Source organism: Haliotis cracherodii, unplaced genomic scaffold (assembly GCF_022045235.1).
Source record: "Haliotis cracherodii isolate W230 unplaced genomic scaffold, xgHalCrac1.p SCAF_3, whole genome shotgun sequence".
NCBI classification, from domain to species: domain Eukaryota; kingdom Metazoa; phylum Mollusca; class Gastropoda; order Lepetellida; family Haliotidae; genus Haliotis; species Haliotis cracherodii.
Window position 1 is genome coordinate 25,237,872 of NW_027266286.1, and position 126,533 is coordinate 25,364,404.

Consider the following 126,533-nt stretch of genomic DNA (forward strand, 5'->3'; position numbering starts at 1 on the left):
AAGACTGAATTAAAGTGTTGTATCAAGTGCATGTTTCAGTGGTCAGTAAGACTGAATTAAAGTGTTGTATCAAGTGCATGTTTCAGTGATCAGTAAGACTAATTGAAGTCAATCCCAGGCTTCAGTGAGCACTAAGACTGAATTAAAGTGTTGTATCAAGTGCATGTTTCAGTGGTCAGTAAGACTGAATTAAAGTGTTGTATCAAGTGCATGTTTCAGTGATCAGTAAGACTAATTGAAGTCAATCCCAGGCTTCAGTGAGCACTAAGACTAAATTAAAGTGTTGTATCAATCGCATGATTCAGTGAACACTAAGACTGAATTAAAGCATTGTACCAATCACAAATGTTTGGCTGATTAAAGTCAAGTACCTCAGCTACAGGCTCCAGTAGGTCATAAGAAACGTGTGCGCGTGTTATCGGGGGTGGGGATGGGGTGGGTACAAACATACGTGTCTTTTTTCTTTATTCAGAAAATGTAAAAAATTAAACATTTCATTATGTCATTATGAAACTACGAGGTAAATCAAACGAAACCCGTCATAAGTATGTCCGCCTCGCGTTAGGCGAAGTCGGGTCACTGTCTCGGGACAGTTTATCATATGAATAGTATTATACGTACACTTCGATCACTTTGAAATCAAATTGATTTTGTTGTTACTTCGTCGGATCTAATCTTAGTCTATTAAATGCGCTAGGTCCATTATTGAATACCACAATCGGCTTTTGTGCTTCGCTTGGCTCGATTTCAAGGTCATCCTGACCTGCCGGAGTCAAGGCCGTTCTAGCAAAATGGAGGCCTCAATCACCCATCCGTCACCCAGTATTATTGATCGAGTACTCGCATCAATATGACTCAGTGGTACGTAGCTCATACCCAAAGCATGCAAGTAAACTGGGTGCGTTCTTAATACATAGCGTCATGAATTGACCTATAGCGCTCATGTAAGATTTGACTTTGTAGTTTAAAACTAGCTGTACGTATATATGTATATATAGCATTTTTAATAATATGGAAATTGCACTGACTGCAGCACATTTCGGTCTGAAGACAATGTAGAATGTTCTGATTTGAATATTTTGAGCAAGTTCTTACTTTAATGCAGGTCATTTCATACCCGTTTGTCGGTATTTTTTCCATTGTTTTCATCTATCAATCGAATATTTGAAATTTTCGCTACATTAGGCGTGACGTCATTGTTGATTATTAATGGCAACCATTCTAAAAGATGAAACAAGATGGTGACGATATGTGGAGTAATATTTGAATTTTGTTTTCACATCAAATTCTATTTTTCAATGTTTAAGAGCTCATTTATATTTCCTACCATAAACAAGTCTTTAAATGTATCTTTTTTAAACAAAAAACGAAATGTATTCTTTTGACTAGAGACCATAAAACAGAGGGTCTCTCTTTGGAGCTTGTCTGCAAAAAAAGGCACATTATGTTTTTGTATTACAGCGCGAGGCATATGTATTTTTTCATGAGTAAATCAGGGACTATATTATATTTTTAGAAAAAAAATCCCCACAAACAACCCATATGGTTGTTCCCTAAGAACAGGCTGCCTCAAACGACCCTGTCCCTTTTAACAAAGGCTTTGTGTTAAACCACGTGTGTTGAGTAATGTCCGATTTCTTTCTTGTGGAGTCATGTCAAATATGTAAACAAAGTCTGGCTTCAATCAAGTGAAATGATCAACAGACGATGGATGTACGGGTGCACAATGTGACCATCAAGTATTAATTCTCTCTGCAAGAGACACAGCAAGTTAGTCAAAACCAGCATTGTTTGTCATCTTAAGGAATTTCAACAACAGAAAAAATGTTCAGGTATTTTAAACTGACCTCAAAAGGACCAGTATGAAATATTCCCTTACTAAGCGAAGTGAATGTTCTTTTCTTCTTTTCATTTGTCCTTAATGACATGACTTTAATGCCATCTACAAATTTATCTGTACGGCATTTTGCAATGTAGATTGCTGAAAATGAAACTGTGTATGATAGATAAGTAGCCTTGCTCCAAGTCTGTACTGAAAGAAAAAACTCCATGGATGTATAGTAATTCCATCCTCCTAATAAGCAAGATAGATATCAGGACTCTAGACTCATTATAGGGACAACATGTTTTTATTATTTACATTATCTAGAAATTATGATTTAAACTAATAATTATAGCCTTAGAGACTTGTGCAAGTCTAGATAGAAAAGTAACGGTACGAGTCTCGAAGCATAAAGTATGTATTGTATATTGGTTCAAAGGGATACTAGCTGTGCAACAACAAAACTTTATTGACACGTGTACCCTACAGGCCTCGCATGACAGTTGTGTCAAAAATATCTTCTTTTTTTATCGCTACGTATACCTATGATTAAATACTTAAGTCTCGTACATCCAGCAAATCATACTTACACACTTGTACATTATTCCTCTTAGACTTACAATACAACTGGATACAAAATGTAGTATATCTATACATAATCATTCTATTCGTCTTTGTTCTAACTGAATATTCAAAAAGGGATTCAAATGACAAATATATATGAATAATCTGCAGATGTCAACCAAAATGTCAAGTAAGCAACAGAAATAAATAATTAAACACATAAAAAAATTAAAGTTCATTTTGATCTCTTAGAGAAATATTGATTCGTTATAGTATAGGGTTTCGAAAATATGAATATTTATCCTAAAAAATGTATAAACCACATTGTCGCAAAATGTTAAACGACAACTCTTTCTAATACATGTATGTTGTTTCCTAAATTGGAGGAATGTATTGCTTGCAACAAAGAATTTGACTACGCTCTACTTGCATCCGTCGTCTAATGCGGTGTTTCAGTGCATGTTCAAAACAAGTCTTGCTTCTTTGTTTTCAGACCGATTTGACCTTGACCTGTGTTTTCGGAGCGCTCTTTGGTATTAAATATCAACTGGTTGAAACTGGCAAGAAGCGGTCGCCACAGTGTTGTGTTTTGACCCAAAAATAGATTTTTTATTTGTTTGAACAAAAAGCAACGCGCTATATTTGGCTCCAATGCATCTTGAATGGGCCTTAACTACGAGATATTTCTAAACTGGGAACAATATAAGCAGGTGTAAAGCTTTAGAGGACGTAAGGTCCTTTTGTTAGTATTTAGTTTCATTGTCTGGAAAATAGAATTCTGTGTATTTTCTTTTCTATAAAGCTCTGCTGGGTCGAGTATCTTATGAATTAAGGATATTAATATTATTTTATTATAATACGTTTATTTTTAATAACCAGAGCTTAATAGGTAATATTCAGAAAATTCTTATTACACAGCAAGGTGAATATGTTATCTAATGCAGAACTTGCAGCTGACACGCTTCAGAAGTTTTCCCGCTTTTGAATAGAATTTTGACTCCTCGGGTCAGCGTAGATGTGGCCTACATACCTATATATTACCGACACGGATATAGCTGAAATTCACTTTCAGTAATTGTCGCAGGGCGTAATAAATATAATGGAACATTTAACAGCATCTTGAACATTTTAAGAACTATATATAGAAGACCAAATATTACACGTTATAAACAAATGCTTTCTAACAGAAATGTATGTACTTTCTATTCAATTACCCATAAGCCGTTGAGCCTATTAGAAAAGTATTGCAAACAGACCACGGTGGCATCACGCCATGGAATAACAAGACTTCGTTCCCACATTTACCTGTATACCTTAAATCTTTTCTATTGCATAAAGGAGGTATCTGTACACAATTTTCATTGGGTAGTAAGCTTGCAAGTGTGCGCGGGAATTTTCAGGGGGGCAACATTGCATAAATTGAAGGAAAAATGCATAATTTGATAAAATCGTCTGTTACATTTTTATTTAGTCATTAAAATATCCAAATTATGTCTTTGATTACAGGTAATGTGTTCGTTTATCTGAATTTTGCAAACATTTTGTTTCATTTAACTGTTATACTAATTCTCAGTGGAAACATTGATAAAAATCATGTTTTTTTACCTCATTTTCAAATCGTGTGAGTAGGTAAGACACTAATTCCATTGAATTGTGACAATAAAACCCCTATAACTGGGTATTAAAATGTGCCTGAACCATTGTACGATCCTATACAAAAAACAAAATGAAAACATATTACATAGGGGCTGAGATATTGTATACAATGTTACCCCACCCCCCGAAAACCAATATTTACGAAAATTGCTTATTGAGATATGGTGGTAGATTATGTTGATGTAGTGGGTGAGTGGAATAATTGCAACAATGCTTAAAAACACCAAGTAGTAAATTCATAAAGAAAAATGATGTTTCAAGTTTTTCTGTGAACATCTACGGTGGCCATCTTGAATTTCAAGATGGCCGCCATTTTGACCTGTTTTCAAAATCAAGCTCTAATATAGTTCTTCAACATGGTCATGTAATATATCATAAGAAAGCTTTTTACATTGTCTTTTCAAATGTGTACCCTAATTTACTGATTTCCGTGGTAATCTTATCCCCAACAATAGAACAAATGATATATCGAAAGCTAATTTCTCTAGCAACACAACCCAACCTCCAAAGTCGTATTTTAATAAAATGGACATCGTTTCCTTCAAAATTGTAGATATACTGCACTTCTGTCTGAGCATTTGACTGGTTTATCATTTGAGTGACAAAACCATGAGAATACTTGTAGTATTGTGAAGTATCAAACATTACATCACAGAATCAAGGGCTGTGAAATAATGTCATCTCTTCTAGAAAAGTAGGTAAATTGTTTCTGTTTAGGCATGACATAGCACAACTGCATCCAAGGGAACATCCCATGATGTTCTTGGTGCAGCTACACCTGGATGAGGAATTCTAGACACAGTGCTGGCATTCGTTTCTGGGTCATTGGGATGGGTTCTATGACATCATCTGTAGACGTCCATATATACTCTTCTGGTGGTGGAATGTCAGACTTTCCTTTGTGTGCAGAACAAATGTGCTGACATCTGAGTAGAGGTTGTGTGGTGGGAGTTCCTCTAGGTATCCAACTCTGTGTAACATGTCAGCTGAAAGTGTATTAAAGCTAGTTGCAGTCGATGCTGGATTGTACACTTTGATGACAAATGATTCTCACTTTTCACGTTGAAGGTACCTGATTCTTCTGTTCCTTGCAACAAATATGGTTGTGCGATAAGTATGTTCCAGGTCGACTTCTTGCCATAACCACTGAACTGGCTTGTTGTGTGACAACCATGACCACATGGAATGCTGGTAGAGCTGCTGCGACATCTGGAGTGAGAGATTGATGTACATCATCAACTTGTATAAATAGAGGGTCCTCTGCAGTACTTGCACCCATCTATATCTGAGCAGAAAACCGATGTTTATGATGTATCAACGGAACTAACACATCAGTGTCTCGGTTGTGAATGACATTGTGGTCGTATCAATTGCAGGTGGCATCCATGACAATCATCATCATTCGTGTGTCTGCCTCTTCATGTGTTTATTTACGCAGCACATGTGTTCAAATCATATCTTCATTAAATGAGAAAGGTCTGTAAAAAACTACCTCAGTAAGTCAGTCACAATGACAGCGCGTCATAATACATTTACATTAAGTACAAGACGACAAAATGGCCGACTCGATAAATGTGATGGACGAGATTTCTGAAGTTGTTAGTCACCATTGATGAACTGGCCGATCATTGAAAGGTGAATAAAGATGCGTCAAACAGGCACTAACGTAAATTAATAGATTGCTGGAGACGGTCAATGTCTGCCTAAACTTCAAATTTAAAAATTATAGTAGATTTGGTATTGCTGCAGATTGATTTAAGGAAGATATTACAACATCAACTAGTATGAATCGGGGTGACAAGCTTTTGTCAGAGTTCATTGACAATCGATTGGCGGATAATGCTAAGAGTATTCATGACAAAATACCAGAAAATATGTCCAACAGTACATGTTCCACATTATCCACCATGCAGGTATCAAAGAAGTCAACTCAAACCAATACCTTTAAGCAAGAAGGAAATATTTTCAGGAGGTAGGTTGAGTGCCACCCACAGTGGAAGAAAAGTAAACGTACCACATCTTCTAACACGAGCTGTCCCAGACCCCACCTTCCCTGGCAACAAACAGATGGTCTACTTTGTACAACAAAGCTGCATTATCACATTTGCTTGCAGATTCTCATGCTATCATCAACTGATGACACAGCATTGTTTTTGCTGGCATGGCTCTTGTACAGGCTATAGGCAAACCAAACAAAGCTAGGACCTTTGGAGATTTGGCTGCTGTTTTCAATTGGAATGTGCTGAAGAACTTCAGTGAAACTTGTACTTAAGTCGATGATGTCTTTGACCAATATGTTGCAAAGTCAATAAAATCTGCAACCCGGACAAAAAGAGGTGATCAAAGAAAATTCGAAGAATAATAGATATATGAGACATCCTTCTGCTGGCTTCATTGTCCAGTTTTATTGAAATGAACAAGAACAAGCAAAATTTGATACAATTCTTGACCACAGAATTGCATGTACAATCACAGCATCTCCATCATAACCATCAAATCATCATCATTGCAGGTGGATTAAGCAGCCCAGATACAGTAGTATCTTCCATAAATCAATCTGATACACAAATGGTGATCAACATCATGGATGCCTCCTGCAATGGATACGACCACAATGTCATTCACATCCGAGACACTGATGTGTTAGTACAGTTGACACATCATAAACATTGGTTTTCTGCTCAGATATGGATGGGTGCATATCAGTTGATGATTTACATCAATCTCTCATTCTCTCAGATGTTGTAGCAGAATTCCATGCGGTCACAGGTTGTGGACTTGGAACATAACGCACAACCATATTTGTTGCAACCAACAGAAGAAACTGGTGCCTTCGACATGAAAGAGACTTGTCATCAAAGTCCAGAGCAACTTGACGTCATATGAACGCATTGTCGCAAATAATTGACGATGACGTCATGACGTTATTATCGAGTAACTGCGCAAATGTCTCCATTCGGGATAAGGATACCCAGATTGTACTTCATTTTCTCTCAAACAAGACTATGGGTAATATCAAGAATAACCAACTTGTAAATCGCAGTAACGTATTATCTGTCTCTCCTAAATTAATGTTGAAAGTTCCTTGACAAGGCTCGGAACTCACTCTCGACAGACCATCCGTAATTCTTAGTTGCAAGATTCCAACTTTAAATTTTAATCTCTGAAATGAAGGCATATTAAGATTGTCTTGTTTTTTTTTAATTTCTGATACTGAAGACATTTAGACTTTCTTGGAACTTTTCGTGTAGTTCTGTTTCAGAGCCTATATGAGACATGAAGATCCATCCTCTAAGACGGCATAGAACCCGAAACTATATAAGCTATTGTGAATAACCGTTTGTCCCGAACCATGGATAACTCGTCCGACGTATATTCGATTTGACTCAAATTCAAGGTTTCACTACAGTAAACTTCGGTTATAACGAACACGCTTAAAACTAACCGACGGATATAACGATTTCTTTTGGTCCCGTCCGTTTGCTGTATGAAATTACATGTATAATTTTTTTTTTCATTTATGATTTAGCGATCGAAAAATTAAAATTATACACGAAGCACAGGGGTTACTTATAGCTTCGTACCCGCGATGATCCGGGTAAGAATTGGTCTTCAGCAAGCCACGTGTTGTAAGAGGCGACTAACGGGATCAGGTGGTTAGGCTCGCTGACGATGGTATCCCAATTGCTCAGATCGTAGATACTCTTGATTTCAATCACTGGATTGTCTAGTACAGATTTGAATATTTACAGACCGCCGTCATATAGCTGGAATATTGCTGAGTGCGGCGTTAAACAACAAATAAAAGCGAAAAAATTTAAATAATGGAATCTGGGAACTTTTCAAACTCAGACTCGGAACGGGTTTCGCAATGCTAATGTGTGACCGGGGTACCCTGACCCGACAGCGGGGGTCGTTGCTCATGCTATCAACCTCTGGTTTGTCCGACAGTCTTTCACATGGCCCCGTGACATAAACTTCTCAAAAGAAGTCAAAGGAAACCCAATTCTTTCATATTACCATGCAACGACAGAATAATAACTAAAGTAACACGAAAGAACCGGGTGTTCTTTTGAGTATAGCTTGACTATTGTTAAGTGCGGCGTAGAATTTTGATGTTTAATGTTTATTATGAAATCAATCAAACCCGAAATTGAGTAAGGTCATAATTTGTTAAATATTGTTGCATTTTACGACACTTCAATCGTTATCGTTAATTATCTGTCTCAACCTCCTTGCAATTTTGCAAAGATGTAAAATATTAAACTTTCTGATATATTGTGTAAATATAACTATTTGCAGACATAATATTGGTTTGAAAAACAGAATATCAAATATTGTTAAAGATTTGGTTTTGAATAAAAATCATAAAAATTGACCACATTTAATGGTACAGCCCTGCAACCACAATTGACAGGTCTACAAAAATTGTTGACTGTTGACTACCGTCTGAATGACACTTTTTAGTATAAATTGCATTTATAGCACAATGTTAACATAACAAATACAACTCAAAACATATCTTGCAATGAGGATACTTAGTATTCCTGTGTATTGTCAAAAACCAGGTGATGTGGGGTTTAACGCCTTACCAAGATGATTGCTCCGGTTGATGAGTATGCGCTTGATGCTGCTTGTACTAGTCTGGACCAATGCCTGTTTCATGACGATAGTACATTGAGATACCATGCCACAGTTTAACATTGATGCTCCACTCTGACACAATATACTGACGATTCCTGTTTTATCCCCTCTAAACAAATACTCAGTTAATCTGGATCTCTGTAGCTACCCGAACTGACTGCATCACACCCTTACAGTGAGTGAGTGAGTTGGGTTTAACGCCGCTTTTAACAGTATTCCAGTTATATCACGGCGTGTCAGCTTAATGTGGGAGGAAAGCCCGAAGTGATGCAGGTCTCGGACGTTTACCACTTCGGTGAAATCCACGAGCACGGGTATGGTGCTGACAAACCTAGAAACATAATGGGGGCAAACCAGGATTCGAACCCACAATCATAGGTTTCTGGCATGCCCAAGGGACGTAACTCTGCACAGCGAATTGCGGCGCCTTAGACGACTGGGCCACCTGTGCCCCCCACACCCTTACAAGCATTTAGCACTTTGTAGAGCAGTTCTCCCAAGGTGACCTGAAGTGAAATGGTTCATGTTCAATATTACATGCATGTGTGTGTTGCATCTTGTACTAGTCCAGACTAATGCCGATTTAATAGTGCTAGCACACTGAGATATGCCACAGTTAAACATGAATACACCACTCGGCATACTGACTCCGAGCCGACCAGTCCTTGTTTATTCCCTGTCATGCCAAGTGCCAGGCAGGGCAACAACAAGTACTACCTTTAAATATCTTTTGGTATGACGTGGCAGGGATCGAACTCCCTCCCTTCTGCTCACCAGTCGGACACTCTACCACTAGACCACGGAGGTGGTCCTTGTCCTGAGGAATTCCATCAACCCCGTGATTCGCCAGTTCCACACAACCAACCAGAACAGTCTCATGGTGTACTCCTTTATTCAGGTCATACAGACAGTCACCGTCTGTCCTCATTCAAATTTACACCAAAATGAAACCAACTTGCATCTCTACATAAGCCTGGACACACCTAACTACAGGAAGGGGAGAAGGGGAGAAGCGACTCACCTCACATCATACAGTCCTTGTCCCAGTTCCATAAAGGGATCTTAGTGCTATGATCGTAATTTTACAGTATGGGAGTTACGATCACTTTAGCGCTACGATCGTAGGTCTATGTTAAAGAATGGGACTTACATTCGCCTTTGTGCTAATATGTAAGTGTATGCTCAAGTATGGGAGTTAGCGCATTAGCGCTAGGATCACTTTGTGGAACTGGGCCTTGGTCTCCCTCAACACCAGGAAACGCTGTACTAAAGTGAGTGAGTGAGTTGGGTTTAACACTGCTTGAACAGTTTTCAGTCATATCCCTGCTTCCACTTTAATGCAGGAGGAAAGATCTGAATGTTGTACATTGTAACCACTTTGTGATGCTACCAACACATGTAAAGATGTGTGTTGACAGACAGATCATAACCTGGGTGAATCCTGTCTATCTGGTATTCAAGCACAAGATCAGTGGATCCTGACAGGACGAGGGACACAACTCTGTCCAGGGCACTGTTCCACAGAGCGATCTTAGCTCTACGACTATCATAAGCCAGTGTTAAAGTATGGGAGTTACGATCACCTTAGCGCTAAGATGGCTTTGTGGAACGGGACCAAGCACACAGTGGTGCCTTAGAGACTGACCACCTGACCCTGTTCGGTTCTGACTACCACACGGCATTCCACATTCAGATGAAATGGTTTTGATAGTGATGTGGCGTCTTGAACTTCGCAGTGAACTCACAAATAAAAACAGTTTTGTCTTTTGATCATGTTGTTTGCAAATGACAATAATTCCTTTTTTTAAGTAAAAAACAAAGTATTTGAACATAAGAATGCAAATGTTACATGCTTAAGGCTAATAAAATCGGTAAAGTGTGCAATCCAAACGCAGGCTTTAGGCTGAAAGAGCCAACAGTACTGAGCAGTAATTCAAGAAGTCACCAACAGAGAGATCGAAGTTTGGCAAGGGATGAAGATATAATACAGTCTAACAATCAAAGATGCATAAGTTGACACAAGAGCTTTCACTACTTTGCACTCAATTGGGTACATCTATTTTTAATCCTAAACCTTCCAATAAAAAGTGAAGTGTTTAAAATACATAAATACAATAAATGCCACTGCTGTCACAACCACTGTGATACAAAACAAACCTTAATCACCGACTACAGATGTAATGCAAACTCCACACAGTGTTCTCCTGTTTAACTCAGCATTGAGAACAAATACAAGCCCTGCTGGGAAGTAGGCACTGTCAGCCATTCATTTCAAACAAAGCTTTCTCTTTGTATATGACGTTCTCCTGTAGCAACAAGTGACCATCGATCAGCCATAGTCTCTCATATAAAAGTAGGGAACTGGTTATCAATGATATACGCAGGATGGTGTTGGTTGGTTCAACTACTAATGGATAAGATGGGTGATGGACACTAACAGTCTTATGCCAAGCCATCTTCAGATAACAAGGGTTATCCCCCTTTGTTTCTATCTACATCCCATTGTGTTGCTGTTGGGGAAGACAGTTAAATATCAGACGATGATAAACACTTATCTAAAAAACAGACAACATAATTATTTCCAGTAGAATGTACGTAAATTCTTGGTCAAGAGCTGTCTACACCCAATCAATTAAGAACTCACACTTTAAAGTAAGTGTAATCAAGTGTTAGGTTTTACTACGATGACATACAGGCCCCCTGGGCAAATTTGGTACAATAAAGACCTTTAAATACACACAGAATCTACAAATGTGAAGCGTGAGAAGATGTTTTGGTACAAAAAATGCGCTGAAAATATGACCAATAGGAGTGGTGTTACAGTGAGAATATTGACCCCTCGGATGGGCGTTATAGAAGAACATCAAACCCCCAGTTGTGTCAACGCTGTACCATCATCACACCAGTAACCCTGGTAACAAATACTTTCCTCCCAACTCCACCAACATCATGCAATTTGTACAATGTATATGAAACAGTTTTGTGTGAGTTTCACAAGCCAATAAAAAAAACGGGCAATGAGCATCACCACAATGGTATTTCTATACACAATGGTATTTCATATCACACTGCTATAGGTTTCTCATATAATAAGAACAGTATTCACAAATTTGGGTTGAAAATTATGTACAGTTTTATCTATTTGCTTTCACTCAAACATCAAATGAACACGAGACTGAGATGTTAATTAAGGTATGAACAAACAAAAAGGCCAAACAGAAAATAAATCCTGTGGTTCCAATCTTATTAATTAATCAGCATCGTTTTTTCCAAATTAATTTTTGTTCATAAGATATAACTGATCTTATAGGGTGAAATCGTAGTATTTTCTCAAAAAATTTCGTAACCATGGAAACTGAGAAAACAACTTGTTTGACCACAATAATGATACCTTATTGTCTCACTGTTCATAATTTGGAAATTCAAACTTGCATGGTGAACACCCTAAACACTTGGCACCCTGCTCCAAGAGATAGCCTGATCTTTTATCTGAATAATCTAGTTAGAAACACAAGCTATTCAGGAACCATAAAACTATTTCATATAGGTCATAATAAATAAAGAGTTCGTCTGGAGAGAAACGTAGCAGGTCTGAGGAAACAGCTAAAGGAGGAAATGAAATTCTCATAAATAGAATCATGCTCACAGGTCAGCTTATGTACATCCAAGGCATCAGCTACTGAGAAGGAAATGTGCAAAATAACACAGTTCTAGAAGTATTAATCCACTGAAGTTATATCATATTCGTCTTCTGCAGCATTTTCTGTGACTCCCTCTTTTTTGGAAGCATTTTCTGTAACTGCCTCTTGTTTTGAAGCATTTTCTGTAACTGCCTCTTGTTTTGAAGCATTTCCTGTAACTGCCTCTTGTTTTGAAGCATTTTCTGTAACTGCCTCTTGTTTTGAAGCATTTTCTGAAACCACTTCATTATTTAAAGCATTTTCTGTAACCACGGAGACTGCCTTCTCATTTGAAGTATTTTCTGTAACTGTCTCCTTGCTTGAAGTATTTCCTGCCTCCGGTGTTGTTTTTACTTCTGCAGTTTCTTGGGTTTTTTGTTCTGATGGTTTGGACTCAGTGGCCAACTGCTCGGCTGTGGAGCTGGATGGAGGGGGGACTGGCGGAGTTGCCTCCCCTGAATCTGAGGGCGCCTCTTCATCTTTAACAGGACTGTTTCTGGATGTTGTTTCAGGTGTGTTGGGCGGGGTCGCTGTGGGTTCCCCCTTATCACCATTTGCTTGTTGTAGGTCTACACAAATAACAGAACAATTACAGAGCATGACAATGAACATGTTTGTTTGTTTGTTTGTTGTTTAACACCACACTCAGCATATATGACGGTGGTCTGTAAATAATCCAGTCTGGACAAGACGATCCAGTGATTGATATCATAAGCATTGGTCCACGTTATTGGGATACAATGACATGCATCAACCTAGTCAGCAAGCCTGACCACCCAATCCTGTTAGTCGCCTCTTATGACAAGCACAGACTTCTGAAGACAATTAATATGATATGACATCAATATGATCAACAGAACAGATGTGATTGACTGAGCAAGGCTTTAAGTTGATCATAGACCAAATTAACTACCCGAGGACCCGACCCCTGATTACCTGATCTACAGACACACCTGGGTACCTTAGCCCTGGCCAAAACTCTTCAGACACACGCATAAAACGATCTGGTCATGCATACACTGAAGTTGCCAAATGCCTTATCCTTATTCAAAGATATAAATGTATATAAAGGAATGCATGCATAGTCAGAAAGAAATGTGAGCATTAGCGACTTGCAGTGTAACCATGGATTTTGATTGTTATTGTCATTAAACAATATATCACAAAATATCAACGATTCCACATTCAGCAATATTCCAGCTATATAACCATGATAACGGTAGCCGGTAAATAATCAAGCTTTGGCTAGACAATTCAGGGATCAGTATAGTGACAATCCACTCCATCGAGGAATGATGACATACATATCAACCAAGTCACCAAGCCTCTGATGTATTAAGTCGCCACTTAAAGGCCAAGGTGAGGTGAAATGGAGTTTATGTTGCGTCCAAGATTATTGCGCTTATATAGCGGCGTGCATGTATGTGTGTGTGTTTGTGTGGCTGCTTGTACTAGTCTGGACTGATGCCGATTTATAGTGCTAGCTCACTGAGAATCCATGCCGCAGTTTAACATGAATACCCCACTCAAACACAGTATACAGACTCCGAGCCGACCAGTCCTTTTTTTAGCACCTTAATGACATCGCCAGACAGGGTAACAACAAGTACCATCTTTTAACGTCTTTTTGTATGACGCGGCCGGGGATCGAACCCCGGACCTTCCGCTCTCCGGGCGGACACTAAAGGACAAATAGGTTGATGATGACCAATTCTAATCTGGAATCTCCACAAGATGATTAGGAAGATGGCAGATGATATTTGCACATTAGTGAAAACAACAAATGGATTTCTTCGACTGTCAGCAGATTAAGCATGTGGAACTATTGACCGGAGGTACTCACCATCACTGACAGCTGCTGATGGTGCCGTGGATTTCTTCCCATGAAGTTCACTCTGCAACGCTCGGCATAATGACTCCAGCTTGCTTACTTTCGTTAATAACACGCCCTTCTCTTTGTCATATTTAGTTTTCTGAAATGAACATCACATCATCTCATCTTGGTTCAAACCAAGTTGCAGGTAGTTCTAGTAATTGTGTAAGTTTTTTTTGTCGTTTAACGCCACACCCAGCAATATTCCAGCTATAGGATGTCAGTCTGTAAAATATTGAGTCTGGACAAGACAATCAAAGGATTAACATCATGAGCATCAATCTACGCAACTGGAATACGATGACATGCATCAACCAAGTCCACGAGCTGACCACCCAATCCTGTTAATTGTACAGATAGACAATGCACCACACAAGGCCCATTAGACTAACATTTAGTCTCTGAAATCTTACATTACACAATATCCTTCTTGATTCTAAAAATATAAAAAATTCCCTATGATGATTTCAGAGCTAGCTTGAGCTGGCTAGACTTGATTTTGAATGCATTTCTAGATTATTAGTTTTTCATAAAATAAATATATTCCACGGTCATGGTGCAGGACTAAAGGCCCATGTGCACGATGATATGGCCGAAACAATAGACATGGAGACATGTCTACTCACGAATGAAATGAGATAACAAAGTTACAATTACTTCGACCACTAATATATTTACTTATAAATTTACAATTTTACACAGATTTTTTATTACGGCTAGGTTCCTGTTTTAACCAATATTTACGAATCTACAACTAAAAGTAAAACATTTGAAAACTTCGACAAAAGAGCAAGCATTAGTCGGGGACCTCAAATTACATCCTCTATTATCATGGGCATCATATCTCCAATGTCACGATAAATACCCCAGATGTCCTCGCCACCATAGACAACAGCTCCATCATGAACGAATCCTATTCAGTATTGTGGGAACTAAAATTAGCCTTCCAATCAAATAAGACATTCAAGAAATTCTGAGCAAGATTACTGAAAAGAAAGACGAAGATGGTGACATCATGAAGCTAGTGGAGACTACATCCACGGTATGTATAATAGAATGGAGACATAATAAACATGATAATCAGGGATGCCTCAGATAGTAAACATAATAAACATGATAATCGGGGATGCCTCAGATAGTAAACATAATAAACATGATAATCGGGGATGCCACAGATAGTAAACAGATTGATAGCAAGCATCGTTAGATTACCCTATTTATCTTACACCTGAAAAGAACCATCTTCCCGAGGCAAGGGAGTTAACTGACTATAAAAGTCCAGTTTACACCCTTGCCGAACAAGGCTGGAATTTCCAGGCTCGATCTTAGCCCCGTGGCTATTATGATTTATGTCCTACTTCTCATATCACTTGCATTTGCTTCGAACATAATGGCGGCGCCAAGTCAAGACGACCTGATCGATCATCAAGATCTATATTGTAAAATAACAGGTCTAACTTCAAGAAGTGCATCTAGTCACTAGAGCACCTTGACTACAACTTGAAAAAAGATTTGCAAAATATCTGTCAACATCCAGTTGGCAGAACACATGCTTTGCAAATGCTGCAATTGACCGTAATCTGCACATAAAAATCCATGTTGCTTACAAACCAGATGTCTAGTTCTTAACACAATTTTGATTGGACTATGCATAGACTCTTTAGTACAGACAAAATGTAACCCCAGAAATCCAGCCTAGTTCAGCAAGGGTGGAAACTGGACTGTTATATCAGCTAAGGCCCTTGTCTCGGGAAGATGGAAAGGAACAAGGGATCATCCATTCCTCTGCAGTTCCTGCAGCAGGCCTGGGACATAACACAAACTGCTCACCTCCTCCGCCATGCCTATAAGTGCTCTGTTACTGCTTTCCCACTTGGCTTTCCATTGAGCGCCTTCTTTCTCCAGCTTCCTGATGCGCTTACCCATCTAGAAATAGGATACGTTGAGTTTTTAGATGCATGGCAAGAGAATAAGTCAAAGCTATAATTTATTTCACACTGTTGCAGTTGCTTGTTGTCCAATGTCGCATTGAGCAATTTTCAAGCTATACGAGGGCTGTTTATATATAATCAAGGCTAGACCAGACGAACCAATGATTGATATTTCATTCCACTGCTAGAGCACACTGTAGAGAGGGTATGATGACACTCAACCAACCAAATCACAAAGTATTTCCAGTCAAACCTCCAAATTGCCTCTTACGAAAAGCATAGCTTGCTGGGACCAATTCTAACCTATGAGGGAGACTATCTAAGAATTTTGTTTTTTTAAATTTATTGAAACAAAGTCAATTTTCATATGCAATATTTTACTAATTTCCGTGTTTGATACACAAGTAAGGCAGAAATGTCTGGTTAATTATTATTAGAGAAGTTTGAAAAGGAAAGATTATTATCCGAGCACATACGTCATATATGTGTCAGAATTCTTGTATTTCCCCAGCGAGAGTAATAATGAATTGTTACAAGAGTTTCGCAAGATCAGTTTGACTCAAATGAGAGTGTAATAATTTCTTTATAATCAACCATTTCTTAATCCTTTTTAGACCCCCTTTCGAAAAATGTGCTGATCACAATATCCGGATGAAGTCGTTTCTAGTGTGGCGTCATTCCGACCTTTCCTCACAATTTGACCAACAATGAGGTGGGGATGACGTGAACAACACACTGCTGTAGTGTGGAGTGATATTTGCACCAGAGCTCATTCGATTTTTATGAACTTGGTTACTTCTAAACCCCATGGGTAATAAAACAAGATACAATAATACACCCCAAAGTCATTGAGGAGCAATCAGTGCGATAAATATTCGGACTTACTTTGTCCATCTCTGTCTTGAATTTCTGGAACATTTCATTACTCCTGTTGATTGTGCTCTGGAACTCCTCGTATCTCTCCTTGTACATCGTTAACTGAAGTGGAACACAAGAAATAATAAACCACAATGATGGACTTTACAGTATAAGTTGTAGCAGTATTAGAGGGGTGCATTGGGTTTTATGCATCCCGATCCGGAGGCGAGTGGCATAAAACCTAGTGAGTGACAAATAAAACCCCATGTACCCCGAGTGATCCTGCTACAACAAATTTATCTCACCGACATTTTTTAATAATTCAGATCAATTCCATATTGATAGAAAAGAGCTGTTCGATTGAGCTTAGGTTAGCTTGTGCAATGTCACGTGACATCCATTGGCTTGGAAAAAGCGTGCGTTTTTTTGCGTTGAAGCGGGCATTAAAGGATTTATTCTGTCTCTCAGAAATGCATGTGCAGCATGTAGTGCTCATGGGGGGGTATAAAAGATTTATTACCCTCCACGGCGGGTTACACAGTATTTTATCAAGATCACATGGACCAATCAGATCTCATCATTCTGACATGAATGATGGATGAGTATGGTTTTACGCGGCTTTTAGCAATATTCCAGCAATATCACGGCAGGGGACACCAGAAATGGGCTTCACACATTGTACCCATGTCGGAAATCGAACCCTGGTTTTCGGCGTGACGTCTGACATGGAGGTATGATAAAGTACTTTCTACTCATTGTATCTCTCTGTGTACACATTGTACATGGTTAACTAAAAGTTGAACAAGAACAAGAGGATACAGTCATCCATATCCCCACCATCCTTGCCATCAGCTCTCCCCACTAGCTATCGGTTACAAGGACGAAGAAACAATGTTTGACTTGACAAAGTCACTTTTCCTTTCATTACAACACAATCCCCACCAACCAGCTGGTACAAAAAGTAGTCATGGTACTGGGGACACCAAGGAAAGTATTTCTTAGCATGCTGAGAACACAAGTACAATTTCCTTGATACATATACAGATTAAAGACAGCAAAATATTCCCACCTGAAAACAAAGCCCTTTTAAAAAAACTGCAATAGAGTTTACCTGTGTTTCAAGAACCTGTGACTTCTTCTGGGCCTCCGCTGTCTGTAGCAGAAGCTATAACACAGGAGAATCTCAGTGAGTGAGTGAGTGAGTTGGGTTTAACGCCCCTTTCTTTACACTATTCAAGCTATATCACGGCATGCCAGCTTGATGTGGGAGGAAAGCTCAAAGTGATGCAGATCTTGTTTTCTCTCCAGCAGAAAGCATAACCATATCACATATATGTGGAGAAAAAGAGCACTATATTCTTCACAGTGTAATTCTATACCTTAAGGGTGTACAAGTTTGGTCTAATGCTGCTTTGAAGCACCTGATCAAAGCATCTCAGTACAAGTGAGAGATCCCAGGTGTTTACCACTTTGGTCCAGCCCAGAGCCACAGGTTGGGTGATGACAGTGTGATGAACATGATCAGGACAAAACGAGGATTTAAACCCAAACCAGATCCTGTCACAGGTAAGGGATACTACTCTGAATAGCGAAACGATTAATGACACAGGTCTTGAACTCTTTGGTGAAACCCACAAGCATTGGTATGGCAAAGACTACTAAGGATAATAATCAAGGCAAATCTGCACTTTGAACAAACGATCATAGAATCCTAGCATGCCTAAGGGAAACAACTCTGCACTGTGACTTACAAACTCCCTCTCCTTGCCAGACCGCTCCTCCAGCTCCTTCAACATGGCGTTGGCCTGGGCCAGCTTTGCCTCCCCGAGCTGTTTCTCCAGCTCTCGGTGCTGCACGATCTTCTCCACTTGCTGCAGAGCAACACACAAGGACACACTCAGGGCAAATAACAATATCTTCCCATTTCACTCATTTTGTCAACTACACTCGAACCCTAGTACACTAAACTATGTTTATAACAAACACGCTTATAACAAACTGACCAATATAACAAACTTATTGTTTAGTCCCGGTCATTTGTTGTATGTATGCTGTATATATGCTTATAGCAAACTATGGTTATTAAAAACGAAAATTAATGGTCCCTTTGAGTTCGTTATAACTGTAGTTTACTGTATCTTTAACCTAGCTGGACCGTGTTGTAACAAAATATCCAGACATTTGAGATAACAAGGCAGGACCATCCAGACAGATCTAGTAACAGTACCGTATTCGACGTAATAAGCGCCCTGCTCTAATAAGCTCCCACGGCGATATTTGCTAATATATTGGCTAGTGAACAATCCCATCTAGCACCCCTTCCGATTGATCAATGTACACAAGATTTATTTATTCGCGTATTATATGCACTCCTGTGTTATCATGGTTATATGCACCTTAAATATGGGCAATTAAATTCTGGAAAAATATATCTGTCGTATATAAACATTTCAGGCTGTCATTATAAACAACAAAATTTCTCTTTCAAATCTGTTTTTTTTCACCAAAATAATATTCTAATAAGAGACTCCATATTTTTAATTTTGAGATTGCCCTGGGCGATTATTACGTCGAATACGGTATTAGCTTTATACAGCTTTCATTCCTTTAATCTGACTTTGATCTGCAATTTTGAATCTTCCAGGAAGAGCCGCCATGTTTTTACTTATGTCTAGTCGCAATATTTGATTTGTCAATAAAGATTACCATAACAATTGAATTATGAGATATATACACAATTGGTTTAAACTGCACTGTACTTATACAGCAATGTCGGATGTGTGTCCAAAGGACCTAGATATACTTGCACTTCTCAAAACTGTTGATGTGGCAAATGCCAAACTCGAAATATAGGTACAAAATTCTACAGTAAAAGTTGGGATCGAGTCCAAGGTTCAAGATAGCACAATGTATTTCTATCTCAAATTCGAGACAAATACATATATATTTATATAGTGAGGTGGTGGGGACCGGAGAATAGGTTTGAGATGCAGCCCTGAGTTAGTATGGTTTTACGCCGCTTTTAGCAATATTCCAGCAATATCACGGCGGGGAACACCAGAAATTGGCTTCACACATTGTACCCATGTCTGGAATCGAACACGGGCGTGACAAGTGAAGGCTTTAACCACTAGGCTACCCAACCACCCCTATGCAGCCCCGAGGAATATGTGGTATATTCAGATCAGGAGATGAGATGACCATCTTAAGTGACAAAAAATATTCCAATGGTCTACTTCTAGTGTATTTCCTAGTAATTGTCTGATAAATTATTAGTCGGACTGAAAGTAGTTCTGCGTTTTGTTTTCATTGTTTGTTGTATGACACCGCACTCAGCAATATTCTAGCTATATGACAACCTGTAAATAATCAAGTCTGGATCAGACAATCCAGTGATCCATATTGTGAGAAACAATACAGGCCGTTAGAGTATGATGACATGTAATAAACTGATTCTGTTTGGTTGCCTCTTACGATCAATGAAGTAAACTGAAGACCTATTCTACCCCGGAAACTGCATGGGTGAAAGTAATATTGAATTAAAAAGTGATTTCACTTGGTGAAAATATTAATAATATTTTTCTACAAAAATCAAGTATTATCAAATCTTGCTATAACCAATACACAATTATTTTTATTGACTTAACACCCCTCAATGTTTTCATGTTGTTGAAACACGTCCTGGGCTATAGATAAGACAGGTACTCACCTGTTCTCGTAGTTCGTATTGCTCCACAAATTTCTTCAGTTTCCCTGCCAGTTCAGTATTGTCTTCTCGTAGTTTGATGTTGCGTTCGTGATTGTCGGTCATCTGACTCTGAATCTCACCAATCGTTTGCTGGAATCAAATAAATAATTGGCAATTAGGGACAACGTCAGCTGATAACATTAAAGTTTATTCATTGCAGAGTTCTGATTTGATTAAATATAGTACTCAAACAGAAGTTCAAGAGCCCCTGATTCTATCATTGGTTGGTTGTTGGTTTGTTGTTTAACGCCTCACTCGGCTATATTCCAGCTATATGGACCAGACAATCCACTGATTGACATCACGAGCATTGTTCCACACAACTGGGATCGATGACATGCATCAACCAAGTCAGCAAGCCTGACCACCCGATCCAGTTAGTCGCCTCTTACGACAAGGATAGTCGCCTTTTACGGCAAGTATGGGTTGCTGAAGACCTTTTCTACCCCGGATCTTCACGGGTCAAGTTTGTTTGTTTGTTTGTTGTTTAATGCCGCACTCAGCAGTATTCCAGCTATGTAATTTCTACAGTAAATGTGTCCTCATGACAAACCAACTCTAGTAATATTAAAGAATCGGATGTTCTTTGACTTCTTTTGAGTAGACTATATCAATGCTCGCTTGGACGATGCTGTTATGTTTAATGTAGGCCTCTGATAACAGGCATTCTAATTTGACTTCAGGTCAATCTCATCAAAAATGAGACCTTAGTACTCGTTATCACTACACACAGACCTGAGGACATTCCATTACAGAACACGTCAGAACGACTTTTCACGAACTTTGAAATGACTAACAAAAGGCGACATTAGCCAATCAGAAAGCAGCTTTCTTGACCTGTAGAAGACTAGTTTCAAAGTTTCTCATAAGGGACACTCTGATTGGTTGGATGAAAGGTCCTTCTGACATGACCTATAATGGCATATCCTCAGATCTATGTGTGGTTGGAGCGAGCACTAAGATCAGATATGAATGACATTGAGATTCAAGAGAAGTCAGTGATAAAAGAAAAGTGTCATGCCATGGCAGTTAACTACAGTCATACGTTGTTCCCTAACTTCTTTCGTGTAGTATATCATAACAGGATAGAGTCAAGAAAGCCCCGCTAAAGATGGGACCACCGTGGTATAATGTTTAAACTCACAGCTGGACATAAAGTGAGAGTGAGACTGTTTGTTTTGGTTACCTGAAATTTATTTGAGATTTCTTTCCTCTTTTCATCTTCTTCCCTGGCCCGAGCCAGACTCTCCTCCTGTGATGGAAAAGATGTTTGTATGAAGATTAACATTGATCACAAGCATCAAACAAAGTTACATCACACATTGTTAGATTTCGTTTGTTTGTTGTTTAACGCCTTACTCAGCAATATTCCAGCTATATGACGGCGGTCTGTAAATAATAGAGTCTGGACCAGACAATCCAGTGACTGACATCATGAGCAAGGGATGGGATCGATGACATGCGTCAGCCAAATCAGCGAGCCTGACCACCCGATCCAATTTGTCGCCTCTTACAAGTATGGGTTGCTGAAGACCTATTCTACCCCAGATCTTCACAGGTCTACACAATGTTAGAAAGAAGCAGGTGAACTAACATTGAAATTGTTTCAACATTTGTATTAACATTCTGTATTAGGAATGAAACTTGAATCCGTAGCTCTTTTGAAGTTTACCCGGCCAACATGTTCACTTCTGCAAATTCAACATAGGAAAAATGAACCTTCCGGGGAAATCAGGTTTGCTTTGATCATGTTGATTCATTTGTTGTAATTGGGTATGCAATCAACCCAGTCATCAAGCCAGGCCACCCGATCCATTTCGTTGACTCTAATAACAAGCCTAGGTTGCCTGGGCCTATATTTTTACCCGGGATCCCCATGAGTGTGTTAATCTTGACATTCATTCTTAAAGGTTATTTTTCAAGGCCTAACAGGCCCTAACTGAGCCTACAGTATCTACTGTTCAGATTGGACACTCACCTTTATGACCCTGTTGTGTTTCTGAAGCTCCCGACACAGACTCTCCAGCTTGGACTTAGCCATCACAGCCTTGGTATGTTCCGATTGAAGTTGGTCCTTCTCTCGAACAGTCTGTCAACAGTTTTGTTTTTCAGGTTAAGGTATTACTATCATATATCATCTATTAATAAGAAATCACTCGCACACGACAGAGATTTTAATAATGAATCCAATCCCACACACAGAGCCTACCCCACCAAACACACAGCCTGCCCAACCCCAACCCACACACACACAGAGCCTGCCCCATCCCACCAACAGAGCCTACCCCACCCCATACACAGCTTGCTCAAACCCACACACACAGCCTGCCCAACCCCAACCCACACACACACAGAGCCTGCCCCACCCCACCAACAGAGCCTACCCCACCCCATACACAGCTTGCTCAAACCCACACACAGAGCCTGCCCAACCCGAAACACATACAGCTTGCCCCACCCCACACACACAAAGCCTGCCCAATCCCACACAGAGCCTGAGCCTGCCCCTACCCAAACAGAGCCTGCCCCACCCCCCAAACAGAGCCTATCCCACCCCATACACAGCTGGCCCCACCCAACCCCACACACACAGCTGGCCCCGCCCCCCACACACAGCCTGCCCCACACCCCCACACCCATACACACACACAGTGCCTGTCCCACCCCACGTACACAGCCTGCCCCACCCCACCCCACACAACACACAGGGCCTGCACCACAACACACTGAGATTGACCCACCCCACGTACAGAGCCTGCCACACCCCACACACACAGCTTGCACCACATCACACAACACACGGCCTGCCCCACCCCACACACAGGGCCTGCACCACCCCAAACAACACACAGGGCCTGCACCACCCCAAACAACACACAGGGCCTGCCCCACCCCACACACAGGGCCTGCACCACCCCACACAACACACAGGGCCTGCCCCACCCCACACAACACACAGGGCCTGCCCCACCCCACACAACAAACAGGGCCTGCCCCACCCCACACAACACACAGGGCCTGCGCCACCCCACACAACACACAGGGCCTGCACCACCCCACACAACACACAGGGCCTGCACCATCCCACACAACACAGAGGGCCTGCGCCACCAGACACACAGGGCCTGCACCAGCCCACATCAAGGGCCTGCACCAGCCCACACACAGGGCCTGCACCACCCCACACAACACACAGGGCCTGCACCATCCCACACAACACAGAGGGCCTGCGCCACCAGACACACAGGGCCTGCACCAGCCCACATCAAGGGCCTGCACCAGCCCACACACAGGGCCTGCACCACCCCACACAACACACAGGGCCTGCACCACCCCACACAACACACAGGGCCTGCACCACCCCACACAACACACAGGGCCTGCACCACCCCACATACAGAGCCTGCCCCACACAACACAGGGCCTGCCCCACCCCACACACAGGGCCTGCCCCACCCCACACACAGAGCCTGCCCCAACCCACACAGTCAACATACCACAACCATCTTCCTCTGGGCCTGTTTGAAGGAGGCCTGCAAGACTCTATGCTCTTCATGTAGATCAGCATATTTTTTACACAGCGCTGCCAACTTCTCCTCCGTTGTATGGAGGCTGTTGAGGGCTCGCAGGATGTGCTCTGTGGAAACCAAACACAGCAGTCAGCAGCAGGAACAGGTCAACACGACAACATGGTCACACCAAGAGCAGCAAGCTCATGTCGTCAACATCATGCACTGAATGTTCGCTTTTCACACAAATTCACATGTGGGACCCACGTCGGGAAACAAACACGGTTCAGTCGTGTTCGAACACATCAACATCTAGGCTATCCCACCTTCCTGCCCGACAAATGGTGATGTCAATCACTGGATTGTGTGGTCCATATTTATAATGCGTCAATTCCACACCCTAAAGCACGCTCAAAGCACTACTTTATTATCCCAGTCAATGGATCAGTGTGCAAGCGATTTTCAATCTCAGCTCCCTCGGGAGTACACAAGCCAAGCTGCCCGTGAATCGTTAGAGAGTTAGACACAGTACCTCTCCTTCGATAGTTACAGATCATTGCTAATTGGACCCTCTGGTCCAGACTAGGTATATTTACAGCTTACAGTCACGTAGCTGAAATATTGCTGAGTGTGCCATTAGATAACAAATAAACGATTGTCACCTTAGCGTACACACATGATCGTGCAACTCGGTTTTCTAAGGCACAGAGATTGAATGATGTCTCGGTGTTGCAGAGAACACATCCATCTAAGGGGGAACCAGTAACTATGGTAACCATGTCTACTCTGCAATGCCTGCAAGTCATGTAACAGACCACATTATTTCAGTTACGAACCTGGGAGGCATTGTCTCAACTGTCCCCATTTATTACCTATACTCTTGTCCTCTTTCTTCTTGCTTTTGCCAGATGGCTTGGAGGAGGAGGAGTCAGACTTACTGTCACCCTTGGCAACCGTTGTCGAGGAAACCTTGCTGTTCTGGGACTTTGACTTGTCTGTTTTAGTATCCTGTGTGGAGTCAACGACTGCTGGGGTGGTTTCTATGGCAACAGACAAATAACAGAGATTAAACTTGCAGTGTATCAAGACATCATCAAGTCTTTGAATTTGGATTCTAGAAGTTGATAGAACCTCAAGACGTGAAATTATTTTATCGATAGCAACTTCTTGATTGTTTCTGTCCAAATGGATGAACAGATAATATAACAAGGCCAACTAAAGAAATATTTGTGTTCCACGTAACCCGACTGACTCAATGCTTTATTTGCGACCCAAATGTTTTTTACAGCGGAAAAGCGATGTCAAGAACATAAAACCATAATGTAACCATGGAAACGGTTGAAAAACATTAGACGTTTGACGCATATCATGGCTGCTGTAGTTACTGTGACCTACAAATCTGAGAAACATCCAACTAACGTCAGTTCCGAATAAGCCATCAGTGTTAACATTATCATTTTGTTAAACTAAATATACAACCATGCCTACCAACCCATACCTTAAACATGTTAAATATACTTATACGTGCTTGGCCTAAGTCACATGTGCAAGGTAACTTGAGGTCTAGAAGAATTTTGTTTGTTTGTTTGTTGTTGTTGTTGTTTAACGCCGCACTCAGCAATATTCCAGCTATATGATGGCAGTCTGTAAATAATCGAGTCTGGACCAGACAATCCAGTGATTTACATCATGAACATGGATCCAGGATTGGGATCGATGACATGCATCAACTAAGTCAGCGAGCCTGACCACCCGATCCCATTAGTCGCCTTTTACGAAAAGCATAGTTGATTTTCAAGGCAAGCATGGGTTGCTGTAGACCTATTCCATCCCGGATCTTCACCATGTTCACGGGTCAGAAGAATTTTGGGCTTTTCGACATGTTTAAGGGATGTACACATGGTATACATGTTATCACTGTTTGGGCTAGTGAATCTTTCAGGCAAGTTCTAAACATGCTAAAAATAATTATTTTTTTCTGATTGCCAGAGGGACACTAAAAACATTTTCAGTGATACTGTTCATTTGTTCATTCAGTTGCAAGGTTTTTGAAATGAGTCTGAGCAAACGCTTTAATCACTAGGCTACCTGACTTCCCCCCCCCCCATTTTTTTTAAAATAGAAAGAAAGCCACCCTGTATACCTAGCCTACTGAAGTACAATCATGATAACCGGGACCACATTATTCTCATTAGGCATGAACTTGCATCCCTGGAAAGTATTTAAAGAGGACATGCTCTGGAACAGCCATCCACATGATCCAGAACAAATATCTTAGTGTAGGCGAGACATTCAAGCTAGTTTCCAGCTGCATATGCCCTATGCAATCAGATGTCTGACCACCTCTAGTGGATAGAGCATCTGTGAGAGCGGAAGGTCTGTGGTCCGATCCCAGGCCGCATCTTACCAAGAGATGTTTAAAAATGGTACTTGTGTTTCTGCTTGGCGTTTGGCATGACGGGCTAAAACAAGTACTGGTCAGCTTGGAATCAGTATACAGTCAAGTCGCGTTAATCCGACAATTTGCTTTATCCGACACTAATGATGGGAACCAAATAAATCAGTGCTATTTAGATCCATTAATCCGACAGTCTCGCACACCGACTCCGACACACCTAATTTGCAACGAATTACCGAAATCACTCATTAATCAGTCTCGTTAATCTGACACAGTGATCAGCGTACAGCGGCTGTTAGCTGCATATTACAATGGCTGCAGAGATAAACTTGCTTAACAATAAACAATTAATGCTTTAAATAAAGAAAACAGGATAATTCACATGCTTAGATTACCTCAATCTAATTAAAATCAAATACAAGTCCTCGCTATCGATGAGGACATCCCATTACAGGTCACGTCAGAACAACCTTTCGCGAACTATGACCTACCTATGAAATAACCAACAGGAAGTCGACGTTAGCCACTTAGAAAGCAGCTTTCTTAAGCTTTGGGTACCAGTTTCAAAGTTGCGACTTCCATTCCATACTATGCTTTTTAAAGTATTTTGAATCAGCCATACAGTCCGTAACAGTTGTTTTGTGTTAAACTTTAGAGGTTGCATGATTAGAAAACATATTCCGCCAACAATGTAACATAACAATATGAATATATATTTTATATTTTTTATTACGTGTTTGAATCCTATCTATCGTGTCGTTGTCCGATTTTCGATCACGAACTTTGATACTACTAAATTTTGTTTATCCGACATACTCGTTAATCCGACATAATCATATGTAACCATCGATGTTGGATTAACGGGACTTGACTGTACTGTGTTTGAATGGGGTATCCATGTGAGAGGCATGGTTTCTCAGCATGCTCAGTGGCTAGAACCATAAAACCAGCCTTAGTCTGGGCACAGACACACACAAATACACACACAAATACACACACATGTGCATGCACATTTCTATGTAAGCGTAATAACCTGGAAAGTGATGTTAGACCCCATGTGACATCAACACACCTGGCTATGTCTATTGTATAATACCTGGTGATTCTGATTCTCTGTTAAGCGAAAGGTCTTCCATGTCCCCGTTCAGCCCCTCGTCGCTGATGTCTCCATTAGTATCCACGTCTCCTTCGACTTTAGGCTCTGATGTACTGTCTGGAACAGCCACTTCTTCCTTTTCTGACACCACTGGAGCTACCTCCCTTTGCTCCATCTGGGCCTCAACAGATGGCGTTGTTGAAGATGGCTGCTCCTGAACTTGTTCTACGGCAGTATCCATGGTTTCCTGGCTAGGTTTGTCTGACTCTGAAACCTGTTATAGAAAATGGGTTAATACAGTTTGGAAACATAATCTGCTCTTCCAAAAGCTGATTAGACTAACTGTTAATATCATTTGTTGGGTTATAAAAACATTGGGTCTTCATTTGCATGCTATCACAATCCTACAGCACGTGAACAGTGAAAACATGTCACGACTGACTGAAGCCCGACGCAACATCAGCCGATGGCAAACAGGCGAATCATCTATGGCTGTAGCGGCTAGCCAGGTTTTTTTATTGTAGCACCAAGCACATATTACAAGACTGTGGAACCGTTATCAGACACAGGGGACCCAGACAGGACCTTCCCAGATGCTGTTGACCACGTATCACTACTAGACCACAGGACAGATTCATACAACTACGTCATTTATGTGAAAGAACCACAACGGCCCCCAACTACAGCAATACCAGGATTGCGTAGCATATCAGCCCAGACAGAGAGAAACTGTTTACACGCTGAAGACATTCGCACCAGACCACCAGTTCGAGGTGTCATTTTGATGGGCCAGCATTGTCAGCTGCGATGTCAGTGGTGTCAAGGTCACAGAGTATGGTCACAACTGAGACATGTTTTGTTTAGTGACAAGTCACGTTATATGCTTTGCCGCGCAGATGGTATAAATGTAGCTATTCAAGGGGAATGTTATGCACGAAACTGCATACAGGATGTGGACAGATATAGTGGTGGTAGTATGGTGACGAGGGCAGCCATCTCCTACAGACTTCGTGCAAGTTCTGGGGCATTTAACGGCACAAGGTTACACAGATGAGATTCTTCGGCCACACGTCCTTCCCATTATGTAACAAGTGAACATCATTTTCCAACAAGACAACACACGACCTCGCACGGCAAGACTGACAACAGCCTTTTTCAAGAATCACAACACCCAGGTCCTGCCATAGCCCTCCTGGTCTCCAGATTTGAAGGATTGAACATTTACGGGATGCACTGGATCAACGACTGTGAGCATGTCAGCAACAACCACAGATCCTCCACCAGTTGTCACACACTGCAGGCAGAATGGAATTGGTTGAACATTCCCCAGGCCACAATTCGGAACCATCCATGGGTCAACGATGCCATTCAGTTTTGGACTCTAATGCTGGCCATAAAAGATATTGAGAACAGATGACCTTCACCTTGAAAATCTACTGTTCCATGAGTGCCAAATGGAACCTGGGTCAATGACAGTGATGTTTGCCCATAGTGAACAATTGATTACCATCTGCTGATTATTTAATTCATATATAAAAGATACATTTAAAATCACTTTAGCAATTCTTTTTTTGCAAAGTATAGAATGACATCTGTGATTATCCCTCTGGATCCCCTAAACATGTCAAATCAAATTCTAAATCTTTATCGGTACTTTTAACATTGGGCTTGGACAAGGACCCCTCGATTTTGAGGGTTATCATGTAGTTAAACCTATGCTCATCCTATTTCTACTACTGTTACGAGTGTAATGTAGTCAAAATGAACCTGATCCAAGATGCCTCTGTAAGATCCCAGGTCACCGCGACCCTCACATGAACTTTCAGTGTCTGGTGCGTCAGCCTGGGGTTCATCAACAAATGTCACTCAACTCATGGCTGACATCGGTTCCGAGTCAGCATAATAACAGAACTACTTCTACATGTTCTACACAGATAAATCTACTGACATATATTTACAACGGATTACATATTAGAATAAACATGATAAACTGCAGAGATACCATGGATACAGTGATGCAAACTTGGTTCTTATTTTGAAAAATGTAAAAAAAGTTTATCTTAATTCAATTTAGTGAGTGAACATTAAATGTCAGTAGTCACAGACGTTACCATGGTAACATGGACATGACAAGGTTTGATTTGGTTTGCTTGTTGTTTAATGCCGCACTCAGCAATATTCCAGCCCTATGACGGCAGTCTGTAAATAATGGAGCCTGGACCAGACAATCCAGTGACTGACGACGTAAGCATCCATCCACGCAATTGGGATACGATGACATGCATCAACCCAGCCAGCGAGCCTGAACACTGTATCCTGTTAGTCACCTCTTACAACAAGCAAAGTCGCCTTTTACGGCAAGCAAAGTCGCCTTTTACGGCAAGCATGGGTTGCTGAAGACCTATTATAACCTGGATATTCACGGGTGCAATATTATTGCAGTAGTGGTACAACTATTGCAACATCAAATGGTAGCATAGCTGTAGTTTGGTAATATTGCAACAGTCCAGCTAATATATTGCAACATCAAATGGTACTCGGGTAGTATAGATGTAATATTGCAATAGTCCTGAACCAATAAGCACTTGAACTGTAGAGATTTACTTTGAGTACCCTTGTAAATGTCCAATACACATGTGTGAACATATCCTCAACATGCTGAATAAACAAGAGCTGATCACGAGTATCTTTTCAAACAAGGTGCAGTTTCGACATGTTCGACAAACACAAATCATTAATGGCAAATTTATTGTCAAACATTACTTACTTTCACGTCATTTATCCCATGTTTACCATGTTTATGTCTGCCAATAGTGTAACACAGCATCAATGTTAACTTTTTCACATGTTACCATGGTAATGGATGGATTGCCACAAATAGCTTACACCCATATAAGTTATCCACTTAACAATGCTGAACAAATTCAAACTTTACCTATGAAGTCAATGACTTAACAAAGACACGCCATCATAAATGCAAATCTAACAGAAATAAGAAACGATCATTCCATACTTACCATTGTCCCCAAATTAGACCTATTTCCTCAAAGATCAATTGTGATAACAATACTTGTTATTATTATTATTACTATTACCACACTTGTATTGTAAGCTTAAGCACAAATTCCAACGTTCCCCATATGGATGGTAAGTCAATGTGTTCCACACATACACTGTCATTTTATCTAGACACATGAACCCCCTGTTGACAACAGAAGTCATTATTTCCAGATTAAATTTCACTACTTACATCATCAAGAGAACATCATTGCATCACACGGATCAAGTTCCCCTTTATCATGTAAACAATTGCCTTGCTTACATAATCCACACTCTGCATCTGTTCTCATACAATGTCATATTCTGTCACAGTTTTTTCGCGATGAACAAATGTGAGACTGGATGCAGAAAAAAATATTCTGCTTCTCGAGGAATGCACAATAATATTCATTGTACATACTGCGCATCAAGAGAAGTCATAGGCTTGTTATTTCATCCATTAATCATAACCACATGCTCACTGATTCATTCCACATGTTCCAGGCTCTAAAATAATTGTCAAAAGGTACAGTATACTACACCATTTCACTACTTTACAGGACCCTCGTATTGCCTGCAGGGACCCTTAAAATTAATTACCAGGGTCCACCAGCTGGTCCACTGGAACTCCATTTTTGTAAGTCAAGGTAAAACACTGAGCATCCTTTACCATTTAGTCTGCAGCTTCAGCATCAATCTGATCTACTCACCATGCTCACATGCAATTCGCTGAAAATATACCTGTCTAGAATGATCTTATTTTGTACTAAAACTGTTAGTGTTAGACTGACATTTAGTCCCAGAAATAAAGTTATCTTATTTACAAATAAATATCTACGAAATACGAAAATCAAATCAAAATGAGGCCCAAAACAATCCTTAATTCCAGAGCTGAAGCAATCTAGACTTGCCAAATCATTCTAGACTGAGTTGTACTCCTTTGTTATTTTTATTTTCCTCGGGTCTGTGAGACAGACTATAAAACTGTCAGCAGGTCAGTAAAGTATGGTCAGTAGACATTCCAGAGTCCCTCACTGACTGACTGCCCAGCTCAATGCAAGGCAGTAACATATGACTATATAGTACATATCAGGGTTTAACGGGGGGGGGGTGCACACAAATGTAGGAAAGGGATGCAATAGAAAATATACTGTGTCCCGAAGGATGCACAATAATGTTTACTGTACCTACAGAACATCAAGAGCAGTGATGGGTTGATGTCATTTCATCCATCAATAATGACCACTATCCACATGATCACTGATTCATTCCAGGCTCTAAAGCAATTATCATAATGTAAAGTACACTACATCATTTCATTACCGGTACTTTACAGGACTATCAAATTTCCAGCAAGGATCCTTAAAAAATAATTATTGGGGGGGGTCCCCAGGACCCCCAGTATTGTAAGTCAATGTAAAATCCTGATATACATATATATATATATATATACCGGCCTACAAACATATTCTTAGATTTTCATATACTTTCTGCATTGGAGTAGCTAGCAAAATGCACCTGGTTTCAGCTCATGATCAGTCAGAGTGACCTCTTGTTTATGCAGCTTTTGAAGGGGACAATTTCCTCAAGTGTTTGAATTTAACCGATGAGCTCAGGTCTGTTCACCATGTGTTATCAACAAGTGTCAACTCCCCACAAGAAACACATGAACAGTAATCATGGTCTTATATCATTTATATATCCCCATAATATTTTATAATAAAATTTGCAACATGTCTTATGTACATCTTCCCAACAAAACAAAGTATTAATCAGGTAACCTTATAACAAATATTAATGATGTAAACGTATTTTGTACAAAGAGTCAACTGGCCTTCATACAATACATATGTCCTCCTGTCTACATCCCGATGAATCACTGATTGTACTTTTACAATTTAAACATGTTTTGTAGCAACCCGAGGCAGTGAAAAGATGTTAGGAAAGAAATCATTGGAATCTTAAATGCTTTAATTTAAGCATGTTTAGTTATGAAAAAGTGTGTAAAACAAAAATAACGTCATCTTTTGTGATCAGCTATGTCGTAATAAGGACAAAACTGAAAAGCATGTAAAAGTCGACATGTTCAGAACCGACTGCAAAAGAGCAAAAAACAAAGATACAAGCTTCATACACAACAGAACAATATGCTTAATAACAGCACCAGGAAGATGATAAGGACAAAACATCAACACTATCCTAAGACAATTTGCCTTCATAAGCATGATAACGTCAATATGGTACAAGAAGAATTTCAATATTTAAAGAAAACCTACCGAATCGGAATCAAGTGTAAATTAATCAGACACTTGCCATTATTTATAGCAGACCTGGTAAGTAAGTACAAAGGATCTAGGTCCTGTCAAAAATCCATGCTAAAACAGGATGCAGTTTCTATCTTAAACCTTCCTCAAAACTGAAAACTTCATAAATGATCATTGAACCATGTCCACATGCCTTTATCTTCCTGCAGCAATAGAAACTAATAGTTTCAGGCAACTAGTCCTTAAAGTCCTACAATTTATTGTTTATGTTATAACTTTATATGAATATTTCCTGTACCACCTATGGTGGTTTGTTGGAATAAAACATTGATTGAGTGATTGATATGATGACAACATTTAGCAAAACGCTCAAAAATGGCAAATTTCTACTAGTCCTCATGATACCTTAACCATTGTTAACTATTGGTCAGTTTGGCAAGGTCTACAGCAAGGTCTACAGCAAGGTCCAGGACTAGTGCCAATTTCTAACGCTGCTGTGTAAACTGGTCAAGGCAATAGACCATGCTACTCAACACTACCTCTACTGCGAAGCACACTTAATGTCTTCTGAACTATTGTTGAGTGTGGATAGATTGTTTCTTGTGTTACTCCATGCTTGGCAATATTTCAGCCTGACAGTGATTTTGACACAAAAATCTGTATATATAGGTCAATGACTTGGACCCAAGAAATGTAATAAGTCAATGGCAAAAGTCAGTATGTCAAATCAACAAAAATGGTGGACATACCACAACAACAAATCAATGCAATACCATTTGTGATCCAATGAAGATATATGATGTGGCCATGAACGTGGTGATAAGAAATGCACTTGACTAAGTCAATGTAGCTCGAGACAGCATTTCCCTATGATACAGAAAGTATGCTGCAAAGACATGTGCTGCTCAGAATTTCAACTAGATTTGTAATGGCTGTGCGTTGTTTTATTGAATTGATACTGTAAGTAGGACTAATCCTTACTATTTATTTAATTGTGAAATTATGAAGTGACGCCTTGCTTAGCAATTCTATCGGTCAAAAATTTGACTAATTAAACTATCTGTCAAGAATTTTATCAGTCACTGACCTGTGACCGATGTCCATCTGAAACTATGAGCTAGGTGAGGGTAGCATAAATACAAGCTGATTATGTAAACAGGGAGAGACTTACTGGTGTGACTGTTCTGACTTGGGTTTGTGGCCATATTGACATGTGGCCATTTTAACCTGTTCCCAGAGAAATGACTTGTGCCTCTATAATGTTTAATATGATTTTTTCCATCCCTTTTCAAACCTCTAAGTTATACATGTAACATCCAGGTCGTGATCTAGCATGTCTTGGATACAAAGACATGACTTACATATGAACAAGCACAGGGATTATGTCCAGATTGCTGATATGTATTTAACATCAACATTTTTAATCAAAGATCACACAATGATCCTAAAACAAAAGATCTGAAGACTGTTCACACATTCCCATCCTTTAAAGTTCTACAATAATATGAGTGATCCATGACACAGGGATTTATCTGGAACACTTCAGAGGCTCATAGCTGGTCCTAAATCTGCAACAAATGCCAGTCAAAATTCCCAAATTGAAATTACACACTTCCCATGTCATGTTACAGTGATGGCTTGGTCGAGATGACTTGCTTTTCACTGATAATAGGACCAAAATAGAACAAGATAATACAATGGTTAGTCATCCATTATTGCATTGAATGCAATGTAAACACACCTATGAGTTGGGGCAAATAAAATCTTTGACATTTCAAATAATAATATCAATTTGCAACAAAAAAACAAATTTTCCCCCAATTTGCCTGTCAAAGGCTCTTAGTTTAAAACCCTGGGTTAAATCCTGAGACATTCATATAATCAAACTCCATGCGATAATCCGTTTATATAATCCATTAAACACATAGTTCTTCCATGACACACAATCTCATCAAATTCTTTCCCTCTATTTGTTGCCAAGTTTTACAAAAAACAGTGCTATTTGTAACACCGATACAATTCCCACTGAATGTGACAAAATGGTACCGTGCCAAAGATGTGTTGATGGATGGAAACAGATGTAGAAAATAATCTCCGGAAAGAAAATGCCCAAATGAAATCAGAAAACTTACAAAACAACACCGAAAAATCCTAAATCTCCTCCTAGTCATGGAAACGAGAAGGTAGGGTCCAAATGTTGAATATCCATGGACATGCTGATATCCGAATAGACCTTCACTGATCACACACTGTCAATAACTGCTTGCAAAAAAACATGCGGAAAGGACACACAAGAATGTCTTACATATTTGGCACAGCCAGAAACACCCCACAATGTTGTAGTGAGCACAGGCCCCATCAGTTCCGCCCCTGTCGGCTACATTCTCTGAATGCAGCTCATGTGTTCCAGCATCGGTACCACTGTCGCGCTTTCAGTCCTTCCACTGGTTCAAGGGACTACAGCCATTCCACATAGGGTAATCCCACTATCTGCACAAGGCTCCTTCACCTGCACGCAGGGCGCTTCTCCCCTCCTCTACATTAGCAGAGGGCTAAATATAGCCCACTTGCTTCCCCCATCGCTGCATCAGTACACTGCACACACTGATGACAGGGGTGCACTGGAGAGGGAGGATATGTGAGGAACTGCCTGTGTTAGCTGGAGATATCCAGCAGTAGAACAGTATAGTGTGTAGTGTTCGATATACAGGGGGGTCCTGAGGTCCTTGTGGTCTCCTATGGTATTTGAATCTATAGGGACCCCCAAACATGCTAAAGTGAGCGAGTGAGTTTGATTTTACGCTGCTTTTAGCAATATTCCAGCAATATCACTGCAGGGGACACCAGAAATGGGCTTCACACGTTGTACCCATGTCGGGAATCGAACCATATACTCTTTTTATAAAAGTTTGCATGGACTTTTTATCTCATTGATGAAAGTAGCATGTTTTTTCACATGTTTACATAATGTTCATGTGTCTGACATTCAACAAATCAATTATTGTTAATATATCCACAACTCACGTACATCCATTGTTAACAGATTTACTACACACACATGATTGCAGATAGCAAAGATTCCCTGCAAGATAGTTGAATAAGTCCAAGCAGCCCGAAAAAACAGCCCCGTGAAGATCCGGGGTAGAATAGGTCTTCAGCAACCCATGCTTGCCTTAAAAGGCGACCATGCTTGTAGTAAGAGGCGACTAACAGAATCGGGTGGTCAGACTCACTGACTTGGTTGATGCATGTCATCGATCTCAATTGCGTGGATCGATGTTCATGATGTAAATCACGAACATTAACATATTATCAAGACAAAGTTAATTAATAAATACAGCATGGGCACTAGTTATAGTGAAGCCCAGAGTTTCAGACTGGTTCATTTTCTAGGACATTGACTGGTATGTTTTCTAAGACGTCCTGAAGACTTTTTTCAAATTTGGTATGCTGTTGATTTGCTAATGCCCTCTTTAAAAATGATAAAACCGTGAAAATGTTCTGTTGCCATTTGCCTCAAAATCACCGCAACCATGGTAACCAGTGACAAAGATTACAGTTGAGAACCGAGACAGTTTCCTCCATACTCACTTAGTCCCTTTTAGTACTACAAACAAACACCCTGTTTATGTTTCTAGGTTTGTCAGCACCATACCCGTGCTCGTGAGTTTCACAGAAGTGGAACACATCTAAGACCAGAATCACTTCGGGCTTTCCTCCCACATTAAGCTGACACGCTGTGATATGACTGGAATACTGTAAAAAGCGGCATTAAAACACAACTCACTCATTCACAAACAAACATGCAGTCACTGCTCTGAAGCCAAAAGCCAGGAATAGGAGGTTTCGTTTGGTCAAGTACACTCGGTTCATGAAAGTCCGTGAAAACCATGGCATACAAGATACAATCTACTGATAATGATGCCAAGAGATGGTCGACAAATAAGACTCAGATGCTTTCAACACAGACTGAACAAGAGATAATATCAACAGTGATCAATAACAAATGCATATTTACTTTGTGCAGTGACCATGTCCTACAGCATGCTCAGGATGCTACACAATTAGTGTCACAATCAAAGGACCAGCGTGCACTGAGTACACAACCCAAGCTGTCGTTTAGGATCTAGAAGGTTTAGCCTTCTCATTCTCTGGGTACCCACTTGCTGGTGGGTGACAATGGATAATTTTGAAACAAAGTCACCAAACATCTCATAACCTGGGATTCAGGATTAGATACTCATAGCTCATTCTTTTCCAAACCTGCCGAAAGCACCAAAACTACGAAAACACAAAAAGTATGAAAGCACCAAAAGTAACTGCTCTGGACATGGGCACATCAGAGACTTCGCAGCTGTTTTTCGTTCAATGCTGGTTGAAGAGAGGATTACTTCAAACAAAGACACTTGCTTAACAAGAAGACACAACACATCCTACAACCTGTGATTCAGATACTCATAACTAAAAATAATAACCGATTCTTCTCACAACAGCACCAGACAGAATATAACCCTGGGCTTTGATGCTTTCCAGCAAAACACAATAAACAGGATTAGTCTCCAGGTTCATATTTAGTGGTAAAGCTGAAACAACTATCATATTCCTGCAGTCAACCAGGAAAGCAACAAAAGAATGTCGACTCATCAATCATACATTTTTCCACTTGATGGTCGGGACATTCAACTAATAACCTTTTCAGCCTTGTTTACAGGTGCCAACATTTTTTCAGGAAAACCTTTTAAACAGGAGTAGTGACGTAAGGATGTTTTCATCATTCAAACTTGATACTTGTGCCATCCCGAACTTAGTGCCCATGGCACAGGCAGCTTTAGACAAGGCTCAGTCTGAAAATTTGTAATTTGACTGAAACAATCCACAGCCCATCAATCGAAAAAAAGTCCCAGTGAGATTAGAGGTGAAACGATTTGTTGGTGCATCGTAAGTTTTCATGAAACAATTATGATACATGAAACGTTTTCTTCTGTATCTATACAAGAAGATACACTTGCTAAAATATATTACTTACTACTCGTTTAATGTTTGGTTGGTTTGTTGTTTAACGCCGCACTCAGCAATATTGCAGCTATAGGACACCCCCTCCACGAGTAATTTTGTCATTCAAATATTCCGAACAGTGGTGTAATTAGCATTACAAGTTCAATACTAAAAATACTAGCCACAAACATGTGTTTACAGATAGCTTTTCCTTTAGAACATGCTCTGAAACATTATAGTCAAGATGTTTCCACTCAATTTCACGTAAATATGTGTATTGCGATCATGACCTTGCTGTATCGTTTCACCCCTAAGTGAGATGGTACATTCAGGACCTGTTGAAAATCTAGACTATTTCGGGCTATAGCATTACAGGAAGGGCTGGGCGGAAGGGAAAGCAATATGGTTTAGACTGCGAGACAGACCATGATAGCCTTTGGAAAGCTAAAACAAGTAATCATCATCATAATAAACATGATAAAGTGAGGTGAATAAAGAAAATTTACATTTCAATTTGGGAATCTTACAGACAATTATGAAGGGTTCATTCTAGGAATTTTCTAACATGGGCCCTATATGTGAAAATTTCAAATATTCCAGAGGTACATACTCGCCCATACAACAAAATGAGAAAATGCCCCATTGTATTTGAAAAAGTGGTGTTTTTTTTCAAATTTAGGGGCACCCTAGAATTATCCCACTCACTGAAATTTACTAAAGATGTTGACGAAATAATCGCCTGATAATACCAGGATAAAATCTCTGGCTACATCATATCAACATGCTTCAAGCATTCTGCACTTGTACACTTAAATACACTTATTATTTGGAAATAAATTTTCATTTCTTGTTTTCCAAACGAATAGGGTAAATCAATGGCTGTGTATTTCTACTAAAAAAGGTAAAATGGAAAAACTGAAATCAGAGACCATATACCGATATATGGTCTCTGCTGAAATATAAATAGAGCCTAATAATCAGTGAGAAATTATAGCTACTGTAACCCTGCTTACTGCGTAGGGTACTAGTTGGGCTTTACAGCTAAGTTGAGATAGCTATCACTCACTCTGCCCACACACACACGATCTGCAGGTTCAAGCTTGATGCAGAACTGGTTTGGTTTAGCCCAGATATCTGACTTAGTCTCAGGGAGTTGTCCAACTCGATAGCGACTGATGGGTCTATGGCATCTGTGCACAAATTCTCTTCTTGCACATCTCTTTTATGTTAGTCTAAATGAATGAAAACCGACACCAGTTGCCTGGCGACCACGTGCGTATTCCAAACACGGTCAACGCCGAAAGGGGAAGGATCCTTCACACAAAATCGTATTTTGAAAACTTGCAATCGCATCAATATTTCATTGGCAAGATAAAAAAAGGCAATACATACGCCAAACCCAGTGTATGAATGTTCTCCAAAACAATGGAGTTCGCACAACTGTTTTAGAGATGAGTAGACACAATAATTGGTCTAGACAGTCAAACAAATCTTAACTTTTATCAGCATCCTTGAAAACATTGGGCCTTTGAGCAGCTGACGAGGAAATTATCTTTATTGCAGGAATTAAGTTCCGTTTTCGAATCAATATTTCATAAACAGTTATCCTAAATGTATGTAAATTCGTTGGCCTGTCCTGGTGGCCGATTTACTGTAAATCTTGGCAACACTTACTCGCTGACCTACGTTCTCGTCTTGTCGTGTCTTCGCTTCAGGCAGCTGCCATGTTATGACGTCACGAGCAAGTACCTGCACGAAGTTCCAACACGATTACCTCCCCTGATCATATCGGGCCTCGGTCTCTTTCTCTAAAACGGACATTTAATTCGCCCCATAAAATAATGTGTCTCCTAGCAGGGAAGAATAATTTTAAATGCATCTATAACAATGTTCCATTCAGATAGCATATGTCCACAAAGCAAAACGTATAACTATTCCATTTGGGGCAAAACGTGTAGGATAAATATATTTAAGAGGTTCATATTACCCAGCGAAAATATTTTAAAGCAAAGACTCTGACGAAAGTATATTTTACCATTTTTTGGCATTAGATCTGAACTAACCCACACTCTCACGCTAAACCAATATTTCCCTAAAAAGAGAATGCATAAGTAACATAAATTGTTACATCACCATGTCTATGTCGAATTAAAAAAGATACATTTTTAATACATTTTTATTGCTTCACTGCATTATCCATACACACGCACACGCACACGCACACACACACGCACACACACACGCACGCACACACACACACACACACATACACACACACACACACACATATATTTATATATACTAGCTAGTATATACTGAGTGAGTAGCCGGAAATGGCCCGTTCATACATTTAACACGTCAGAGTTTCCTCCATAGGATTTAATTTTAATACCCTTGTTTTTTTATGAATAATTGACAAAAGTATGAACGATTAGTCCTGTACGGTGCAGTTATGGTTACTTCTTAACCGTCGGTACCACGAATATCCTCCTAGCCTATATGCCCTGCCTCATTTCATCATACGGCCTACGCTCACACAGCTTGATGACGTAACTAACGCATGTATAAGTGAGAGAATGTGTGGACGTCAACTTCTTTATCACGAGGAACACAATGTTTTGGGGTATATGCTTACTCCTTCATCAGGTGAATGAAGTATTTATTCCATTTTATATAACGGCCTTGCAGGTAAAGCTCCGACGACTTGGGCGGGATATTGCTATACTCCGCAGGACTCACTCACTCACTCACCCACCCACCCACCCACCCACGCACGCACGCACGCACGCACGCACTCACGCACTCACTCACTCACTCACTCACTCACTCACACCACTAATTGAAACATCTCGATCTAGGTTTTTAAAGTGAGTGTTGTAGAGATCCAGGGGCTAAACGATCGTCACAAGATGAAAGCGCCTCTCTGAAAAACACCAGTTGTGAGGTCCTTCCGAAAATGACAAACGGGCGTTTACTCAAGACTTTGCATCATATGATATCTTGTCCGTTGTGAAAAAGGGTGGAGTTAACTGAGCTGGATAAGTACAATTCCGGATTTAGATATCCTTCTCAGTTCCTTAAATTGCCACATGCCTTTCCGCCATCGCACCATTTCCACTGAACAAAGCATTGGGCATCACAATAAACAAGGACCCTTGGTTATATAACAATAGTGCACGACTTGGGGTTAGATGAAGTCCCAATTATGTCATTAATCCGCAATTAACCAATTAAAGGAGAGCTTATACCATATTGTAGCAATAAGGTTAATGAGGCTGTTTCTTGCCAAGCTAAATAATTCCATACTGGTATCAACCTGCTTCGTATAATTTTTAAAAACAGGTGAACAGTAACAATGAGACAACCCAGGTATAGTCACGGATGAGTGACTTTGCTGATAAGATAAAGTAGGTATGTTGATCAACCCATTTCACTTTTAACAGGGGTTAACAAAATTAAAACAAAAAGACATTTTTATTGCATCATTTATTTATATCTATCCATCTAATGGTATAGAATAGGTCTTCAGCAACCCATGCTTGCCGTGAAAGGCGACTATGCTTGCCGTAAAAGGCGACTATACGGGGTCGGGTGGTCAGGCTCGCTGACTTGGTTGATGCATGTCATCGATCCCAATTGTGTGGATCGATGCTCATGATGTCAATCACTGGGTTCTCTGGTCCAGACTCGATTATTTACAGACCGCCGTCATACAGCTGGAATATTGCTGAGTGCGGCGTAAAACAACAAACAAACAATCAAACACCTTCATTGTTCACGACACACATAAGATCCAAAACGAAGACGACCCGAGCTGTAACCTACATGCTAATCTATATAAGATTAGACCCCCTGATAATAACTTGCATGCAATTCAAGTCTTTCAAATTTGAAGAAGTACCATATTATCTATATTAACAAATTAAAAGCTTATAATGATTATTAACAAACCAGGTAGTTGCTCACCTTTGATATATATAGTACACTCTTCAAAAAAGGAAACGCGCAGGTAGTATGTAGTTCATTGAACCTGACCACACAAAAAATCCGGTATATGTATATAAATTGGAGATATGTTATTGGAAAATGTTGGTGGCCTGATATTCGACAAACGGTGCGTCAAAACGCAACCATTGTCGATTTGCAATGTCTAAAACGGCATTGTTTTCACACTTGTTCAAAAATGTCAAGGAGGAAGACAGTAAAGCAAAATGCACGTACAAGTTATGTCATGGTAGTGGCTATAAAAAGGCAAGCATAAGCCAATAATTTGTCGTTCAATTGTCAACATTTTTCAAGTTCGAATATGCCGAGACTCAGCGCTGCCGACCGGAACATCGCCATAGGACGTATCCAAAGAGGGGAATCGCAGTCTTCTGTTGCACGCCACTTCAACGTCCACCACAGCACCAATTGCCGCGTTGGGGACCAATACACGCAGTTCAATTCCACTGCAGACGGTCCGAGAACCGGTCGACCAAGAGCTACCACCCGTGCACAGGATCACGTGGACTATTAATTAATCTTATCACTTCTGTTCTGAGTGCGGAATCAGTGATAGGTTGAAGCGCTCGTTAAATCTCAGCCAGGTAGTCTGATTTCTGTTGTCTGTCGAAAGTTACTCGTTCATTTATTCGTTCAATACTTCCTTAATGTTCGTATTTACATATAGCTGTACATGAAGAAATGATGAACCATTTCTATTTCCTAAAACAATGTTTGGTAATGATTACAGAAGAGGCGTCACCCATAAATCCTTAATAGCAAGAGTACTCCTTTTTATGTTTTTACACAGTGATCCCAGAGACTCTCTTCGTGTTCAGAAATTAATCCTGTCAATCTAGACTTGCCAACTATTATAGACTTGCATGGGCTGTATTGGATATATTTGTTTCAGGGTGTGTATGACAGGCTAGTGGCTGATAGTTTGACAATATATGTGTGGATTGTCAATGATGTCCCTGTCTAGGGCTCGATTTTTACACACAGCTGCGATATACCTGGATTGTATTGTTGACTGCGGCGTACAACAACACTCACTCACTGGTATCTTGATGTACGGATAAAGGGAGGTAGGGTGGCCCAGTCGTCTAAGGCACGTCAATTCGCTGTGTTGACTATGTAGCCGTGGGTTCTACTTTTGTGCATATTAATTTCTAGGTTTGGCAGCACCAACCCTTCTCATGGGTTTCACCAAAATGGTTAACCTCTAAGACCCGTATCACATTGGGCTTTGCTCGCATATCAAGCCGACATTACGTGATATAACTGAAATGTTATTGTTTTCGGCGTAAAACCTAACCCACTCACGAACACCTCGACTCAACCAGCAATATACAGTAACGTGCAAACCAGACATAGCGTTGAGCAGCTGGGAGACAACGTTTTCTTCATCAAAAAGGTATGACTGGGATGTCATTTGAGATATACTTTTGATGCTCTCACTTTCACTAAAACATAAAGTAAATAAAATACTTGATATGGAGTGGTACAATTTTGACATGGAAAGTTGTCATGGAAACAGACTTTTTATTGCATTTTTGTTGTTTCATCGATCTGATTCAGTTGCATATGCATATAATATGCATATATGACAAATGACAGATTACAATTTTTTTAAATTGCGTTTTATTGAACACAATACAATTGCAACAAATTACAATTCTCAACATATTTTGGTAAAAGTTTATATTGTAATCTTTTTTAAGTACATACTTTTATAAGTTTTAAGCTAAAATAACATATAGAATTGATAACACTTTCAACATATTTTGCTTGTAAATTACTTGGAATTTTTTTTTTTTTTTGTAAGTTATTTTGAGTTAGATTTTGTTTTTGTTCAATTTTAATTAACCTCAAATAACGCGAACTGTAAATAAATAAATGCATTTTTTTGATTATCAATAATTATGCATATACAAATATTCAAACATGTGACGTAGCATGCTCATATCTATCACACATTTACAACTGACGGCCACACATAGCCCGGGAGTGTCTTCTTGATATATGATCATCATTTTGAAGACTATAATTCGCATGGTAATCTAGAATACTCGAATCTATTATGATCATGTGTTAATGTATAATACTCATACAGCAATGTATAATACACATATCGCGCAATGTATAATACACATATCGCAATGTATAATACTCATATGACAATCTATAATACTCATATGACAATGAGTAACAATCATATCGCAATGTATAATACTCATATGACAATGCATAACACTCATATGACCATGTCTAATACTCATATGACAATGTATAATACTCATATCACAATGTATAACACTCATATGACCATGTATAATACTGACATGACAATGTTTAACACTCATATGGCCATGTCTAATACTCATATGACTATGTCTAATACTCATATGACAATGTATAATACTCACATGACAATGTATAACACTCATATGACAATGTATAATACTCACATGACAATGTATAACACTCATATCGCAATGTACAATACTCATATGAAATATACCCTACACCCACGACACACCTACCCTACACCCACTCCACATCCACTCTACACTTACCCTATACCCACTCCACACCCACTCCACACCTACCCTACACCCACTCTACACCTACTCTTCACCCACTCCACACCTACCCTACAGCCACTCCACACCAACTCTACACCTACTCTATATACCCACTCTACACCCACTCTACACCTACCCTACACCCACATCCACTCTACACCTACCCTACACCCACTCCACATCCACTCTACACCTACCCTACACCCACTCCACACCCACTCTACACCTACCCTACACCCACTCCACATCCGCTCTACACCTACCCTACACCCACTCCACATCCACTCTACACCTACCCTACACCCACTCCACACCCACTCTACACCTACCCTACACCCACTCTACACCTACCCTACACCCACATCCACTCTACACCTACCCTACACCCACTCCACACCCCCTTTACGACCTCTCTACGCCAGCCCTACGCCCTCCTACACCCACTGCACACACTCCAACTCCCTACCCCACAGGTGTGTTCTCGGGTCCTGCATACATGATATCTGCCAGACAGACCACGGGGACTATGTTCCATGACCCGGATGTAGAAACGTCCTCTGGGCCAGCATACATAATGTCTGCCAGGTTTACAACAGGAACAATGTTAAAGGACACCTCAGGTGTGTCCTCCGACCCCGAGAACATGATGTCTGCCAGGCGCACTTCAGGAACAATGTTAAAGGACACCTCAGGTGTGTCCTCCGACCCCGAGAACATGATATCTGCCAGGCGCACTTCAGGAACAATGTTAAAAGAGGCATCAATAGAGCTCTCTGATCCCGAGAACATGATGTCTGCCAGACTCTCTTCAGGAACAATGTTAAAAGAGGCATCAGTAGAGTCCTCTGATCCCGAGAACATGATGTCTGCCCGACTCTCTTCAGGAACAATGTTAAAAGAGGCATCAGTAGAGTCCTCTGATCCCGAGAACATGATGTCTGCCAGACTCTCTTCAGGAACAATGTTAAAAGAGGCATCAGTAGAGTCCTCTGATCTCGAGAACATGATGTCTGCCAGACTCTCTTCAGGAACAATGTTAAAAGAGGCATCAGTAGAGTCCTCTGATCCCGAGAACATGATATCTGCCAGGCGCACTTCAGGAACAATGTATAAAGAGGCATCAATAGAGCTCTCTGATCCCGAGAACATGATGTCTGCCCGACTCTCTTCAGGAACAATGTTAAAAGAGGCATCAGTAGAGTCCTCTGATCCCGAGAACATGATTTCTGCCAGACTCTCTTCAGGAACAATGTTAAAAGAGGCATCAGTGGAGTCCTCTGATCTCGAGAACATGATGTCTGCCAGACTCTCTTCAGGAACAATGTTAAAAGAGGCATCAGTAGAGTCCTCTGATCCCGAGAACATGATGTCTGCCAGACTCTCTTCAGGAACAATGTTAAAAGAGGCATCAGTAGAGTCCTCTGATCCCGAGAACATGATGTCTGCCATACTCTCTTCAGGAACAATGTTAAAAGAGGCATCAGTAGAGTCCTCTGATCCCGAGAACATGATATCTGACGCTGAGGTTCTTTGTCCAATAGATTCCAGTGTTTTAGCCATGACAGCTGCATCAGCTGTGGCCAAGATGTCCTGGGAGGTTCTTTGTCCAACAGACTCTTGTGTTTCAGCCATGACAGCTGCATCAGCTGTGGCCATGATGTTCTGGGAGGCTCTTTGTCCAATAGACTCTAGTGTTTCAGCCATGACAGCTGCATCAGCTGTGGCCATGATGTCCTGGGAGGCTCTTTGTCCAACAGACGCTTGTGTTTCAGCCATGACAGCTGCATCAGCTGTGGCCAAGATGTCCTGGGAGGCTCTTTGTCCAACAGACTCTAGTGTTTCAGCCATGACAGCTGCATCAGCTGTGGCCAAGATGTCCTGGGAGGTTCTTTGTCCAACAGACTCTTGTGTTTCAGCCATGACAGCTGCATCAGCTGTGGCCATGATGTTCTGGGAGGCTCTTTGTCCAATAGACTCTAGTGTTTCAGCCATGACAGCTGCATCAGCTGTGGCCATGATGTCCTGGGAGGCTCTTTGTCCAACAGACGCTTGTGTTTCAGCCATGACAGCTGCATCAGCTGTGGCCATGATGTCCTGGGAGGTTCTTTGTCCAACAGACTCTAATGTTTCAGCCATGACAGCTGCATCAGCTGTGGCCAAGATGTCCTGGGAGGCTCTTTGTCCAACAGATTCTAGTGTCTCAGCCATGACAGCTGCATCAGCTGTGGCCATAATGTCCTGGGAGATTCTGCACCCAACATGGAGCTCGTTCAAGTTGCCTCTCTTTACCCATTCTTCAGTCCTGAGGAAAAAAGAAGTTCTTGTAGAGAAAGGTTATTGGTATTAACAAATAATGTGTCTATTGTTCTATTTACTCTTAAATTAGTGAGTGAGTGAGTTGGGTGTAACAGTTTTTTAGTTATATCACGGTCAGCTTTATTTTGGAGGCCCGGAAGCGACGCACATCTAAGGCGTTCTCAACTTAAACCGGCACTTTGCCGTCACACCAAGGATCATAATCAGTGCGCAACCCGTATGCAAGGATCATGTCATGGCTAAGGGAAGCAACTCTGCACAGCGAATTGCGGCTACCTGTTTCCTAACATGTATTCAACATATTGAAATAGTATATTCAAATGTCCAGTAACTAAACCAGTACCTTCCAGCTTGTGATGGAGAGTAGCGAGCGTCCAGGGAGGCAAGATAGGCAGCCATGTCCTCATCAATTTCTACAGCATTTGAACAGTGTGCTGACCAAACCACGCTGGAACAGAAATCTATGGTTTTGAATAAACCATTACGTAGAAACTTCTGGAGGACACTTAACTTCTGTTGCAAGTCATTGGTGTTCACCTTACCGAAACATTTTGGCACCTAAAATTGTTATATTCCACATTGATACAGTTTATTTGGCATGAGCTACCCAGTGAAGAGGAGAGGTAGAATAGTGTAGATTTATTATCAGTATATAGGCAAGTGCTTTTGAGTAAACGAAGCACCCTTCTATAACCTCGCATAGCTCTTCTCAAAAGTTCAGACACCTATTCACTGTTTCCATGTAAACCCGCAATGTTGAAACAATCCCTCCAGTTGATTTAACCACTTATATAATTTCGATTTGAAAATGAAACATAATATGTTTGATTTTCAATTAAAAATATCTTAAGTCAGAGATATTGTAACCCAAAAAGTAACTATACTGGCGTTTTGACGGCATTCAAAGAACACTTGTATACATGGTTTTTTAAACAAGATAATTTCATTTAAAACTTTATAATACACAACTGGGTATCTAAGACACCTTATTTTAGAAAGTCAATAAATGTGCTTTTTCGGTACAAATTTACAACATTTCAAATATAGAAGGGGATCACGGGTTACTAATATTTCTTACCACAGTCTTCATTGACCAAGTCTTTTTTTATAAAATTACCCAGCCACATATTACTTTTTTTTAAGAAACTGTTGCAGTAGTGTGTGATGGTTAAAATGACAATCAAATTTTTTAAAAACAAAAACATTCTCGGTGTACTTTCTTTTTTCCCAAGATGACCAAAGTATCAAATGGTAGGTACAGAAAGCTTGTGTGATGCGGCTGCATGAAACCATCTTCCCGAGACAAGAGAGTTAACTGACTAAGTCTAATGCAACCCATCTTCCTGATACAAGGGCGTTAGCTGACTATTAAAGTCCAGTTTCCAACCTTGCCGAGCTAGGCTGGAATTCCTCAGCCACCAGTGGTTATTATGAGTTATGTCCCTTCTGAGCCTCTCCTATGGACCAATCCGATTCCAATTCCTGATCGATAATCAAGATCTGTATTGTTATAAAACGTGTCTTACATCGCGAAGTGCACCAAATCACGCGAGGACCTTGATTAAAAAACATGAAAAGGTTTGGAAAATATCTGTTCACAACGAAATCCCCAAGAGAAAGAAAAGCCAATCTAAAAAAACCCCTCAAACACACATTATTGCACGTCTATCTTAACTGTACACAGCTGGGTAATCGTACCTAGACCCACTTGCACAAAGCGGTCTTAGCGCTAAGACTAGCGTGAGCCTATGTTAAAGAATGGGAGCTAAGATCGCTTTGTGCAAGTGGGCCCTGATGTTCAGCAACGTAAATACAATTATACCATGACCCAGTTCCATATAAGGCATCTCTGGTATACCTCACAAGCTTTAAGCTTTAAAAGAAATGCCCCCATGGTTTTCATCGTTAGCTTTTACCAAACTTCTGTAATCAGTGTCATGTTTGGATTAATCAGTGACCTGTAGATTGGTATACATCATAATAATTGACAAACAAACAATTAAATCGGCGTTAGAGCGATTTGAATCAAACTTGCCTTGACCTCCGATTGACCCTATAGCCTAGACCCCTTTGAGTGTGTGCGTTATTATATAACGTCGCATCTGCATTTTTCAGCCATTAGCGACGAGAACAAGTTTATATATATACAAGTGAGTGAGTGAATTGGGTTTAACGCCGCCGTTTAACATGATTTCAGTTATATCAGTGTCAGCTTAATGTGGGAGGAAAGCCCGAAGTGATGCAGGTCTCAGACGTTTACCACTTCGGTGAAACCAACGACGCGGGTATAGTGCTGACAAACCTAGAAACATAATTGGGGCGAAGCGGGATTCGAACCCACAATCATAGGTTTCTGGCGTGCCCAAGGGACGCAACTCAGCACAGCGAATTTCGGCGGCTTAGACGACTGGACCACCCGTGCCCCCCATATATACAAGTGTGACCCCCTTCATCATACAGGTACATTAGGGGTAGGCCAGTTAATATTGGGCTGGCTCGGATTTTGGTTTGAGACAGAAAAACAACAACCCGCGAAGTGGTTATTCGATGGTGATGTATTTGATACGGATAGTTGCGTTTTGAACCTTAAATTTGCAGTATTTCGTCGACTGTTTTCAACTTTGTAACGTTTTGATAACGTTTGTAATGTTTTGCTCAAATCCAATTTTTCGAGAGTATACTTTCTTTTCCTTGGAGGTTTATTTGTTGTCTTTTCTTCAAGACATACCTATATTCCCTGAAAGGAATGGCAAACATTTATAGAGGAACCACGTCGCTTCTTCAAGACATCACAATAACAATACCTGTTTCCTGTGCGTGGTGAGGGTGTGTTCCGGAAGTCTCCGTCTCCAAGTCCAGGTATTAACTCGTCTTCTAAGCTTTCTAAGTCCTCGCGCCATCTGTTCTCGGCTCTGGTGTATTCCATATACAGATCTCTGTAAGCCTCATCAGCTGTACCACGTGATTCCGGTACAGCTTCACAGCGGCATCGTTCTGCCACGGGGACTAACGCAGTAATGTTGGTCACTCTGTGGATATTCCTCAGCATGTTGCCCAGGCCGAACACGTCGTTGGCTTGGTTCGTGACAGCATTGGGAACACATGCCTCGGGAGACAAATGATGTGATCTACTACTGTCTGGCGATTTGAAGACACAGCCTTTCTTATAGGTACTGGAGCCAAGATCACAATATTTCACAACGGGTAGTGATGGTTTCAGATCCACGAGGACATTGTCTTCCTTGATGTCGTTAAGAAGTACATCGAAGGCATGGATCTTTGCAAGTCCTTCAGCCAGTTGGCAAGCTATGTACAGCCACTTTCTCTCATTTTCTATCGGTAGTAACTCTTCTACCAACACAATCTGGAGTGTCACTCCCTGGGCGAAACATTCCTGTACAATCCGGAGACCTCCACTGCCAGAGACTGTCAGGCCAAAACAAGTCGGAACAAATCCAGTTCTTTCCAGGTACATCGCTGCCCTGGCCTCGTGGGTTATATCACGGAAATCTTGTTCAAATGTTTCTTTCATGACAACTTCCTTCACATAGTCCGGGGGGTGGTACAGTATAGCTGACACCACTGCCCCAAAGGACCCGTGTCCGATGACCTTCTCTGTGACATCGTCGTCTTCAGTGAGAGCAAATATAAACTCAGAGGGAATCGTCGGAGGAAGAAGACGACTGTAATCCCTTGAAACGAAGAATTCAGGTCCATGGACCTTTTTGAGAAATACCTCCGAGGGCAGAGGTGGCTGCAGTAGGTCACTTTCGCTTCGTGAGGGAAGACGGTCGGTATAAGAGGCAGCGGCAGCTCCTATGGAAGACGCGTTAGCTATTTCGCCAGAGAATTTCTGTTCCTGTTCCTGTTCCTGTTCCTGTTCCTGTTGCTCAGGAGATCCTGGTGGTATCGCATGGATTTTAGGCTCAAAGGCCTGTTCCCGAGAGCGTCTGGGGTGTCTATCTACGATATGGATACCGTGTGACATGTTGAACGGCCCAAATCTCACAACTGTCCAACACTTGTGAAGACGAGTGATGCCGCATTGACAATGGCGTGACGTCATAGACAGAGTTGCAAAGCATCACTGGTAGTTATCCACCGTTACATTATATTTTCGTTTGATGATATTGGTACTGTCCATTTTGCTTAATTCAAGATGATAACGAACACATATTTCTGTTTTAAGTCTTTATTTGTGAATGTGACCCTGCGAGAATCCAATATTATGACGTCATAGTGTAATGACGTCATTCCAAAGTTTTAGGATTTCTTACAGCTGGAGACATGTCTAAAACGCATTGACTCTGTTTCTTTCTGTTTTTAAAACATCACTTCACATATCCTCATTATAGTTTTATTCAAAATTAAAAGAAATTGACTATCGATATCAAACAATCGACGGGCTAGACTATATTCATAGATTATGTTCATTATACATAAATCGTTCCAGTGTTTTAGCAGTAAGCAAATATATACTGAATTTCCGTGTGTTAAAACAAGCTTAAGTCGGATAATTCAAACAGTAGCGTTTTTTTTACATCCAATTAGCACAAAAATAACGTCCAAATTGACACAAGAGAGAGTGGATTCACGTGAAAAACGTATATTTTGTTACTACCTTGGATCGGGTGGTCAGGCTGACTTGGTTGATGCATGGCGTCATATTCCATTTGCGTAGATCTAGCTGGTCTGTCTGGCCCAGACCCAAACTAACGGGATCGTTTGGTCACTTTGTTGAATCATGTCATCGTAGCCCAATTGCGTGGATCGATGCTCATAATGCCAATAACTCAGTGTTGGTTGTCTGGTCCCGATTATTTAGAGACATCCATCATAACTAGAATAATAGCCAAGTGCGGAGTTAAACATAGCGAACGCTTTATCAATTGGGCTCCCCCGCCGCCCCTTGACAATAAGAATCCTGAAGATTACTTTCCAGACCAGATTCAGCTTCCTACAGAACGCTTTCCATTATTATTTATCCTCGAATATCCAGAGAATATTTCCATTCTATTATGAATGTGATGAAAACACAAGACAATCGAGCCTACACGCAGTAGGTGTGTAGTTATTGTGAAATCTATTTTTCCCTCTACAATTCTGAATTGTCTCATCGGCGATAAGTTGTTTGGTTGGTTGGTTTGGTGTTTAACGCCGCACTCAGCAATATTCCAGCTATTTGACGGCGGTCTGTAAATAATCGAGTCTGGCCCAGAGAGTCCAGTGATTAATATCATGAGCATCGATCCACGTAATTGGGATCGATTACATGCGTCAAACAAGTCAACGAGCCTGACCACCCGATCCCGTTAGTCGCCTCTTACGACAAGCACAGTCGCCTTTTACGGCAAAAATGGGTTGCTGAAGACATATTCTATCCCGGATCTTCAGGATCTGATTGGACAGGGAGTCATTAACTTGTCAGATTCGATGGAAGCAAAAATGAAGCGACGAGCCAACACAATTTGGGACCCATGTTTCAGTACATCTAGTCGACAATTTACTTTGTTCGGTTAAACATGAGTCAAATTTCTTTTCTTTTTTTTTCGATCATTGTCTGGAACGTGCTTTTAAACAGAATCACATATGCAAATTATCGTAAATAGTATGTTGTTGTTTCTAGTTAAAATTTAAATGATAAAACTACTGCTGCGACATTAATACTATTGCTATTATAGTATCATTTCCTGAAGCACGGAAAATGTTTAGAACACTTGTATATGTATGCTCAGTATTTATCTTGCGGTTTGTTGTGTCTAACACTAGATTCTACCACGGACGTAAAGCCAAAGTGCTCAAGGTTGACGATAAGGTATTAAAAAAAACCCGAGAAGTGAAAGGAATAGGTTAGCAACACACGGTGGCACGTGACTTTATAACCACGACGTTCGTTACTAAAAATAGAACAAACCCGCATCACTTAATAATTAAAATTGTCAGAAGACTAAATGTGAGAAAATCTCAAATTGTAAAAATAATTTTATTACAATATGTCATTTGAGTGGGTAACATAAATTTATTGTTGCTACATCTATTTTAGAAAGGTGACACTATATTCACTCCGGTACTGCCTCGCGACAACTTCCTTAGTGACAGAAATGATGGCCGACAACACTGCGAAAGTAAGTGCCCGTCTGAGTGCATCAAGCGGTCTCTGCGTTTGTATTGATTCTGTAGCTTAATTATAACAATATACCATTTGGTGGATTCCTTTTCAATGTAGTGGACTGTCAAGTAGGTTAATTAGACACCAAGTATTCTTTTCAAAGAAATGTTCATGATGTTTACAAATGCAGACGATTCACTTGCCTAGGCCTTTATTTGGGATAAGATTGAATCGTCAGTTGCAATGAAAGGACATATTTCTGTTTTAGACTGAATTGAGTGAGAAAGAGTCTATGTCGGTACAATCGTGTAAAGTTTTAGCACTTTTGCATTACTTGCAGTCAGTAAGTTTGTAAGCATTCGATGTATTTATAGGTGAGCCATTTGCTGAAGATATATTTATTTTGATATTCTTTATGTATTCTATTCTTTAGTGTCTACATGTCTTTACTTCCGTCAGGGTTATTATTTATTTATGATAAGTCAATTATTGTTTAATAATGACTCCTAATGTATAGTGAATATCTTAAGCAGACAAGTTCTGTCAATCCTGTTTTGCGAAGGTTATCTTCTGTCTAGTGTATTAGCATTGAAGTGTCTGAAGAGATAACTGTTGATTGTATCCCAGGTATGCTCATTCTTATACCTTGAAATATTTGTTTATTTGTTGTTTAATGCCACACTCAGCAATATATGAATTTTTAAGTCTGAACTAGACAATCAAGTGAGTGACATCACCATCGATTCACGCAATTGGGATACAAGGACATGCAACCTAAATCACCAAGCATGATTCCTCGATCCACGTAGTTGCCTCTTTCGACAAGCTTTCAGACTTATATTCTTACCTGGAATCCCCATGGGTTGGTCTTTATTTCTAGGCAAGCAGATCAATTGAATCATAGGTCAGCAGAATACGAAAGTGATTTAGTGAGTTTGGTTAACAACACTTTGTACAATATGTCAGTTACGTCACAGTGTGTCTGTTTAATATGGAATAAAAGCCCAAAACAACAAAGTTCATAGGCTTTTGAAATCCACATTCACGCATCTAGTGCTGTCAAAACCTTATTTAGGTTTGGCAATTAAAGCTAACATTTTGTATTTTGTTAACATGTTTACATGTATTACCTCCCATTCCATTTAACTCAAAGCGAATGTAACTATTTCAGCCTAGAAACTATGTTATGTAGTGGAAATTACCTGTCATTTAAAAAAGTATAGCTTTCCCACCCTCATGAATAACAAAGTGACTGCTTAGCAGCCATACTTTTCAGGTTTCAAGAATTAACTTAGATACAGTTTCACCAATCGATATATATAATGTAATAATGTATGTACTAATTAAAAGGCATAAATAATACCCGATAATATCACTTACAGAGAGGTTGGCTGCTAAATCAAACTGATTGGGTAGATCGTGAAGTTTGTTCAGTAAGTTATATGCATGTATCCCTCTCCATCTTTAGAGTAGTTTCTCCCTCTCTCAAAGTATTGTTACAAATATGTTTTGAGAATGTTTCCGTATCAAATCTCTTTTGTTTTCACTATATCCTTCAGTATTATATTTTTCATGGCAAGTTGTACATACATTCAATATTTTATTTTCATTTCTGTTGGTGAAAGAGTAACACTTTGTTGTATATTATCTGCAAATTAATTTTGCTACTTATAGTCATATTCCTTGTATTTCTTTACACATGACACAACACACATAAAACAGAATGCCTTCTTTGCTTTCTTCTTTATCTTGTTTTGGTTATCAGTTTTATCTTTGTGAATACTGATACAGATGTCCCATGTCATTGTTTATGTGAATAAGTTGTGATGATGTTACATAAATACTGTTGTGATGCTGGTTGACGAATTCAGACACAAAACTGCTGCTGATTGAGGGAGCTACTGTAAAGACAACATTTGAATTGAATGTCATACAAAAGAAAAGTTAAATGATTTTTTAATTCATTTACAAATACAAAGTAGAGGCAATACTCTAATAAGACCACTTTTGCCTATGATCCATGTTTGGATGTAGAGCTTGCGATTATGAAGGGACGAATACTCATTTTTTATGACTTTGATGAGGATGATGATGATGATTGTGACTTGTCTTATTTGTGTGTGCAGGCCGATGACCCGGCTTCAGCAGAGAAGGCATCAGATAAAGCAATAGAAGTCATGGCAACTGAACCTCAGGTACCTCCATTTTGCAGCCTCATTCATTTTGACAATTGTAATTTTACAGAAGGATCAACATGATCAAACAGGGTTCAAATTAAGCAGGAAAGTCAAGTGTCCTTGTCAATAGAAATTTTATCAAAGATTGTTCTGTCCATGAGATCAAAGTGCACTTGGGACATCATTTAAAGTAGACGTTACCTGAAACACATGAGCCCTCGTAGCTATGTTTCCTTGTGAATGTTCTTGTGACAGTAGCACATGTTTGAATGTCTGTGATTCAGCCAACCCTGGAGGCTGTGAGCATCCCAGAGCCCTCCGGAATATCATCCGAGATGGAGGCCATGTTGAAGAACCTAGAAATGGATCCATATGAGGAGGATGAGGTACACAATAACAATTCTGATGATGAACTGGTCGGTCATTTTGCAGATTTATTTCCACCCATTATAGGCTCACAAGGATGTTTTTAAGAGTTACTTATTTGTATCTTGTACTTTTTGAACAATTCATTTTACTTCTGTTTTCACTTCTTCAAAGGGGGTGGGTGGCCCAGTCATCTAAGTCGCTGCGATTCCCTGTGCAGAGTTGTGTCCCTTGGGCACGCCAGAAACCTATGATTGTGGGTTTGAATCCTGGTTCGCCCCGATTATGTTTCTAGGTTTGTCAGCACCATACCTGTGCTCGTGGGTTTCACCAAAGTGGTAAACGTCGGAGACCTGCATCACTTCGGGCTTAACTGGAATACTGTTCAATGCAGCGTTAAACCCAACTCGATCATTTCTTCAAAGAATAATTTGATCAGAGAATTCAAGTTTGACCCTTCTTTTGTTGTTGTCATTTTTATGATAATGGTTTCATTTCTTACAGACTGAACTACGATTCCTTCACTCAAAGCCTACATGTTTTATTGTGATTGGAAAGCCGGGGGTAGGGAAGACAACAATGGCTAGACGACTGGCTCAGGAGTGGAGGTGTGAACTGATCAACTGTGAGTCACGGGCAATCTCTAAGAATAATAGCTAGAGACTAATACCTCCACAACTTATGTCCTTGTAAATGGATTTATTTCGACCTGCTCAGATTCCGATATTTGGCACTCACTCGGCATCACATGACATTAAAAAAATTTTAATTCCTCCAAATTTACGAACATTTAAAAAATCAAATTTTTGACAATATCACCATTATTTCCCACTGTCATCAAAGGGCACTTAGTTTGGAATCCAAGATAAGTCCCTGTTGTTATATTGTTTTGGTATGTAGTTTTGAGGAAATTAAAATCCTTCTTTAACAAATGAAATAACTTCTGTATTAGAGATTTTATCTTCACGGAATACAAGGTTCAGATTTTTTTTAATTGTTAAGTAAATGGGTGCTAATTGCTTGTTATTGTTTGTTTGTTTGTTTAACGATGCACTGTTCCCGCTATATGACAGCTGTCTGTAAATAATCGAGTCTGGACTAGACAGTCCAGTGATTGACATCATGAGCATCAATCTGCCATTTATTGAATTATATTAAAATGAATATAGTATTACATCCTATATATTCAAATTCCTAAACATTTTTTGGACATATCAGATTAGACAGATGAAAACTTATTCTGATTTTCTCATCAAATTCTTTACCAGTTAGTAGATTAGTCATTCCAGCTCTACTGAAAGGTTGGTTGGTTGGTTTGTTGTTTAACGCCGCACTCAGCAATATTCAAGCTATATGACAGCGGTCTGTAAATAATCGAGTCTGGACCAGACAATCCAGTGATTGACATCATGAGCATCGATCCACGCAATTGGGATTGATGACATGCATCAACCAAGTCAGCGAGCCTGACCACCCAATCCCATTAGTTGCCTTTTACGACAAGCATGGGTTGCTGAAGACCTATTCTACCCTGGAATCTTCACGGGTCTACTGAAAGGCATTTTACGTTGTGTTTACGGACTTGTAACAATATGTACAGACAGTGAAGTATACATGAATCTTGCAGCCACGGACCTGCTCCAGCAGAACATCGAGTTGCAGACAGAAATGGGACTCAAGTGTCTGGAGATTCTGAATCGCGGAGAAGCCATTCCAGAGGATACAGTCATCAAGATGATCGACGACAAAGTCAACTCACCGGAGGTTGCTCATCATGGTGAGTTGGATGATGATGCAAGCAGATGTTCCTGGGTGTTGCACAGTAATGTGAAGACAAGGATGGAAATGTTGATGTTCAGTTACCTTGAAACTTGATGGGATGCTTCTCAGGGATGAATTTGGAACATTGGAAGCTGCCTAGGTCTATGTTGTTAGATCAGCAGTGTTCTGCAGCTCAGGAAATACTTAACTTATGCCATTTGTTTCTGAAAATAACCATTTTATATTACACATGTAGTTACATATTTCCAAATTGTCTCTGTTAATGTTTTATGTCGAGTAAGTTTTTTATGTAACATGACATGAGTCTTTGCAAAGTGTCTCCAAAATTGAATATACCATTTTGTTTCCAAAAGACTCGACCTTTTGTTAACAAACACACAAAAACACACTTTCATTATATATCATTTGGTACAAATATTTCAGCTTACAATGCAATACTCATATTCCACAGAGTATCGCAACACTGAACATTTGGTGAATCGTTGGGTTTAATACAAGTAGTTGTAGTATTTGATTTAAGGGCGACCTTGAGCCAAGAATATTAAGACAACTAGAATGTGACCTTGAGTTGTCTCCCCTTCAGGCTACATGCTGGATGACTTCCCCTGCCTGTCGGAGGAACACATGACGATCCGGGACCAGCTGGAACTCATCCGCAACTGGAAACTGAAGCCAGACTTTATCATTAACTTGAAGGTAAGCATAAAGCAATCTTATGAGGACCTGGGTTAGAACAGGGCCTCAGCCTGTTATGTCTTTACGCTGGAGTGAGGTGACTAACTAACAAACAAACAAACAAACAAACAAACAAACAAACAAACCATATCTATCGAAACAAGAATAGCGATAACTGCAAAAATAAAAAACAAATAAACAAGAATATAGCAGATATGTTCTTATCAGAATCGGAGATATGAGTGAGTGAATGCTACTTTCTGACTGCTAGATCAGGGTTGTACCTGTAAGTTATCCAGTCTTGACCTGAAGAACCAGTGGTTGATAGCATGAGCAATGATCCATGATCAGGATGTTATGACTAGAGGTGTGTGGTATTACCAGTTTACGGGTATACCACAATTTGAAATACCAATGAATATGTGTCACAAATATTTGTTTTCATTATGATTACAGTTTTGAGGTTGACATTTTTCTAAAGAAATAAAATCTATATGTTCCGAAAATTCTAATTAAATTCTAATACCATTTTGTCACATTATTTTCGCTTGAAGATTCCAGATCGGGATATCGAGAAAAGACGGCTCGGCTGCAAGATTGACCCCATCTCGGCAGAAATATACACAAAAGAGGTGTACGCTCCAGGGAAGATAGTCAAAGTTGTAAGTTTAGCGATAAAATGTTTTATTACTAATGCATCATCTTTAAGTTTTTGTGAGGTTACAACTTGTAATTTTTCTTTACACAAGGGATATACCAAAATGGTCAAGGGGAGATAACTCTCTCTAAAATCTATTACTAAACTGACCGAAGAGTACAGATAAGATTTATAGGTGAATACAACCGACGATTAATGTTTGAAATGCTGTGAAAATATGTAAATTCACAAACTATGAGTGTATTATATTCTATTTCTAGTCAGAGGAGAAGGATGGTGAGGAAGAAGAAGAGGAAGAGGAAGAGGCTGAGGAAGAAGAGACAGCCAATGAGGTAAAGAGTTCAGACAGAAGTGTACAGGCCATGTCTACACAGATCCCATGTCCTGGACCACTGTACACAGTGAAACCCCTTGAGACAGGATCCTGTATACTAGAAACCAAAACCTGTACATGCTTACAATGACACATTGTTAGCCTGGAGGATTACTGCTGGGAATGTTTTCATGCAATCTCATTAAAATCAGACCTCAGTTCTCGCTACAGCTAAACAAAGATCTGAGGACATCCCATTACGGGTCAGTCAGAACGACCTTACATCCGACCAATCAGAGCATCGCTTACCAGATTATAAAAGTGACAGTCTGAATGTGCTTTCTGATCATGCAGTCTCGAAAACTTTAACTCCGAACGATAGTTACGGGTTTAACTACTGTATCCATACAATCTAGACCATCTATAAGCCACTCCAGAATGTTCTTTTGTTCAGGTTTCAAATTTGTAATCGAGAATTTGTCAAAATATGTTTCGAAGTGTAGTCGCCAATATGAAATTAGTGCGGTAAAGCACGAGAAAGCTGCCTTCTGATAGGTCATTCCATTGGTCGGTCAAAGTTCGAGCAAGGTCGGTCTGAGGTGACCCGTAATGGGATGTCCTCAGATCTTTGTTTAGCGGTAGCGAGAACTAAGATCTGATTTTAAAATGAGATTGGTTTTCATGTTAACAAAGTGACAGTACTCCATAACCATGTATTGTTAAACTGGAATTTTGTTAGTGTGGACAATTCAGTAGGAACACCACCTGTCAGACTAACAGTATTTCACTGTATATGATAAAGGGATATCACTACTTATCCATGTGCCATTAATCCAGACATTTCACTAAAAAATAGATTTAATAACGAGTTAAACTGTGTACCATCTCCAGGGTATGACAAAAATCCCATTGATATCATTCTTCTGTTGAAGGTGACGAGTGCTGTAATAGTTTTCTTTTTTCATAGTTTAAGTGAATTGTCTAGTTGAGATTATCTATAAAGCGAATTAAAGAAAATTCAAAATGATCCTCACATTGTTAGAAATAGGGACTAACCAGCCATGAAACATATATGTCATATTTCTACATATCTGCTGAAGCTGACATTTCCAACTTCTCGTTTCCAGACATCATGAACACACAAATGTTACATACTGTATGCATAACACCTGGGGGACAGTTGTTTTAGGGGCCGCAATTCGCTGTGCAGAATTGTAATCTACTGGTAGACCAGTGATTGTGTGTTCGAATCCTGATTCGCTACGATTATGTTTCTAGGTTTGGCAGCACCATACCTGTGCTCTTGGGTTTCACCGAAGTGATAAATGCCTGAGACCTGCATCACTTCGGGCTTTCCTCCCACATTAAACTAACACCCCGTGATATTACTGGAATACTGTAAAAAACGGCGTTTAATCAAACTCATTCACTCACTCATAACAACTGCTTTAACCTAAATAGTGAAGACAAGAATTGTAAACATTTAAGAACATGCATGTGCTGGCCTTCCTGGCGAGTATGATGTAGGACTGTGTGCTGCCTTCCTGGCGAGTATGATGTAGGACTGTGTGCTGTCTTCCTGGCGAGTGTGATACAGGACTGTGTGCTGTCTTCCTGGCGAGTGTGATATAGGACTGTGTGCTGTCTTCCTGGCGAGTGTGATATATGACTGTGTGCTGTCTTTGTGACTAGGGGGATGAGCCGCTGATTGAACTGCCCCCGGAGATCCTAGATAGACTCATCCGGAGACCCGAGGATCTCCCGGACCAGGTGGAGGAGAACCTGCGCAAGTACAAGACCAACATGCTGCGTATTCTCGAGGTCAGTATACATACACCTTCCTTGTACATTGACCACCTGCAGTAACCTGTGACTATCGAGGTCAGTCTGTATACATACACACCTGCAGTACCCAGTGACTATCGAGGTCAGTCTGTATACATACACCTTCCTTGTACATTGACCACCTGCAGTAACCTGTGACTATCGAGGTCAGTCTGTATACATACACACCTGCAGTACCCAGTGACTATCGAGGTCAGTCTGTATACATACACACCTGCAGTACCCAGTGACTATCGAGGTCGGTCTGTTACATACACACCTGCAGTAACCAGTGACTATCAAGGTCAGTCTGTATACATACACCTTCCTTGTACATTGACCACCTGCAGTAACCTGTGACTGTCGAGGTCAGTCTGTATACATACACACCTGCAGTAACCAGTGACTATCGAGGTCAGTCTGTATACATACACCTTCCTTGTACATTGACCACCTGCAGTAACCAGTGACTATTGAGGTCAGTCTGTATACATACACACCTGCAGTAACCAGTGACTATCAAGGTCAGTCTGTATACATACACCTTCCTTGTACATTGACCACCTGCAGTAACCAGTGACTGTCGAGGTCAGTCTGTATACATACACACCTGCAGTAACCAGTGACTATCGAGGTCAGTCTGTATACATACACCTTCCTTGTACATTGACCACCTGCAGTACCCAGTGACTATCGAGGTCAGTCTGTATACATACACACCTGCAGTACCCAGTGACTATCGAGGTCAGTCTGTATACATACACCTTCCTTGTACATTGACCACCTGCAGTAACCAGTGACTATTGAGGTCAGTCTGTATACATACACACCTGCAGTACCCAGTGACTATCGAGGTCAGTCTGTATACATACACCTTCCTTGTACATTGACCACCTGCAGTAACCTGTGACTATCGAGGTCAGTCTGTATACATACACACTTGCAGTAACCAGTGACTATCGAGGTCGGTCTGTATACATACACCTTCCTTGTACATTGACCACCTGCAGTAACCAGTGACTATCGAGGCCAGTGTTATGTGGCAGTTGAAGCTGTGGTAAATATATTTTTAGTGAGTGTCGGTGGGAGCAGAATATTGAAATAATCGTGTCATTGGAAAACTTGAGTTTATTGAAGATGTTAGTTAATTTTGGGAGCCATGCTTTACCGCGCGCTATAACCAAGTTAGCGCTATATTGAAGGGCGCAATAACGAGGGAACACTGTACCAGTAAAAGTGCTGTCATGGCCAGATTTTAACAGAGGTAAGCAGCATCAGTTGATATTTAAATCTATTTCAATATTCTCCTGCTACTGACAATCACCTCAAATACATTAACAGCAGTTTCTACTGCCACATGACAATACTATCACACATGTTTGACTGAATCACTGAATGCCTCATGGTATACTCAGCGGCCATTTTGACCAGCCGATCCCTTTTCCAGGACTACATGGCTGACCATGACCAGCAGTACCTGGTGGAGATGGACGGCAACCTCAGCAGCCACACGCTCTTCAAGGTAGGGACATTAACAAAGGGGACACTCTAGTTATGTCTCAATCTACGCATTCGACCAACTGTTTGTTTTGTTTTGGGGTTTTTTAACACCGCACACAGCAATATTCCAGCTATATGATGGGGACACTCTAGTTATGTCTCAATCTACGCATTCGACCAACTGTTCGTTTTGTTTTTGGGTTTTTTAACGCCGCACTCAGCAATATTCCAGCTATATGATGGCGTTCTGTAAGTAATCGAGTCTGGACAAGACAACCCTGTGATTGACATCATGAGCATCGATCCACACAATTGGAATTGATGACATGCATCAACCAAGTCAGCGAGCCTGACCACCCCAGCCTGTTTGTCGCCTCTTACGACAAGCATAGTCGCCTTTTACAGCAAGCATGGGTTGCTGAAGACCTATTCTACCCCGAATGTTCACGGGCCGGCTTAATTATGAGGCATGATGATAATGCTGATTATGATTATGATGCTGCTAATATAAAACAACACTATCCATTGTGTACCTGTTACAGCACCTGATGCAGAGGCTGAGCTGCTTCGTCCTCCGTCCTGCTGCTGTCCCAATAAGGCTGTATGACCCTGAGGAGGACGACATTTCCGAGGACATCCAGACAGATGAGCTGATGCGGCAGATTGCAGCCAAACAGATGGTGGCCCCTCGGTTCCGCTGGCGCCGTAGTCGCTGGGCTCGCAGTTGTCCTGTGGCTCTGTTTGAGGGAAATGTTGTCAATGGAAAACCAGAATTTGCTGTCAGGTGAATAGTTTAACTGTTGTACATTGTTGTATATGAAGCTAATTATCCAAGAATATATGGGGGCACAGGTGGCCCAGTCGTCTAAGGCACCGCGATGCGCTGTGCAGAGTTCCGTCCCTTGGGCATGCCAGAAACCTATGATTGCGGGTTGGAATCGAGGTTAGCCCCGATTATGTTTCAAGGTTTGTCAGCACCATACCCGTGCTCGTGGGTTTCACCGAAGTGGTAAACGTCAGAGACCTGCATCACTTTGGGCTTTCCTCCCACATTAAGCTGACATGCCGCGATATGACTGGAATACTGTTAAAAGCGGCGTTAAACCCAATTCACTCACTCACTCACTCACTCCCAAGAATATATACGTATAAACATACATATAGGTCTACTTTTGATATTACAATAAAAGCGTGTATATTTCTAGTCATTAAGTACCTATTCAATCATCTAATACAACAAAATTCCGTGCCAAATACTTGTAAGCCTACGAGTCCAAGCTCATCTATTGGCAACATTTTGAATAGCTTTTAATGTAAATCTAATTGGGTACTGTAAGCTGAGTCTACTAGACAGAGAGAAATATTACTGGACTGGGGCTTCTGGTCAGCCACTTGCTACACACCCCACTGATCTCCTTACCAAAGAAAGTACTAAACAATATATATGTTATTTTTTGTTTAAAGAACCTGTGTGGTAGTTTTTTATCTGACAATACTTTCAGTAAATTGCCACTGATACTTTGTGATGACATCATGGTAAAATATTTTGCATTGGCTCAGATTCAGTTTCTTTAGCAAAATGAATCCTCTTTTAAAATGGATTTTAATTTTTTCTTGTCATGAAATGTTATCCCTTTGACAGTGCGACAACTTTTTTTCTTTTTTTCTTTTTAGTTGCGAGTCCTCTTGTATTAATATGTCAAGGGTCATTTCCTCATGTTAGAGTGTATAAGGGCTGGGACGGGTAACTCGGGTACTCGGGTTGGGTGGGTACTGAGGACCCGGGTACCCACAGGACTAGCCAGACCCGTGGTTAGTCACGTGATATATTGTTTAGTGACAATAATTATCTAGAACTCAATGGTTACACTACAAGTCCGTAATGTTCACATTTCTTTCTGACTATGATCGCATTCATTCTGACTTTTATATGTTTGGATAAAGATAAAACTTCCGTCAACTTCAGTGTATGCATGACCAGATTGTTTTATACGTGTATCTAAATAAATTTTGCCAGAGCTACGGTCAAACTTTTCCCAATCGGACATTTTGTACCCATCTCTTGAGAGCTTCAGTGGATACCCAGGGAGGGTCGGGTGATAGGGTGTTGGGTACCTAGGTAGTAAGTTTGGACTCGTCCCACCCCTAGAGTGTACGATTGTAGACACATGGCGGTTTTGTATACGTTAGTTTGTTGTTGATTGGTTTGTTGTTTAACACCTCACTCAGCAATATTCCAGCTATATGACGGCAGTCTGTAAATAATCGAGTCTGGACCAGACAATCCAGTGATTAATATCATGAGCATCAATCCACGCAACTGGGATTGATAACATGCATCAACCAAGTCAGCGAGCCTGACCACGTGATCCCGTTAGTCGCCTTTTACGACAAGCAAAGTCGCCTTTTACGGCAAGCATGGGTTGCTGAAGACCTATTCTACCCCTGATATTTGCCTAGATCCAATCTCCTTGAGAAATAGTTTTCTAGTGTTATCTTTTATTCACAGCTTCCTGGACAAGATGTACTTCCTGTCCAGCGGGGAAGCAATGGAGAAGTTCCTCAAGAACCCCCGCCCCTACCTCCTCCCCCCACAGCCCCGCCCTGCTGCCAAGTTCTGTGTGCTGGGTCAGCCCCTATCAGGGAAGACCACACTGAGTCATCTACTGGCACAGAAATATGGTGCAAAGGTGAGAGAATGCCACGATTGATCAGAGTTGTCTCCCCTGATGCATATTTTAATGGTTTAGTCTACTGCCTACCTTATACCTAAGGCAGCAATGAAGAAGTGATTTCACTTAATTTTACTGCTTCCGCTGCATAAAACTTAACATGATGGCTATTTTTTTATGTGTGTGTTTGTTATTGTGTGTTTTGAGCAGAAATTAGGTTTTCATTTCGACGACAAAAGCATTGCTATGTGTGGTTTCCTGGCAGTGCTGGGGCATGGGATTTCAAATTTCCTTTTCTCTCCAAAATATTTCATTTATCAATTTGTTTCTATGATTGTTTGTGTTTTGCTTCTATTATGTAATTGATATCAAAATGTTTCATTTCAAACAAACTTTAAAACATACCATGTATTTAAAGTTTTGTCATGTGGATCGAAAAGATCTCAGAGTTGTCTCCCTTGATTCACACAACAATTTATATTTTCTTCAAAAACTGTCACTCTTGTTTTGTGCACATGTTTTGTATATAATAGATGAAAATGTAAAGTATCAATCAAACCAGCTCTTAAACATAATCTGTGTCATAGTCAAAACTGAAGACAACAAGATATATATATATATATATATATAGATATATAAGGCGAAAATATGATGTGAGTGTCCATGTGTATGCCTGTGTTGTGCACAGCAGCTCTATAGCATCACTTCCCCTCCAGGTGCTCAACATGACGGAGCTGATCAAGCCGAGGATGGCGGAGGAGAAGGAGAAGGCCATGCAGCAGGTGCGTGACGAGGCTACAGAGGCTGCCATCACCACGGTCAAGGCCAAAATCAAGGAGCAGATGGATGCAGAGGCCGAAGCAGCAGCAGCAGCTAAAGAAGCAGGTCAGTGTTATAGGGGAAGACTGGTGGGTGTAGAGGAGGAGGAGGTGTGGGCATTCTGATGGGTGGAGAGGAGGAGGTGTGGGATTCTGGTGGGTGTAGAGGAGGAGGTGTGGGATTCTGGTGGGTGTAGTGGAGGAGGTGTGGGGATTCTGGTGGGTGTAGAGGGAGAGGTGTGGGATTCTGGTGGGTGGACAGCAGCAGGTGTGGGATTCTGGTGGGTGTAGAGGAGGAGGTGTGGGATTCTGGTGGGTGGAGAGGAGGAGGTGTGGGGATTCTAGTGGGTGTAGAGGGGGTGTGGGGATTCTGGTGGGTGTAGAGGAAGAGATGTGGGATTCTGGTGGGTGTAGAGGAGGAGGTGTGGGATTCTGGTGGGTGTAGTGGAGGAGGTGTGGGGATTCTAGTGGGTGTAGAGGAGGTGTGGGATTCTGGTGGGTGTAGAGGGAGAGGTGTGGGATTCTGGTGGGTGGACAGCAGCAGGTGTGGGATTCTGGTGGGTGTAGAGGAGGAGGTGTGGGATTCTGGTGGGTGGAGAGGAGGAGGTGTGGGGATTCTAGTGGGTGTAGAGGGGGTGTGGGGATTCTGGTGGGTGTAGAGGAGGAGGTGTGGGGATTCTAGTGGGTGTAGAGGGGGTGTGGGGATTCTGGTGGGTGGACAGCAGCAGGTGTGGGATTCTGGTGGGTGTAGAGGAGGAGGTGTGGGGATTCTGATGGGTGTAGAGGAGGAGGTGTGGGGATTCTGGTGGGTGTAGTGGAGGAGGTGTGGGGATTCTGGTGGGTGTAGAGGAGAAGGTGTGGGATTCTGATGGGTGGAGAGGAAGAGATGTGGGATTCTGGTGGGTGTAGAAGAGGAGGTGTGGGGATTCTAGTGGGTGTAGAGGAGGTGTGGGGATTCTGGTGGGTGTAGAGGAGGAGGTGTGGGGATTCTGATGGATGTACAGGAGGAGGTGTGAGGATTCTGGTGGGTGTAGAGGAGGAGGTGTGGGGATTCTGATGGATACAGAGGAGGAGGTGTGGGGATTCTGGTGGGTGTAGAGGATGAGGTGTGGGGATTCTGATAGGTGTAGAGGAGGAGGTGTGGGGATTCTGATGGATGTAGAGGAGGAGGTGTGGGGATTCTGATGGGTGTAGAGGGGGTCTACGGATTCTAGTGGGTATTTGGGTGTGTAACACACTTTAGTTTGTCATGTCCTGTTTTTGTCATGTTATTTATTACACATCAATATTTTCAGGAGGCCATGGCAAATAAATTAATATTTCCCAGATGTCACAAAGCAAATGGCAATACTAATAATGCATAAAAGATTTTTGAATAAAATTAATATTTTAGATATATATTTTTAAGCAAATTTTAAAAATATTCATCATTATTGTAATAATCATTGTGGCTTTTGCATTGATTTTCTGGTGATGATTTAATTGAATTTCTGTCTCCATAATTAGTTTGATTTCTCTGTTTTATGGTCGTGGTTCTGTGGTTGACTGGTTGCATGACTAAACATTTTTTCATTCTTTACAACCTGTATAATATTTTTTATTTGATTGCTTATGATTGGCATATTTTCTCAGTGGGAATGATATGAAGTGCTGCCTAGCGCCAGTAGTGCTGTGTACGTGTGTACGTGTGTACATGTGTGTGATGTGTGTCTGACTAACAAAGGATGTGTATGGCTTTGTTATAACAGCAGAGCTGGCAGAACTCGAGGCCGAGGAGGAGAAGGAGAGGGCAGATGGTACTACTTATATCAGGCTTTAGATATGCTCACTCTATGCTCACCCTATATTCACCCTATGTCCACTCTGTGTTCAGTGTATGCTCACTGCATGTTCACTCCATGCTCACTCTATGCCCACTTTATGTTCTGTCTTCTGACTGTATGATTGTTTTAGACTCACATTTTCTTACTTACTTGTTACATGATGCTTGAGAATTGATCACTCTATGCTCACTCTATGCTCACTCTATGCTCACCCTATTTCTGTGTGTGGCTGTATTCCTCTTCCTGAGGCAAGGTAGTTAACTGACTATAAAAGTTCAGTTTCCACCCTTGTCGAACTAGGCTGAAATTCTGGAGTTACATTAAGGTTGGACTACCGTGTCTATGAAAAGTCCTATCAAAATTGCGTAATGAACTAGACATCCGCTTCGTAAACAACTTGGATTTCAACATGCAGATTTAGGTCGACTGCAGGCTTTGCAAAGCATGTGTACCGCCAACTTGACGTCAACAGTTATTTTGCAAATCTTTTCATGTTTTTAATCAAGTGATTTGATGCAAGTTGCGGGGAAAGACCCTTTATATTACAATATAGATCTTGATTTTCAATCAGATCGTCTTGACTGGGCGTCCCACTGGTAGCGATACAATTGAGCCTGGAAATTGCAGCCTAGTTTGTCAAGGGTGTAAACTGGACTTTTATAGTCAGCTAACGCCCTTGTCTCAGGAAGATGGGTTGTATTAGACTAAGGCATCATATCTCTACAAATCTCCATGTCACACTTGTTCTTACCCATTGCATGTTAAAGAGGTCCCAGGGTTCCTCTTCTATAATGTCTTATTCTTAATTTCTAACATTAATTTTTTTACAGGGACTACATAACTTTCACTGACAGTTTCGAACACTGCTACTTGCCTCATATTTTCAAGGCTTGCTCACTCAATGTTCGGATTGGGTGGTCAGGCTCACTGACTTGGTCAATCAAACTCGTCACGCTAAACACCCAGGTTCAATTCCCCCCACTCACTCACTCACTCACTCACACACACACACACACTCACTCATTCACTCACTCACTCACTCACTCACTCACTCACTCACTCACTCACTCACTCACTCACTCACTCACACACACTCGGGGGTACCTTCCACAAAACTATTGTAGTGCTAAGGAGCTGAGACAGGGTTGCTTGGGTCATCAAGTGTGCATAAGCTCCTTTCAGTGATCAATCATCTCTACACACAATGTCATTGAATAAGCCCAGGGATGTTGGGAGTTTTTAATATTTGTCATTGAAACTTGTTACCTCAGTACATAATCACACGCTTTGGTATTCAACACTGTGTCATACCAGCTTGTTGTTATTTAACAGTGGTATCAACATGAAATACTAAACTTGCTCCTGTTTAATACCAATTGACACCTCACTTTGTACTCAGTGTTTTTGTCTAAACAATATGTGTTGAATGTCTGTGGAATCTTCATGCATGTCTTTCTGGACCCACCTTGGGTTGCTTGTGTGTTTCTCGTCTTATTGATCTCGATCTAGGCCAGATTGCTAATCCAAAATTAATACCCATTTCTGTGTTTGCGTGTGTGTTCATTCAGGGAAATGTACTGTGTTTGTCGTAAAGAAATAGTTTCTGAATTTCATGTCATAATTAATTGATTACGTCTATAAGTATCCAAAATCACATCAATTATTCTTACTGTTGGCTGCATATGGAAGGCATTGTGGCCAGATTTTCTCAATATTTCTTGATACAAAACAAACTGATCCTAAATAGCCTGTGTGCTGTCAGAGCTGTGTATGTTCTATGGACTAATAGCTAAAGGTCTATGAACTAATAGCCAAAGTTCAATGAACCAATTGCTTAAGTTCTATGCACAAACAACCCCAGTTCTATGAACTTTTTATGAAGTAAAAAGCCAAAGTTCTATGAACCAATTGCCAAAGTTCTATGCACAAAAAACAGTTCTATGAACTTTTTTATGAAGTTAAAGCCAAAGTTCTATGAACTAATAGCCAAAGTTCTATGTAAGTATTTATCAACTGTTGCTTGTTGTGTTAGATGATGATGAAGATAAGGAGGACAAGTCTACTAAAGATGGAGGTGAGAGTGTGACAATTGACTCAACTGTTTGTCTTAGTATCTCCTCCTATCCTGTTGTACACTGTTTAAGTGATCATCGTTTCAAATACATTTAAAGGTAATATTTGAATTTTAGATTTGCCATTTTACATTTGAGATCTTTTTTTCCAAAGAAAGAGCTCTCTGGGTCAAAAATATACCTAAAAACAAAATACTCAGTTTATTTATAGAGTTCTGAAAGTGAAAAACAGTACATCTAAACTGTTCTTCTGGGTATTCTTACATATGTAATATGTATTTTTTTAGTTTATTGACTTAATCAAATTTGTGATGATATATATTGTGTACAACTGGAATTGTGGATTAGTGTAAACTAGTTAGAACTAGGGCCCAGTTCCACAAAGCGATCTTAGCGCTAAGACGATTGTAACTCCCATACTTTAGCACTAAGATCTTTTCGTGGGCCCTGAGCACTGTGTACCTGTGTTGAGATCCTTGCATGAAGTGTGCTAGTGCCTTGTCTTAGATGTAGTGTTTCTAGTTTGTTACTGGTGCTGGGACGACTCCAAATTTACTACCTGGGTACCCCCCAACCCCCGCTAATACCCGACCCTACCCGGGTACCCACTGTAGGTCTCAAGAAATACAAAATGACCGATTGGGTATTTGTTTTTACCACAGCACTTGCAAAACGTATTTAGATACATGTATTAAACGATCTGGTCATGCATACACTGAAGTTGACTTACGTAATCTTTATTCAACCATATAAAAAGTCAGAAGGAATGGGTGCATAGTCAGAAAGAAATGTGAACATTAGTGACTTGTAGTGTAACCATAGAGTTCTAGATATCTTTTGTCATTATACAATATATCACGTGACTAGCCACGGGTCCGGGTAGTCCTGTGGGTACCTGGGTCCTACTCAGTACCCACCCGACCCGAGTACCTGAGTGACCCATCCCAGCCCTATTTGTTACAATACTTTTTTGCATGATGTAGCTTAGAGTAGACAGAATGTTAGAAGCATGGGTGTAAATAGCTTCATCATTCAAAGCTTTCAGTAAGATTGTAACTGTGATGTAATTGTTATTTCAATGAAGGTAATATGAACAAAATTGGGGGCAGATTCAAGGAATATTTCTTTAGGTATAAAATATACCAAATTAGGTACTGCTCTGGTCCTTTGTGATGATATATATTGTGTACAACTGGAATTGTGGATTAGTGTAAACTAATTAGAACTAGGGCCCAGTTCCACAAAGCCATCTTAGCGCTAAGGTGATCGTAAGTCCCATACTTTAACACTGGCGTAAGACAGTCGTAAGGCTAAGATCGCTTTGTGCGAGTGGGCCCTGGTCCATAAACTAAGACAGAGTGATAATATGGAGAGACTGTTTCATAATTTGAAAACATTGAGTGGAGAATGTCAGTGTCACAGCACACAAGCACACACTTACTTACCTGTCTTCATGGGCCGTACTTTCAAGGAGATGTTTGTTGGCATGTTGGGTGACCCTGGATGTGTCTGAATCAGTTGAAGGTTTAGCCATTGCAGGGAGAATGCCTCAATAAAATTCACAGTCTGTTTCCCTGAGCTTGGTATAGTTGACCTGTTTTATCAATGGACTCCGGACAAATGATCCTTTCACAAGATCAAAAATAGTAAAATTACTTTTTCAAAAGATCCAAAAAGTAGAGAGACTTATTCACATCAGCCAAATGGTAAAAGACCTTTTCCCAAGATCCAAATTAGAAAAGAGACCATTTCACATGATTCAATTAGATCCAAACAGTAAAAAGACCTATTCCCATCAGCCAAATAGTAAAAATACCTTTTCCCAAGATCCAAATTTGAAAAGAGAGCATTTCACATGATTCAATTAGATCCAAATAGTAAAAAAAACTATTCCCATCAGCCAAATAGTAAAAATAGCTTTTTACATCAGCCAAATAGTAAAAATACCTTTTCACAAGATCCAAATAGTTACCATGGTAAAAGACCCATTCACATGATTCCAAATTACCAAGATCTTTTCATTTGCTCCAAATTATAAAGATCTCACATGGTCCTTAGTCCTGTCTATGAAGACCCTGTCAAAACGCTGGCTACTTCAAGGAAAGCACTCTCTCTGTACACTGAGTTCAAACTGCTCTAGACGTATGAGTGAACCTACTTTCCAAAGATGATCACAAATTCCTTTTGAAAAAAAGTAAAGATTCCCTTGAAGGGGAGTGAATTGGATAATGAAGCGAGTCTGTTTACTGACTGTCCCCGTGCCTGTTTTCCACACAGCACCTCGTTCTCAGGCTTGCAGCAATCAAGGCGGACTGTTAAGTGGAGATGCATCTATTATTAACACCAGTTGTCTACAAAGAATTGTAAATGTGCTGGATCTTTATGTAACTGTCATCAGCCTCGCCCTTTCACTCACTAACTCATTAAACTTTCAAAAGGTAACTAGGCAACAGAATAACAACACATGCAGCTCATAAACAGCTTCTTAAAATATTTTTCAGTTTCTCATGACCAACCCACTTCTAAAATGACCCTGCTCCTAATGTTTTAAAATACTTGTTTTCACTTTTAGGAAACAACTGTTTCAATTCAAATTTCGTTTTTGCTTAGGTTCTGACTTTTTGAACATGCCATGCTATTCGTAGCAAGTTATATTGTCAGGAAACAGCCTAGTAGTCACCGTGGTCTTAGACACATTTCTGTGTACTTCGTGTCGAAGTTGGTGGCGAAATAAGTGGTAAATAGTGATTATTATTCAAGTGTTTCCATATCATAAAGGGGGGACACGGGTGGCCCAGTTGTCTAAGGCACCACGATTCGCTATGAAGAGTTGTGTCCCTTGGACATGCCAGAAACCTATGATTGGGGGTTCGAATTCTGGTTCGCCTCAATTATGTGTCTAGGTTTTTCAGCACCATACTCGCGCTCGTGGGTTTAACTGATGTGGAAAACGGTTGAGACCTGAATCACTTTGGGCTTTCCACCCACATTAAGCTGACACGCCGCGATATAACTGGAAGCGGCGTTAAACCCAACTCACTCACTCACTCACCATATCAAAGATATCATATATACTTTGACCAACCAATGGAATGACCAATCACAAGGCAGCTTTCTCGTGCTTTACGGCACTAATTTCAAATTGGCGACTACGCTTCGAAACATATTTTGACAAATTCTCGATTACAAATTTGAAACCCGAACAAAAGAACGTTCTGGAATGGGTAATAGATGGTCTAGATTGTATGGATTCAGTCGTTAAACCCGTAGCTATTGTTCGGAGTTAAAGTTTTCGAGGTTGCATCACATTCCGACTGTCACTTTCATAATCTGGTAAGCGATGCTCTGATTGGTCGGATGAAACCCCTAATGGGATGTCCTCAGATCTTTGTTTAGCGGTAGCGATAACTAGGATCTGATTTTCATGAGACTGCCCTCCTTATTCATTCACCTTTGAGAGTCTTGAGAAACAAGAATATTTTTTAAAGTGGCCCACACAGGTCGACTCGTGTCCAGGACTCATGGGGACTACTGTCACTTCAAAAACACCCCCCATTTTATACACTTTTGGATTCTTACTTATGTACCTTAGAATATTATGCTTTGTTTTTTGTCTAAGTGTGATGTTATTTTTCTTGTATGATCTAAAATCTTATTTAGATATGGTCCTTGTTAAATTGTCCCCTAAAGTAGTGCTTTGTTGAACAGATTTTTATGAAAATGTAGTTTGCTTCAGAAAAATATTTAGAAGAAAAGGTCCTCAGTTTTTAGCCCCCAAAATAAATAGTTCTTATCTTGTGAATTTAAAAAAAAGATTTGCCCTTCCTTTCATAGAGGGGCGGTGGGATAGCCTAGTGGTTAAAGCGTTCGCTCGTCTGGGTTTTATTCCCAACATGGGGAACATGTGAATAGCACTATCTAGAATAAACAGCGCACTGTCAAGCTTCAGACAATTTGGTACCCAGAAGGTATGTGCACTGCAAAGTTTAAATTTGCACTCCCAACCCTTCTTCCACAGGTTGTGTTTCAGGGTTGTTGGTGTTTGAATACACGTTTAGAAACTGTAGAATTATCTCTCTCATCTGACATCAGCATACCAGCCTCATTGGCTGGCTCAGTCAAACACCATTGTGTTGAACTTTGTTGTGTCAAACGTAGGTTGTCACGAAGTAAAAGCTTGGTCCGTGCGTTTTCATTCTTTATGCATCATTTTCCTAGTGTCCAACCTGGAAAAACTAGAAGTACCGTATTCGACGTAATAAGCACCCAGGGCGCTCTCAAAATTAGAAATAGGGGGCTCTCATTAGAATATTATTTTGGTGAAAAACAAATTGAAATAAGTTGAAAGATAAATTTCGTGGTTTATGCTGACAGCCTGAAATGTTTATGTACGACAGATATATGTTTCCAGAATTTAATTGCCAATAATAAAGGGTGCATATAACACATGAGTGCGTATTATACGCGAATGTGGGAAGGAAGCGGTGCGTATTATATGTGAATAGGGGTCGGAAGGGGTGCTAATGTGGGATTGTTCACTAGCCAATATATCAGCAAATCTCGCCGTTGGCGCTTATTAGAGAGGGGCGCTTATTATGTCGAATACGGTATTTACGTAGGTCCCTTCAACTTTGACACAACGGTGTTTGACTGTGTTTGACTTCTCGTACACTTAGTATTAGCCAGACACACATGGTAGTTTGATAGTCTATTTAACCTTCACCTAACATAGAGTCAGGGCGGGCATCAGCTGTCACGGAGAAAGGAGATGATGGACAGAAGAAAGGAGAGGAGGGAGAGAAAGAGGAAAAGCCTGATGGGGAGGCTAAAGGTGGGGAGGAAGACAAACATAAATCTCCAACCCAGGATGGAACGGCTGAAGGAGATGGAGAGAAGATGGAAGAAAAAACAGATGGAGAGAAAGTAGAAGCTGCTGAAAATCCTTCTGAAGGTTTGCTTGAAGCCCACATGCTGGATCAACACAGTGAAACCAAGCTGCCATATAATCCTAATCCTGCTGTGACATAATCCTAATCCTGCTGTGATATAATCCTTTTGCTGTTGCTTTACTATACTGACAACTATTAAACAACCGTCTTCTGTCTCACCATCATAATTTGATGCATCCTGAAAAACATATATACTGAACAAAGAAAGAAGGGATCATGAATTATTTTTTGGATATTTGTTTATAGTTAAGACAGAGTACGCAATTTCGTAAAAAAATATCCCCAAAAATATGCATGATTCCTTACTTTGTTTGTTCAATATAGTTCCACTTTACCTGGTAATCTGCTTTAGAGCACCTCTCTCCACATGAAATAGAACAACATGACTCTGAAGAACGATTAGTTATTGGACGTTTTATGAATGCAAAGGAACTGATGACACAAAATCTTCACAAATATCCTTGTTTTCATATTTATGATGGAATCCGTATTTAAAATTACTTATTTACATTTATTTCCCAAACTGGTTGAAATATATATAAAAATGAAACTATGTTGTTTTGTATTAGAAGGACGGTCCTTTCCTCCCCAGAATTTACCTGCAATTTAATTACTGAAGAAAAAGTTACTTCAAAAGTTTGTTTTTTTTCTGAAATTTTGTGTCTGCAGATTCGTAAGCCAGGTGATAACAAAAACATCAGCTTTGTAGGTATAATAAGAGATGAGCTGTGATTGGCTCTGTAATCTAACAGAAGATTACAATCTGATTGGTTAAAACGGGTTAATCTGTAGTTTACAGTACAAGGCTTTCTGTAGCTGTTTCCCAGAGTAGGATGTGACAGAGATTTGGTGTTCAGGGATGTATGGGTATAGTTCTTCCGTGCCATCATCATGCATTTGTCACCACTCGCCCCTTTCTGTAACCTGCATGAAGACTCGTCCCCCTATGAATGTTATGTGCGAAAATACGAAAAACCAATCAGAATGCGCGTATGATTTCAAGTTCTTCATCAAAGAATCCCTTGGAAATAATTTCTGTTTTTACATATGTTTTGCATCTAAAAATATATCCAAGACACAGTTAAATGTGTTCAATCATACTGTATCATTCTGCATGTCCTGATGTGCTTTAAATTGCATCTGAAATATATATAATACATGGGCAATATATGTGAACCTTTGCGCAACGAGTTGACAATAGCTTTAGGTATGCCCATTAGCGCTTAGACGGAACCAGGTTGCAAAAATGACCACGAGAGGGGCACGAGTCGCTATTCGGCTTGTCCCGGAATAACACGAGTTGGTCACGAATGATAATCATGCTGTTGTATAACTTTGCTGTTGTATAATTATGCTGTTTAATCATGCTGTTGTATAGTAGTGCTATTGATAACCATGCTGTTGCATAATCATGCTGTTGTATAACCACACTGTTGTATAGCAATGTGGGGCGGTCAGGTAGCCTAGTGGTTAGAGGGTTCGATCGCCACCCCAAGAAACGGGTTCGATTTCCGACATCGGTACAATGAAGCCCATTCCTGGTGTCCCCCGCCGTGATATTGCTGGAATATTGCTAAAAGCTGCTTAAAACCTGCTTAAAAACTCACTCACAATGTATAGCAATGCTGTTGTACAACCATGCTGTTATATAGCAATGCTGTTTAATAGCAATGAGGCAGAGATGGGAGGTGGATTTAAGAATGATTGACATGGGAATTGCTTGTGTTACATGATATAGTTTAGACCAGTCCTATATTTACAGAGCACAATCATATGGAGAGAACGAGCACACTCATATATTGTATACTATAAGGGTAACGCTATTTTTCAGGGCATTATCATTTGCAGAAGCCTGAGGTCTTCCATTAACTGCCCGACGAAGGAGGTCGGTTGAAAAGACCGAGGGCTTCTGCAAATGATAATGCCCTGAAAAATAGCGTTACCGTTATTATAGCTAAAATGGATGGAATTTGTTATCAGATCAAAGAAACAACAATATCGGTTTTGAAACATTTACTGCAATCAACATGAATGACACTGACCCACTTTTACAAATATGGAAATGTCAGAAAACAAACCAGATGACGTCAATATTGAACATGACGTCACCTATCCCTGTCCTATGACATCATCTAACAACGGGAGTGATAATGGCCCGTCGTCAAGCAATATGAGGGCATTATCAAGTTACAGTGGCCCGCTCATTTCCTATAACATGCGGGTGGTTTAATGATAATTCTATCCATTTTAGCTATAATATCATATATTGACAGAGCACAGTGATACTAGAGCACATTCCTATATGGATAGAGCAGTCATATTTTGTCAGCACAGTCGTATATAGTCAGAGAACAGTGATACCAGAGCACATTCCTATATGGATAGAGCAGTCATATTTTGTCAGCACAGTCGTATATAGTCAGAGAACAGTGATACTAGAGCACATTGCTATATGGACAGAGCAGTCATATTTTGTCAGCACAGTCGTATATTGACAGAGCACAGTGATACTAGAGCACATTCCTATATGGATAGAGCAGTCATATATTGTCAGCACAGTCGTATATAGACAGAGCACAGTTGTATAAGACAGCACTGCCATGTATGGACTGAACCACTCTTTTGTATATGGACAAACACAAGCACTTTAATACACTGCACACATCTGCCAGTGGGGGAACGGAGCATTCATCTCCAGCTTTAACCAGGGGTAGATTTAACAACAAATTTGTATGCTGCCAGCAGGGCTTGCTGCTTTCAAAAGTTACTATGGTAGACACATAAACTTTCTTTCTGACCCGTGAAGATTCCAGGGTAGAATAGGTCTTCAGCAACCCATGCTTGCGGGTAAAAGGCGACTATGCTTGTCGTAAAAGGCAACTAACGGGATCGGGTGGTCAGGCTCGCTGACTTGGTTGATGCATGTCATCGATCCCAATTGCGTGGATTGATGCTCACGATATTAATATACTGGATTGTCTGGTCCAGACTCGATTATTTTCAGACCGCCGTCATATAGCTGGAATATTGCTGAGTGTGGCGTTAAACTACAAACAAACAAACAAACAAACAAAACATAAACTTTCTTCAAATACTTATGTTCAGTTTAGAAAAGGTTTTTACACTTTCTTACACTTTCAGCATGCTTTACAGTTTGCCTATCAAGGGCACACTTACAAAAAATTCAAAATATTTACTCAACAACATTTGCCTTAGCTTGAATGTATATGTATTAAGAACCAGTATATTATGTATTTTAGAAAGTCAGGTAGGATAAAACATGTTTATTCAGTAACAATGAGAAAGATGTAGTCAGCGCTCTGTTGTGTCAGTGTCTGGTGTTGGAGGGGCAGATCCTTGGGATGCATGCAATTTAACTTGTCCTTGTCAGTGTTAGAGGGACATGTCCCTTAGATGCTCGTTCATTTTGAAAACTGTTAAAAATGTAAAAACTTTCACTTGATTCTACAGTATTATGTACATATATATATGTACCCCGTGCCCCCATATATATATATATATATATATATATTTTTTATTCCAGTTTTTTGTGTGAATCATATTCTTGTACTTTAGTCTTAGGAATACTGAGAATTCCCCTACCTGAAATGACTGTTATTTTATTGTTGAAACAAAATACATATAAAATATATATTTATTTTAGAAAGACAAAAAATAAAATTATAATCATCTTACAATGGTTGTTACAGCCAAGGGAGATAAGCCAGAAGGTGAGGGCAGTCAGAAGGAAAGCGAGACAAAGGTGGAGACAAAGGAAGAGAAGCCGGTAGAGGTCGATGGCACACACCCCGAGGTCATCGCCATAGTTGAGGCTGCTGTGAAGGATGCGGAGAAGAACCCAGTACAGATGCCGCCTGAGGCATACATCGAGGTCATGGAGGCGGCCATCAAGGATTGCGAGAGAGAGCTGAGGAAGAACAACCCTGAAGGACCTATGTGAGTTTGAGTTTTAGGGAGGTCATGGGGAGAAACAGCCTTGATTAGCCAGGGTATTCTAAGTCCATTCTATTCTATACCACTGAGCTGAAAATTGTGACAAAAGGTTACCATGTCTTGTAATTATACACACGCATGTAGCTCTGCAAGATGTACTCTGTTGTAATGTTGACCCTGATTTGATTATTTCCCTTGTTGCAAAGGACTCGTATATCAGCACGCCCTCTTTAACTCCAGGGCTCGCATTTAGGTAAACTATACTAAACCCTGGATCCATTCCCGTGGTTGTCGCCATCTCAAATTACCCGCCCTTGATTTTCAAAACATTTTACCAACCAATCAAACGTAGAGATGAGGAAAAAGGAAATGGGTAAGGGACGTCCTGCAATAATGATTGGACTATGCATAAAAAAATAACTCCATTATTCCGGCCTAGTTTGTCAAGGATGGAAAGATGACTTTCATAGTTAACTGCCTCGGGAAGATGTGCAGCCTGCAGCATTCAGTACAAACTCAACACTACTATTCTCCCAGGTTCCAGATGTTCTTGCAGCATTGATCGTTGTGGCATCCACCCTCTCTTTGACACTGTCACCACAGTCCAGATGTGTGTTTGTCATTATCAGGAACGGGGGCTGGATCCTTGACAACTTCCCCAGCAACCGTGAACAGTGGAATGTCTGCGTGGAGAAGAACATCCTTCCTGACGATGTCATCATCCTCAATGACAACAGTGACAACGGTGTTTTCCTCAACCAGCGCTACTACGAGATGAACAAGGAGGATATCGATGGCAAGATCAAGGTCCGCAGAGAGGCTGAGGAACAAGAGAAACAGAGGCTATTGGAGGAGAAAAGGTGAGGGTGTTGCATTTCTCCAGAATCTTATGTGTTTTTTGACAGTAGAGGCAGATCCTGGACATTATAACAGCGGATTTGACTTTTTATAATTTTAACCTTCAGTGGTGTGTCTGGGTGCACTTTACACTATACATGAGTCTTACATAACACGAAGGTATATGGGTCGTTTGCAACTAAGGTCTATATGTAATTTTATAAAAGGGGAGGACCGCCTCCGTGGTCTAATGGTAGAGCGTCCGCCCGGAGAGTGGAAGGTCCGGGGTTCAATCCTCAGCCACGTCATACCAAAAGACGTTAAAAGATGGTACTTGTTGTTACCCTGTCTGGGGCTCGGCATTAAGGGGCTAAAACAAGGACTGGTCGGCTTGGAGTCAGTATACTGTGTCTGAGTGGGATATTCATGTTAAACTGCGGCATGGTATCTCAGTGTGCAAGCACTATAAATCGGCATCAGTCCGGACTAGTACAAGCAGCCACACACACACATACACGAGCATGCACATCGCTATATAGGTGCAATAATCTTGGACCTGACGTTAAACCCCATTTCACCTCACCTTATAAAAGGGGAGAGGGTGGGTTGGAACAGAAAGATTCTTGTGTCATTTAGAAAATCATGGAAAGTCATTGTTACATCAACGCCTTGCTACAGTTATTGCTAATTAGTGTGGGAGCTCAATTCATTACTTTGATCAATATCCGAAGATTCATACTAAATAGGGAGATTCAGATCAAATTACCGATGTTTCTTATTGGGACTGATTCCTATTTGATATGGGGAAAATAAATCCAAAGTTGTTGCCTGATAAAATATAATGTGGCTTGTCACAATTTAAAGATATTGCAGTGCAAGCACAGCCAGGAACCAGCATCTTGATATGACCCTCATTATAGGGACAGTTGGGTAATTTGTAGACACAGACAATGATATGTGCCCCCAATTAATGATGATTGGTGTATTGAGGTTATGACCTGGCTCTCATTAAACATCCCAAAAGATGGAGCTGACATCAGTTTCTTTCAATAAATAGGCCATACAAGAAATGCATCTCACATCTTTTCACTTTGATTAGAACTCCAACCAGTGTTTTTAAGGACTGTTTCAAACATTCCGATTTGGGTAATTGTATGATGTGTATCCAGACATTTGCTGCATCCCTTGGTCGTTTGAATTTCCATTTTCAATCAAATGAGAACTGTGTCACCAGTATAATGGTTGAATGTAGTTTGGTTTATGTTTGAACATTTACTGACTCCAACCCTTTGCACTTGAAGGAAAGAGGCGGAGGAGAAGAGAGCCAGAGAGGAAGCAATAAGACGGGCAGCAGAGGAAGAACGAAGGAGAAGAATAGAGGAAGGAGAAGATTTCCCAGAAGGTAAGATAGACAGAAGAATGGAAGAAGAAATCTTTATGTGGGCTGAAAGCAGGTCAGTGTTAGGGGTGTTGATGTATGACAAATGTGATGATGGTTGAAACTTGCCGATATGAAACATAGATCATCATGACATGACTAGAGAACCTTGAACCAAATTGAGAATTTTGCAGTAGCAGAGTTAGACACAGAATTGTGCTTTTACTGTGGTGGAATTTCCATGATTCTGCAGAATTTCTGTAAACTTGGCCATTTTTAGCGTACAGTCAGTCTGTGCCAAAAACATTTATTCAACTTGGCCAAAATTGCCCCTTGACATCATTTTCAAATGATGTTAGTGTTCATGTTTAGACTTTTTATAGCAAAGCTTACCAGAAGTCTTTTGGGGTAAAGTCACATCTGACAGGTTTGAATATATATTTACATGTCTTCGTGAAGGTTCTGCAGTAGAAAAGAGAAATGTTTAACATGCCATCATTTCATGCAATATTCAACCAGTGAAGATCTGTAGTAGAATAGGTCTTCAGCAACCCATGCTTGCTGTAAAAGGTGACTATGCTTGTCGTAAGAGGCGACTAACGGAATCGGGTGGTCATGCTCACTGACTTGATTGATGCAGGTCATCATATCCCATTTACATGGATCGATGCTCATGTTATCAATCACTGGATTTTCTAGTCCAGACTTGATTTTTTTACAGACCGCCGTCATATAGCTGGAATATTGTTGATTGCGGCGTAAAACAAAAAACAAACCAACCAACAACTGCTGAGAGAAAATGTCAAAACATTCCAAAACAAATCATGTTTTCTATTAATAAATGATCCACATGATCCGCAGGAATATCTGAAAAACAAATTCCAGTTATTAATTGTGTGAGGCTTGTTTATTTCAAATTATTTTCAACTTGAAACAATAACATTGAGCCATTGTGGTAGTCATAGCAACTAATTTTATGTTTTACAATTTTATGCAGATTGTGTTTCCATGTTGCACCAGTCAAGAATAATGCCTGGTTTAGGTTGCACACGCTATAGCGTAGATAGCACCAGTGCAACAGTCTGGTATAGTTTGCACATACTATAGCATAGATAGCACCAGTGCAACAGCCTTGCATGTTTTTCTATAGCTTCTACTAACACAGGAAAGGGAGTTATATATTGCTGTGTATTCATGTATATAGTTATTTTATCTTAGATTTTATCAGTGCATGTGTGAAACCTTTGCTTGTCTTTACCAAAATATATTCACCATCTTCAGTTAAATGCCAGAATAGACTTGTCATCCAGGACTGGGAGGCTTATCGTGAAATCTGAAATAATTTTTGCTGATTAAGCAGTACTCACTCGTGGTCTTGAGCAGCCATTATTTTCGTTTTCTTATTTTGGTTTGAGTCATTACAGGGATGCAAGATGTCATTATTTTGGTGTTATCATGGTATTTGCTGAAGTCTGTCTACTCTTAAAGATAACTATGAGCTAGTAGAATTACGTGCAGTTTAGTTGGTGTCCTTATGTAGCGTTATTCGGGCTAGTAAATATCTGGTGATGCTGCTTCTCTGTCGTTAGAAATCATAAAATTCTGTTTCAGTTATATCTTGTTCCCCACCTGTGGTCAGAATAGGCCTCCAGTACTTCATGTTTGTTGAAAGAGCAGCCTAAAATGGGGCTTGGGTGTCTTCGTGCCCAATTGATCAGATTTTGGTCCTATCTGGGGTCAGAATAGGCCTCCAGTACTTCATGTTTGTTGAAAGAGCAGCCTAAAATGGGGCTTGGGTGTCTTCGTGCCCAATTGATCAGATTTTGGTCCTATCTGGGGTCAGAATAGGCATCCAGTACTTCATGTTTGTTGAAAGAGCAGCCTAAAATTGGGATTGGGTGTCTTCGTGCCCAATTGATCAGATTTTGGTTCTATCTGGGGTCAGAATAGGCATCCAGTACTTCATGTTTGTTGAAAGAGCAGCCTAAAATAGGGATTGGGTGTCTTCGTGCCCAATTGATCAGATTTTGGTCCTATCTGGGGTCAGAATAGGCATCCAGTACTTCTTGTTTGTTGAAAGAGCAGCCTAAAATGGGGATTGGGTGTCTTCGTGCCCAATTGATCAGATTTTGGTCCTATCTGGGGTCAGAATAGGCATCCAGTACTTCTTGTTTGTTGAAAGAGCAGCCTAAAATAGGGATTGGGTGTCTTCATGCCCAATTGATCAGATTTTGGTCCCACAATGGGGTCAGAATAGGCCTCCAGTACTTCATGTTTTGAAAGAGCAGCCTAAAATGGGGATTGGGTGTCATCGTGTCATGTCTTGATCAGATCTTGTCCTCTCTGTGGACCAGAATAGGTCTCCAGTACTTTCAGCATCTGTTTTTTTCGCTTGATAATAATGCTGCTATGATATATCTAGAATAGTGTTGACTGGTGTTAAACAGCATTCGTTCACAAATTGTCAAAGGGCCCTCCTTTCAGATTCTTTCTGTTACCTAGATCCTTCCTTCCAGAGTTCTCATTGACCGCATGTTGAATGAAGTGACTAAATGGGGATTTGATTGATAACAAAGGCTGTAGGTAATGGACATTAGTTTAAAGTTGACTCATGCAAACTGTTCATGGCACAGTTTCTTGGACCACGTCCCCATGCTTTTTGCAGGAGGTGATTATTGAGGATTGAATGGTTCCAGTAAGTGACCTGGATGACTGTGTAGCATGCCCTGATGATTAGGATCGTTGCTTACATTATCAACCACTAAAAACAGCATCACTCGCTCTTTCAAGGTTCAATTAACAGGCAATGATATGTTTTGATGTCCACTTCCTCACAAGCCATTATTGCCAAGAACACTCAGTCACAGTTCCTATTGGGCCTACGTGATCTTAGAGCCACAGTTTACTGTGCAGTTGCATCCCTTAGATGTTCCAGGATATTCTGATCTTTGGTTCCAATTCCTAGCTTTTCCCTGATTACGAACCTTTGATCAGTCAGTTGTTTCACCGAAGTTGTAGATGTGTTTGACGTTCCTCACTGTGGGCTTTGTCACACTTTACTTGGACTAGGAGATAACTGAAATACTGTTCAAAGCAGCTTTAACCCGACTTACTCACTGAAATTTGGCTGTCTCTCAGCCTCATCCTCTCACTCACCCTACGACACTAAGTCTGACGCAAGCCGTCATAACCATCACCGGCAACTGCATCTTGCATGGTAACGCTGCATGAAGCTGCAAGTACTTGAATGTACTTCACCTGCTTGCATTTACACCTCCCAGATTTAACCCTTCTGCTCCTTGACTTTACCCTTCTGCTCCTTGACTTTACCCTTCTGCTCCTTGACTTTACCCTCCTTTGCTCCTACTGTACTCGACTGCTCCTTGACTTTACCCTTCTGCTCCTTGACTTTACCCTCCTTACTCCTACTTTACTCGACTGCTCCTTGACTTTACCCTTCTGCTCCTTGACTTTACCCTCCTTTGCTCCTACTGTACTCGACTGCTCCTTGACTTTACCCTTCTGCTCCTTGACTTTACCCTCCTTTGCTCCTACTGTACTCGACTGCTCCTTGACTTTACCCTTCTGCTCCTTGACTTTACCCTCCTTGCTCCTACTGTACTCGACTGCTCCTTGACTTTACCCTTCTGCTCCTTGACTTTACCCTCCTTACTCCTACTGTACTCGACTGCTCCTTGACTTTACCCTTCTGCTCCTTGACTTTACCCTCCTTTGCTCCTACTGTACTCGACTGCTCCTTGACTTTACCCTTCTGCTCCTTGACTTTACCCTCCTTTGCTCCTACTGTACTCGACTGCTCCTTGACTTTACCCTTCTGCTCCTTGACTTTACCCTCCTTTGCTCCTACTGTACTCGACTGCTCCTTGACTTTACCCTTCTGCTCCTTGACTTTACCCTCCTTACTCCTACTGTACTCGACTGCTCCTTGACTTTACCCTTCTGCTCCTTGACTTTACCCTCCTTTGCTCCTACTGTACTCGACTGCTCCTTGACTTTACCCTTCTGCTCCTTGACTTTACCCTCCTTTGCTCCTACTGTACCCTTCTGCTCCTTGACTTTACCCTCCTTTGCTCCTTGACTTTACCCTTCTGCTCCTTGACTTTACCCTCCTTTGCTCCTACTGTACTCGACTGCTCCTTGACTTTACCCTTCTGCTCCTTGACTTTACCCTCCTTACTCCTACTGTACTCGACTGCTCCTTGACTTTACCCTTCTGCTCCTTGACTTTACCCTCCTTTGCTCCTACTGTACTCGACTGCTCCTTGACTTTACCCTTCTGCTCCTTGACTTTACCCTCCTTACTCCTACTGTACTCGACTGCTCCTTGACTTTACCCTTCTGCTCCTTGACTTTACCCTCCTTTGCTCCTACTGTACTCGACTGCTCCTTGACTTTACCCTTCTGCTCCTTGACTTTACCCTCCTTTGCTCCTACTGTACTCGACTGCTCCTTGACTTTACCCTTCTGCTCCTTGACTTTACCCTCCTTTGCTCCTACTGTACCCTTCTGCTCCTTGACTTTACCCTCCTTTGCTCCTTGACTTTACCCTTCTGCTCCTTGACTTTACCCTCCTTGCTCCTACTGTACTCGACTGCTCCTTGACTTTACCCTTCTGCTCCTTGACTTTACCCTCCTTTGCTCCTACTGTACTCGACTGCTCCTTGACTTTACCCTTCTGCTCCTTGACTTTACCCTCCTTTGCTCCTACTTTACTCAACTGCTCCTTGACTTTACCCTTCTGCTTCTTGACTTTACCCTTCTTCGCTCCTACTTTACTCTACTGCTCCTTGACTTTACCCTCCAGATTCATGACTTTACCCTCCGGCTTCATGACTTTACCCTCAAGCTTTCTGACTTTACCATCCAGCTTCATGACTTTACCCTACACCTTCCTCATGTTATTCTCCAGTTTCCAGGGTTTACTCTCCAGCTTTCTGACTTTACCCTCCAGCTTCATGACTTTACCCTCCAGCTTCATGACTTCACTCTTCAGCTTTCTGACTTTACCCTCCAGTTTCATGACTTATCCATCTGCTTCCTGACTTCACTCTCCAGCCTTCTGACTTCACCCTGCAGCTTCATGACTTTACCCTCCAGCTTCATGACTTTACCCTCCAGCTTCATGACTTTACCCTCCAGCTTCATGACTTTACTCTTCAGCTTCATGACTTTACCCTCCAGCTTCATGACTTTACCCTCCAGCTTCATGACTTTACTCTTCAGCTTCATGACTTTATCCATCTGCTTCATGACTTCACTCTCCAGCCTTCTGACTTCACCCTGCAGCTTCATGACTTTACCCTCCAGCTTTCTGACTTTACCACCCAGCTTCATGACTTCACTCTCCAGCTTTCTGACTTTACCCTCCAGCTTCATGACTTTACCCTCCAGCTTCATGACTTTATCCATCTGCTCCATGACTTTACCCTCCAGCACCCTATGTTTACATACAGCCCCCACCCCACCCCACCCCAATTTTTTGCACCTTGCCAGTCAGTTAGCCCCTCCATTATATTAATGCTGGTGTTTCTGTCCGTGATGTGAAGAGGGTGAGAACGGGAATCAGTCCATCGATCGACAGTCTCAGGATGGCGACGACCAAGACTCACAGCCAGGGGATAATACCAAAGGTAGCACTTCTGGCATTGGAGCTGGGTCTGCTTGCTTCATGCAGGTTGTTCCTGTTCTTTGTTTGTAGATGATGTTGCCTTTTGTCAACCCTCTTTCTAGCTTTTTGTAGACAAATCTAGATTGTAGTGATACTTTGATCCAGATGAATTTGTAGCATAATTTGCTGTGATGAACTTACTGGTGCCATGTCAAGGATATAAACAAGGGTTCGGGGGTAAGTGTGTTCTAGGGTGATTCATTGAACTTAAAGTGCATAAAAGCTGAATTACTATTTATTTATGAATTGTTGTTTAAGATGAGGATGATAAATCTGAAGGAGCGAGTCCAAATCAAACCATGGACACAACAGCTGGTGAGTTTAAAACATGGACATGGATTATGGTGATCATAATGGGCATACTTATAATGTGCCAAAACCGCCTCCGTGGTCTAGTGGTGGAGCGTCCGCCCGGAGTGGGCAGGTCCGGGGTTCGATCCCCGGCCACGTCATACCAAAAGATGTTAAAAGATGGTACTTGTTGTTACCCTGTCTGGCGCTTGGCATTAAGGGGCTAAAACAAGGACTGGTCGGCTCGGAGTCAGTATACTGTGTCTGAGTGGGGTATTCATGTTAAACTGCGGCATGGTATCTCAGTGAGCTAGCACTATAAATCGGCATCAGTCCGGACTAGTACAAGCAGACACACAAACACACACACGTAAATGCACGTCGCTATATAAGTGCAATAATCTTGGACCTGACGTTAAACCCCATTTCACCTAAAGGTTTGATGTCAGATATAAAACACCCTAACCTAGAAAACTTAATTCTGAAAATGTTGACATCCTCAAAAGACTCCTCACCTCCATGGTTTAGTGGATAAAGTGTCTGCCCGGAGAGCGGAAGGTCTGTGGTGTCAGTGTCTATTTAAGGTTGTCATGGTATATCAGTGGGCTAGCACTGTAAAACCAATGTCACACACCAGCACTGGCATTCCTGAATGGAAATTTGATCTTGTCATGTGGAAAACTTGTCACTGCTGTAGATCCTCTATTCAAACTTCAGGAACTAAGTTTTCTATCACTCATCAAACTTTTCAACTGCTTCTTATAAGATGTGAAATGTTGCCATGGTTACAATATTTTTCACAAGTTTCAATAATGTTACTTTACTTGGCATGCAACTGTATGATCGTGGTGTGCAGTAGTTACAGCTACATTTCATATCTACTTAAAAAACATTGGCATGATGCTTTCTTACTGCGCATGTCCTGTTCACATAGCTGAACATCATACAGCACATGTGTGAGAATTATTTTGTTGTCTTTGTCAGTGCACAACATGTTTTTAATTACATTTGTGGTTTCAGAAAAAGCGAAGGAAGAAGCTCCCCCTGCCGAAACAGATGAGGTATGTTGTCATCTTTTGGTTTCTATTTTCACTGGTTTTATACATGTAATTCAAATGATGGGATGCAGTCTGATTGGTTGAATGTTGTTAAGGGGAGGCTACTCTAAGGTCCAGTGTCCAGTCTGAGACTAGATGTTGCATGGGCTAATTTGACATCTCGAAATGGATAGTGCATTAATGATGAAATACCGTATTTGACGTAATAAGCGCCCCGCTCTAATAAGCGTCCACGATGACATTTGCTAAGATATTGGCTGGTGAACAATCCCAATTAGCACCCCTTCCGATTGATCAATGTACACAAAACTTATTTATTCGCGTATAATACGCACTCATGTGTTATATGCACCCTTAATTATGGGCATTTAATTCTGGAAAAATATATCTGTCGTACATAAACATTTCAGGCTGTCAGCATAAACCACGAAATTTATCTTTCAACTGGTTTTTTCCACCAAAATAACATTCTAATAAGAGCCCCTATTTCTAAGTTTGAGAGCGCCTTGGGTGCTTATTACGTCAAATACGGTAAATTTGATCAATATTTATCAGAACAACTTTGTTCTAGTTGTGTTTTCTCCTCAATCTGTTTACTCAGTAAATACTGTAACATGCAAATGAATTTGAAGGCATCAAATATCACCAGCAAATCTGGGAACTTGTAATGTTTACTTTTTAATTACTTTCCATTGTGTTTTACTAATTCTTTTGGTAACAGTTTATTTTGCAAAATAGGATAAAAACGATACTAATACCACAACCAAAAGCTGTTGAAAAAATAAAATAAAATAGGGAATTGATGACATTGATCAATGTTCATAGTATCAACCACTGGGTTGGTTGCCACAGTTACAGCCTAGGCCTCAATACAAAGCTTGGCACAATACTACAAGTGATAAATGCATGCTGAATTTTGTGATATTTTTGCCTTATTTTCTTGTATATTCTGGAATCGTTTCTAGAACCTTGTGGCATTTAATGGACAGATCAGATCTTCAGGTACCTCATGTTTGAAATCGCCAACATAATTGGGGATTGGATGGCTGGTGGGAATTGTTGATACGGGCCGCCATGATATTGCTAGGAAATAGCTAACAATGGTATAAAATGATGTATTAGTCAAGCAAGTAGGGTGTTGGTCTAACGTGAGACACAGACAATTGAACATTGTAGACTGCCTCAGTGGTCTCCGTGGTAGAGCATCCGCCCGGAGAGCGGAAGGTCCGGGGTTCGATCCCCGGCCGCGTCATACCAAAAGACGTTTAAAGATGGTACTTGTTGTTACCCTGTCTGGCGCTCAGCATTAAGGGGCTAAAACAAGGACTGGTCGGCTTGGAGTCAGTATACTGTGTCTGAGTGGGGTATTCATGTTAAACTGTGGCATGGTATCTCAGTGAGCTAGCACTATAAATCGGCATCAGTCCGTACTAGTACAAGCAGCCACACAAACACACACATGTACATGCACATCGCAGATAAGTGCAATAATCTTGGACATGACGTTAAACCCCATTTCACCTCATCTTGAACATTGTAATATGTTGTATTGTCCTGACAACTCCTTCCAGACGAAGGTCCCAGATGGCCCCGAGATGGATGGGTTTAAGAAGTTGCGTGGGGAGTATGACAAGGACTTTGTCTCTGTGCACGGCACAATCACCGGCAGCACCAGCATTGAAATCATCATCATCGACATTGATGACAAGAACATCGAGGAGATGTTTCAGAATGTGGTAGAGAATGTTGAAAGTAAGAACAAACGTTGATTTTCCTGATGGTGATTATACATTAATAATGAACCACCATGAATTAAGCATGTTTTGCACTGTGTTATTGTCAACATAGGGCTTGAAAATCCATTGAATTTGATTTTGGCTTTGAAAACATACAAAACTTAGACCATAATAAATATATCATAAGAGTTTCATTCCTGCTCATCTCACGACCATTCACCTTCCCTCACCTCATTTTTCAATCCCCAAGTAGATGTATCTACAGATGAAGAGAAAATCTCAATGGATATTGCCTTCTTTCCTGACTTGATAAAACATAAAAAAATACAATACCTCCCAGCAACATTTGAATCCAAATCTAAGAATTAACTTTTTGTGACCTTAGGCCTAGAAAAACGAAAATACAAATGTGGTCTTTAAATTTTGCTTGTTGAAGGGCTTGGTGGTCAAAAGTCAATAGTGTAGATGTTGTGTCAAGATGTTTGAAAAAGAAAATTTAGCCTTGAAAAGTACTTAAATCCAAGAATGACGAAACAATTGCTGTTTGCTTTTAGAATTGTTGTCCTAGATTTGCCTTTGACTGCTCCAGTTTCCCTGCATGACCATATGCTACCCCACCCTTCCACCCCACCCCTCAGGTCCGAGTAGTACCTTAAATACCACCGAATATGTGACCAGGGCCCTGTTCCACAAAGCCATCTCAGTGCTATGTTAAGTCTCTATTAAAGTATGGGAGTAATGATCGCCTTACTGCAAAGATCTCTTTGAGGAACGGAGCCCTGGATGATTGTGTAATCTAACCCTACAGAATGAGTTGGTGCTTATGCTATCAGCCAAAGGTTTTCCTGACCAAGTCCTGATTACACACCGAGCCATGAGAAGGGTAGAGCCTAGCTGACTAGCGTTTACCAACAGTGACTAATTATGTGAGTGACTCTCCTACAGGGCAGCTTGCCTACTGTGGCTGGGAGTACTCGGGGATGGACATTGATGAAGAGGAGGAAGACAATGAAGCTGAAGCTAACGAGGAGGAAGAAGAGGCTGAGGAGGAGGTGAGACACACGCGTGTGAGGTTGGTTGGTTGGTTGGTTTGTCGTTTTATGCCACAATCAGCAATATTCCAGCTATATGACGGCAGTCTGTAAATAATCGAGTCTGGACCAGACAATCCCGTGATTGATATCATGAGCATCAATCCACGTAAATGGGTTTGATGACATGCTTCAACCAAGTCAGCGAGTCTGACGTGTGTAAGGAAAGAAGGGAGATGCGGAAGCTGTTTTAGAATTTCTTCCCATAGGTTCTGTATCACAACCTAGATTCTTATTGTTGCATTCAGCAAAGTGATGATGATACTTTTTTAAATGTAATACAAGTTTCTTCTCAAGCAGCAACTTTTGATAAAGTAGTTCAAAATTTGTTTCAATGTGTTCTAAATCCAGATCAACTTATTTTGATGTTTTATTGGAAAGTTACCTTAAATTTTCTAAATGTAAATATGTAAAAGGCTATAAAAATATGTTGTGATTTTGAGCTATGCAATTATTTTGAGAGTATTTTTAGGAAATTAATTTTCGTTTTGTCCCCATCTTTTAACATATTCACCCAAAAATCCCCAGCATAACTAGTTGTAGGATAGTCCGGATGAGTACAAGAAGCCATACACACACATACACATTACCGTAATCTGGAACACAATGTTAAACCCCATTTCACCTCGTCTCACTGACTCCTTACAGAGTACAAGAAGCCATACACACACATACACATTACAGTAATCTGGAACACAATGTTAAACCCCATTTCACCTCGTCTCACTGACTCCTTACAGAGTACAAGAAGCCATACACACACATACACATTACAGTAATCTGGAACACAATGTTAAACCCCATTTCACCTCGTCTCACTGACTCCCTACAGAGTACAAGCAGCCATACACACACATACACATTACAGTAATCTGGAACACAATGTTAAACCCCATTTCACCTCGTCTCCCTGACTCCCTACAGAGTACAAGCAGCCACACACACACATACACATTACAGTAATCTGTAATTTCACCTCGTCTCACTGACTCCCTACAGAGTACAAGGAGCCACACACATACACATTACAGTAATCTGTAATTTCACCTCGTCTCCCTGACTCCCTACAGAGTACAAGCAGCAACACACACACATACACATTACAGTAATCTGTAATTTCACCTCGTCTCCCTGACTCCCTACAGAGTACAAGCAGCCACACACACACATACACATTACAGTAATCTGTAATTTCACCTCGTCTCCCTGACTCCCTACAGAGTACAAGCAGCCACACACACACATACACATTACAGTAATCTGTAATTTCACCTCGTCTCACTGACTCCCTACATTGAATGATCAGGAGGAAGACCCTAATCGTAACAAGAAGAAGCCCCTTGGGGACACGAACCACTTCTGCCCAGTGGCCCTGAAGGACACAGGTGTGCTGTTCCCCGGCAACCCGGAGATAGCTGCCAAGTACAGAGAGCGGGTGTACTACCTCTCCTCCAACGAGGCTAGGGACAACTTCCTCAACAACCCTGAACAGTACCTGCCCAAGAATAAACCACTCGAGGTGAGTAGCTTCTCCATTGTGACGGTGAAGTCAGGGATTTGTCTTGGAACAATTAAATTTTTGTTGTGTTCATTGTAATTCCTGCATTCTGATTAGCTGAATTGGTCACATGTTATTCCATTCTTTTCCCAATGAATGTAAAAGATTAAGCCACGCCCACCTAAGCGGGCTACTTTTATTACAATGGAATGTCGGGGAATCCCAATATTACAGTTGAGGGAATTCCCTTTCTGCTCACGTGTATCGTCATGCACAGGACATTTAGCAAAACTCATGCATATTCATTGTCCAAACTACCCTTTGAGAGGGAAGGCTGAGATGGAATGAAACAGCAAATGTGCAGGCTCGCTACGCATATTCATACAGTTTGCACATCATTTATTTTTTATTCATACCTCAATGGACCGAAAAAGATACACAGTCAATCCTTAAATAAATAAATTGCAAAAGATTCCATCACATTTGATTGGCTAACCAAACAGTTTTAAGTTTGTGTTCAGTTTATGGAAAAACTTATGCCACGCCCACAAATGGAGTACTGTTTTCTGATTGGCTGATAATGGAATGGGTGGGGCTTGTGTTGCATTTTTGTGCTGAACGATGTCTGTATTGTTGTCTTGAGTTGTTTTTGTTCATGATTAAGTAAGTAATCATTATCAGTGTAGTTATTGTTGACACAATTATTTATCTGAATTGACTTCATTGTGTTAGTATTTTCGGAACAGCATTGTCTTGTACACTCCCAGCTCTTAAAATAGGGAGGTCAGGCACGGCGGTCATCTTGTTTTTTAAAAGAAACTAATCAAGTTTCATCACATTTCAGCTTCATTGATAGAAACCTTGTACACCCAGCTATTCACTCATGAAACTAATTTAACATTGAAGTGCACAAGTTTCATTTCCATGAAAGTTTAAGTGACAATGGAGATCTATCTTGAGCCAAACAGCAGACAATCTTGATGTGGCTGAAAGGGTCATGGCAACATAGGTACTGAAGATATGTCCTTCAGGTACCTTTCTGTATTCTGAAATTTATCTAAACAGAATTTGAATGCACAAATGTACCCTACCTTGACAATATATACGTGGCATAAATGGATGCATCCATTCCATAATGCGTGAAGAATCAGGAAGTCTGGACTATTCAAGTCCGTAAAGGAATTTGTGCATCATAGAATAGACACATCCTGGATCCAGTGCTATACATTGCCATATCTGTAGTACCCAATACGACAAGGAATCCTTCAGTCTCAGTATGGCAAGTCATGGTAAGAGTCAAGGGATAGAAACAGATTTCTATAAATAGCCATATCTGTCGTACCCATTACAACAAGGAATCCTTCAGTCTCAGTATGGCAAGTCATGGTAAGAGTCAAGGGATAGAAACTAGGGCTGGGACGAGTCCCATTTTACTACCCGGGTACCAACGCCCCTATTACCCGACCCTACCCGGGCACCCGCTATTGGTGTCAATTGGTGGTACAAAATGTCCGATTGGGAATAGTTTCACAGTAGCCCTGGCAGAATGTATTTAGATACACGTATAAAACGATGTGGTCATGCATACACTGAAGTTGACCGATGTTTTAGCTTTGTTTAAACATATATTAGTCAGAAGGAACGTGTTCATAGTCATGAAGAAATGCGAACATTGGAAACTTAAAATTGTCGTGTAACCATGTATTTATACATGTCATGAAACAAAATATCACGTGACTAACCACGGGTCCGGGTCATCCTGTGGGTACCCGGGTCCTACACAGTACCCACCCGGCCCGAGTACCCGAGTTACCCGTCCCAGCCCTAACAGAAACAGATTTCTATTTCTGCTGTTCAGAAGAAGGAGTTACCATCAACCTTATGGTAAAAGTGGTTGTCCACATGGAAATGTCCTTCATAAATTTTATTAGTCTCAGACTAGTAGACTTATGCTAATTTCAAAGTAAGACTTTAACACGGCAAGCAGCTCAAATTAAACAAGTCATTACATCCATACTAATGGCGACCGACGGGATGGCTCTTTTTCAAGACAGTGAAGGCTCTGTCAGATTGTACAGCATCATATACCTCCTGTGTGAATGTTCCAGGCCCCGCCGGTCCGGCTGTTGATCCTGGGTCCCCGGGGCGCCGGGAAGACCCTCCACGGCCGTCATCTGGCCAAGAAGCTCGGCCTGTTCCACATCTCGTTCAGGGAGAGGCTGCAGGAGCTCATCATTGCCAAGACCAAGAAGAAGATTGGGCCTGAGTTTGAGGAAGACAATGAGGAGGAAGATGAGGAAGAGTGAGTAACTGCTGGCACACAGTTTCCACTTTGGACAATACAGTCACACTTTTATATATCTTCTGGCTTGCAGATTTACAAATTAGCTTTGGTAGGTAAAAATCAAAAGTTTGTGTTGCTCAATATTATATTTTTCTTTTGGGTTGTTTGGTTCAGTTGTTTTAGTGACAACAAAATATTAATTCTTTTGAAAGTGCATGACATTTACTTTTTAAAAGTATATTTTTTGTATTTGCTTTTGCCAGAGGAGCCGTGGGGATTGGGGGGAAGAAAATACATCCCCAGCAACCAATACCTGTCATAGGAGACGACTAAATGGATCAGATAGTCATGCTCACTGACTTAGATCAATGCATGATGTCATATCCCAACTGTGTGTGATGCTCATGTTGTCAGTCACCGGATTGTCTGATCCAGTCTTGATTATTTACAGACTGTTGTTATATAGATGTAATATTGCTGAGCATTAAGCAACGAACAAGTTTTTGTCAGAGAAGGCTTGGTTGTCTTGTTGAAGTGGTTACAGTAGCCAGAGAGAATATACAATTTGGTGAATAATTATTTGAAAAGTTTACAGTTAATTTATGGTTCTAGTTTTGTATTCACTTCCTCCCTGTTAACAGAGAGGAGGAAGAAGAGGAAGATGGTGCTATCCTGGCCCCTGATGGCAGTGTAGTGAAGGATGGGGACGAGGAGCAGCCAGCAGGCAGTGACACCAAGCAGGCCGAGGTGTCGGGGCAGGACAGCAAGGTCACCCAGGGGGATGACGAGGAGGAAGTGGAAGGGGAGGCCGAGCCTGAGCCGGAGCTGACGGAGGAAGAGGAGGCCATCAAGGCTAACCTGGAGGGGGATGAGCCCCTCCCTGCAGAAGTCCTGGACAACATCATCCCCCACTGGTGGCAGAGGGAGCCATTCAAGTGAGTTTCTAGTTACGTTGTTGGTTTCCGAGAACGCCTTTAGTGGATGGAACCTCTGCCTTGAGTGAGGAAGGTTCGGTCCCCTTGACCTGCTGTATCTGTATCACGTTGTACAATAGCAGTTGACATACATAAAACTGTTCTTATGTTGTAAGTTAAGGATGAAACAGGCCTGTGCTTTGGGTGGGCAATTTAAACACAAGGGAGAGGAGAAGTGTTTTATCCAACTTGTGAACCATCTAAATGCAAGATATCGGATCCAGAAAGAATAAAAAGTCACATTGGGGTACCTTGTAGTGAAACAATAGCATTGTCGTCGCATAAAACAAATTCAAGAACAACGGGCGACTGATAGAAATCCGTCACATGTAAGATTGAACACTCTTTCATCACCTATCTGTATCTTAGTGGGAAAACAGTGGTTTACAATACTAAACATGATGCATGTCAGGTCGCAGGTTTGATTCACGTCATGGAACTTTCATGTGAAAACAATTGTGACTTTTAACCAGTCAGTAATCAATATTACATGAATATTAAAGGCAGTCTATACAAGTCAAATGTTAAACCTCCAAGCAGGTCCCACTTGAAATTAGGACCTCTCATAAGGTTGCAAAGAGACAGAAAGATACCTACACTACTATAGGCAAAATTGGCAATAGGTTTATGAAAAGTTCTATGAAAGGCCCTTCATGTGTTGTTGTTGTTGTTATTTCAAAGTAGTCCAAGAGATAGGGTATGTTTATTTACCCCGAAAGGTCCATATGGTTTGAGTACTTGTAACATTTGCATTATGTCTAGGATATTCAAAAACATATTGCTTACAAAATACATCTTGACCATTTTGCCAGTAGGGGGGGCGTTAAAGGCATGACTCAGCACTTTTTCCTGAAGGTGACACTATGTTTTCAGAGGTGATCAGGATATGTATGTGTTACCTATAGTGTCAAATTCTATGTTAAATCAACTCTTGAAAGATGATATTTTATTATGAAAACAAAAAAACTGACAAATTGTATTTAATTTATATATATTTTTTACAGTCAAAATGGCAATTTAAGTTAATTTTTTGTAAACTTCAACTTTTAATTGGATTCATAACCAAACTATTCCCCAAATTCATGAAACTTATATTGATTTTGTTAGAATGTGGCATAGCCAGTATAAAACACTGCAAAGGTTATTAATTTTCTGACAAAAACGTAAACTAGTGCTACTTTTATAATACTCTATAATATTTTAAATACACCAAAGAGAGATAACTCCTCCTTCAAAATCTCTATTGTAGCTATTATTCGTAGTCATTCTCAATTTTTATTAAACTTATCGCATTTTCCTTAATCACATGTGCGCTAAAAAAAATTGCTGAGTCATGCCTTTAATGGCATACTGTCGGGGAAATGGTCAAGATACAATTTGTAGTGAGTGAGTGAGTGAGTTGGGTTTAACGCCGCTTTAAGCAGTATTCCAGTTATATCGCGGCGTGTCAGCTTAATGTGGGAGGAAAGCCCGAAGTGATGCAGGTCTTAGACGTTTACCACTTCGGTGAAACCCACGAGCACGGGTATGGTGCTGACAAACCTAGAAACATAATCTGGGTGAACCGGGATTTGAACCCACAATCATAGGTTTCTGGCGTGCCCAAGGGACGCAACTCTGCACAGAGAATCGCGGCGCCTTAGACGACTGGGCCACCCGTGCCCCCTCAGGCACTATGGAATTACAAGTCAATATACAGATATGACGATGGTACTCACCCCCCACCCCCCACCATGAAGTGTGTCAATAAATATCGGCCAACTCACCTTCTGTGAGCTGAACCATATAATCGCGGCGCCTTCATGATCCACATTTCAAACCTTTTGGACCTCTGAGGTAAATAAATTCCATGCTATCTCTTGGACTAAAGGGGTTACCCTTCTGTTCAGATCTACAGGGTTCATCTTGGAGGGTTTCCCCCGCACAGCTGAGGAGGTGAGGTATCTGACCGAGCTAGGCCTGTTTCCCGATGCAGCCATCATTGTCGGGGTCTCGGACGGTGATGTCATCGGCCGCCTGCTGCCACCCAAACTAGACAAGTGGCGGATCAAGCGAGACAAGAGAATGGTCAAGAAGCAGAAGAAGATGGAGAAGGCTAGGAAGAAGAAGGTGAGATGAAGTGGAAGATTAGGTATTGGTGAGTGAGTGAGTGAGTGGCTGGTTGGATGGGTGTGGGTGAGTGAGTGAGTGAGTGAGTGAGTGAGTGGCTGGTTGGGTGTTGGTGTGGGTGAGTGAGTGAGTTTGTAGATGAGTGAGTGGGGTGGTTAAGTGGGTGAGTGGCTGGTTGGGTGTGTGTGGGTGAGTGAGTGAGTTATTAGATGAGTGAGTGGGTGGTTAAGTGAGTGAGTGAGTGGCTCGTTGGGTGGGTGTGGGTGAGTGAGTGAGTTGGTAGATGAGTGAGTTGGTGGTTAAGTGAGTGAGTGTGTGGCTGGTTGGGTGTGGGTGTGGGTGAGTGAGTGAGTGAGTGTGTGGCTGGTTGGGTGTGGGTGTGGGTGAGTGAGTGAGTTGGTAGATGAGTGAGTGGGTGGTTAAGTGAGTGAGTGAGTGACTGGTTGGGTGTGGGTGGGTGAGTGAGTGAGTTGGTAGATGAGTGAGTTGCTGGTTAAGTGAGTGGGTGACTTGATGTGTGGGTTGGGTGAGCGAGTGGATTGGTGAGTGAGTGAGTTAGTAGGTGAGCCGGTGGGTGGTTTTGTGGGTGGATGGTGGTTGTGTGAATGAGTGAGAGAGTGGGTTAGTGGGTGGGCAGGTTGCACGAGTGGGTGAGTGAGTAGGTAGGTGGGTGGGTGGTTGTGTGAGTGAGTGAGTGGGTTAGTGGGTGGGCGGGTTGCGTGAGTGATTGAGTGAGTTGGTAGGTGGGTGGGTGGTTGTACGAGTGAGTTTGGGTGAGTGGGTTATTTTGGTACAGTCCCCTGAACCAAATAATAAGTTAATCCAAACCATTTTCTTTACGTGTGACTGTTTGGCTTTCAGGAGCTTGCAATCCAGAAGAGGAGAGACGAACTCCTGAAGGACCAGAAGGAGAGGAGGGAGGAGAGACAGGTGGGTGTGAGAGACACTATTTATGTCTGTTTAGAACGACATTCAATCGCCACATGGACACATCATCCCATGTATTCATCTTAATCACAGGGCGGTCGGGTAGCCTAGTGGTTAAAGTGTTCGCTTGTCATGCGAAAGACATGGGTACAATGTGTGAAGCCCATTTCTGGTGTCCCCCACCATGATATTGCTGGAATATTGCTAAAAGCGGCGTAAAACCATACTCACTCACTCATCTTAATCACAGTTTGTATGTGACTTTGATTATTCAGACGTAGATATGGAATACTGAAAATGTAACTTTTCATATATCACCCTTTCACATGTTTAGATAGGGACTTAAGAGTGTGGTACTTGGGACACAAATAAATTTGTATTTGTTATGAAGATTCAACCTTTTAACCAAAATAATGTATGTAAAATATTGCCTTTATATGAAAAAATTTTCCAATGGTTTGATTTCAGCATTCAGGGGTGAGCAGTGAGAGTGAAAAAAATAGATGGTATTGGGGATTGGGGGGTGAAGGGTGTGTAGAGCTGTTATATGTTGCGGTCATTGGATTGCGTGAGTGAGTGAGTGAGTTGGGTTTTACGCTGCTTTTAGCAATATTACAGCAATATCTCAGCAGGGGAAACTAGAAATAGACATCATATGATACCCATTTGAGATGTCAGGAATGATTGGTGCCAAATTCTTTTCAATGATGTTCTGTATTTCAAGGAAATTTGTCAAGTGACAATATCAGTTTATTGTCAATATGATAAGGAATATATTTCATCTCCAGTTTGGAGCACATCATTGCCACATCATAGAAGCTGTGACATGAAATATGTGCTCTTATACCACTAGGGTGTGTTATGTTCATTGTTTCGGCGGGTCGTTATTCTTTGTAACGATTGCACACAGTGACAATCTGATTCAGACGAAGGGTGCAAGCCTTGTTTCTTGGATTTGCATAGTCACATAAAGTGCTTCAGCTTCATGGCCTTGAAGATCCGGGGTAGAATAGGTCTTCAGCAACCCATGCTTGCCGTAAAAGGCAATTTTGCTTGTCGTAAGAGGCGACATAATGGGATCGGGTGGTCAGGCTCGCTGACTTGGTTGATGCTTGTCATCGATCCGAATTGCGTGGATCGATGCTCATGATGTCATTCACTGGATTGTCTGGTCCAGACTCGATTATTTACAGACTGCTGTCATACAGCTGGAATATTGCTGAGTGCGGCGTAAAACAACAATCAAAACAAAACAAAAATACAAAGGCAACGAAAGGTCTCGCTCGCAAGAACATGCAGATACAGAAATATTCACGCACGCCCAATTACTCAACTTTCAACTGCGGTGTCATATTCCAGTCACCCCTGACCCTAGGGAATATCAATCCTGGAATAGGACAGACCTCTTGAACATCATAAGTATGGACGTAAAGAAGAGATGTTTCCAATTTGTACCACTTAATGACAAAAATAACAATCAGTCAAGTGTTACCACAGTGTCTTTATTCTTATCACGATATGCTGCATGTGATTTCCAAACTTTACACGCTCACCCTTCACAAGTCAAATGGTGCATCTCGAGTCAGGGATATATGACGTCACATGTGACGTTCATGACTGTTGGTTCACACAACATAACAGTATGTTCGTTGGTGCATCGAACCAATCTAAGATCTCTTGAATATGAGTAATTCTTCATATGTTAACCAACATCGGGGTATTCACCTTTCTTCTGTCGGTGAGTATATATGGATTGAATTTGAAATGTTGAGCATGGATATTATCAATGTGGGATGATTCATTCTTTGATGTTCTACCAGGCCCAGAGAGCAGCTGAGAGAGAGGAGGAAGAGGATGATGAGGAGGAAATAGAAGAAGAAGAGGAAGAGGAAGAAGACATTGAAGCAATGCTAGCTGAGGAATTTGAGGTGAAACATATTTTACCCATAATATTTTTATTGTACTGTTGATAAACATTACTGTATTCGACGTAATAAGCGCCTAGGGCGCTCTCAAAATTAGAAATAGGGGGCTCCTATTAGAATATAATTTTGGTGAGAGAAAAAATAACAGAGTTTAAAGATCGTAAATTTTGTGGTTTATGCTGACAGCCTGGAAAGATACAAAAGAAAATTCTGTGTGTATTATACACGACAAATATAGCTTTCCAGAATTTAATTGCCCATAATTAAGGGTGCATGTAACACACAAGTGAGTAGTATACAGGAATAATAAGTCATGTGTACATTAATCAATCGGAAGGGGTGCTAATTGGGATTGTTCATGATCAATAGCCAATATATTAGCAAACATTTGCAGTCACCTGTTGTGACACTCAAGACTTGTGCTCACCCTTGCATGTAGTGACATGGAGTCTACAGGAATGTCTGGGTACCTGCAATGCTTTAGGGACTGACTGTTTGGCATTCTGTGGGGGTGGGCCCTGGGATCATTTGTTCCAGAAAATACTGGAGAAAAAATACTTTTTCCTCAGGTTTTTATTCCCCACCCCCCCAAATAATTGTTTGTTGGACAATTGTTGATCACATCCTTGAATTGTGTGTCTTGAAGCAATGACGGAAAAACTGGTTCCCAACAAAATTCTGTGTGCCCTTCCATCTTCAACACTTCTTGTCCCTCTTTCTATGTACATCATGTTAACCTGTCAAGTCGGGGTCAGGCAAACCAGTGGCTGATGGCATGAGAGACAGATCTTGTCAGCCAGTACAGAAGGACTCTTTGAATGATGATAGTCTAACATGAGTGAGGCGTTTGAGGTTAATGATTGGTGGTGTTGATGCAGGAGGAGGAAGAAGAGGAAGAGGAGGAGGAAGAGCTGGAGGAGGATGCTGTGGACAGGATCAGGAACAATCTGAATGAGATGTACGACAACGACACCAACAGGCTAGAGCAAGTTCAGGTAGGGCAACACAGGATAAACCTTAGATTTATTAGCTCACCTGACTGAAAGTCACTGTCATGTTTTGGCACAATTTTGATGTAGCTCACAGAATTCATATCCAAGTTTAAATGTGGCCACCATTTCCTCATAATTTAGATGAGCTACAGAGCCTTGTTTCTCTATATATTTCACCAGCCTGCAGGGTGATCTGCTAAAGCGTTACCATCTTCCTCATGTTAAAAGTGTTAGATTGTGCCTCTAAGTTAATCTAAAAAAAATAAGTCTTGGTTCTCAGGCACCACCCGCATCATCATAAAGCCGCACGGTTTTGGTTTTTTTCCATTTTCAAAAAAATATAAAAATCCCAATACTTAAACACAATGCACAAAATAAATTGAAAATGGAATCAAAAACGAAACGTGCAATGAACTGTGGGCAGTGCCTGAGAACCAAGACTGTTATTTTTATAGCCTTAGAAGTAATTCTCATAATTTGACATTCATCACAAAGGGGAAACATTACCATTTGGATTTGATTATTATAGAAACCCTGTGTGCTTAGAATTATTATACATTTAGTTGAAACTGGTACTCACATAATTTTTCTTACACTGTTTTTCTTGGAATTTAAATTATATTATAGTATGGCAATTGAGTATACCTGGGAATATTTTGACTTTGGGGGGAAATTTTGGTTTGTCCCTTTGAGATAACAAGAGGTAATGTTTGTAACACAATCTAATTGTTTCGTCATACAGCATCTCCAGTGAGATCTAGGACAATCTGTTCCCTACATACTCAGGAAAAAGGAGTTTATCCTTTCAAGAGCATTAACGTATATGTCTGCATATTTATCACCAATTTGCTTCAATTCAACATCAAACATTGCCGCCACTATTGTATGTTAATCCAACTGAATTAAATAAACTATGAACACATTGAATGACCATCACTTACTCACAGGCTTCTCCAGTTTATTAAACTAACTGTTAAAATTAACTGTTGACTTTGCTCTTCTCCTCAGGACACCCTGGAGGAGGTGCTAGTTCCTCGCCTGGACGTCGATGGTGGCCGCAAACCCCACATCGTCCGCTACATCCTCACCAAGAAGATCAAGCCTTTCGTTCAGTTCCGCCACAGCCTGTTTGAGAGAATCTACCCTGTCAGTGAGAAGCTTGCCAAAAAGATGCTGCAGATAGGCTACAAGCAGCCCAGTCGCTTCGGCAGGTGGTGTCCGGTGCAGGTACGTGGCTCAGTGTGGTATACACCACAATCTTAATCAACCTGTGTGTGATCGTTAGTCTCTCTCCTCCCAATCTCATTCATCTTCCCGAGGCAAGGGAGTTAAATGACTTTAAAAGTCCAGTTTCCACCCTTGCCGAACTAGGCTGGAATTCCTGGGCCCGATCGTAGCGCCACCAGTGGCTATTATGAGTTATGTTCCTTCTATGCCTCTCCTTGGGACCAATCAGATTCCACCTCTCGTATCACTTGCATTTGATTCAAACAAAACAGTTGTGCCCAGTCAAGACGATCTGATCGATAATCAAGATCTATATTGTGACAAAACGGGTCTTACATAGCGAAGTGCATCAAATCATGTGATCATGTGAAAAGATTTAGAAAATATCTGTTGACAACGAGCTAGCGGTGCACATGCTTTGCAAATCCTGCAGTCGACCGAAATCTGCATGACACTTTACAAATCGGATTTTGATTTCGTTGCACGATTTTGATTGGACTATGCATATACTTGTTAGTCCAGCCAAAATGTAACTCGATAATACCAGGCTAGTTCGGCAAGGGTGGAAAATGGACTTTTATAGTCAGTTAACTCACTTGCCTCGGGAAGATGAATCTCATTAAAATCAGATCTTAGTTCTAGCTGCTGCTAAACAAAGATCTGAGGACATCCCATTAGGGGTCACATCAGAACGACCTTTCATCCGACCAATCAAGGCGTCGCTTACCAGATCATGAAAGTGACAGTCGGAATGTGATTTCTGATAATGCAACCTCGAAAACTTTAACACGGGATATTCCGAATGATAGTTACAGGTTTAAAGCCTGAATCCATACTATCTAGACCATATATTTGCCATTCCAGAATGTTCTTTCGTCAGGTTTCAAATTTTTAATCGAGAATTTGTCAAAATATGTTTCGAAGCGTAGTCGCCAATTTGAATTTAGTTTAGTGCCATAAAGCACGAGAAAACTGCCTTCTGATTGGCTAATGTCTACTTCTTGTCAGTCCTTCCATTGGTCGGTCAAAATTAGCGCAAGGTCGGTCTGACGTGACCCGTAATGGGATTGTTTAGCGATAGCTGAGAACTAAGATCTGATTTTAATGAGACTGCTCTCCTCCATCCAACAAGCCTAAACAAAACAAACACACACATGTACATCCTTGCAGTTCCAGGAGGCAAACTGATGAAGCATAAGCAGACTGTAGCCAGACTACATTCTTGTCCCTTGGGAAGTGTGTGTCTTGAAGCTGCGAATGAAAAATATTCTGCCTCTCCCAGCCCCTACACGACACATGCACACAGCACACAGCACACAGACACACACACAGAGAGAAACTTGCACACAGCACACAGCACACAGACACACACACAGAGAGAAACTTGCACACAGCACACAGACACACACAGAGAGAAACTTGCACACAGGACACAGCACACAGACACACACAGAGAGAAACTTGCACACAGCACACAGCACACAGACACACACAGAGAGAGAAACTTGCACACAGCACACAGACACAGAGAGAGAGAGAAACTTGCACACAGCACACAGACAGACACACACACACAGAGAAACTTGCACACAGAACACAGAGAGGCACACACACAGACAGACACACACACACATATGGACACACATATGGACACACACACATGGACACACACACATATGGACACACACACATGGACACGCACACACATATGGACACACATATGGACACACACACATATGGACACACACACATGGACACACACACATATGGGCATACACACACATGGACACACACACATGGACACACACATATGGACACACACACATGGACACACACACATGGACACACACACACATATGGACACACACACACACATATGGACACACACACAAGGACACACACACATATGGACACACACACAAGGACACACACACACACAATTCATGTCCCTAAACCTTTTAAGTTTGAGTTCTGTGTCTCTATGACATCAAATGATGTGTATATCTTTACTCACTGTATGGTGTCCATCCTCCAGCTCCAAAGCGGGGAGTGCATCCAGACAATGAGCGGCCCCGGCTACCAGACTTACCCCTGCCTCTACCGCCAACACATCTACTTCCTGTCCAGCCCACAGGCCCGGGAAGAATTCATGCATGACCCCATGACCTTCCTCAAACAAGTGTCGCCCAAACCGGTTGTGCCAGTTCGAATTGCCATCGTCGGACCACCCAAGTCAGGGAAAACTACGTGTAAGTCCGACAAAGATCTTTCATGCTTTGAGTTGGGTTTGCAAGAACACCTTTTAACTCACTAGAAAGGTTTGCTTGTTTGTTTGTTTTTGCTTTGATTTACACTGCACTCAGCATTATTACAGTGGTACCTTGATCTGTAAATAATATAGTCTGGACCAGACAATCCAGTGATTCACATCATGAACGTCGACCTAAGCAATTGGTATATGATGCAGCATTAGAAATTGGCACTAGTCCTATATTCCTTGCCAAATTGCCCAATGGTAAAGGTATCATAAGGACTAGTAGAAATTTGCCCTTTTTAAGGGTTTTGCTATATGTTATCATTATAAGGACTAGTGGCCGAAAACTGTTAGTTTCTAACCCTGTGATGACATGTATCAACCAATTCAGTGAGCCTGTCCACCTGATACCGTAAGACGCCTCTGAATCAGCTGAAGACCAATTCTAACCCTTCACAGGGGCCACTAGAACTGCCAATGTGAAGAAATGAGTGAAACCTTTATGAAAACAAAAGACTTTGTGTTTACGTGATTTAAGACAAGCATGTTTTGTTCATGTTTTTCGCACAATCCATCATGATGATGATGATGATGATGATGATGATGTGTTCTCTGTGCAGTGGCCTCAAGGTTTGCGGAGGAGTATGGCCTGATGCGGTTGTCCATCGGTGAGGCCATGAGACTTGTACTGCACAACCAGCCTCACTCGGAACTCGCACGGGAGATGAACTCGCACCTCTTCCGTGGCCTCACCATCCCCGATGAGCTTGCAGTACAAGCGCTGGAGATCTGCATGATGGATATGAAATGTCAGACCAGAGGGTAGGCAGTAGCTTCAGAAACATGTTTTATTACAATTGTTCTATTGTAAAAACTGAATAAAGTATTTTTGAATAAAGATAAAGATTCAGTCAACCTCAGTGTATGCATAACCATCCGTCATATTGTTCAGCTAAATACAATTCCCTATCGGACATTTTGTACCCATCTCTTGAGACCTACAGAGGTACCTGGGTAGGGTTGGGTAATGAGTGGTTGTGTACCTGGGGAGTAAATATGGACTCGTCCCAGCCCAAGTCACTTGGGCATGCCAGAAAGCTTTGATTGTTGGTTTGAATCCCGGTTCAGCCCGATTATGTTTCTAGATTTGTCAGCACCATAACCATGTTGGTGGGTTTCCCTAAAGTGGTAAACGTCTGAGACCTGCATCATTTCAGGCTTTCCTCCCACATTAAGCTGACACGCCGTGATGGAACTGGAATACTGTTCAAAGCAGTGTTAAACCCAACTCACTCACTCACTAAGATAATCCCTTAAGGTCTAATGTTTATATGGGAAGATGAGGTGATGGGATTTATCACTGCTCTAGTACTTTAAGCTGGTCAGGCATTGACAGTGTGATGAATTCTTCCAGGTTTGTGTTAGACGGCTTCCCAGTGTCGCGGCACCAGATTGACCTGATGACGGAGAGGAGCCTGATTCCTGTGCGGGTTGTGGAACTGAAGCTGAAGAGCAAGGATGTGCTGATCCGCGGAACCAAGGACAGACTCTCAAGTTCACGGTATGTCTGCATCACATGGTCCCAGAACATTGTTCAAACTCCTGCCACTGACTGTTTCATAATTCCAATCTTAAAACTTGACATAAGCTACAGCAATGTCCGTCCCTCCCTCCTTTCTTCACTCACTCACTCACTCACTCACTCACTCACTCACTCACTCACTCACTCTGCCCCTACACGACGGCTCCCTGAGCCTGTCAGAGTGACTGCATGGCATACCCTCCCTCTGTCCCCCCTTCCTTCCTTCACTCACTGTATTCCAGGACTCTGCCCTTACACAACAGCTCCTTGAGCCTGTCAGAGTGACTGCATGGCATACCTTCCTTCCTCACTCACTCACTCACTCACTCTGTTCCAGGACTCTGCCCCTACACAACAGCTCCTTGAGCCTGTCAGAGTGACTGCATGGCATACCTTCCTTCCTTCACTCACTCACTCACTCACTCACTCACTCACTGTGTTCCAGGACTCTGCCCCTACACGACAGCTCCTTGAGCCTGTCAGAGTGACTGCATGGCATACCTTCCTTCCTTCCTTCACTCACTCACTCACTCACTCACTTACTCACTCACTCACTGTGTTCCAGGACTCTGCCCCTACACAACAGCTCCTTGAGCCTGTCAGAGTGACTGCATGGCATACCTTCCTTCATTCCTTCCTTCTCTCACTCACTCACTCACTCACTCACTCACTGTGTTCCAGGACTCTGCCCCTACACGACAGCTCCCAGATCCTGACGGTGCGACTGCACGGCTACCGCGATTCCATCCAGGAAGTAAAGGACTGGTACAGCAAGGAGCACATGAACTACATGGAGGTGAATGGGGACAGCTCCAAGTGGGCGGTGTGGCAAAACATGCTGGACATTGCCAAGGACAGCGTCAAGCAGATTCAGAGCTACCTACAGAGGATCTCTGATGGTCAGTATTTCAGTTGTGTTGACTATGGAGTGCCATTATTTTCATTCCAACATCACAGTTATCTTGTTAAAATGTCATTATTCATCTTCTGCAGGAACTGTGAAAACAACATTTAATCAGATATCTAGATTGACCTCCCTTGTATTGAACAAACATATTTCAATGATGAATGAAACTAAAACATTTTCCATAATAGTTTCTGGGCAATAACATACCCCTTTTGTGCCCCTGTTTTCTGTGAAGAAAAATCTGTAATATACACAAGATAATATGGACTGTCATGTTAATGTTCAGTCACAGTAGGGCTATTATAAGGATCACTTACAGATTGGTCAGGGGGCACTTACTGGAGCAGGGTGCTTAATGTGGTGAATACGGTATGTGATGACGGCCAGGTCACCTCCCTTACTCCTCAAGATGATGAGTTTCTCATATTGAATGTTGCTTCCCTTACTCTGCAAGATGATGAGTTTCTCATATTGAATGTTACTTCCCTTACTCCTCAAGATGATGAGTTTCTCATATTGAATGTTTCTTCCCTTACTCCTCAAGATGATGAGTTTCTCATAGTTAATGTTGCTTCCCTTACTCTGCAAGATGATGAGTTTCTCATATTGAATGTTGCTTCTCCTGCAAGATGATGAGTTTCTCATATGGAATGTTGCTTCCCTTACTCCTCAAGATGATGAGTTTCTCATATTGAATGTTGCTTCCCTTACTCCTCAAGATGATGAGTTTCTCATATTGATGATGAGTTTCTCATAGTTAATGTTGCTTCCCTTACTCTGCAAGATGATGAGTTTCTCATATTGAATGTTGCTTCTCCTGCAAGATGATGAGTTTCTCATATGGAATGTTGCTTCCCTTACTCCTCAAGATGATGAGTTTCTCATATTGAATGTTGCTTCCTTTACTATGTTAGAGACCGCCTCTGTGGTCTAGTGGTAGAGCATCCGCCCGGAGAGCGGAAGGTCCGGGGTTTGATCCCCGACCGCGTCATACCAAAAGACGTTAAAAGATGGTACTTGTTGTTACCCTGTCTGGCGCTCGGCATTAAGGGGCTATAACAAGGACTGGTCGGCTCGGAGTCAGTATACTGTGTCTGAGTGGAGTATTCATGTTAAACTGCGGAATGGTATCTCAGTGAGCTAGCACTATAAATCAGCATCATTCCGGACTAGTACAAGCAGCCACACAAACACACACGTACATGCACGTCGCTATATAAGTGCAATAATCTTGGACGCGACGTTAAACCCCATTTCACCTCACCTACTATGTTAGATGATGAGTTTCTCATATTGAATGTTGCTTGCCTTACTCTGCAAGATGATGAGTTTCTCATAGTGAATGTTTGTTGTTCAGGTCAAGCAGCGTCTATTGCTGACATGTGCATCACGCCCAAGGAGTTCCTGCAGCGGGTGGGAGACTTCGAGCAGTACTGTCCCGTCAGCCTGGCACTCAGAGGGGAGCTGGTTGACTGCTCCACTGACCCAACACTCAAATGTGCTGCAGAGTTCAGAGGTAGGCTTTCTGATTTACAGGGGTAGCCACTGGTTGGTATGTTCACTGATCTCTAGGCTACACGAGTTTGATCTTTACGTAGATAACATGTGTAAATCAGGGAATGTTTCATCTAAAGACATGAAGGTCGAACAGCATTAGCATTATCTGGGAATATGATTCTATTGTATTTTAATGAATACCTTGAGCCATTCCTGTCTGTGTTAAAAACTTTTGAATCTACTGGCTCATTCAAATGTCAAGGGAGGGTCGTGAACAAAATGTACAAGGACATGGGGAGGGTCATCCGAAAATATGACAAGCATTGGGGAGGGTCATTATTTTCAGTATATTAGTGCATCAAAAACCTCAAACACCCACCCTCATCTGTAATAAATGACTGGTCCCTAAGTAAGCATGACTGAATGAATGTTTGTGGTGGGACAAAACTACATGGTCTGACCAGTACTTTGACCTCAGGTCACTACTACAAGATGGCGTCGAAGGTGGAGCTGGACCAGTTCCTGGAGGAGCCGGAAAGATATGTCCCCCCTCTGGCCCCCAGCAAGCTGCCCCCACCAGAGATGCTGCCCAAACGGAGGAAACCAGAGGAGGTGCAGGCCATCCGAGACATCGAGCTGCAGGGCTACTGCCCCGTCACCTTCCTGGACGGCAAGCTCAGGTCAGTTGTTTGTTTTGTTTGTTTGTTTGTTGTTTAACGCCGCACTCAGCAGTATTCCAGGTATGTGACAGCAGTCTATAAATAATCAAGTCTGGAACAGACAATCTAGTGATTGACATCATGAGCATCGATCCACGCAATTGGGATCAATGACATGCATCAACCAAGTCAGCGAGCCTGACCACCAGATCCCGTTAGTCGCCTCTTACGACAAGCATAGTCGCCTTTTACAGCAAGCATGGGTTGCTGAAGACCTGTTCTACCCCGGATCTTCAAGGGACAAAGAAAAGAAGTGTATAGTCTGGCCCTGAACCATATTATTTTCGCTTCTGCCCAGCCGTTACTGTAATGATATAGCAAGTTTAGATTTTTCACTGAATCTCCAATCTCACTTGGGCTCCTTTTCAATTTAAATGGAGCCTGACCACCCGACCTATCCACCTGACCGCTCCTAGATTCATTTTGTTACATTAAGTTTATTCTTTGTCCATCAGGGATGACCCATAATTTGAGGCGTGTTTATTTGTGAAGGCACATGTATACTACTCAAAAGAAGTTAAGAATCTTCAGATTCTTTCGTGTTACTGTAGTTAATCTGTCATGGCATAAATATAGCAGAACGAAAGAATCGGGTGGTCATTAATTTTTTTGAGTATTATATGTTAAAATTATTATTGTGACATTGTAACTTGTAAGTCATTTGTAGGAACATGTGGCAGTTTGTAAGAGGCAATTTCATGGATCTGGTGGTCAGACTGAGTGACTTGGTTGATAGCCATAAATGGATTGTCTGGTCAAGACTTGATTATTTACAGTCTTCGTCATATAGCTTGAAGTTGCTGAGTGTGGTGTTGAACAACAACCAACCAACCAATTTAATGGAAAGAACCAATTTTTGTAGCTACCTGTTTGCATTACACAGGGATTCAGGGTTAGAATAAGTCCCGACTCCCAAGCAACCGATGCTGGTCATAAGAGGCGACTTAGTGGATTGGTTGGTCAGGCATGGAGATATGATTGATCTCCAGTCAGGAATGTTGCTCATAATATCGGTCATTGGTTTGCCTGATCCAGACTAGATTATTGAAAAAGGTGTGCCATCACATTACTGGAATATTGCTGAGTCTGACATTAAACAAAAAACAAGCATACATTACGTTACATCATGTCACAAGCACTGACAGTGTTTAAGGGGACTAATCCTTAACAATATGGGATGTTTCCCAGAAAATCAGACACATTATAACACCATAATGGTTTAGTCAGTGCAATAATTTGAATGAGATCTTTATTTGTAGGTTGTGAATTTCAACATTAACTATATAGTTTATTGTCTTTTATTGTATGTAAACCATTATGGTTAAGATTTCTAAGTTGTTTTGTTTGCTGCAGATACGAGTCTATCGTGCCGGGCAGCTCCGACCTGATCGTGGAATACAGGAAAAAGTTTTACTACTTTGAGTCAGAGAAGAAACTCCTGAAGTTCATGAAGTAAGTGCTGATACCAGCAGAAAATTTAACTACCGTTTTCGACGTAATAAGCGCCCAGGGCACTCTCAAAATTAGAAATAGGGGGCTCTTATTAGAATATTATTTTAGTGAAAAAAAACAGAGTTGAAAGAAAAGTTTCGTGGTTTATGCTGACAGCCTGAAATGTTTATGTACGGCAGATGTATTTTCCAGAATTTAATTGCCCCTAACTAATGGTGCATATAACACAGGAGTGCGTTTTATACGCGAATGAATAAGTCTTGTTTACATTGATCAATCGGAAGGGGTGCTAATTGGGATTGTTCACGTGCCAATATATTAGCAAATATCGCCGTGGGCGCTTATTAGAGCAGGGCGCTTATTACGTCGAATACGGTAAACACAATATTATATAAATCTGTTTCCATGTGGATCTTGGTCATTAAGCCAGATTTATCAATTTGAAGTTTGATGACGTGTAATATATACTATAGGGCTTTAACAATTTTAGTGGGTTTTTTTTCAATTTTAAAATTTTAAGGTTAGCATTTTATTAAAAATATACTTATTAATGAAAAATTTAATGTACTTGACTTCTCTCTGATCTGCCCCAGACTGCCTGAGGTGTACTGGAATCTGAAGCTCCCCCACAAGCTCCCCCCCCAGAAGGAGTCCCTCCCTGTGACGGGGCTTCCCATGCTGGGGTTCATGGAGCAGACCGTGTCCACTGCTGTCATCAAAGCTCTGACTGCAGCCGGGAACTTCAAGCCAAAATACCCCTTCATCAACACATCCCGCTCATCCTTGTTGTATGTGGCCTATCATTTGAAAGGTGAGTTGGTGTCGCGTATTTGCTTCATGTATACTCAGTGTCATTTTATAGGGGCGGTCGGGTAGTCTAGTGGTTAAAGCATTCGCTCATCACGCCGAAGACCCGGGTTCGAATCCCCACATGGGTACAATGTGTGAAGCCCATTTCTGGTGTCCCCCGCCAGGATATTGCTGGAATATTGCTAAAAGCGGCGTAAAACCAAACTCACTCACTCACTCATTTTACAGGCGGATCCAGAGTGGGGTCCAGGGGTCCAGGGGGTCCGGACTCCGCCTTTTGAAAACCAAATGTATGTTGTAGGCAGTAAAATTATCTGTGAGAGGATTTTGATATTTTGATCCCCTCCCTTTTAAAAATGTTGGATCTGCCCTTGATTTTTGAGGGGTCACACAGAAAATAAGCGATGAAAGTATTAACAAAACATCTCATATTCAACTTCTAAGAGTGCCGTTCTGTTGCATCTGGAATGAACCATTTTATATCCACATTGACTGTTACTTGCCATGTATTACATGTGCATGGGCTAAACCAGTGGTTGCGTTCAAGCGTGTTTTCGGAAGCTTTTTCCATCAATTTCAATCTTGCATTTTTCTCTATTTTTAATAGACGTTTTTCATTTTTTTAAGTTTCAGAAAAGTAACTAATAAGTGTGACATAGCAGCATTAGAAATTGGCACTAGTCCTCTAGTCCTTGCCAAACTGCCCAGTAGTTACGGTATCATTAGTTTACCATTTTTAAGGGTTTTACTGTATGTTATCATTATAAGGACTAGTCGACTAAAAATGTTAGTTTTTACTGCTGCATAGGTTTCTTCAACTGTTAATTACATTGTCAACATACACAGGTGCTGACTGTATATAATATTTTTAAGATAGTATTGGTATTATCCCATTTTCGCCTTCTTAAAATCAATTTGAATTTGCTTGGCTAAACTCTTTTTAAGAGAGAAACAATTAACATGATACAGAACATCCAGATCACATGTAGGTCCTTAGACGGCCATCGCAGGTTTTAAACTTTGATCCAACTTTCTGTACTTTTGATCTGCTTGATCTTGTCAGATGGGAGTTGTGTCCCTTTGATATTTATTGGCGTGAACCCTCTGGACAGTGTCTCTATGGTTTTACTGTTTTGACAAATATTTCACACATTTAAACGGGTGAGCACCAGGATTAGGCTTCACATAGTGTTCCCAAGTTGGGAATGGCATGCCTAACCACTATGCAAGCCAATGAGACACATTTTAGGCAGAAGCAAAGCAGAGTTGAGGTCCTTCTACACAAACTAAAGCTAGCATTTAATAAAGTCTTTGATAGGCATTTAGAAGTTGGAAGAACATGAACACATGACACTTTTTATGGATAGCATCTTCTATTTTTCTTTGTCACCACGCTACTTCTTGCTCGGGGCGGTCGTGTAGCCTAGTGGTTTAAGTGTTTGCTTGTCACGCTGAGGACCTGGGTTCGATTCCTGACATGGGTACATTGTGTGAAGCCCATTTCTGGTGTCCCCCGCCGTGATATTGCTGGAATATTGCCAAAAGTGGCATAAAACCAAACTCACTCACTCACTCACTTCTTGCTCCTTCATCAGGTGAATGAAGGAAAGATCCCATCAACTGGCTTGGTTCCTAATCAGATTTTAGTTCTCGCTACTGCTAAACAAAGATCTGAGGACATCCCATTATGGGTCACGTCAGACCGACCTTGCACGAACTTTGACCGACCAATGGAATGACCAGTCAGAAGGCAGCTTTCTCGTGCTTTACGGCACTATTTTCAAATTGGCGACAACACTTCGAAACATATTTTGACAAATTCCCGATTATAAATTTGAAACCTGAACAAAAGAACATTCTGGCATCACTAATAGATGGTCTAGATTGTATGAATTCAGTCATTAAACCCGTAACTATCGTTCGGAAACCCTGTGTTAAAGTTTTCGAGGATGCATGATTAGAAATCACATTCCAACTGTCACTTCCATGATCTGGTAAGTGATGCTCCGATTGGTCAGATGAAAGGTCGTTCTGACGTGACCTCTACTGGGATGTCCTCAGATCTTTGTTTAGCGGTAGCGAGAACTAAGGTCTGATTTTAATGAGATTGTTTATATGCAAGGATGGACATGGGTCAATCTGAATTTCCATATAGTTTTGGAGTGGGACCATCATTTAGGACTGCTGGGAGAAGACAATTAATAACTGTTGACCATACAACTGACTCACAGCTGTAACTTAAATGAATGTTTTTCACCTTCCAGCATACAACCCTAAGAGCTCTGACTATATCCGAAGAAAATACAAGAAAAAGCTGCTACAGTTTGAGGAGACTTGTCATCTGATCCAGTACCTTGGGGACAACATGACCGTCCGCTATCGCAATCCCACAGAGAGGCCTCAAGACTTTGATACGAAACTTGAGACATTCTTCGCCCTCCGCGGAATCGAACCAACACCAACCTGGATTGCGTAGCTTCTGTAATAGTCTCTGCCAAGTCATCAGCTTTCATCAAGTGTCTGTCAGGGCCATTTGTTTGGAATCAGCAAATTGTTGAAGTCAGTTTTAGGGAAAATGTAAGTGAGTGCAGCATTATTTGGTTCAAATTCATAATTCATGTCTTCACATCAGTATATACAAGTAAGGTGTTTCAACAGGATCATAATTCAATACTGATATTATTTGGGAAATATTTTGTATATTTGTAAATATACTTTAAGTTCAGTGTAGATAGATATATATTTATTACATCCAACTGACTATTTGATAAACTGTCCAATTTTTTTTTTCAATCATGTCCAAAGATTTATTTACCTAGTTATAGTATTATAAGGATATCCTTACAATTTCTTGTACTTCCGTCCATGTTGCCTTGAGTAGTATTATAATTCAAGACCTTCCAAGATGTATTTTAATTGTTTTTTTTCAGAATTCTTTCCTTTGTCGCATTCATAGTCGTAAAATTCCTAGATTTATCTCAACACAGCATTGTCTTCAATGTGTAAATATTCCTTTTCGGGAAACAATGTTTGAACTATTTTGATAAATATTCTGCTAAATCTTCGTAAAGCGAATAGTTGTCAAGTATTTTAATAAATGTTTTAAATTTAAGATTGTTAGGTGTTGACATCTTGTCAGGGCTTCTCAAGATTACATGTTGCATGCCTTGTTATATTTTAAAGATACATCAGCGGACATTGTTCTCTATGACGTATGTACATCCCAATGTTTATCTGTGATATTTATGATGTTACTATAGTGCCTGTCTGCATCTCATCGTGCTGTGAGGAATATTGTTTACAGGACAAGTGTTGTCACTATATGTACATATTTCTTCTGTAATATATGTGATCTCAAAATACATGTATTAAGAATATTTGAAAGTATTAAATTTTATTTATACATTTCATGTGTGTTGGTCTGTTTGGTGTTTGGTAAGTGATGCAGGTGAAACTACGTATCATGATAAGTTAATTTGGGATTTGAACCCACAATCATTGGATTTCTGGCATGACTCTGCACAGCAAATTTCATCTCTTTGGGTGACTTCCAGGGCTGTAGGACAATTACCCACACTACAAACCCCACCCAGAAAATTCCCCACAGATCAATAAACCCAATCAGATAATTCCCCCAAAGGACAAAACCCCAGGGCAAAACACCCACACAGACAATTCCCCCAAAGGGCAAAACCCCAGGGCAAAACACCCACACAGACAATTCCCCCAAAGAACAAAACCCCAGGGCAAAACACCCACACAGACAATTTCCCCAAAGAACAAAACCCCAGGGCAAAACACCCACACAGACAATTTCCCCAAAGAACAAAACCCCAGGGCAAAACACCCTCACAGACAATTCCCCCAAAGGGCAAAACCCCAGGGCAAAACACCAACACAGACAATTCCCCCAAAGGGCAAAACCCCAGGGCAAAACACCCACACAGACAATTCCTCCTAAGGACAAAACCCCAGGGCAAAACACCCACACACAATTCCTCCTTAAGAACAAAACCCCAGGGCAAACCACCCACACAGACAATTCCTCCTTAAGAACAAAACCCTGGGGCAAACCACCCACACAGATAATTCCTCCTCAGGACAAAACCCCAGGACAAAACACCCACACAGACAATTCCTCCTAAGGACAAAACCCCAGGGCAAACCACCCACACAGACAATTCCTCCTTAAGAACAAAACCCCGGGACAAACCACCAACACAGACAATTCCCCCTCAGGACAAAACCCTGGGGCAAACCACCCACACAGATAATTCCTCCTCAGGACAAAACCCCAGGACAAAACACCCACACAGACAATTCCTCCTAAGGACAAAACCCCAAGACAAAACACATACAGACAATTCCCCCAAAGGACAAAACCCCGGGGCAAAACACCAACACAGACAATTCCCCCAAAGGGCAAAACCCCAGGGCAAAACACCCACACAGACAATTCCTCCTAAGGACAAAACCCCAGGGCAAAACACCCACACACAATTCCTCCTTAAGAACAAAACCCCAGGGCAAACCACCCACACAGACAATTCCTCCTTAAGAACAAAACCCCGGGGCAAACCACCCACACAGACAATTCCCCCTCAGGACAAAACCCTGGGGCAAACCACCCACACAGCTAATTCCTCCTCAGGACAAAACCCCAGGACAAAACACCCACACAGACAATTCCTCCTAAGGACAAAACCCCAAGACAAAACACATACAGACAATTCCCCCAAAGGACAAAACCCCGGGGCAAAACACCCACACAGACAATTCCTCCTAAGGACAAAACACCCACACAGACAATTCCTCCTAAGGACAAAACACCCACACAGACAATTCCTCCTTAGGACAAAACACCCACTCAGACAATTCCTCCTAAGGACAAAACACCCACACAGACAATTCCTCCTAAGGACAAAACACCCACACAGACAATTCCTCCCAAGGACAAAACCCCAGGACAAAACACCCACACAGACAATTCCCCTTAAAGGGGCACTGATCTAACGCAATTCCCCGGGACTGGTTGTTGCCTTTGTTATTGTTTTTTCCCAGTGAGTACCCGGATGTAGAGCAGAAATCTAGACTAGCTCGCGACCTCTGTTGCGCCATTCGTAAGCGCATTAGTCACTTTTATGGATACCGGTAGTAATAAGAGCGTATGGTCACATTGATCAACAAAATGAAATACAGTTTTCGAGATAATAAGGAAATGTAGGTATTTTTGTGGGTAGCATCGGTAATGGTGACGAAGTTTTGATAAGTCACTTGCTTGGTAATTTTGCGATTTTCGTTTACACTATTTTGACTTGCAACACAAAGTAAATATTTCATCTGAGCATTGCTTTTTTTATAGTGTGTATATTTTTTTACTGTCAAAATGTGTAACATATTTATTAAACGTCTAAATATTCAGTTATTTTACAAAGTGACTGAAAAACATTTCCATCTGTATTATCATGATAACGAATTCCAAACATTTTGATGTTTAATGTCATCACCAAGAGACTGAAAATGTTACGTTGAAAAGTACATTTCTATGTTGTTTGGCTTCTAATCCTACATAATAATCTGTTGTGATGTTTGTAGGCCCTTTTGATCGTCTTAATCAATCTGGACAGATCTTTTAGTCAAAATGACTGAAATATTTACACATTTTATAAACTGCCTGAGAGAATCACATTTTACAAATTGACGGTAATCTATACACGCTTACAAAGGAAATGACCTGTGAAAACAACGTCTATCGCGCATTGAAGAATTTCCCAACCAAGACGTAGAGAAACAAGAACGAATCGGTTCAAATGAAGGAAAACAAAATGCAAATACCATAATTACAACTTACCAAATTTATGTGTATAAATAGGCAGCTTCCTTGTTCGAGGAATGTATCCGTGAATATCCACACAAAGGAATAATGTCCCACTCATCTGCAGCTATACAAAATAACTTATTCGATGTCACGTGTCTCTGTAACTATCAAATATTCTAAAAGATATATATCGTTTCGGGATATTATAACCAGTGTTCGTTTCTCAACTGATCACTTGGATTGTTTCAGGTGTTTCACATAGGTGTCAAGTCTCAAGGGTTGGCTGAGAAAGGCCACGTGACAACTATTTTCATAACGTCCACGGTTCCTAAAAAATCCACTGAGTTTGATAACAATGAGCAACCAATCAACGTATTATCAGTTAACCCTTTGAACAAAGTATGTTGTTTTTACATCGGCACTTCACGCCATGATATGAGTGTATTCCCTTTGTTTTAGTAAACCTAGACATGTAAACACTCACTTTTGACATATCCACTGTGCAAGATAACAGTGATTAATCAATCAACGTATTTTCTGTTAATCCTTTGATGACTAGGAACGATCCGTTGATTTACCTAAAAAAGTAAATCAACTGATCATTCATCTCTTGCTGGGCTGCCACGTGCATATTACATAACGCACATTTCACCTCACTTCAAACCTGGATATAGATTGAATAATTACCCCAGACACAATAAATGCCAAATGAGAACCTTTGTCAGGTAATCTAAGTGGTGCTACCACTAATTGTACCTGTAATAAATTCATTAACTGAGCATCAAGTGAATGACGACAAATACACAAGTGTAGGGTTATACGAGAAAACGTTGATGACAACAAGGGAGTAGTAATCGTATTATCGACGCAATCCGAAATCCGAAAATGCTTTCACTGCATGGATACCTTTTTTTAGTATTAAACTATAACCATCTGGGGTATTTCCAAATGACGACTTCCGATGAGCTCCGCCGTTCTTTTTGTCTGTTTGTTTAGGCTGAAGAAATTAATTAACATGCGCCCTTTGTCGAATCTTTATAGATCACATTTAACTAATCAGTGTTTATTCAAAAATGCGTAAAACAAATATTGCCTCCAGCCTCCAAGTTTATTTAGCTGTCCTTGCAGACGGTAGCCCAGTCTCTGGTCACGCTCAGTTGCGTTGCGTATCATCCGGGTACTCACAGGGGAAAAAACAATAACAAAGGCAACAACCAATCCGGGAAATGGCGTTAGATCAGTGCCCCTTTAAGGACAAAGCCCCACACAATTTCCAAGAGGACAAGGGGGCACGGGTGGCCCAGTCGTCTAAGGCGCCGCAATTCGCTGTGCAGAGTTGCCTCCCTTGGGCACGCCAGAAACCTATGATTGTGGGTTCGAATCCCGGTTCGCCCCAATTATGTTTCTAGGTTTGTCAGCACCATACCCGTGCTCGTGGGTTTCACCGAAGTGGTAAACGTCTGAGGCCTGCATCACTTCGGGCTTTCCTCCCACATTAAGCTGACACGCCGTGATATAACTGGAATACTGTTAAAAGCGGCGTTAAACCCAACTCACTCACTCCAAGAGGACAACAACAAAAACACAGACTATTCAGGAGAATTGATACTTCAATATCATTTGTGACATCAATTCACAGATAATTGGCAGACTCTAAATAATCTAGTCTGGATCAGACAAACCTATGATTGGCATTATGAGCAACACTCCTCGTTAATGAGTAAATGAGTGTAATTTTACAAAGTGATATTGCATGGAAATAATTGTGAACAAAAAGTAATGCGTCCGTTCAGGCATATCATGTTTACTTTTGCATGTTTTGAGCAAATGTATTTGTCCACAGGACCATGTAACTAATAATAATAATGAACAAATGAAAGCGTAGACGAGGTCTGCGAGTTGGTTATTATTATTAGTTACATATGGTCCTGTGATTTGTCGACTTGCGAGTCTTTTAGCGATCGGCTTATGAACAACAAATAGAGTTATTTCCCTTAAATTTCTTTTCCGACTTTCCTTAACATGAAAACCTGAAAACACAAGATTGTTTCCAGATTCTTGTTAGAATTGAGACGTATTTTCAAGTCGCACGAACATGATACCAATGTAAACTGTGTTTGATTGTCTATCGTATTTAACTCCGACTAAAAGCCACTTTGAAAAAGCGAGTTCGCCGCCGAAGTTGTTAGTGATTTCATTCGATGGATTCAGGTGGAATTATTTGGAGCGGACGGATACTCCGCACTTCGACGTTTTCTTGAAAAATGGAGCACACTCAAAGAATGGCTTCAAGAACGCATTCATTACCAAGACATTTCCAAACCATTACACTCTAGCTACGGGAATGTGGGAAGAAAGCCACGGCATCGTGGCCAATAAGATGTACGACCCAAAACTGAAAGAAGTTTTCACTCTTGACCTATCAGTATCAGATATAGCCGATCAGGACGAGTGCAAAGTGGTTTGATGATGGCGGCGAACCCGTGTGGGTGACGAACCAGCTTCAGAACTCTCACTACAGAAGCGGCATTGTGATGTGGCCGGGAGGGGGTGCTCCTGTCAAGGGTGTCCATGCTGTCCACAACATCTTGTTTGATCCATCTGTCAAAAACAACACGAGGGTAGATACCATTTTGGATTGGTTCACAGCAACCTATCCTATCAACCTTGGTCTTCTTTATTTTGAGCAACCAGATGAATTTGGTCACCAATTTGGACCAGATTCTAGTCAGGTGACAAGAATGATTGGAGGGTTGGACAAAGTAGTCGGTTATCTGTTGAAGAGTATGAAAGAGAAGGGTTTGTTGGAAAAAACAAACATTATCATAACAAGTGATCATGGATTTTCAAACACTCCACCTGAAAATGTTATTAATTTGGATAAATACATTGATCCATTGTCATACAAGATATTTGCATGTTACCCAATTGGAAATATTTTGCCCAATGAAGGTAAGTAGAAAACTGTAGAACCATCTCATTAAGGTCTTTGAAAGGCATTTAGAAGTGATACGCATAAGGGAGAGAATTTATGGATGTCAACTTCTATATTATGAGGAACACAATGTTTCGGAGTACATGCTTACTCCTTCATCAGGTGGATGAATGCCATGAGACAGAGAGCATATATATGTACATGTGGGAACAACAAAATTATAATATTAAGGTAACAAATGGTGGAAACTGACAAGGGAAGCCAACAGATGATTGGTGCTGATAGGTGATGCCAGACCCAAACCAGCCCCGTCGCCCATCAGAATCACCATACCCTACCAAGGCCCTCTCACTCATCAGATTTCCAATCTCATCAAGAACAATCCTACGTAGATGTCACCTTCTAGCGGCAAGTCTATAAAGACCAATCTACAAGACAATGGCAGAGGCACAAGCAGCGTAAGTCCCAACCCACGAGGATGTATATACCAGATCCCCTGCAACTGTGGCCACCATGGCATTGGAGAAACCGTCAGAGTCCTCAACACCAGACTTGAAGAACATCAAACCTCTCTGTTAACAAACTCGGCCTGAAATCCGCTATTTCCTACCACATTCTGAAGAACCAAAACCATAACATCATATGGGAAGCCACCAAAGTCTTGTCTACCAACAACATCTGGGGACAAAGAAAACGACAAGAAGCCATTGACATCAGGAGACACCAGCCAGCCACGAACCGTTACCAGGGAACCTATCTGCTTAGTGCTTGGGACTTATTGCTTTGATCTTTGTCGGTGCCAATTATCTAGCTGACTTCCATTTGCGCATTGCTATTTCCATTCTTTCACCTATCAGTGCTAATTACCCCTGGCCTCCCAATTGCCCAGTGTCCATTGCCTATTGCCTATCAATAACTTAAGTACTGGCTTCCATACTATCAGCGCTAATTACTGTAAAGTGTTGGCTTCCATTGTCTATTGCTAATCACCTATCAGCGCCAATGATCTGTTGCTTTCACTTTTTAGTTTCCACCCCTTGTCAATTTCTACCTTTTGTCATCTTATTAATTTTGTCCATACATGTACATGTATACTCACATGCAAAAGAAACGCAAGTCGAGTATGCAGTATACATGTTATTTATTTTCAACAGTAAAGACAAGAAATACTAATAGGGCAAGATTGACAAAAATTTACTGAAGACAGTTTAATGGATAAAAAGGCAGATTACACAATTATTATTTTTTTCAAATGTTAAGGGCTTACACAGTTTTGGGTCAATACCCAACATGTCAGTCAATACCTGGTGTGACCACCATTAGTATAGATCACTGCCACACATCTCCTGTACATTGAGTGGATCAGACGATTTGTGAAGGCCCTAGGGATCCTCCTGCACACATCCAGAGCAGCTGTGCGTAGTTCATCGGCAGTTGTAGGGACTGGGCGCACATTGTGCAGACGCCTTTGAACCTCATCCCACAAGTGTTCGATGGGGTTCAGATTAGGTCTGAGGGCTGGCCACGGTAGAACACGGATGTTGTGTTGTTGCAGAAAGGCCATGGTAGCTCTGGCAACATGGGGACGGGCGTTGTCCTGCTGGAAAATGTGTTGTCGATGTGCAAAAAATGGAACAACGTGGGGTCTGATCACTTGGTCGATATACCGCTGAGCAGTGACGCCGTGTCCCCGACCTTGACCAACATTCAGAAAGCACATGGGTCCAAGTCTCGCATTAAGTCCAATCCCTGCCCATATCTAGACGCTAGGTCCACCCCATGGGTCCCTTTCCACAACGTTTCTGTCAGCAAAACGATCACCTCGACGGCGCCAAATTCTGACTCTTCCGTCTGCATGGGAGACCCAAAAGCGACTTTCAGCAGAGAAGATGACACGCCTCAACTCACGATGACGCCAATTGTGATGACCCTGTGCCCACTGAAGTCGTTATGATTATTATTATATTAGGGGGAAACAGATGAGTGTCACCATGTATATATCACGTCACATGTACAAGCCTTGCAAAATGTTTTTTTTAAAATTCATAATAGGCCTATCTACATGTACTACTCAAAAACGTTAAGGATCACAAAAAGACAGGCAATTGCCAAAGGGAAAAGAAAACACACAGGCAGTTCTCGAAAGGACAGAACCCCACACAGACAATTCTAAATAAGGACAAAACCCCACTCGGACAATTCTCCACGGGGACAAAACCCCACACAGAAAATTCCAAAAAAGGACATGCTAAATTAAACTCAATCCCTACGTTCTACGTGTCTTGTTGAGAAATGTTTTGCAGGTTATCTGTACCTTTTCCCTCTTGCCAAGAGAATTGATTCTTCGATATCCTTTGTGACATCAATTAACAGATAATAACGTCTTTGAGAGGCATTTAGAAGTTGGAGTACTAAGTAAGGATAAGATATATGGATGATCTTCACTATGCCTCAACCACCCACCTGAAGTCAAGAGAGGAATTATCTCGACCCTAGCGAGACGAGTTCACAACATGTGTTCTACGAAGCAACATCTTACAACTGAACTCAACCACCTCAGACAAGTTTTAACACTCTACAACAACTACCCCGAACAGCTAGTACAACAGACAATACAGAACATCACCAAGAAAATTCAGAAATCTCCCTGTCAGCAATTTGCACCCTTTGTGATCAGCCTCCCCTACTTTGGAACAGTTCGCCATAAAATCCAGAGACTGTTAAAGAAACAGGGTGGGTTTTTTAAGAGAAGTCACAGCATTCAGAACACCATTAAAGCCACAGGAAAACCACCATCCAGACACAAGCTTATAACGAACTGACGGATATAACGAACTTATTTTTAGTCCAGACCATTTATTGTATATTATGCTGTATGTATGCTTATAACGAACTATGGTTATTTCGAACTAAAATTAGTGGTCCCCTCGAGTTCGTTATAACCGTAGTCTGCCGTAAATGCACATACTACTCCGGACTTAGACTGGTTTTCTTGTGCTGGTTCACTGAGATTCGGTGCCACAGATTTACATATACATTAAACTACGTTTATAAAGAACTTAAAGGGACTGCTATTTTTAGTTCGTTATAACCGTAGTTCGTTATAAGCATGTAGCATGTAGTTATATACACTATAACTACAGAAAATAGTCGGGACCAAAAAAGTAAGTTCGTTATATACGTCAGTTCGTTATAAGCGTGTTCGTTATAACCGTAGTTTACTGTACTGGAAGAAACCAATTTGGAATCATGAATATTTGGGGGAATATTTGTTATGAACTTGTGTGCTCAATTTTCAATATATAAAAAATATCCCCTTAAATATTCATGATCTCTGAAAATTGTTGTTCTGTAAAGATACCCCGCACAGCATACTGTGACTTCAAGCCAACCAGTCCTTGCTTTATAAATGCGCCAGGCAGGGTAACGCCAAACTTGGTCTGGGGGTTTAGAATATATTTTACAAGCGCTTCTGCCGAATTTGAATTATGTCTACTTTTAAAATGTTGATCGCGCAGATATCAGTAGAACAGGTCTTCAGCAACCCATGCTTGCCATAAAAGGCGACTATGCTTGTCGTAAGAGGTGACTAACGGATCGTGATCGTCATCAATCCCAATTGCGTGGATCGATGCTCATGATATTAATCACTGGAATGTCTGGTCCAGACGCGATTATTTACACACCGCTGTCATATAACTGAAATATTGCTGAGTGCGGCGTTATACAACAAAAAAACCCAACAACCAACCAACTCAATTCTACTGTCAAACCCATCTGTCAGATTGCGTCGCTAACCGTGCCGCTACAATAGAATCCATTAGATCTGAAGTACTTGTTTGTTGATGAAAAGAAAACACTCAAGTTCCTTAATGTCTAAAAATTAACAACTTTCATTTTATTAAATCATGAACAAAAATAAAATGGATCGTTAGATCATGGAGTGGAGGAAACGGACATGATCATGGCAAGGGATTTAAACTCCACATGCATAGTGATCCCGTGATACTGTTACAATTCATTTGTTATATCTAACTTGATTTTGTCGAATTATTTACATAGAAAAATTAATTTTGTAAAATTAATTTCATACCTATCAAGTTTGTAAATGATTTTAAATTTGCATTAACCATCACGCTGTTGTTTGCCAATTAAAACAAATATAGGAATTTATACTATGTTTAATATAAACATGTTAATATAATAATCTTCTGACTCATGAAAACACCATTCTATTTTAATTATTCAGTAACTTTGTACTTTTAAGACTAGTACACTTCGGGATAAAGGGCAGTATTTAGCTTGCCACTGGCCCATCAACAAATCTCAGTAAAATCAGTTCTTAGTTCTCTCTACCGCTAAACAAAGATCTGAAGACATCCCATTAGGGGTCACGTCAGAACGACCTTTAGTCCGAACAATTAGAGTTATTGATTTATTGATATCACGATCATGGGGATACTAGGACATGCATCAACCAAGTCAGCGAATCTGACCACCTGACCCCGTTTAAAGTAGCCTCGTCCGAAAAGGACCCGCGAAGATCCAGGGTAGAATGTCTTCAGCAACCAATGCTTGCCATAAAACGCGAATATGCTTGTCGTAAGAAGCGACTAACGGGATCGGGTGGTCAGGCTCCCTGACTTGCTTGATGCATGTCATAGTATCCCAATTGCGTAGATCGATGCTCATGATGTCAATCACTGGATTGTCTTGTCCAGACTCGATTATTTACAGACCGCCGTCATATAGCTGGGATATTGCTGAGTGCGGCGTTAAATACAAACAAACAAAACAATATGTCCCGAAACGTAACGGTTAATGAAGACTTGTTCTAACCCGGAACCTCACGGGTTACGAAGCTGCAGTGCTTGTGGTGGATCCAGGGTATTGCTCATAACAGAATGGAGATATCAGACACTGTACAATGAAGGATGACTATGCATATGACGTATGGAAAATGGTATGAAAAAAAAAATTGAAAAAAACTTAACACTTGAGCCTTATTATAAAATCACCAACTTACATATTTAGAGGGAACTATGTTCTTCGGCATGGTGACTATTTCTGATCACGTGACCGTTTCCGCGAGGCAGTGAATGGAACGTTTGCCCGAAGAGCGGAAGGTCACTGGCTTGATCCCCTTACTTCATCGCGTGAAGGAGCGAGAAGTTACTTCATCGCGTGAAGGAGCAAGAAGTTACTTCATCGCGTGAAGGAGCGAGACGTTACTTCATCACGTGAAGGAGCGAGAAGTTACTTCATCACTTGAAGGAGCGAGAAGTTACTTCATCGCGTGAAGGAGCGAGAAGTTACTTCATCGCGTGAAGGAGCGAGACGTTACTTCATCACGTGAAGGAGCGAGAAGTTACTTCATCACGTGAAGGAGCGAGAAGTTACTTCATCGCGTGAAGGAGCAAGAAGTTACTTCATCGCATGAAGGAGCAAGAAGTTACTTCATCGCGTGAAGGAGCAAGAGGTTACTTCATCACGTGAAGGAGCAAGAGGTTACTTCATCACGTGAAGGTACAAGAAGTAGCAAAGAATAAAAGAAATTGCTGTTCATAAATAAGTATCATGTATTCATGTTCTCCCAACTTCTAAATGCCTCTCTAAGACTTAAAGCTGTATATTGGCGAACGTTTCCAAGTTAATGTTTATCATGACTGGGTACATTACACTGTATAATCGAGGATGGACCAAGAAATCATGTTATACTAGCTTCGTCAATTCGAATTATTAGACCCGTGAAGATCTGGGGTAGAATTCGTCTTCAGCAACCCATGCTTGCCGTAAAACGCGACTATGCTTCTCGTAAGAGGTGACTAGCGGGATCGGGTGGTCAGGCTCGCTTGACTTAGTTGAAACATGTCATCGTATCCCAAT

At 41.1% G+C, this 126,533-nt stretch overlaps 3 protein-coding genes and 1 pseudogene across 9 annotated transcripts; 2 read left to right on the forward strand and 2 right to left on the reverse strand.

The window, feature by feature from the left end:
• Positions 1-9,577: 9,577 nt before the first annotated feature.
• On the reverse strand, positions 9,578-39,818 carry LOC139473934 (alpha-taxilin-like). Of its 3 annotated transcripts, none has more exons than XM_071256755.1 (13): positions 39,752-39,818; positions 27,780-28,053; positions 25,158-25,325; positions 24,274-24,413; positions 22,755-22,865; positions 21,963-22,028; positions 20,738-20,866; positions 18,780-18,899; positions 18,140-18,193; positions 17,056-17,148; positions 16,070-16,165; positions 14,210-14,339; positions 9,578-12,935 (listed from the first exon to the last, which is right to left on the reverse strand). In XM_071256755.1, exons 2-13 carry the CDS (start codon positions 28,018-28,020, stop codon positions 12,406-12,408), a joined length of 1,878 nt encoding a protein of 625 aa, XP_071112856.1. In that variant the 5' UTR covers positions 28,021-28,053; positions 39,752-39,818; the 3' UTR covers positions 9,578-12,405. The 3 variants fall into 3 exon arrangements, with proteins under 3 accessions (XP_071112856.1, XP_071112855.1, XP_071112854.1); XM_071256754.1 differs by lacking the exon at positions 39,752-39,818 and adding an exon at positions 35,388-35,581 and having other exon boundaries at positions 25,224-25,325; XM_071256753.1 differs by lacking the exon at positions 39,752-39,818 and adding an exon at positions 35,388-35,581.
• Positions 39,819-45,111: 5,293 nt separating this feature from the next.
• Positions 45,112-50,953, reverse strand: LOC139475318 (uncharacterized). The gene is made up of 5 exons (XM_071258546.1): positions 49,770-50,953; positions 47,309-47,413; positions 46,328-46,951; positions 45,829-46,186; positions 45,112-45,756 (listed from the first exon to the last, which is right to left on the reverse strand). The coding sequence occupies exons 1-5, from the start codon at positions 50,951-50,953 to the stop codon at positions 45,112-45,114; spliced, it is 2,916 nt and encodes a 971-aa protein (XP_071114647.1).
• Positions 50,954-53,049: 2,096 nt separating this feature from the next.
• LOC139473951 (adenylate kinase 9-like) lies at positions 53,050-115,040 on the forward strand. Of its 5 annotated transcripts, XM_071256792.1 has the most exons (42): positions 53,056-53,090; positions 54,457-54,507; positions 55,201-55,269; positions 55,536-55,637; positions 56,122-56,242; positions 57,245-57,394; positions 57,983-58,095; positions 58,629-58,736; positions 58,993-59,064; positions 60,738-60,866; positions 62,317-62,391; positions 62,912-63,153; positions 64,879-65,059; positions 65,758-65,926; positions 67,608-67,655; positions 69,715-69,756; positions 74,487-74,705; positions 78,414-78,660; positions 79,287-79,517; positions 80,796-80,896; positions 86,440-86,523; positions 86,820-86,876; positions 87,873-87,913; positions 89,482-89,662; positions 90,592-90,698; positions 92,044-92,256; positions 94,344-94,537; positions 95,161-95,454; positions 97,383-97,602; positions 98,464-98,532; positions 100,350-100,457; positions 101,333-101,449; positions 102,455-102,673; positions 104,709-104,922; positions 105,548-105,749; positions 106,342-106,488; positions 107,191-107,408; positions 108,774-108,932; positions 109,392-109,593; positions 110,986-111,084; positions 111,678-111,895; positions 114,159-115,040. In XM_071256792.1, the coding sequence occupies exons 1-42, from the start codon at positions 53,067-53,069 to the stop codon at positions 114,368-114,370; spliced, it is 6,069 nt and encodes a 2,022-aa protein (XP_071112893.1). In that variant the 5' UTR covers positions 53,056-53,066; the 3' UTR covers positions 114,371-115,040. The 5 variants fall into 5 exon arrangements, with proteins under 5 accessions (XP_071112894.1, XP_071112893.1, XP_071112895.1 ...); XM_071256793.1 differs by lacking the exon at positions 54,457-54,507 and having other exon boundaries at positions 53,050-53,090; XM_071256794.1 differs by lacking the exon at positions 74,487-74,705.
• A 3,898-nt stretch (positions 115,041-118,938) lies between these two features.
• On the forward strand, positions 118,939-120,672 carry LOC139475319 (ectonucleotide pyrophosphatase/phosphodiesterase family member 5-like; annotated as a pseudogene).
• Positions 120,673-126,533: the final 5,861 nt, after the last annotated feature.

Excerpts from the sequence above, each read along its gene's own strand:
- LOC139475318 (XM_071258546.1), bottom strand. The coding sequence starts at position 50,953 with ATGTCACACGGTATCCATATCGTAGATAGACACCCCAGACGCTCTCGG. Across the intron at positions 47,414-49,769 it reads TCACCACGCACAGGAAACAG|CGTGGTTTGGTCAGCACACT; the intron begins GTATTGTTATTG and ends TTTCTGTTCCAG. Across the intron at positions 46,187-46,327 it reads GAAACACTAGAGTCTATTGG|TGGACAAAGAACCTCAGCGT; the intron begins ACAAAGAGCCTC and ends ACTGGAATCTAT.
- LOC139473934 (XM_071256753.1), bottom strand. The coding sequence starts at position 35,441 with ATGGGGCCTGTGCTCACTACAACATTGTGGGGTGTTTCTGGCTGTGCC. Across the intron at positions 22,866-24,273 it reads CCCAGAGGAAGATGGTTGTG|ACTGTTCGAGAGAAGGACCA; the intron begins GTATGTTGACTG and ends AACTGTTGACAG. Across the intron at positions 18,900-20,737 it reads AATACGAACTACGAGAACAG|CAAGTGGAGAAGATCGTGCA; the intron begins GTGAGTACCTGT and ends GTTGCTCTGCAG.
- LOC139473951 (XM_071256792.1), top strand. The coding sequence starts at position 53,067 with ATGATGGCCGACAACACTGCGAAA. Across the intron at positions 87,914-89,481 it reads CCCCTGCCGAAACAGATGAG|ACGAAGGTCCCAGATGGCCC; the intron begins GTATGTTGTCAT and ends AACTCCTTCCAG. Across the intron at positions 105,750-106,341 it reads ATGAAATGTCAGACCAGAGG|GTTTGTGTTAGACGGCTTCC; the intron begins GTAGGCAGTAGC and ends GAATTCTTCCAG.